At 39.8% G+C, this 142,660-nt stretch overlaps 6 protein-coding genes and 2 long non-coding RNA genes across 13 annotated transcripts in view; 5 read left to right on the top strand and 3 right to left on the bottom strand.

The window, feature by feature from the left end:
• Nucleotides 1-484: 484 nt before the first annotated feature.
• LOC116992010 lies at nucleotides 485-4,426 on the bottom strand. Its single transcript, XR_004416966.1, has 3 exons — nucleotides 4,364-4,426; nucleotides 852-934; nucleotides 485-733 (listed from the first exon to the last, which is right to left on the bottom strand). It is a non-coding gene; the product is annotated as an uncharacterized LOC116992010 (long non-coding RNA).
• A 168-nt stretch (nucleotides 4,427-4,594) lies between these two features.
• On the top strand, nucleotides 4,595-10,958 carry TEX30 (testis expressed 30). 2 transcript variants are annotated; one of them, XM_033051086.1, is made up of 5 exons: nucleotides 4,595-4,623; nucleotides 5,692-5,922; nucleotides 6,910-6,961; nucleotides 8,015-8,223; nucleotides 10,605-10,958. In XM_033051086.1, exons 1-5 carry the CDS (start codon nucleotides 4,606-4,608, stop codon nucleotides 10,776-10,778), a joined length of 684 nt encoding a protein of 227 aa, XP_032906977.1. In that variant the 5' UTR covers nucleotides 4,595-4,605; the 3' UTR covers nucleotides 10,779-10,958. The 2 variants fall into 2 exon arrangements, with proteins under 2 accessions (XP_032906977.1, XP_032906978.1); XM_033051087.2 differs by lacking the exon at nucleotides 4,595-4,623 and adding an exon at nucleotides 4,630-4,803 and having other exon boundaries at nucleotides 10,605-10,893.
• Nucleotides 10,959-11,780: 822 nt separating this feature from the next.
• Nucleotides 11,781-20,701, bottom strand: POGLUT2 (protein O-glucosyltransferase 2). The gene is made up of 10 exons (XM_033053285.1): nucleotides 20,526-20,701; nucleotides 18,920-19,125; nucleotides 18,284-18,489; nucleotides 17,560-17,637; nucleotides 15,328-15,500; nucleotides 14,143-14,380; nucleotides 13,359-13,568; nucleotides 12,914-13,003; nucleotides 12,267-12,371; nucleotides 11,781-12,047 (listed from the first exon to the last, which is right to left on the bottom strand). Exons 1-10 carry the CDS (start codon nucleotides 20,699-20,701, stop codon nucleotides 12,030-12,032), a joined length of 1,500 nt encoding a protein of 499 aa, XP_032909176.1. The 3' UTR covers nucleotides 11,781-12,029.
• Nucleotides 20,702-23,730: 3,029 nt separating this feature from the next.
• BIVM (basic, immunoglobulin-like variable motif containing) lies at nucleotides 23,731-38,879 on the top strand. 5 transcript variants are annotated; one of them, XM_033053317.2, is made up of 11 exons: nucleotides 23,731-23,794; nucleotides 24,947-25,547; nucleotides 26,460-26,586; nucleotides 27,504-27,599; nucleotides 27,684-27,788; nucleotides 30,257-30,351; nucleotides 31,544-31,676; nucleotides 33,889-33,960; nucleotides 34,808-34,891; nucleotides 36,318-36,414; nucleotides 37,385-38,879. In XM_033053317.2, exons 2-11 carry the CDS (start codon nucleotides 25,058-25,060, stop codon nucleotides 37,673-37,675), a joined length of 1,590 nt encoding a protein of 529 aa, XP_032909208.1. In that variant the 5' UTR covers nucleotides 23,731-23,794; nucleotides 24,947-25,057; the 3' UTR covers nucleotides 37,676-38,879. The 5 variants fall into 5 exon arrangements, with proteins under 5 accessions (XP_032909208.1, XP_042635008.1, XP_042635009.1 ...); XM_042779074.1 differs by lacking the exons at nucleotides 23,731-23,794; nucleotides 37,385-38,879 and adding exons at nucleotides 24,101-24,231; nucleotides 35,091-35,208 and having other exon boundaries at nucleotides 36,318-36,399; XM_033053318.2 differs by lacking the exon at nucleotides 23,731-23,794 and adding an exon at nucleotides 24,131-24,231.
• Nucleotides 38,880-40,253: 1,374 nt separating this feature from the next.
• On the top strand, nucleotides 40,254-56,596 carry LOC116993062 (DNA excision repair protein ERCC-5-like). The gene is made up of 16 exons (XM_033053316.1): nucleotides 40,254-40,364; nucleotides 40,509-40,627; nucleotides 41,252-41,427; nucleotides 41,938-42,053; nucleotides 42,149-42,241; nucleotides 43,003-43,063; nucleotides 45,533-45,676; nucleotides 46,495-46,702; nucleotides 46,973-48,118; nucleotides 48,485-48,717; nucleotides 49,095-49,214; nucleotides 50,630-50,843; nucleotides 52,539-52,683; nucleotides 53,485-53,685; nucleotides 54,554-54,638; nucleotides 55,947-56,596. Exons 2-16 carry the CDS (start codon nucleotides 40,540-40,542, stop codon nucleotides 56,496-56,498), a joined length of 3,582 nt encoding a protein of 1,193 aa, XP_032909207.1. The 5' UTR covers nucleotides 40,254-40,364; nucleotides 40,509-40,539; the 3' UTR covers nucleotides 56,499-56,596.
• A 3,452-nt stretch (nucleotides 56,597-60,048) lies between these two features.
• On the top strand, nucleotides 60,049-74,502 carry LOC116993065 (protein-lysine methyltransferase METTL21E-like). The gene is made up of 4 exons (XM_033053322.1): nucleotides 60,049-60,244; nucleotides 70,209-70,366; nucleotides 72,806-72,923; nucleotides 73,814-74,502. The coding sequence occupies exons 1-4, from the start codon at nucleotides 60,175-60,177 to the stop codon at nucleotides 74,224-74,226; spliced, it is 759 nt and encodes a 252-aa protein (XP_032909213.1). The 5' UTR covers nucleotides 60,049-60,174; the 3' UTR covers nucleotides 74,227-74,502.
• Nucleotides 74,503-90,830: 16,328 nt separating this feature from the next.
• Nucleotides 90,831-92,311, top strand: LOC116992761. The gene is made up of 3 exons (XR_004417103.1): nucleotides 90,831-90,947; nucleotides 91,730-91,888; nucleotides 92,216-92,311. It is a non-coding gene; the product is annotated as an uncharacterized LOC116992761 (long non-coding RNA).
• Nucleotides 92,312-135,423: 43,112 nt separating this feature from the next.
• Nucleotides 135,424-142,660, bottom strand: part of SLC10A2 (solute carrier family 10 member 2) — an 8,276-nt gene continuing 1,039 nt past the window's right edge. Inside the window, exons 2-6 of the mRNA XM_033052697.1 lie at nucleotides 140,133-140,251; nucleotides 138,785-138,873; nucleotides 136,508-136,683; nucleotides 135,803-135,960; nucleotides 135,424-135,548 (exon numbers count right to left, since the gene is read on the bottom strand). Coding sequence (XP_032908588.1) covers nucleotides 135,424-135,548; nucleotides 135,803-135,960; nucleotides 136,508-136,683; nucleotides 138,785-138,873; nucleotides 140,133-140,251 — 667 coding nt within the window. The remainder of the gene's footprint in view (nucleotides 135,549-135,802; nucleotides 135,961-136,507; nucleotides 136,684-138,784; nucleotides 138,874-140,132; nucleotides 140,252-142,660) is intronic.

Here is a 142,660-nt window from a genome sequence, read left to right on the forward strand (position 1 = left end):
CCCTCAGCCAGGGGAGAGAATAACCAGAGCAACCTCCTGCCAGCAGTGCCCCGTGCAGTCCCAGCACATGCAAGAACTGTAACAGCTGCCACTGGAAAACAAAGTGGTTGCATTTATCAAGACCAATGAGGGAATTCAAAATCCCTAACAAAGACTCTGAGAACTGTATAGCATCCAAATTTGCTGTGCAGAAGCACGTGCTATGATGACACCTTCTTTAATTAAAGTAAGGAACTTCCATTTAGCACCACAACTACAAAGCCAGCAATATTCCCAGAGGCTCATGCACAGGGAGAGAACTTTTTATGCGCTGCACATTTGTCACCTGATGTTGTCTGTGTTCCCAGAGTTTGTGACCTATATAATACTACAAAAGACACCAGTTCTCTGTACATGCCACAGTTTCATAAAAATAGGCATCTAGCACATAGATATTATATATTTATTACATATTATACATTGCATATCAATTACTTACTATGTAAGTGTGTTACTGATACATGACAGTCTGAAGTCCTGCATAGACTAAAAACAGGTGGGCTTACTCCTTCATCCTGTGCCAGTGACCAAGTTCTCCAGATCATCACGGAGACATGAGGATTCACAGATGCCATGTTAAAGTCTTGTATTTTTTTCCATGTTAGAATGGTTCTTCTTATTACCTGCCCATCAGTTCATCTTCCATGGAGGACCTCAAAACTTCTTCAGAACCTCAAGAAGTATGATGCAATAGCTAAAAATTAAGCAATGTCATGGATATCAGCACTTTTGAACACAGGAAACTGTACTGCTTAATCAGGTAATAGTTTGCTGATCACTTTCAGAAAATTATTTAAGATTACTTTTGATACCTGCAAACACAGCATGTCCATGTGCTCATGTGTATCCACATCCTCGGGGAAAAAAAAAAAAAGTTCTTGCTCAAAAGTCAAGTCTGTAATAGAGTGAGAGTTGAACTTTTAGAACAAATGCACGTGTCTCCAGCCTAAAACAAACAAAAACCCAAATATTTTATGGTCTTCTGAAGTTTAAGAAAATAAAATAATGCTTCAGAGCCTAATGCCCTTAAGATGTTATTAATTTTACACTGAAATACAGAGCATCCCCAACATATGTTTTTATACTTTTATAATTGTTTTTATACATTCCTCTGAACAAATCTATTCCAACAAAAGATTAATGCAAAAGGTCATCTTTGTTGTTCCCATTGTGTGTTAATCTAAGTCTCTGGTATGAAATGCTGTATTTATAATCCAAAGAAAAGAACAGGGATTGTCTGATGTGCTACTGAAAGTTAACAGGTCCCAAGTTTAGATCAGGGATCATGTCATTCTTTTAAAAACAGCCACCGTTTCTTCAAACCCAGCTGCCTTTGGCATATCAAATCTGTCAGAGGTGCTTACAGCAGTGCATAGGTTATTATAACACTCAACATATATTCCCATTGAGAAATGGCAAATCACATACCTTCAATGATTTTCATATTTGGTGACAGACTTAGATTATTATGTACTATATCGTTTCCAGAATAAACTTCTATTTTCAGGAGTGATGTAAGGTTAAAATTATGAAACAATGCCATGCTCCTAAGAAACCATGTTTTCTTAGATGTTAAATGAAAAACATTGATTTAAAAGTTCATGAAATATTAATAATTTGGATTTTGAGGGAGCTTTAACTTAGAATATTAATTAATTCCTAAGTGTATATATATAAAAAAAAGCATAAGGCTTTTTAATTGGATTTCAGAACAATTACTACTCAGCACACTTGAAAACCAACAGCAAATGTCCCCTGTAATGTAACCCAAGACATCCCCCTAAACCCAGAAAGACCTAATTTGGAATACTTTGATAAGAAAATTGCTTTATGATGCCAAACTAAAAAAAAAATTCATTTGCATGTTAATTAATCCATTTTATTAGATATGCAGAACTCAATAAAACCCAGAATTTATCCATCATAAAGAATTTGCCCGTGAGTTGGAATGTAATATATGTATTTATAATTCAATTGCCTAACCTTTGACACACTAGCAATACTTGGGGTCACTATCTTCCAGAAAAAAAGTTATGGTAGGAAAGGTGTGGCAAAAATGTGCTGGTCCAACCCTATTGCATGGACTAGAGAAAGACAGAGTCTCTCGTTCCTCACACATTCATTTCATCACAGAATCACAGAACGGTTTGGGTTGGAAGGGACCTTTTGGGTCACCTAGTTCCAGCCCTTCTGCCGTGAGGAGAGACACCTTCCACTAGGGCAGGTTGCTCAGGGCCCCATCCAGCCTGGCATTCGCATTGTTTACAACTCTGCCAGGTATTAGCTACCCTACCTCAAAGACAGTGCCTATCCACTGAAGAGTTTCAAGTGCTGAAAAGAAAATGAACAGAGAAAATAGGAAGCAAACTGCTAGTAGCTTGCTGTATGCAGAAAGCACAAGAAAGTGGTTTTCCAGTGGGAAGGGGTTACACATGGGTAGATTTAATGGGATACATGTTCCTCAAGGACTGCTCTGGAGACAGTATGTGACTAAAGCAGGACAAATACAGCAGGTGGACTGAAGAGGGAGGAAAAATTAAAAAGAAAGAGAATGCAAAAAGCAGATCAAGAAAGGAGCAAAACAGTATCAAAAATATAAATTATACCAAGAGCACATAAACATCTATTAAGTATAGGACAAAAAAGCAGTAATTAAAAAAAAAAGCAGAAATTCATATGAAGAAAGTTTTTCTTAACCTTTCTTGCATGTCTGTTTTCTAGGTTGAGGTTGTAACTACTTTGGGACAACAAATCTTCTCAGTCCACTTTTGCAAAGTAACTCATTTACAAAGGCTTAACTGGTATGAACTACTAATTAGAATAGTGTGATCTCCAATCAAGATAAATTAATCTGACATTTCCCTAGTCTGCTGGACTCCCCACATGTGAACTATGGCTCCAGGAGCAGCTGTCTGGACACCGTCTGTGGTTCAGCTTCCAGTGGAAGGTGCACAAGTCATGCAGGCTGTGCCAGTGACTTTCACTCAGCTTTACACTTCTGCATCTCACTTTAGCTTGACATCTTTTAGGCAAGGTAGAAATCCAGACAAATAAATCTCTCTGTAAATCTCCTGGCTTCTCCACTTCTGTCTTTCACACTTATTACAATAATGCCTGGACTGGGAATTGGCCTGTGAGGCGGCAGGATGGTCACTGAGACAGCAGCTCAGAACCTGAGCTACCCTGCCACGTTCACTTCTCAGAGGGCTGCAATATTTCAATCCCAGTGTTCGACAATGTCCAGCTGGCAGGCTGACAGTGAGACACTCCAAGCACAAGCCAGAGTGTACTTATTTTCGAGCAGATGAACATATGAAAAACAGCGTTCTGCTTGGTGATGACATCTTCAATCAGCTAAGTAATAGGGTACCTTAACTGATATAAATGATACTGGAAGAAAATGAGCTGTGGCTAAATACCTTACAATAGAGGATATTAGAAGTTTTTTTGGCCTGTGAAATACTCAATATACAAATACTGCAAGCACTGTTGTATATTGTTGGTGCTGTCTTCCACCAGTTTAAGGCTGCATTTTGAACACAGTAAGTTATTTACTGTCCAACAGAGCCCAGAGGACAGATGTGTGTCGGTACCTAGAAAACCAGCCATTGAGTGTCTCTCCCATTTGTTAATGTCACATAGATCGAGTGAGCTGACAGCTGCCAAAAAACTTTGCCTGATGTCAGTCTGGACATCTAACCTTTCCCCTCTGTACTTGGCACTGCTGAGTCCACACCCTGCATCCCACATCCCATTCTTGGCTCCTCACTTTGGCACAGATATTGAGGTGCTCGAGCAAGCCCAGAAAAAGGCAGTGGAGATGGGAAGGGTCTGGAGCACAAGGTTTATGAGGAGCAGCTGAGGGAGATGGAGAGAAGGAGGCCCGGGGTGACCTTGTCACTCTCCACAACCACCTGAAAGGAGGCTGCAGCCAGCTGGGAGCTGGTCTCTTCTCCCAAGCGACCAGCAACAGGACAAGAGAAAATGGCCTCAGGCAGTGCCAGGGGAGGTTCAGGTGCGACATCAGGAGCAATTTCTTTGTGGAAAGGGTTTCTAAACATTGCAATGGGCTGCTCGCGGAGCTGGCGGAGTTGCCATCCCTGAAAGGTGCTCCAGAAATGACTGGATGTGGCACTCAGTGCCGTGGTCTTGTTGACATGGTGTTCAGTTACAGGTTAGACTCAATGGTCTCAGTGGTCGTTTCCAACCTAAATGATTCTGTGATTCCATAAGTCATTATAAGCATCTCATCTGTACTCCCTTTAGTCACAAAGAACCTTTCCAAGCAATCCCTAAGCAATTGGCTTTATTTGTGCTGAATTACCACCTAGAAGTCCGTGGAGTTTTGTACACACAGCTGAATAAAAGCAATTTATGGGCGTTTTATCTATTTAACAAAGCCAAATCCGCGTCCCACCACAACTCCCGCTCCCTCCGCGCAGGCCGCGACCACCCCCCACCCTGGGGGCGGGGCTAACGCGACTCTGACCAATCAGCGCCGCGGCAGCAGGGCCGCGGGGCGGGATTGGCGCGGCGGGCTGTCACTCACGTGACGTCACGGGCGGGATGAGCGGGCGGGTGGAGGTATGGCCGCCGCCGGCGCTTGGGCCGCCTGCCTGCCGTCCGTGGGATGTGCGGGCTCCTGCCACAGTTAGGGATGGATATGCGGGCTCCTGCCTTCCCTGGGGATGTGCGGACTCCTTCCGCCCGTGGCAGCTGCCCCTGCCCTCTGAGGAGTCGTTGGAGCTGGGCCCGGGGGGCGGGGTGGGTACGCTGCCGCCCCTGCCTTCCCAGGAGAGGTGTATCCATGGCTGGCGGGCTGCAGATGTGTGTGCAGGCCTCTGGCTGTCCCGCTGTCCGCCGTGCCCTTGCCTGGCCCTGCAGCCCTGTCCAGGGCAAGCCCGCTGAGGGCGCAGCGCCCTGGGCCGTGCAGCTCCTTGCGGAGCGCTGCCGAGGGGCGCCTTGTAGCAGCAGTGCATAGAGCTGAGCTCCATCGGGGTCTCCTTTGTGCTCTCTGAATCCGCCAGCGGTGCGCTTGTATTGCTCAGTCCCCTTCATTCCGCAGAACATCAGCAGCTCTTGTGTCCGGTCAGCTCCTCCAGCTGCCTGTGCTGATGGAAGGAGGCCCTGCGTCCCCCTGGAGCTTTGGCTGACCCTGTGCTGTCTCCTGTCCCTGGGGAAGGTTCAGTCCTTGCCTCTGTGCAGGCTGCTGGTTACCACTAAGTGATTTAAAAATGTTTGCTAGGCTGTGTCTCAATGTCATATTCTTATCGTTTAGGCAGCTAGTTAGGTCTGGAAAAGCTAGACGTAGATAGATAGAGAGGGTCAGAATCATATCAGTTTATGCTTTGAAGCTTCATTTTCTAGTGCAGAACATAAGGTGTGGAGTCATAAAGTGACTGCCCATTATTGTATGGAGAATCTTTGAACCAGAGGTGCAGTTACTCATTTAGTACTCTTAAACAGAAAAAATAAAAACAGGCTTGCAATTTTGGTTTACTTCTTAATTGTCTGATTTTTCTTTGTAATAATGTGTAGATGTGTAGAATGGGAACACTTCCTATTTTCTTTTTTCCTTTTTTTCTTTCTTTTTTCTTTCTTTTTCTTTTTTTTTTTTTTTTTTAATAATATTGGGTTTTGTTTCATTTCTAGGTTAAAGTGAAGATACCTTTTGGAAACAAATACCTTGATGCTATCTTTTCTGTCCCAGAGAAGAAACCAACATATGGAGTGATTCTTACTCATGGAGCTGGAGGAGACATGAATTTCCCTCACTTAGTGTCCTTGGCAGCCTATCTTGCATCCCATGGAGTTCTCTGCCTGCGGTTTACTTGTAAAGGCCTTAATGTTGCTTATAGGACTAAGGCTTTCAAAGCAGTTTTGGTAAGGAGTAATCAAATTCTTAGACCAAAGCTTAGATCCATGGGTGTTGTCTTCCATCTTTCTTAAATTACAACCAGAGATTAGTCAAGCAACAGTGGGAAAATTAGAACCAATATTTTGGTAAATGGAGTGTGAACAGAAACAGGAGAAGCAGTTCTTAGATGGGCAACAGCTGGAACAACTGCCACAAGTGTGTGGGTTTCAGTTCAGGGAGAAAGAAAGCTTGACAAAAAGCAAGGGTGTTTCATGGGAAAACTTACAGCTTGCATAAAGTGGAAGAATTTAGGATGGAAATGAGCTCAGAATTTAGGATTGGTGATCTACTTGCATTGAACAAAGTCCAGTTCTAAAGGAATTTTATATGATGTCATTGTGATTATGTGTACATTTATTTGAAGTCAGACTTTGCTGTCTTTAATGGGCATTTCCAGTCTTTATGGAAGAAGCAGAATGTTTTTAGTGCATTTATGTTAATAAGCTGCTATGTAAAGGTAATTTTAAGGCATCTGTTAAGATAGCATCTGATTAGTTATCTCCTAAAACCTGAAAAAATGTTGCTGAATTTTATCTTTTCTGTTGAACTTAATTGCTTGTGTCACAAACGTTTAATTGGATATACATAACCTCAATGAAGGGCATTTCTGCCAACCTGCTTTGCCTTTTGATGCGCCAGTAGTGTACATGGGGTCTGTTACTATCACTGAGTTGATATATAATAATCACTTATGTTTTGGTAACTTGATAGCACATCTGATATTTTGGACTTGCTGAGAGCTAATGTGAAATTATGTTGTTGCTACAAAATGTTATGAAACCATTTGTGTGATAAAACCCAAGAGAGCACCTTGTATGTATGTGTTCTTTGTTTAATCTGCAGTGCTGGAAGAACTTCCCTTTTTCTGTGTAAAAGCTAGAAACAGAAGAGATCCCCAGCTTCCCATGTCTTAATTCTGACTTGTAATGTTTCTCTTTTTCTTATTTCTTTAGGAATACTTAAAACTTTCTGATGATTATAAACTTTCTGGTGTTTTCCTTGCAGGTATTGTTTTTATTATCAATCATTTTCTCTCTTATATTGTCTCTAATAATAGCAATCTCTAAGTGTTCCAAGTCTGTGCCACTTTGGTGAGAGGTGAATGATCCCTCCTTATTGATACCATTGATCTTACTGCACAAGAGGAAAGAGAGAACAATAGACTGTATTTTCCAAATTGGGACAAAGCTTCCTTGTCACTTCAAACTTACAGGGCATGAATTTTCTGATTATCCATGTGTACTTTTTAACTGCAGGTCTTGAAGAATTCTGGTTACTGATAAATGGAAAACAGTTTTCCCAACACAGGTTTTGGTAATTAAAACCTAGTGGCAGATAAAAAAAGTCGGCTATGTTACGTGAAAAGGGGGATACATAGGGGATGGTTAGGAATATCATGATAGAGGAAATGCTAAGTTTTCTCTTAAGTGAAACCAAATCTGTGCTGCTGTAAGACTCAGCCACTTGTAACATTCAGTTACAGTGCATTGTCAGCTCATATGCCTCCTCTTTGACAAGACACTGATATTCCTGTTACTGACTGACCTCATGTTGCAAGTTCACACTTTTTTTCCCCCTCCCTTCTACGGTGAAGTTCAAGGTGTGCATAAACACTTACTGGATTTGTTTTGTGAGCCAGGTGAAATCAAGCACAGAATTTTGTTTTGAATTTGAGCAAATTGAGTTTGCATGAAAATGATACAGGTTAATATCATGGCTATCTCAAATTTCCAGGCTCTGGAGCAAAGGATCTCTCTTCCCTTGTCCCCAGGATGGGCTGTTGTGCCTTCCAGTAATACAAGGGATCCTTATCCATTTATATTTTCTTTTCCCCTTTTTTTTTTTTTTTAAACAGGGATGAAAATGTTACAACTGGACAAATATCTTAGCAGAAAATGTTGAAATTAGGATTAATGTTTTCCATGAAGTAGAACATCCCTAGCATGTCATGTCACTGAAATACAGTCAGTTGGATTGGTATTGGGAGTTTACTAAGCCAAAATGTAGATGAGGTGACAGCAGATAATACTTTTTTCTTTATTTCTTCATGGGAGAAAGGCCGCTCCATGGGCTCACGAGCTGCTACCTCTGTGATACGTCAGCTGAGCCAGGGTGATGATGATGATGGTTTCATTCAAGGTCTTGTGTGTTTATCTTACCCATTGCATCGACCAAAGCTGCAGTCCAAGCTCCGGGATGAGGATTTATTACTGATCAGGTGTCCAGTGCTGTTTGTCTCAGGATCAGCAGATGAGATGTGTGAAAAAGTGAGTACCCTTATAAATCCTGCTATGAAAGGGCAGTCTGGAGGAGCAGCAATGAGCCTCAGTGATGCCTGTATTTCAGCTGATTAACAACCTTCCCTAAATAGGTATCTTCTGAAGGAAGCCTAGAGTAGAAAATTTCATCAGACTCAAGGAAACCTGACAGTGCTTCGTTTTGCTGCTTAAAACTTAATGGATCATTCTTGATCTTCCACTTTAGCAAGCTCATCTTTGGGTCACTGAAATAGCCCTTATTGTTGTAATCCTGTACCCAAGATGTATTAAGAATGGTATGTCCCTTAATTCCTGTGACTTCTGTAAATCTATGGACTGATCCTAACCCCTTTGTTACCCTATTGGCAGGAAGCCAAGTTTCTCCTTCCCTTTCCTGACCCTAGAAAAGACCCCAGACTTTGGGAAACTTCCTCTTTGCCTCCTGGAAGCCATGAAGAAACAAACCAAGGAAACCCCTGGGAGAAAGAGCCTCTTTGTCTCTTTTATCCTGTTCATGTTATCCATCCCAGGCTTGCCTTGCTACAGAATTGCGGGGAGCAGGGAAGCCTCGAATGTGGTAGCACCTGATTTAAATGGTTTCAATATGATTGAGCAAATTAAAAGTGGCCTGTGAAAGGAGTGAATTGCTATTTTGTTTTAACCATTTCAAGTTACAAAACCTGTGCTGAGCCACCAATTTCACATTGGTTGCATTTTTATGGCAAATTCTTCTAGCAAAGAGTTCTACCCCCAAGTCAGGTTTCTGTGGTAGAAAGTGATATTTTTGTAGAGATGAAGAGCAGGTGTACAGAGGCAGGGAAACAGTGCTTTTCTGCCATGTTTTATTGCAAACAGGTATCTTGTTCTTTAACAGGTCAGCTTGCATTTGAGGCTATGTGTACAGTAGTTTCACGAATACAAGCCACACGGATTATAAGCCGCACTTCCGGTGCCTCGACAATGTTGCTGTCTTTGTCAATAGATAAGCCGTACCCCGAATATTAGCCGCACTTTCGTTCGTAGCGAGAATCCGTGCGCAGCTTTCACAAATTGGTCAATTAGTAACAGGATCGCGGCATAGCGGGCTTTACTGGCTCGGGGCGGGGCCAGGAAGGCTCGGCCCGCTCATGGTTGCCGACGGGGCCGGGTGGCCCAGCTCAGCGCCACGGCTCGGCGGGGCTGGCAGGGTGGTGCTGCCGCCGCCGCCGGGCTCGCTGGCCCCCCTCTCCCGTCAGCACCACCCCGCTGCCGCGTTCGCTAGCCCTGCCGGCGGGCTCGCCGGCCGCGCCGCGTTCGCTAGCCCTGCCGCCGGGCTCGCCGGCCGCCCCCTCCCGTCTGCACCGCCGCCGCGTTTCCTCGCCCTGGCCGGCACTGCAGGCCCCCGCACCGCTGGGCTCCCCCACCCTGCTGGCCCCGATTCTGCTGGGCTTCCCCCGCTGCCAGGCAGCCCCACCCGCCGACCTTCCTGCTTCTGCCATGCTCCCCTGCACTGCTAGCCCCAGTTCTCCCGGGCTCCCCCGCCCTGCTGGCCCGGGCTCTGCCGCCCCCATGCCCCGCCCTGCTGGCTCAGGCTCTGCCGCCCGCCCCCCACACTGCTGGCCCCGCCTCTGCCAGGCTTTCCCACCTCTGCCGGGGCCGGCCGGGCTCCAGCTTGGCTTGGGGCTGCCGCGGGCTCTCACTTCCGTGTTGGCAGCTTTTAGAATTTTGTTAATGTATTAGCCGCCCCAGAATATTGGCCGCACTTCCGGGTTTCCACCAAAATTTTGGTCAAATTGGTGCGGCTCGTATTCGTGAAATTACTGTAATTGGCATTTTCCATGCTTGGACAGTTTCTAAAGAGTCATAGTGCTTTTGTGAGGAGTTGTTGCCAAAATAAGTCAGGCTGGTGACGAGCAGATCCTTGGAGTGCCCTCTTAATGGGGGAATCTTTGACTTTGTGAGTTGGTTTTTAGATCTGTTTGCTGAGAAATTTCAAGTGTCAAAGCCAGTACCTAAGGAATTACATTGTTACTCAGCCTCTGTAGACAAATCTGGCTTCAATTCTACAATTCTATTGCCAGCACTATCCTCTGACAGTAAATACAGATTCCTTCGTCAGTATGGGGAGGGTGCTTGTACAGGGTTGTGAGCTGTGCAGGTTTTGAAGTTCTAATTTTCTGCTGTTCTCTCTCTGTTTGAGTGAGGGCAAAGCTTTGAGCAGATCCCAGTATTCATTTCCTGAATATAGAATACATCCCATTTTCCATCAAGGTGTTTTTCATGTGCAGACATCCATTTGGTTTTTAGGAGCTGCCTATTTTGCATTACACAGGCAAAGCAAGAGACATCTAGGTGTTTCAGAGTTTGTAGCACCCAATTCGCTAATATTTGCATTCTTATTTTCTCCACAGCAATTGCTAGAAGGTGTGGTGAGCAAAATGAAAGCCCCTAAAAAAATCCATTGGATTGATAAAGCAAACCATGGGATGGCAGTCAAAGGACGAACAACAAATGATGTCATGGAAGAAATAAATGCACAAGTTTTTTCTTGGCTTAGAGAGAATGTTCAACTGCAGGACAAATAATTTGCAGTGTTCAAGCAGCCTCTCCGTTTAGTTTTTCCTAAATGTGGCAAATAAGGGGTTTGTTATTTTTCAGAGGCATATTTTTTTAAACTGATCTTTTCAGAGGTCTAAGTGCAAATGCAAATAAAATTTTATATTAAAAAATATGCAAAACAAGAACTTATTGAAGGACAGAAAATATGTAATAGCAGCATTATTTCTCTATGTGTTTATGCAAATAACCATATACAACACTTGTGAATGCAGAGGATTAAGTAATGCTTTTGACTAATATTTGAAGCAATATTCGGGAAAAAATCTACTTGGACAGCGTATCTTTAGGGGTCTTCAATTTTTGAGTGTATTACTGATGCTGTACTGACTTGCAATTAAAACCTGCTGATTTGTAGTGTTCTGCCAGCACATCCCCTGAGGTGTGTGAGCCTGATATACTACTTTGCCTTGGTGCTGTGTGCTGGCCTTCACAGGTGCTTCCAAGCCAGTGAGGCAGGGAGAGGACTCTCTGGTTATTTACAGTGTCTGCCACCTTAGGGAATTGGATTCTGCCTGTGTGGGGAGGAGGATGATAATGCAGGCACAGCTGGGCATGTTCGGTTTTGAGAAGTCTCCTTCTCCAATGTCCTTTCTGTAAAGGACTGGTCAGAGACACCCTCTGATAAATAAAAACTGATGGACAAATCGTGTTTAGTGACAGAGGAACTCCTAGAGCAGGAACCATTTTTGCATCCATTGTCACAGGAGGAACTCAGGTCCCTGTCTGAGCTCTGACAGTGGAGCATGGATGAAGCACTTTGTGTGTACTGGCAGCTGCAGCCTTTCTCTTTATGGGCTGAAAAAAGATGCTTTTACATGGATAGACAGACAGACAGTAGGGGGGAAGATGTACCATTCTCATCTGCCCATTTTTGTAGAATGGTTTCATGTTTGTGAAAAGGCTCACTATAAACAAGCATGAGTAAAAAGTATCTGCACTTCCAAGGTAACTCAGGACAGGAACACATGACTGATACAAACACGTTTTTTATTTAAAAAAGAAATTATAAAAGTGTGTTTGAATAAGGCTCTGCCACCGCTGCATGATAAAAAGGAAATCGAGGGTGCTTTATTTTCTTCTGTATGTCAATCACGCAATGGTAAACCTCAAGGTACCCACTGATGTTATCCATGGGTGTATTAATCCAGATTTTTCTTCTTTCTTTAAGAAGACAGTCTAAATGTAGGTAAATACTGAATTTTTTTTTTAAATTTCTGTCAGAGTTCATCTTTGGCCTGCAGTCAAAAAAGAAGAAACTTGTTTTAGTTAACTGGACACCAAATTTTTCACTGTCTAGTCTGCAAATACATCAAGAAGTGTTTCTAAGTTCGATAGGTGTTAATGGCCTGGCCTGATAACTGATACTGTGGAGCACTGAGCAGCCTTGCTCCAGCAGGGCTGAACAGGAACTGAAGACACTCAGCGCTTTACATTTAACTCTGCATGTACTGTACCTTTTTTCGGTGGCAAGTGCATGGGAAAAGGTCATCATCAGGCTGCTGCACCTTCTCCATCCCATCTCTGATTTTTGGTTCACTCACTTGTAAGCTGGCATATTCCTAGTTTTAAAAAAAGGAAGGTATCATTAATTCACAAATTTTTTAGACTGTACATCTGGGTGCTAATACTGTGCCAACTCAGCTGAGCCATTCTGTAAAAACTCTGGGGCTACACAATCTCATCTGTTCCTGCAGACTCTTGTCACAGACAGGGTGAAGGAACACTCAGCTGCAGATAGGAGCCCCTTCGGGTGCCTCCCTGGAGTTCAGTATCTCGGTGCTAATGCACAGATATTTTCAGCTGTGGTTCACAGGGTGTGCATCTGATGTGGAATTCTTTGATCATTGTGGGCAACATATTCTGGCAGATTAGATCAAGATTTATGGCATCCCACTGCCTCTCAAAGAGCCAGGGTAGTGTTAAGGGGTTTCATAGGATATAACTGAATACAATGTTTGTAAATCAAATGAAGATTTTAATTGCTGCTGCTTGCTTCATGGCTTCAAGTATCAGACTGGCCAATTTCCAGCAGCTCTGTTGCCCTAAATTCTTGCTATGTGATTTCTATTTCTGTGCCAGTAGCCATTAAAAATATACTGACCTGGAAAAGTTTGAAATAGTAACAAAAAATGTGGTCTCCCATGAGATTGTTTCTTGCAAATTCCTGTCCAGATTTTGCAATATTTTTTGCCTGTCAAAGAAAATGAAAGTTTGGTTTATTTTTTTTATTGCCCAGAACTAGTATTTCTTTCATGGTGGTAGTGTTGGTTGTGGAGTTACAAATGATGTTGACAGTTTAGGATAACTAAAATAAAACATTCTTTTTAAAAGGCATTGCTAGGAAAATACTCTTTTTTTTTTACTGAAGTCCAATTTCATTTCAAATAAAGGACAGTATTATGCATTTTTAAGTGTTTTTCTTTTTTGTAGACTTCATGAAAATAAATTTCAAGTCCTCCTAGTATATTTTTTACTTTGTTTTAGAGAAATTAAATTTTTGTTCTCTTCTAGAAACATTATTGCAAACTTCTAAATGCGTATTTTACCTCTTCATCATGATCTTTTGCCCACTGTAGTTTTTCTAGCAGATCACTCAGGTCACTTTTAAATGGGATGTAATGTTTCCATGGCTGCAGCTCATTATAGAAGTGCTCATAGTAGATGGAGTCTTGCTTTAGTACCACACTGTTTCCTGCTAGTAGATAAGGCAATCTGTATGCTGCCACTGTGCCATCAATATTAATTTGATATTTATACTGGAAAGAAAAGGACCAGAAGTTACTAAAAACCACATGATCCCAGTGGCTTGGTTAGGTTATATTCTGAGGGCACTGGTGTTACTGACTTGCCGATATTGAGACAGGTAGCACTGGCTAGGCAAGCATCAATGTCTAAGAAGCTTTTATTATCTAGTTTGGAATTCATCACAGTGCAGGGTACACAGAGCTTCATCAATAAATTTCTCCAGGAATTCTTAGCTGCTCATCCTTGGATGTGAGGGTAGATGTGCCACTTCATCCACTGATTTTCCCACTATGTTAGTTATGTTAGTAGTCCTGATCACTGAATCAGGAAAAAGAAATAAAAAGGAACTTGAAGTTACACAGATTACATGAGGCTAGAGAACCTTTACATGTAAATCAGACATGACTATCCTGAGGGTAAGAGCTACATAGCAGTTAATCCCACTGGAGGGATGTCTAGTCATGCTTGTTACTGGTGGTGTCCTGAAAAACTAAAAATCCCTTTATTTTCAATAATACATAATAAGTTATTTGATAATGGGAAACAGTGAGAACTGAGTTCTATGAAAAATGATTAGTGGCTTACCTTAAAAAAATCAAAAAATGAAATGTGCTTAACAATAGGGCCATAGAGGCTTTCATCATGTTTAAAGAAAAAAAAGTTTGTGAAAGCAGCATCTATGATCTCTGGATATTTTCTGCTGAGTTTTACAAGCTCAAGCCTCTCTTTGCGGCTGTCACGTCCTCTCCAGAAGGCTGTGGTATTCTTGTCTTCCCACGATGGGCCAGTGTTTGCTTGGACTGACATCATATCCAGGCTGACTCTGCAGGAGAAAGAAGTGATTTAATAGTGAAGCCTATTGGAAACTTTTTAAAAGTGCAGTTACTTAAAAGAGTTCACAGTACCCGCAGGCAGAGAGCAAAGATGAAGGCAAGTCATGGGCACACCATGATGTGTTACTGTATCAGTCATTTGCAGCAATAAAAACAGATAATGAACGTTAAGTTCACAGGCATGTGGCATGACATCATTCAACAACATGGCATTTGGAAACAATACCTGTCAGCTGTCATGGAAAAAATTAGCTAGAAGTGGATATGGTTGCCAGAGGAAGTGATGCAAGGTAGTGTAACTTGCTCAATAAAATATATTGCACGTCCTTAAAAATGTTAAGAAATTAAACACATAAACTGGGAGGACAAGGGATAGCAAATTTAGAAAAAGTCTTGACAAAAAAAAAGGAACTTGAGCTAAATGCAGTGAAATTATAAGTTCAAGATGGATTACAAAGATTTCTTAGAAGTAAGCTGTCTTTGTAGTATTTCAAGACAGAACAGAGCAGTTGCCAAGGCTAGTTATAGTCAGTAATCAAAGTGGGAGATGGTAACTGCTAGTTCAACAATTCCCAATAGCTACATTGGGATTTGAAAGGTACACAAAAAATGGATTCTAACAAAATCAAGAAAGAAAGACACCTTGCCAGTTCTCAACAAGTTCATGGGGGGAGAAACAAAGCAAACAAATCAAATGCCCAGCCTTGAAACACTCTTAAGTGCTTTTTTCAGTGATTTGACCGTGTTTAGATAAATTTTGATTTTTGAAATGAAACAGTGAAGTATAATGTTAATATATTGATTAAGGAGTCACTGCCTACCTAGGGTGGTAGTGTTTTGATGAGTACATGAAAACAGTTAATATACTGCTAACACACAGATCTCTATGGAAGATCATTTATTGGGAATTTTGTGAAAAGTTTAAGCCATTTCTTACCGTCCCATAGTCTCCAAAACTGAGTCTGTTAAATCATATGTTGGCATGACGATGTCTTTTGACTCACTGGACCCACACCACGAGAAGATTGGGTGCAAGTTCTGTGGGGGCTTCCTTTTCTCCAGAGGCCAATCTCCCAAATTAACAAAAAATTCTACATCTGGCATTTTCACCTAAAAAGAAGCAAAGTAGGTACAAATGCGGTTTAACATAAACAGTATTCTGCTGTCAATCTTGCATTTTGAAAACAACCTCACTAAGAGGAAAAATAGCCAAGTGTCTGATATACTTAATGTACCTGTAATAAATCATTGACATTTAGAAACCTGTTAGAAGTACTGAGACCACAGAATAAAGCCTACAAAATAGTATTTTTTAAAAAAGATTTGTACAAAGTCACATAAGTCATAGGAGCACCCTTTTCAGAGGATGGTTTCCTGTTATACTTTACATGATTGGCCACACAATCTTTTAATCAGGCTAGCACTGTGACCTAGTCAGCAATTGTATAGTTCCAAGGTAAGTGGGATCACATTGGTACTATATGGAAAATTGATGCTGGCTGGTAATCAGTTTTCTGTTACATCAGTAATCTGATTCACTCTGTGTATGCAGGATGCCTAAATCCAACAGAAGAGAAGAAAGAGAAATGAACCATGATGGGAAGACCATATTTAGTCAATGCTTCAGTTAGTTATTAAGCATAATGTCATCACTTATTTAAAGTATTTGGTAGTGTGGAACCATACCTGAAATCACTGTCACAGCCAAAACACAAGGAAAATACTGTTGATGGCCAGGAAGCAGGACAGAGGGCGTAATTTTGCTGCTTTATGAAACTGTGATGCATCCCTGTATTAAGCACTGTGTGTGGTTTGGGTATTTTCAAGTGAATTAAGGAAAGATATAAAGAAAGGCAGCTTTGTAGTTTTCCAAAGAAAGGACCGGCTGCCTTGTTAGGAAACACTGAAAATGGTGGGACAGTTCAGTCTGGAGAGCAGAAGGCAAAACCTGACATATGGCTGTGTTTTACTGAACCCTGAAGGCACATAATAAGGTCAGTGCAGAACTAATGGTGTATCTCAGTTCACTCTCTTCATTTAATTTTTAAAAAATGTGCATCTCCAATACATCCCCCTCAGTTGCCTCTTTCAAAGAAAAAAAAAGTAATAACTTGCCAAATACCAAGCACTCTTCTAAATGGTGGAAGATACTATTTTCCTTTCCAAGGGTGTTTGCTACAGTCTAATGCTCAGCACTAAACTTCATTACTACGGTGCCATCTAATGGTCATAATGGGCATAAACCCTACAAATTGAATTTTCTACACATCCTCAGTGGCAGAATCACTTAGCAGCTTAAATCTTCTTCTCCAAGCAACTATCTACTGTCACTCAGTGGTACCTTCCTAATAAAAATTCTTATTTGATGGTATTTAATGGGACTGAGACAGACTGTGTTTTCTACATCTATAAACAGTTTCCGGTTTTGGAGTTAGCAATCCTTTTTCAACTTTTAGTCTAAAGTCCTTAGATGCAATTTAACTCCATTATTTCTTGTCCAACACTACTCGCACCAAGAACAGTTTACTTCCATCTTCCAGAGAATAATCTTTTAGCTAACTGTAGTCTACATTCATGTCTTCCCTTGGACATCATGTCCTCCTGTAGACAGTGTTAGATTAAACAATCTCCAGTTAAATTAATGTTCATCTGTACATTTAGTCATTTGTCCCATTTTCCTGAGCAATGTTAGTTCAGCAATGTTAGAAACAGAGCAATCCTTAAAGCATGACACCCAAAGGCAGACAGAGTAGCATAACTCATCCATTACTAATCCTGATAGTGGAAAGGTTACTTGGTATTTCTTTACCATGTTAAAGAAATCTTCAGCTTTTTGCAGCAATGTATCTGCAGAGACAGAATTTTCTATTAGATGCTACAGAATAATTTATTTATTCTACTGGAAAAAAAGCCCGAATCAACACACCCTGTCCTGGCTTATCAAATTCACCATAAAAGCCTGCTTATTCAATTAACTTTTGTGATACTCAATCAGATGGCATTCTAGAACATGACAGCTTCAAACAAGGAAAATCCATGACTTTTCCATAATTAATCAATGAGCAAAAGTTTTTTAACAGAAACAGCAACAAATATGATGACATGTATTTAAGCCCAGGCTCCCTTAAGTTAGGACATGCAGAATAAGTGTCTGTACAGATGTACTCACTTTTCTTGTCAAAGAAAGCAGTATGGCATCCATGAAAATTCTGAAGCCAACATGTTCCCCATATGTTTTTATATAAACCTGAAAATAAACAAAGTTTTTACAGGTTTAACTTTTCCAGAAATCTCATCACAGAAAAGTGATGAAAAGAAATTTGCTTGCTTTTGCAGATGTTTGAGGTCTGTTTCATGGAAGCAGAAACTGTTGTCTATTTCTGTGGTGTTCCATTCTTCTAATTTCCATATAAAACTCCACTGAAATAAATACAGTATATACAATTCTTTGCTATAAAGAATTGTAGCTGTGATCCTCAGTGCAATTAAAAGTGGTAATTCTTTATCTTGGAATTATGCACAATGTAATTTATTGATGCACTTCAAATTATGATGATCATGACACCTCACAGCAGTATTGCTCAGAGAACAGGAAACTGAATTAGCATTTAGGAGATTTGGGTGTGTGCCCAGTACTCACACTGATTGCCTGGGAAGTCATTTGCTTTCACTATGTTTCAGTTGTAATATGGACAAAAAGGCACTTTCAAAGTAGGGCAGACATTGCTGAGCTCATACACAAACTGCAAAGTATTCAAGGACAGAGAAGCAAGCAAAGTCTTCTTAAAGAACACACTACAAAAAGCTTTTACAACTGGAAACAGACAACTGCCCAGTTAGCATGGTTTGCCATCAGACTCCCATATGGACTTCAGATCAACCAGATTCCATACCTCATTGTCTTTGATGGTGTAGTGACATAAACTCTGTCTTTGTCCAAACCTCTGCGGAATTTCTTTTGCAATCTTATCTGGGTCAACAATGGGAAAATTTGCTAGGTCTCTCTGAATCTGTGGAATGGTTTGAGGGCAGTTCATCTCTTCCAGCCATGCACTGCTTTCCTCCTGAGGGCAGTCACAGTTTTCATGGTAAATAGGTCCTATTGGAACACAATTATTATTATTTTATTTTGCATAAGTCACAATACTGAGCTGTTGAGATGACAGAACAAGGTCAGGCACTGAACATTCATTGCTTAGGGCCAAAACTTCAGCAACTCTAAATGGTGTTTTCATGTTTCTGACATGTCTGAATTTTTTTTAACTCTAATGGAGTCATGTCAATCTACATCAGCTTCTGTGTGGGACCTCTACATGTATTTATTAGGCAACAGCTTCGCAGCATTTGCTTCCTTTTATTATTTTTAATACTATGTGTAGGATGCATATAGTGAATCCATAATTCCAATGATATTTTATAGTCCAGAGAAGTACTGAGGTCCCAAAGAATCCTATGGTTGTAGTAGCAGACATTCTGGAACACACTTTGTGAGCCATGGCAGGAAACCTGTATGTAGTGGTGCCTCTTACCTTTTAAAATATATGGAGACTTTGCAACATGCTTATCTCCAGTTTTGACTTCTATCCTCAGGCTTTTGTAGCTTGCATACATCCTGTATCTCACAAGGAAGGATCCATCTTTCCTGTCCAATACTTGCACACCAACACGAGTGAACTGTTCTTCAGGAGCCGTGATCTTCACCTGGAATGCATTTTCACCTGGTGATGAAGTGAACCTACCCAGAGAATAAGTGGAAGCTTAATAAACAAAGGAAACATACAACAGATTTCTTAGTCTGGTCCATTCCTTTGCAAGTCAACAGATTTCCAGTGACTTCTCTGAGCTATGTTAGGCCTCTACAAGCACATCCAAATGTTCACTTTAGCAGGTTAGTAAGTCCATTATTTTACATTCAGGAGCAAAATGTTTTCAGATTACCTTATTTTACAGGTAATCATTACGGTAGCTTATATGGAGAAAAAAACAGGGAAAAAATTATAGAGGGAACACATAATACAATGTGTAAATGAGATATTTCGTATAATTCACCATACAACAAACAAGAAAAACCTCCATAAAACCAAATAAAATAATCTCACTAATCATGAAGTTATCACATATCATTGATGTATTAACAAAGCTGGTGCAGTCAAAATGCTGTCAACTTCCATCCACCTTTCCTCCAGGCAGGGACCAGACTCTTGGGGTGCAACTCCTCGGTTCAGCTACTCCCACCACCTTTCCTAAAACCCATCCAGACATACTCTAGGGCTGCCAGTTCAATTAAATGCAAGAAATATTTACTACCCAAATTAAGCTGAACTGGCAGCTTCCATACTCACACAAGCCATGGTGCACCTAATCTGGATGACCCTGATGGAGCATTTTCAGCTCCTATCTAGGTTGTATGACCAGTTTTCCTAAATAAATGGAAAGCAGTGAGTATCCTCTGAAAAATCACAGAATCACGGAGTTGCTAAGGTTAGAAAGGACTACCAGAGATCACCCAGTCCAACTTCCCTACCAAAGCAGGGTCACCTGGAGCAGGTGACACAGGAACGTGTCCAGGGGGGGTTGCAAAGTCTCCACAGGGGAAATCTCCACTGCTGCTCCTTGGGCAGCCTGTCCCAGGGCTCTGCCACCCTCAGGGGAAAGTTTTTCCTCATGGTGAGGTGAAACCTCCTGTATTTTAGTTTACAGCCATTGCTCCTCGTCCTATTTCATTCCTAGGAAGTTTACCTACTACCTTATGGAGTAATTCCTACATGATTCTACTGATCTTGAGCGTCGGCACGTAGGAGAAATATTAATGTTCCTAACAATGGAAACAACCAGGATGCCTGAGCCTAACAAATTAAATGTATTAGTCACTGCTAAAGTTTTGACAAAGGAGAATAAATCATGAATTTTTTCACTGACTAACACGTATGCATTACTGCGAACGTTTTCATCCTCTTATCTCATCCCCTCGCGCCGTAATCTGACACTCCTTGGAAAGATTAATTAGCTCCCGCCAAGTGATATGCAGAAATAGTCACGTAGAGAGCTTGGAGGCTGCTCTTTCTACGAGCAAATCGCGAGCCTCCCGGTCTGACCGTGCCCGGAATCTCCGCGAAAAGCCGGCGCCGCCCTCACCTCAGCCCTCGGGCGTCCACGGCCTGCACATAGAAGTACCGCGCGGGGAGCGCGGCCGCGGCGCGCAGCCCGGGCCCCCACACGGCGCTGCGCTCGGCGCTCGGCCGCCCGCCCCCGCCCGCGGCCGCCGCCGCCGCGGCTCCCAGGGCGAGGCACAGCGGCCACAGCGCACGCATCGGCAGCGCTGCCCCGACGGACCGACACCGCCGGCACCCGCCCCCTGCCCTCGGCCCGCCGCCGGGCAGTCCCGCCCCCGGCGCGGCTCCATGGGGCGGGGCCGCTGCTTCGCGGGGCGGCGCTGCCGGGAGGCGCCGGACGGTGGGGAGGCGCCGGGGATGCCCCCGGGAATTACTGGGACCCAGCGCCTGGAAAGCGCCGGGGACAGCTGGCTCTTGCCCGAGGCCCTGGCGTACGCATCCGGACATCTCTGAGTGGCTGGTTTAACCCGTGCTGTGAGCTGAAGTTCTCCCCCCGCTCCCCGCCCACCAGCCTGCCTTCACTCCGTTCCCAAACGTTAGGGTGGGAAATGGAGTTAGCAATCAGGAAAATGTGTTTGCAAAATCATCTCCATAGCAACTGAAGGTGAAGAGCTTCTTTGCGGTGAGGGTGGCAAAGCCCTGGAACAGGGTGCCCATGGAGTCCTCCTCTCTGGAGACACTCCAAACCCAGTGTTCCCATGCCACCTGCTCCAGGTGACCCTGCCTTGGCAGGGGGGGTGGATTAGATCATTTCCGAGGTCCTTCCTTTCCTCACAGTTTTGTGGCTCTGTGATGCGTGGCTGCCCGTAGTGCAGGTCTGGGATTGTATGGAGCAGAGGTGAGGGGAAACCTCCCCTGCTGCCACCAGGGCAATCGCGCAGTACGGGCCTTTGGTGATTCCATGGCCCTTTGTCTGCCAAATAATCCAGCCTCCAATTGCATAGAGCTAGTCCCAAACACTACTGCTGTTCTTAACTACATACAGAATAATTTAGTTTGGAAAAGACCTCTATGATACTTCCAACTTGGCTCCTTATTGCTTCTCTCTTGTTAAGCAAACAATACAGAAAATTGAAACTCATCAGCAACAACCCATGAATTTCAAAGAGATGTTGTATTTTACATTTTGAAATACTGCAAATATGTTTAGAGAAAAGCACACAAAAATCACTCGCTTGGAGAAAATTGCAAGCTGAGAAATGACAACTTGGGTCTTTGAAGAGTCTTTTCTAACCAACAACCTCATTACAAAATGCCTTAAATATTACCAAGCTCCAGCTCTTAGATACAGTTTTTGCCCTGTTATGTTCTCATTTTCAGGACATTCAGCAGTTACAAGACTTGCAATTTCCAGTTCAAAAATTCACACATTTTGTGTATACTATTGTATATCCATGAGGCTTTAGCCCCTCTCCTTTCCTCCTGATATGTTTTGCAGGCAGAAATCACACTCCTTCACAGCTTATATTTTGCTGTGTGAGAGAAGCCAGTCTCCTCTAGTGGAAGAGAACTTTAAAGATGTTTTTATTTAAAAAGAAATCTGATAGCTGTAGAATTCACAGATCATCCTTCCTCCTCTCTGCAGGATGGCAGTGACATGTTAAAAAAACCCACAGCAGCGATGAAGTAAAGGTGGCACACTTCCACCCTCCTGATGTTCTCTCCTCCAGCTTTTTTTCCCCCACAAAAGTGCAGCTCAGGGAATCAGTGCAGATCTGGCACTATTTGCCAGCACCCAAACAAGTTATAAGATAAATCATGCAATCTAATTTTAGTCTTGGCTGGCAAAGCCAACATCGCTGCTATCCTAATGCCTATAATTTGGCTCAGATAAAAATGCTTTGGAGGCAGAATTATTTAATTATATCAAAGGCTGTTGGCCGACTAAGGCTCAACAGGCTTCCAGCTGGCAAAGGCCTAAGGGATGCTCCCCATTCCAAGGGACAGGTTACCTCAGGATGAGGCCACATCAACTACTGAATGTGATCTGGGTCTTCTCCTGTCCAGGGGATGGCAAACATGGCTCTACCCACAATTGCTCGAGCACTTTGGCAACTCAGCTCTGCCTAACCACTGAGAACTATCAAATAATGCTAACAATTGAGGAGATACTAGATTCTGGTTTTTTCCATTAACTACAGCACCTCTCACAGAAAGTATTGCTGGGAGCAGAGGCACTGTGGACTGAGGGCGCAGTGTCACAATTGCCAGGAGTGAATCCTCTGTCAGCAGGACATCATGTAACTTTTTGATTTTTTATTTAAAATTTTATAGTGACTTTGTTATAAAATCAATCTGAATATTTTAAAATTAATTATTTTTACATATTTGTGGCAGTACCAGAACAACTCCAGTTGTATCTTCAGTGTCACTGTGTTCATGTTGACTGCAGTGAAAGATGAGATGACAAATATTGTCAGCAGTTCCAGACAGTGTTACCTGAAATAAACTTTTGTTCCTTCATACAATTTTACAGAAGCATTGTTGTTACGTGTGTTCTTACTATTGTCAGGGCAAATAAAAGGTCATCTGGTCCAAGCTTCCAGCCCAAGCAGGGTCAGCCCAAAACACATTGCACGGGATTGCATCCAGTGGGTTCTTCATTATCCCCAGTGAGAGAGACTCCACAACCTCTCTGGGCAGTCTTGTTCCAATGAACAGTAAAGAAGTTCATCCTCATATTCAGGTCAAATTTCCTAGGCATCACTCTCTGCCCGTTGCCTCTCGTCCTATGGCTGGGCACTAGAGCCTGGCTCCATCCTTTTGGCAGCCTCCCTTCAGCACTTACAGTCAATGATGAGATCCCCTCTCAGCCGTCTCTTCTGGAGGGTGAGCAGGGACATCTCCCCCAGCCTGTTTCTCGCCATTCCCCGCCGAGCCCCCGGGCAGGAGGCGCTTCCCGCCCCCGCCATCCCCGGCCCGCTCCTCCCCTCCCTCCCCCGCCGCCCAAGGGGCACCAGCGGGCGAGACCATGAAGGCGAAAATGGGGGGGAGGGCGGCCGAAGAGGCGCCACGCACGGCACCGAGGCGCAGTCGCGGCCCAGCCGGGAGGCGCTCGCCACTGGTTCCTCCGAGGCACCGTGAAGGCCCGCGGCGGGACCGCGGCCGCCGGGCACCCCGCCTCCTCCCGGCCCCGTGCGGCGGCGGGAGTTGGTGCGGGCCGGCGGCGGAGGAGGCGGGGGGCGGCGGGGGCGCGCAGGTGAGCGCGCGGCTGTGTCTGCTTCCGGCGCGCCCGCGTCCCCGCTCCGCCGCGGCCGGGGAGGCGACGGCGGCGAGCCCCGCTCCGCGCAGGTAACACGGCCCGGGGGCAGCCCCGCCGCCGCCGCCGCCCCTCGCAGGCGCCCAGGAGGGGAGCGAGCCCACGGTCCCGGGGGGCCCCTTCCCCCAGCCCGCGGCTGTTCGCTCTGGAGCCGGCTGGCGGCAGCGCGGGGGGAGGGGCGGGTGCTCGGCTGTGTCCCTGCGCTCCGCCGAGCCGAGCCGAGCCCGGCCGGCCCCGGGAGGCCAGAGGCGCTCCCGGGGCGCTGCAGGTGCGGGGCAGCGGCCCGGAGCCGCTGTCGCAGGAGGAGGCTGCGGAGCGGAATTCCTGCCTCCCTCGCGCCAGGTCCCATCTGCGGCGCGTGTTGCAGACGTGCGAGCTGCTGAGATGACAGATAACACACACGCTGTCAGCTTGCCCTTTGAAAATGATCGTTTAAAGCAAGCCAGCCCGCCGTCTAAATTTGTTTTTGGTAATTCTTAGCTGCCATAAACAAAACCTGCTTTTCTTTCTTACGATTTGAAGAATAAGAGGCACGGGAAATTAAAAGGGGACCCTTAACAGCTGTAGGAGGAAAGCATTGGAATAGATTGAGGATGGTGTCATCAATTTACAATCGATAGAGGTTATAGTTGCTGTAATTGTATGCTTGAACTTCACTTGCAGCAAAAGTTTGCAAGATTCAGCAGAATTAAGTGACCGTAGATTGCTGTATGATGGTTTATTTATATAAATTATTCTGTATGCCACATTAACAGTGTACCGTGACTGTAAGGGATAGAATACAGCAAACACAACCAAGTACATGTAGAAAAATCTTAAATTTTTTGTGTACTCGTTTATACGTGTACAGTAATTTCACGACCATAAGGCGCACAGGACTATAAGGCGCACTTCCGGGTTCGAGGGAAAATTTTAGTCAAAAGGGTGCGCCTTATAGTCGTGAAATTACTGTAATTGTTTATCATGTCCTCATTATGATATCACTGTGATGTATGCTGTTGGCACCTCATAAGTGATAAAAAATGCTGATTGTAGAGTTCTAGAGATGCTTTGGGAAAGACACCATGTTTGTCGTGGTATCTTGAAGGGTATTTAAACTTTTAATGGCTATGAGTTCAAAGAGAAGTTTTGTGTATATTTTATGTTGCATGAAGTACCTGTACTAACTTACCTTTTTTTTCCAGGTACCTCGTTGATACCTTGTAGAGGCAATGGAGGCAATGATGAAAACCCTGTTGTAATTAAAACATAAAGAAAAAGTATTCTTTGCTGTGCAATACTGGTAGTATCATTCAATGCCTACTATTTCAGAAGATGAAAAGGAAAATGGTTCTGGAAATAATAGAAACACTGAAAACAGACCTGGGAAAGAATCCCCGGAAGCTTCTCTTCACGATCCTGTGAAGCCATACTGCATGTCAGATGCCTCCACTGCATCCTTGGTGTCAAGGGAAGATGGGCATTATCCATGGGGATGTCCTGTGACTCATACAAGAGAGAAGTTTTATACCATCTGCTCAGACTATGCTTTTTTAAACAGAGTAACATCTATTTGTAAAAGTCCAAGTGCTTCTGTTAGTGCCTGCCTATCAAGCAGTGCTGCCTTAAACGTTGGAAATAACACACCTAACTTACTCAGTGTTCAAACTGGTGCTTCAGAGATTATCTACAATGAAGATGCTAACTTGGAAAGCCTGCCTGGCAATCTTGGAAAGCTTCCACTGGCATGGGAGATAGACAAATCGGAGTTCAATGGCGTGAACTCAAATATGAAGAGCAAAGCAGGTGAGGTAGTGAAATTTTGATGTGAAAGGAAAAGGCTTCATGTTTCCAGCTTGTTTGTGAAGGGGGCTGGCCAGCACATGAGTCCTGTGAGGAAATGCTGTAGAAGAGCCTGTTCTTCATTTCAAGGAACCTGCTCATCAAGACAGAATAGAGTGAGAGAGAGAAGGAGTGAAAGTCAAGTGTAACTGCCAGGGGAAGTGGATCCAAAGCAAGGCTGACTTCTGCTTAACTGTGTAGTATTTGGGGTGATTTCTGGTATCCTCACCGCTCCAGCATTCTCCCTGTGTTGTTGGAGTGTTTTGGTTTTTTCTTTTGTTTTAGTAGGACCTAGTATATTACACATCTGGATGTATGGCTTCAAAATGGGACAAAAATATTTCTGCTTTAGCATATGGCCCAATTCTCCATTTTCTACTGTCACAGTGGCTTATGAAAAGGAAAAGACCTTGGGTGTATATTATTATTAATGGATTTGCATATATATTTTCATTAGAAGCTGTAGCTGGTTGCAGGGCTGGCAGTGAAAAACAAGCATTTCATTATATACTCTGTGTACTTAATGTTAAGAGATTGGAGAGATTGGTTGGTCTGAGAGTCTATTTCTGGGATGGGTGATTTAATGCATTAGAATAATCAGATTGACTTATCTCTCTAAACAGTTGGGCAGGTCATCATTAATTCTGTTCATGATCTAAACACCATGTTGTTTACAGAGCTAATGGCAGCTTTATAAACCTGTTAGCAATTTAGATTATGTATTTTTCTCCTTTCAGTTAATGTTTAGTCTCAGTTTACACTTACTATCACAACCACTGTCTCTATTTGAGCTGTATGCTATTACTAAAAGTATTTAAGAAGAAAGCTGTGAATGGCAAACTAGACATTCATTTGATTCTGAAATTTGATTTGCAGGCAACATGAAGAAACAAGGGACAAAGAAAAAATCAGTGGAAAAAAAAAGCAAACAATACAGAGAGTGCCCTCAGCGTTCAGCTCTTGAAGATGTGAAGGAGAGAAAAGTGTTGGACCTTCGGAGATGGTAGTATTTATGAATTCATTTATGAAGTTATGAATTTATGAACTACACTAACCATGTAGTTTCTTAGTAAACACTGTTGCTAGCTACCTGATTTCAAACTTCTCAGTAATTCCTTTGTAATTTTTTTTGGTAGGAATGTTAAGCATACACACACTCTCATGCATTCTAGAAGAAAAATTAGAGCTTCCCTCCCATCTATTGAAATTCTTAGAACATTTTTCTTTCTAAATGTTTCTTTTGCTTTCAGTTAAGGGAAAAACTCATGTGGGGATTTGTTGCAAAACAAAATACAAGTTCAGTACCATGGTCAGGCAAAAAGTAACCTTAAATGTACCACTGATATGTTTTACTTCTGATTTTTACTTTTTATTGGGAAATACTTGATCAGAATCTGTCATTTCTACACAACCATTATTGTATTAATATAGCTCACTAAATTTATTAGTTAAATGTATCTGTCTGGTTCTAATATTGTGTCTGTGACACCAGAAAGTTAGAGTTAACTAGGGAATCTGTGGCCCAGAATGACATTCATTAGTAAATTGATAAAGATGCAGTTTGCCACAAGTGCCCATGTTAGAAGAAACTGGATAAGACTATGTTATATTAGTACAGAATCATATTTTCCTACAGGATCATTTGTACAGAGCTCCCATGAAGCTGTTAGAAATTTGACTGATTTATATGAAATTGGGTAGTGGCATTTGGCAAAGAAATTGTTTAACATGTTTGCTTAATTTTTGTTTTTAAAGTTGTTTTGGGTGTTTTCTTGGCTTTTTTATTGTAACACAGATGACAAAAAATCATTCAATATAATGTGGCTTTGTAGTGACATGGCACATGAAAAAGTAGTTCAGGTTTGTCACACACATGAGTCAAGATTGTGTTACTGATATGTTTGAGGTTTTTTCTTTAAGGTATTGTGTGAGCCGACCTCAATACAAGACTTCCTGTGGAATTTCATCCCTAGTGTCTTGCTGGAATTTCTTATATAGTACACTGGGAGCTGGAAGGTAAAGTCACATAGACTGCTTTGCTTTGCCTCCAGAGTGTCAAAAATATGTTTCTAATTACAATACTTTTTTTTTTTTTTTAAGTTTACCCCCCATCACTCAAGAAGAAGCCTTGCATATACTGGGCTTTCAGCCCCCATTTGAGGAGATTAGGTTTGGTCCCTTCACTGGAAATACAACTCTAATGAGGTATGTTTTGTTTTTTTGATGCAGCTAAGAGATAGAACCTTTAAAATACAGTAGTAGTTCATTTATTTAAAAGCAAAGTGGCTGACATGTTAATCCTCAAGTTCTAGAATAGTGAAGCATACTTGAGTACTCTGACAATGAAACTTCTCAAAGAGTTGTTGGCACTGGCCATCCTGAATAGTATGATGTTACAGAGGACAGGTCAATGTGAAATTCTATTTGATATTTGGTTCAGTTTGTGTAATGATTGTATAATACTCTAATGAGTCTAGTCTCCTGATTAGGAAACTCTCTTTACACTTATTTTCCTATTTTTAAAAAAGCATGTTAAATGCTTGCTAATATCACTGAAATGGCCTGAAAAGACAATTGATACACTATTAGCCTAATGTAAAGTGTAGTTTAAGAACTGAAAACAAGATAGCACTGAATCTTTGCTGCAATGGAACTGTTCAGGAACAACAGCATGGAGCTGGAGTCACAGAACGCTTTGAAATTTTTCATCACTTCTGCTCTGCCATTTCCAGATGCTTATAGGTTGGACCTAAGTTCTTTGTGCCTTTTTTTTTTTTTTTTGATGTTAAAGTAATAAGACATTCTAGGATTAAACATAACCAAGAGGCATATTATAGTAGAGCGCTGAACATTTTGACAGGGCTTTGGTGTGTTACCCTTTGGTGAGGTTAGAAACTTTCTCACTATTCTTGCTTGCTTCATGAGTTGCATTTGATTTAATTAATTTTTTTTAATGGCAGTATGTAGTGTTTGGCTGATCAAGATGGTGCTGGATTTGAAAAATGCCAGTAGTCTATTCTCCATCCAGCATACTAGCTAGATCATTGGAAATTGTCACGAAAATTTCCTTACCTGCTTTAGGAAATTCAGATCCAGGATTTGTATTTCTTCGGGAGTATGTCAGGGTATAGCAACTTTTATAGACCAAGCCGATACAATGTTCTGTCTCTTCCTGTCAACAGGTTAAATTTGTAATTGTTCTTTGATTTCCCCTGTAAGCATCCTCTATGGAACAGAGAAGTCAGAGAAGTTACCCATCTTTTTGTTTTCTTTATTTTTTTCCTGCCTGGTCCAATAATTTTGAAGTACTTGGAGGATTTGGAAACAGAAGGGCTGTGATCCAACCCCGTATGTGATCTCACATAACTTTATGGTTGAGGTATTATCTTCAAACATGTAATTTGAATCTTCTAATGTGGAAAGATTGCTGGCTTCTCCTCACTTAGTGGTGCAGTGAGGCGTTGCAGTATGAGGCTCCCATAATGCTTGGGCTTTGTGAAGTTTAGGTGAGAGAAACCCAACAGGATAAGCAGAAAGTCTCACTTGAAGGGTCCCTTCTGGTGTCTTAGATTTCATTTATGTACCCTACAAATCACGGTTGAAGTTTGGCATCTCAGAATTTGTCTGTCTTTCTAAAGGCTGAGTGAATTGAGCATTAAAGGTAACTGGGCTAAAATACTGTAGGACCAACATTTCACATCCAGATCTTTGGTTATTACAGATTGTTCTAGCAAACACCTGTCCTCCAAACTAAGAAAGGCAGGAGTCTTTTTTTTGAAATGGAGAATGTAAACTTCTTTATTGCAATTTTGAAATTAAGGGGCTCTCAGGCAAAGATAAGGGAATTAGGAATAACAGTTCTTTACTAGGGAAATTAAAATAGAAATACAGTAATACAAAGAAACAAACCCCAAACCCTGACAAAGTCAGAGTACAACCTGACACCCTGTCAGGCAGGGTGTTGATAGCAGTCCCATTAAATGGTGGCTGCATCCTCCTGCAGTGACAGATGTGATTCAGTTGAAGCAGTGCTCCTGTAGAAGGTGCAGTTTCCCTCCGGAGGTCCAGTGGTGATGTGGAGAAATCTGGTTTTCCTCTGGAGTCCAGTGGAGAAAGGGGCTACCTTAGTGTCTCAAAACTTCTGTTTTTATCTTGGTAAGAAATGTTGGGCTCTTCCCCCTGGCTGGAGCAACTTCCAATGGGATGCAGTAATTTTATCAGTCCCACAGTGGGACTCAGTGGGCCATTAGCAGAAAATGACTCGCTGGAGGAAGGATGGGTTGTGAAAAGATGAAGAACAATGCCTGGTTTCAATGGATGGCCCATTAGCAGAATATCTGCCGTTGAGATAAGGATCACTGCCCCCACCCTCAACAGATGGTGATAGAATAGATACCTTTTATCACACTCTGTATTGTAACCCAGGACACGGATCTATGTCATGTCTGAAAAAGTAAAATGAAGGAAAAGGCTCTGTGTATTTACCTCTCTGGCTAGGATATGTTAAGTTTTGTATTGGTGGTCATCCACAATCTAAATAATGGCAAGGTAGGTACTTAGTAGCACACCAAGACTTGTTTTCCTAAACTGTCAAAGCACAGGAAAAGTGTGAGGTAATGAAATTATATTTAATAACTCTTGAGTTACTACAATCTTTAAGCTTATTGTTTCAGATGGTTTAGGCAAATAAATGATCACTTCCATATCAAGGGATGCTCATACGTTCTGTATAAACCTCACGGGAAGAACAAGACAGCTGGAGAAACTGGTATGTAGCTAATCCTAAAGTATTCATCTTAGTGTATAAATTGAAAAATCCTGCAGTGTGTAGCATTTGACAGGACAAAGTCTGTAAGTAGTACTTCCAGTCTGAGAAAAGGTATCAAATAGCTCCAAGTTGGCTGATTTTCCTGTTTTTACTTTTTCTCTTATTTAGCTATAAATTTCATTTATACCTTTATTATAATAAAATGCATTCCGTGCTTTATATTCTGCTGTCTCAGAATTGGAATTTTAAGGTATCCAGGCAAACACTGCATTTCCAGTTCTGCATTGGTGTGTGGGAAGATTTGTTTGCTGTCATCCACTGGGAAAACAAAAAGTACTGGCCTTTACTACATGTTTTATGCCTTTAAAAAGCCCAGTTTTAAAGTCTTAATGAACTTAGTTTTAATGAACTTACCTGTTCTGCCTGACTGTAGCTAACATCTCTCTCTAAAGTTAGGCGATTACTCTCAATTAGTTTATGAAGCTGCATTTTTTGCAGCTTGTCTACTTGTTAGGTATGCTATTTAAAAAATTATATTTTCATGCACAGTTAACTAGCCTTTGATATAATCTGAGCAATTGCCTTCTAACTGAAAGGTTCTTTAAAAGCACAAAATCATGTGGAAAAGTTTTAGAGATTATTAAAATATATTTTTTTATTGGTGTCCTACTTGAAACTTGTCATGTTTCAGTGCCTCTTCTAGTCTTTTCCTGAAACTGAGCACTGTGGTCACATTATAAACCCCTCCATGTCCATATGTGCTTCTGAGACTAGGAAGCTGCAAGAATCTCACAATACCAAAATGTTTTAGTGTCTTCAGTGGTTTTAGTGTCATCAGTGTGTGCCACATCTGACTTAGGGTAGATGACACTGCATTCTGTTGCAGTGTATATTTCCTGGGTTGAGATACTTATGGTTCTTTTTTAAATTTTATTTTGATCTAAGCACAAAGCATACTTTCTATTGCCTTTCTCTGGCACAGACTGTGCAGCAGATAGTATTTAATTTCCTGCCTTGTATAAAAAAGTAATAAGTTTGATACCAAAAGTATTTTGTGGATGCCTGCCAGGTCATGTCCTCCCACTTAAAAAGTAGTATAACTACTTTGTTGTCAAAAAAGGTCTTTTTTTCTGCTTAGTGTGTTACTCAGGATCCAAAGCACCCGGAACTGTAACCTGATCTTCCTTTTTAGCTTCAGGGGCCCTTGCAAAGCTAACACGAGGACTCAAAGATGAATCAATGGCCTACATCTACCATTGCCAAAACCATTATTTTTGCCCAATTGGATTTGAAGCAACTCCAGTAAAAGCTAGTAAAGCCTATAGGTAAGATACTGTGTTTATGCTTATTTTAGTCGAAGAAACATACAGAAAAATTTACTTCAGTTTGACACCATTTTTCTCCATAAACAATATTTTAGTTTGTGTCATATAGGCATCTGTCTGAGCTAGAAAAACACTATGGTGTGATTTGAAAGGACTGACTTAAAATGAAACATAACTAAACAGACTACATTGAGAGAACTTGAAAGAAAACTAAGTGGTATTAAGAAAATGTTTTTTAAAGACCTTCTAGCCATGTAGAGAGAAAGTAGTTATTTTATCGAAGGATGAGTGAAAGTAACTATCTGAAAACTAAAAACATATGGGCTGAAAAAAGGCCAGGTGGGTTTTTTAAAGCTAAACAATAAAAAGCCAGCTAATTGTGGGGAGAGTCTGTTCCTAGAGAGCTTGCAATTTGTGTATGTTGCAATTTTTTCTTACAAACTAGAAGGAACAAGTCTGCAGTGTTAATAATCCTTCATGAGGTAGATGCAATGAAATGGACATTTAGAAACCAGTGTTTGTGTAGGACAAGAGCAGGAGTTGTGTAGGTATCCCAGGATGGTGGATATGTACCTTTTTTGCACTAATGTTGACTAATAATGGTGATGGTAAACTCCAACTACTGGCATGTAAGGCATAGAAAAGTAAAGATATGTGAATGATTTGCTACCAGGAATTGAGAGGGAATGGGGGGAGAAAAGTTAGAAGAGATCTTTGGACTATGACATTAGGTTTGGCTTTTTTTAACCATGCTTGAAATGCTGGAGTACTTCTATAAGCTTGTTTTAGAATAAAAATACAGTACCCTGTATAGTAATTTCAGGTTTGTCAGAGTGACACTACTAGGATAATATAATGCAATAGTTAATATAATTTTCAATTAAATACAGATTTTTAAAAAAGATAATAGCGTTAATATTCATATGGAATTTGGGGAGAGTCTTGCATTAAACCCACAAATTTTAACTTTGAAAATATTAAAATAAAAAATATTCTTGAGATATGTATTAGCTTTTGTAAGGCATTTACCTTGTTGCTCAATGTAGAGTGCTGTACTTAGCAGAGTACTCTGTGCACTCTTGAGGAGAGCAGTTTGTTTTACCTCATTCAGTGAATCATATTAAGCTGTTTTTCCTCTCTCAAAGTAGTTGCAAACTTGGTAAGTATTAAAGGATTCTGTTGGACTTTTTCCATGTTCAGTCATTGGTCAGTATTTATAGCATTATCATAGAGCATAAGTAGTCAATCCCTGAGAAAATTGCTAATACCAGTACTGGGGAACGTTACACAGTGAAAAGTGTAGGACACTAGTCAAGGTGAACTTCTGGCTATCTGCTTGCTAAGCAGTCTGACTTTATTGAAGAGGTAGGGTCACATCAAGGAATAGAGAATGATAGCTCTACTTTTGGAGTTCAAAATGGTCATTGATATGAGGTGATAAAGCATAATCATCTGAATCTAATTGGTTCCCAGTGTGAAGCTTATGACAGGGTTATTGAAAGCTTTTAATATAAGAACAAAATAACACAGTTTTTTTTATTGAGACTGAGTTCACTGACTTGCCCCAAGTAGAAATCCAACACATCAGTCTACCTGAGTTTACCAAAATGTTAATTACTGACTTAGTTAATCAGTTAGGAAGAATTGCACTAGAAGACCAAAGGAAAAAAAAAAAACGTTTACTGGATCAAAAATGCAATCTGAGAAATAATATGGTCCAGTGTGTGGAAACGTAATGTGCCTTTTGAGTAATTTAAATTTATATTGTTTATTAAGGACTGAGAACAACACTTTCCTTCTTTACCCATGGCTGAAATGGATTCTTAGTCACTAATGATGCTATTTTTAAGTCAATATTAGCTTTCTTTATTAACAACATTCTCTTCTAAGAATGTAACATGAAATAATAAGTTCAAGAAGCTTTTATAGCCTTACTTTAGGCTGAAGGTCAGACCAGACAATCATCCTGTTTCCTTTGTATTTTCTGATCCTACTGAGGGGAAAAAAAGAAGTTTTGTTTTCAGAAGCATTGCCTATAGGTTCTGGAGCAGTTCTGTTCACCTGGTTTTGCACTCTTCTTACAAAGGAGAGTTTTTATTTAAAAATCAATCTAAGAAACATTTCAGGTCCCAAAAGAATTAGGTGAATAGGTTGCTAGGCTGAGCTTAGAGACAGTTCCTAGGTCACCCACAGACTTCCTGTATGATCTTAGGTTGCTGGATTTGGACTCGGGAGACCTGGGTTCAGTTCCCAGTTCAACCACAGACTTCCAGTGTGACTTTAGGTAAGTCAATTAATCTATCCTGTGTCTTGGTTTCCCATCTTTGCACTGATGGAATACATTGTTATTTTACAGGGAATATTTTGTAAGTAAACAAAATGTTCCAAGCAGTAAGGCCATATGCTGTCTAATACCCTAGGCAGAAAAATGTCAGGTTTTGTCACAGTTGAAACTGATGTTGTTTTTCATGAGATAATTATATACAGGAAGTCGCAGAGCAGTCCTGTGTATCTCATCAGTTCTGCACTAATACCTGTCAAAAATTTTCCTTGGCAAGAGTACTGCAAGTTTTGAGCTTGTTGGAAGTTAATTGTGAAGTAGTATTAATTCAGAAGTCTAGATTTTATTATCTGGTATTGGATGTTTAGAAGGAAGCATTTCAAATTGCCAGTTTTGTTCTTACAGGTTACCCTACAGCTCTTAGTAACAACTGTCAGCTCAGGTTTAAAAATAGTGGAAAGGACTCTGATGACTGTAAGACATCACAGATAGGGAGGAAGCTGTTTGTATCATATTGATGTGGCTTTCCATAACTCTTACTTCTGTTGTTTCCTATGTATTTATATTTACATTGTGTACCAGACTGTCTTTCATCCCAATAAAACTGCTAGTAGTGAAAATATGTCTTCTCAAATAACGTGTAGTAGCATCCCCAGGGTTTCCCCTGTGAAACAAAAGGTTCCCTGTCTGCAATTGTGAGCACTATAGCACAGAAGCTGGTTTTTACTTTGGCTGAGGAAACAATTTTAAATGCTAGAAAATCCTAAAAAGAATAAGAGACTGTTAATATCTCTTTTTCTTTTTAGTGTGCACAATAAATCTTACTAGGATTGTGTCTTCTATTGAACAGAGGTCGTGTTTTGCAGCAAGAAGTAGAATATTGGATCTTAATTGGAGAACCTAGCAGAAAGCATCCAACAATACACTGTAAAAGGTATGTTACTTGATAAGAATGTAAAATAATGTTTTCTGTCAAAACAGATTGTATTTCTCTACTCAGAGTCACCGAGTGACTTTTTTAGTTCTTTTGAGTAAATATATATGTGTGTGTATATATATTTATCTAATAGAAACAGATGGTGCTTAAGTGAGAAACTTCCTGTTTTGACCTCAGCTGTCTGCTGTCATGCCAGTTGTGACTTACAGACTGCATGGTCTTTGGAGGAGTTTAGACTGGAGCTGAGGACATCCACAGGCTGTGTCTGGGCTGTGCACAGGATATTCTGCTGCTGCTGAGATCTCCTACCTCAGGTGCAGGTGGAGCCTGTATGCTGTTGTATTATTTGCTTACCTGTGCATTCAATTCATTTATGATGAGGTTTTACCCAAACAAAGTTGGTGTCTAAACTAGGTATAGAGTCTAGGAGAAGTAGGGGGTGCTATGCAGAAATATCATGGATTGATTATATTTAATAGGGTTTTTTTCGTCAGTGATGTAACCTTCTCAATAACTGCAAGTACCTGGGTATTTTGGATTACAAGATTAATTGCAACAAAATTAAAATCCAATTATGCACCTGATTACTGAGTAATGGCATATTGTAGATCCCAAGAGTTGAACTTTGTCATGTGGTATATTAGCTACAAATGGCACAGGAAAATTTTGATTGTGGAGACATTCTTCCTCCTGCTGCACTCCCTGTGAGAGCTGGCAGAAAGTTCTGTGCTTAAGGGAAGGGGGCAAAGGTTGGAGCAGAAATGCATTTTCTGAACTTGGAGGGTGGTGTTAAACAGACAGTTAGACATTGATAGAAATGGAAAGGTGATGTGCAGGTTTAAAAACGTCTGGAATATGAAATGATCCATTTCAATTGGCTGGAAGGAGTTATGAGTCTTTGAAAAGCTGAGTGAATGGGGAGTGATTGAATTGATAGTTTAGAATTAAATAAAATGGAGGAGTGAATTATGAGGAGAGCTGTCTCTGGTGAAAGCACATTTAATGTGTGAAAGAAACCAAGGAACTGAACAAAATAATACAAAAGAGTAGGAGAGGTTTAAAGAAAAAAAGGGCTAATGTTTCATCTTGCCTAGACCATTGCTTCCTTCTTTCCCAAACTGATGAATTGGCAAGCGTAGGGAATATAGCTATGACTCATGATGCTCTTACTCATTTTGGAAGGTGTTTCCCAAGAGCAGGAATAATCACCATGAATGCTTTGATTATTAAGAACGACACTTTTACATCTAGCTTGATGTCGCTAATACTGAGGTTTTTGTAACTTTACACATTCATTTGTCTTTAAATCACTGATAAGACTATTTAAAGCTACAGGTCTATATTTGAGTGTATGTGTATGTGAGTCTTTGTGCTGCTGAGGTTTCTTAAATATCAGCTCAGTAGTAATGATTTTATTCCATAGGTGGACAGATATTGTCACTGACCTAAACACTCAAAATCCAGAATATCTAGATATTCGACACCTAGAGAGAGGATTGCAACATCGAAAAACAAAGAAGGTAAGGTAAACTCACTAAGATGGGAGGAAACTCTTGGTAGGTTTTTGCACACTTACTCATACTTAGCAGTGTAAGATAACTTCACTAAAGGAATTTGTTCTTTTATGAAGTGTTACTGAAGACAAAAGTATAATATGGGTTCTTGCATACCAAAGTCATTTAGATTTACTTGCTGGAGAAGATATAAAACATCAGCAGTTTGGTATATGTTAGGATGAACCAGGATATCTGTGTATTCAGAATGTATTTGGTCAGAATATTTAACTTTGTTGGTTTAAAATGTAGCTGCAGCAAGTATAGAAATGTTCTGCAGACAAACTACAGACCCTTTAGAGTATGACCCTCCAATGACATTTGGAAGTGGGAAGGAAAGTATAATTGAGTAGGATCAGGCATAAAAGAGTGTGTGTGTCTCCCTTGTGTGGAGTTACTGTCATTGCTTGAAGCTTTCTTTCCTATAGATAGGGCTGTATCTCATGGGTGGAGAATGGATTTGTGATTTGCAGACTGAAACTTTGTGAAAAATAATAGAGTGAAGAGAGGATTTCAGATGTGAAGACCCTATGGAAGACTGTGTCAGCAAGATCAGAATGGACCAAAATAGATAATTGCTGAGAAGGTAGCTAGAAAGTAAAAGAAGACTAGCAGAAGATAAGTGGTACTGGCCCATGAAAGATAAAATGGATAGCTTAAAAAGATAAAAAAAAGATGAATAAGAAAACAGTAATTGAATCTGGGAAACAATCAGAACTGATTGATGCGAGTTGTATATTTCTGTATATGATTTTGTGGTGTTTTGTTGTTTGTTGCTTTTTTTCCCCCTGATTTGTATGTTGTAGGACTTCTTGTTTGTTTTCTTTTTGGATGTACTGTGTTACTTGCCAATATGTTGATATGAAATATGTAGGTATGTTATATGAAATATGCCTGCAGTGTGCATTTAACAAAGAACCTTTTTTACTTTGGTTAGGTTGGAGGAAATCTTCATTGCATCATTGCCTTTCAGAGACTTAACTGGCAAAGATTTGGTCCTTGGAATTTTCCATTTGGAAATGTTAGACAGAATAAACAATCCCAAACACAAGGACAAGGAATTTCCAAATCTGAGAGTGAAGACAATATATCTAAGAAACAACACGGACGCCTGGGTCGATCTTTCAGTGCTAGCTTTCATCAAGAATCCACGTGGAAGAAATCTAATCTTCGGGAGAGGAGGAACAGTGGGTATCAGAGTTATAATGATTATGATGGAAATGATTAAAATTAACTTTAGACAATAGAGTTGATATATTAAAGTTAGTTTTAATCAAAACATATTAGGGATTTATTAGTCCTAGAACACATAAGAATAGAAATTATGGTATAAGATACAGCTTCATAACTATTAAATAAATATGTTGATATGGTTGCAGTAGACGAGATCTGATGTATAAAGTGACTGATAAGCACAGATTGTTTTTTGCAATCAAAGGTGAATATAGTAGCAAAATCAATCATTTCTTTTGAAATAATTGTACTATATCCTGATTTGTGAAAACAAAAGAGCAGGTTGAAATCAGTCAGTGTAATAAACAGACTTCATTGAAAATATTTATTGTTCAAAAGCATGAAAAATTATGGTATGACTTTATAAAAAAGGGTTATTCTGCAAATCGTGTAAGGATAAAAGTAAACATTGCCTTTGTTTTTAGCACTTCATTTTAGTAAGCCTGCCCAAATCCAGAGCAAATGAAAAAAAGATCACATAGGTTAGAAAACCTTGTTGGATTTACAGAGAGAATGTACATTCTCCATTTAATTCTCATTTGACTTCTGTCAGTCAGATAATCATATCTTGTCAAGTGGATCTCAGTTTCTTTTCCCTTATCTGGTCACCTGGTTTTGACTGTGATGTATCACCTGTTCAAGGATGGAACTTCTCTGTTACTTTTGCTCTGTGGGTGAAGTGGCTGAACTCTCACCCTGGAGCCTCCTGAGAGCATGGACTCACTTAACACAAGCTTATGAAATTCAGTATTAAAAGCTGCATTTACAATTAGCCAAATGAGCTAGCTGAACACTGTGTTCTGTTGGCAGTTCTTTTCCTTGTTCAGTCTTACAATCTGTCCTTTTTCTGCTGCTTTTTTCATTTTGTGAATTTTGTGAAGGGGATGCCAGCGCTGAAAACTGCTGGCAGCCCCGATGATATACCTCTCAACCAGCACACAATTCAAGCTTTTTCAGGTGTCCCAGGTGAATTCTTTTTTTTACTTTTTTTTTTCTTTCCCTGATAAAACAGTTGTTTGTCCAAACACATCTCAACAGTTGTATTGTTCTGTGTGCAAATGTTCATACCTGCTCAAGGATTAATTTTTTGACATAAAAAGACTTGTCATGGAATGCAGGGGTTTTGTAGGTTGCTGCTTTTGTTAACCAAAAATGGGAAACTTTTAGACTTTTGTTCATTCAATAAAATTTGTTTTCTATCTTGTTGTTTGCTTTTTATTTGTCTTGGAAATTATGGTCCTGCATTTAATGAAGGTCTTCAGGAAAGTAGGTACGTGACAGATCAGAGTTGCAACTACTGCTTAGCAAAGTAGGTAGAATCTCTTGTGATAAAAAGTGGTGCTCAGTGCAGTCACTGTGACTTCTGCTATTTAATTTCTCAAAGCCTGCAGCCTCATGACTGAACAAAACCCATAGGTTTTGAAACGTTATTTTCCAGATGAGCTATTTTCAGACCATGGTTTTGCAAGCTAAGTTTGGGCTGCAGGCTCAGCTTTGTTTAGATTACTTGAGGTTTGTTCTTTAGGGGATTTAGGACTTACAGAGCCAGAGTTACATGTGTGTCTCATAACTTTTGCTTAATAGTGATAGTTGCACTGAGAAACAGGGGCTGTCCTGTGATGGTAGCTGGCTGTTCTGCTTAAGTAGGTTGGGATGAAATTCTGGTTTTACAGTTACTTCGCTCTTGGGTTGGAGACCCTCACACTTCACGCACAGATTATGTATTACGTGGATTGTTCCAGCAGTGTGTGTCCTTGGGGTTGTGCTGCAGGGAGCTTTCCCTAGGGATTCCTGAGTGCTGGGGTGCCTGCACTGGGGGGCACAGGGGCTGTGGTCGGGGCAGAATAGCGAGCGCAGAGGCTGCAGAGGCAATCATGTTCAGGGGGTGGGAAAAATAGGACTACTTTTAGTCTGCATTATGGGATTTTTGTTCTGGGACAGGAGACTTTTTTTCATTCTCCAACCAGGGAAAGGCAATAGAGCTGCTGAAGGCTCTGGAGTGCAAGTCCTGTGAGGAGCAGCTGGGGGAACTGGGGTTTTTTTTAGCCTGGAAAAGGGGAGGCTCACTAGTGACCTTATCACTCTTTACAACCACCTGAAAGAAGGGTGCAACCAGGTGCGGGTCGGCCTCTTCTCCCAGATAATAAGTGACAGGATGAGAGGAAATGGCCTCAAGCTTCACCAGACGAGGTTTAGGCTGGACCTAAGGGAATTTCTTCACAGAAAGGGTCTGCCCAGGGCGGTGGCGCAGTTACTCTCCCGGAGTGTTTGGACTGGACCTGGCACTTCGATCATGGCCTAGTTTACAAAGGGACGCTCGGTCACAGACTGGACTCGATGATCCCGGAGATCTTTTCCAACAGAACCGATTCTGTATTCTCTGCTGTTTTGCACTAAGCCCTCCTCAAAGCAGCCGAGGAGCCCAGCCCAGGAGCAGCAGCTGGAGCAAGGGCGGTGGGAGCCGCCCGGGCCCCGGTGTGCGGGGCGGGCTGTGGGCGGCTGCTCCCGCCCGGGCCCCGCCCCGCGCCTGCGACTCCCGGCGGCCCGCGGGGCTGCGCCGGGCGGGGCCTGCGCTCCGCTCCGTGCGGGGCCTGCGTTCCGTGCGCTGCCGGAGGCCGCGGGTGCTGGGGCCTGCATCCCACGTCCCTCCCGCGTCCTGAGCCGGGGTCCGCTCCCCACTGCAGGTCCGGGATCGCGATCCCTCCCCGCCCCCGCCCCTGCCCCTGGCTATCCCGGCCCGAGCGACTTCCTCGTTATTTCTGTTTGTATTAATGAAGCGCTCGCGGGCCGTATAAACTTTGAGTTATTCCTTCGTTTGTGCCCCATAGATTTTTCTCTCAAAGCAACTAAGGAAGGACAATGGGAGTTCAAGGACTTTGGAAGCTGCTTGAATGCACCGGGAGACCCATAAACCCAGAAACGCTGGAAGGGAAAATTCTTGCTGTTGGTATCCTTTAAAGTTGAGGAACCGAAGTTGCAAGGGAGATTGTTTTAACTATTTCCCTTATTTATAAGTGATATTATAATTATTATTATTATCATTATTATTATTATTACTATATTTAATTTGCCTACATTTTGGTAAGTGAAAGTTTTTTATAATATGTGAGAAATACTCTCTTTTCATCTTCTAAAAAGTAGACCTTTTCTTAATAGGTTCCTTATACAGGTGTTTGACTATAGAATTTTGTACTTTATAAATAAGTGTGCTGCTCTCAGTAGGACTACAAGGTGAGGAAGTTTTATACTTATGTGTCAGCTTTCCTGTCCTGTATACTTGGTTAAATGCTGGAAAGATGTGGAAGGAAGCTTCCTGTCATTTACCTGTAAAAATAACTGGGGAGGTATTTGCTGTCCTTTTGCTTCCACTCTGCTTTTTGTGCAGGACAATTGGGGCAATGATTTAGTCTTCTTCCAAGTTCATAACTATTTGAATTTTCTTGGTTTTGATAAGACAAGCTTTGAACCGTGGGCAAAAGCCACTCAGTCAAATCTGTGCACTTCATAGGAACTCCCAATGTGGTATATGTGCAAAAGAGCACATTTTTTTCCTCTCAACGATTCCTTTAAGATATCAGTATTTGGTTGAACCAAGCAATAAAGGGAGCCAGAGATCGTGGTAATATTCCTGTACGGAATGCTCATCTGCTCACTCTGTTTCATCGTCTCTGCAAGTTACTGTTTTTCCGCATTCGCCCCGTCTTTGTTTTTGATGGAGAGGCACCTCTTCTGAAGAGACAAACCTTGGTAAGTACCTTTGTGAGTTATTGCAAGATAAAAGAGGCTGTATGTCTGCTGATGGTAAGCAGCTATTTTCAGTTTCCTTCCTGTTGTTCTGCTTATGTTTCTGAGCTGTGGGGGTGGAAGATTAAAGTCCACTGCTCTGCAGGTGTCTTTTGCAGTCCCAGCCTGAGTTAGCTCTTGGAGCATGCAGCAGCTTTTCTTTAATCTAGGCAGGTTTGATATGCATGGGAGCTAGGTTGCAGAGAAGTGGATGATGGCACAAGGCTGACTTGTGCTTCAGAATGGACCTGAATGCAGCTCTGCAGGCATTTGTACCCAGAAGCTGAAAGCTGTTCCTGAGTCCCACAGAGGGACGGACATGGATTTAGAGGCTCTGAAAGCTCCATTTCCCTTGGTGTAGGGTGAGTTAGGAGTAACTCATAGGCTCAGCACACAGACATTTAACAGGGGTTCACTGGATGTGCATGTTCAGCATCCAGCAAAATCTTGTTGCTGTTAATCTTATTTTCATAGGCTAAGCGAAGACAAAGAAAGGAAATTGCCGTCAATGATTCCAGGAAAACTGCAGAGAAACTCTTGAAAACACTTTTGAAGAGACATGTTGTCAAAACTGCTCTTGCAGGCAAAAGGCAAGAAAAAAAATATTTTTCCCTTGTTTATAAGTGACAATAAGTATTTTTGAAGCTGTTAATTGCTGTTTTGTTTTTAATTTTTTTCCCCTAAGTAATGAAGCTTTGCCCAGTATTACACAAGTTCGAAGAGAAGGAATTGATGATATGTATGTATTGCCTGCTTTAGAGGATGAAGAGAAGAATAGGTACGTAGAATTAAGAAAATATCTTAAATGACTTTTAATAAACTTGGGTAAAAGCATAAACCACATTTTTTGATGCTGATGAAAGGCCTTTGACCTATGAGACACTGTAATATATATATATATAAAGTATATTTCTTTAATCTACATTTTATTATAGTTTCTTTTGGATATATAAGCCTCCCAGTTTTTGATGGGAAAGTAACAGAAGAAACTTTGAGCCCACAGATTAAATTTCTACACTGGATTCGTATATAAGGATGGAAGTTCTACCTCAGTACATGTCCATACAACTAAATGAGACTGATTGTTCAAGCTTGGGTGTGGTAGCTTGATTCTGTTTTGTGCTGACATGTTCAGCACAGGCAGGCTTTGTCTGTACTTGTCACACCTGTGGCATCTTCTTATATAACACTAAGTGAGAATGTGAAGCTGCCCTGTAGGTTACTCTTCGCACATCTGTACTTTTATATACTTCAAATGCTGACCAAGTAAGAATTGTGTTATGATCTAAACAGCAGCAGTTGTCTCCTTCTAGTTTTAACTGACGTAAGTTTGCCGCCTTACTTTTTGTTCAGATCTTTATGACTTGTGTATGTATTTATATGTTTGTTTATATATATGTGTATGTGTGCGTATTTTTAATACTGCAGATTTTTGTGCTTGACCACTGAAGGCATGACTAATGTCTTTTTGCTTAAAACAGAAACTCTCTTCTCCTGGGTAAATATCTACACCTTTTGTTTTCTCTTTGTGATTTTTAGCTCAGAGGAGGAGGAAGAAAAAGAATGGCAAATGAGAATGAGCCAAAAAAAGATGTTGCAAGTAAGTGCAACCTAGTTGCCTTGTTAGTGTGAACAATCCTCTCGTTCACATCCTGTGCTTCAAAATCTAATTTTTTGAAGGTACAGGTATTATTATAGCACTACTTGTAAGCAGACAAGGTGATTTTCATTTCTCTAAGAATTCCTCTTAGTGAGGAAATATACAGTAATTTCACGACCATAAGGCGCACCGGACTATAAGGCGCACGCCACGGGAGTCGGCACATTTCGCAACTTTGTAGATCATATAAGGCGCATCGGACTATGAGGCGCACTGTTGTTTTGCAGCGAAGATCCGCGCCGCGCGCAGCAAAGTAACGAATTAGTAACGGAATCCTGTGATCGTGGAGTTTACTGGCAGGTGCTCAATTTGGAAACATTTTTCACAGATTGGCGTAGGCTTTCAAAGGCAACCCCAGGCACCATCCCTGTGCAGTGTGCCCTGGCACTCCCGCCCGCCCCCAGTGCCGGCTGGCACGGCTCGGCACAGCTTCAGGGCCGCCTCCCCCTTGCGACTCTCTTCTGCCGCGGTGCTGTTCCCCCTCGCAGCTCTGCGGAGCCGCTGTACCATTCCCTCGCTCGGCTCGGCACTCCTACCGTGCTGTCTGTCCCTTGCTCAACTCGGCGCTGCCACTGTGCCACCTGTCCCTCACTCGGCTTGGCACCGCCGCCATGCCGCCTGTCCCTCGCTTAGCTCAGCACTCCTCTCGTACCGCCTGTTCCTCGCTCGGCTCGGCGCTCCTGCCGTGCTGTTCCCCCTCGTGGCTCTGCTGCCGCTGCCCCACTACCCGCCCCTCGCTCGTTGCAGCACTGCCGCCACCCCGCCCCTCGCTCGCCGCGGCGCTGCCGCCTCAGGTGCGGTTCCCTCCCTCTCCCGGCCCAGGTGCTCTAGGAACAGGGGCTCTGTCCAAAGGATGTGGCACAGGATGGCCAGCATGGACTCGGCCATGCGGCCGGTGTACACCTTGAGCGGGCGCTGCTGCCACAGCTGCTTGATGCAGACGAAGGCAACCTGGGGACACAGGGACAGTGAGGGGACAGTGTGAGGACAGCGTGGGAGAAACTCTGGGTGCCCCGAATCTTCGCTGTGTGCCAAAGTTTTTGTGTCCCCAAATCATCTCTGCTCTGGGTGCCAGGCTGAGCTCAGCTCCTGAGCCCTGCTCTGGGTGCCGGGCTGATCTGAGCTTGGCCCGCCCCTCGCTCACTGCGGCGCTGCCAACTCCCCGCCCCTCACTCACCGCGGCACTGCCAACTCCCCGCCCCTCACTCACCGCGGCACTGCCAACTCCCCGCCCCTCGCTCACCTTGGCACTGCTGCCGCCCCTCCGCCCGCCCCTTGCTCACCGCGGCGCTGCCACCGCCCTACCGCCTGCCCCTCACTTGGTGCGGCACCGCCGCTGTGCCGCCTGTCCCCCGCAGCTCAGCGCTGCCGCTGTACCGTTCCTCCTCGTGGCTCTGCAGTGCTGCCTGTCCCTCGTGGCTCTGCGCCACCATGGTGCCGACTCCCCCTTGCGGCACAGGGCTCCCATGGCTCGGCGGGGCACGGGGCTCCTGTGGCACCGGGGCTGCAGCGGCTTGGAGGGGGCCCACAGCTCCTGCGGCTCAGGGCGTTCGTGGCTCGCACTTCTGGGTTGGCAAATTTCTGAACTTTGTCCATTATATAAGGCGCACTGGACTGTAAGGCGCACTTCTGGTTTCGGGGGAAAAATTTAGTCAAAAGGGTGCGCCTTATAGTTGCAAAATTACTGTAAATGTGATTTCTCCGCTAGAATACAGAAGAACAGCAAATTCTTGTAGTATTCTTTCTTTTTTTTACTACTTCCTCTGAACATATGGAGAAGACATTGGTTTTTGTACCAATGTAAGTGAAATGCATGTATTTGTGCAATGTGTATGCATGTAAAAGACAGTGTATTTTAAAAAATGCCTGTGATTCTCCAGATGTCAGCTGAAGTTGGAGCACTTCAGTCCTTGAATTTTCCCAGATAAATTCTGTATTTGCTTCTAATGTGCTGATCTGATAGGAAGAGGAGAAATATATGACCTAAGAAGAAGAAATAATAAATAATAAAATTATCACTTCTTTTATCAATAGAAAAAAAAAAGTAAAAACTCTTGGAAAGACTGTTTGTCTTTGAAATAGTTCTCTTTCAGAAGGACAACCTCTTTGGAAGGATAAAATCAGAGCAGCTGAGGCTATATGACCTGCTTTGGTGATTTATACTAAGTATCTTTTTGTCAAAAGAATAAAACAAAGTTTCTCTATATAATGTACATCAATGGAGTACTTAACGTTTTTTATTACATAGTAGTTACTTTTTTTTTCTTGTTTTCTCTACCATACGGGAAGTAGCAACAAAGTTCTTGTAGGTTGTTTTATTTTGTTTTGTTTGGAATGATGTTCTAAATATTTTATTATTTTTATTGTGCTGTATTATAAAATATATATTGCTATTTTCCATTTTTATAGGAACAGTTATGTGAAAATCCTTATTCTGTAGATATTGAATCAGAAGATTTCCACAAGCTGCCTCCAGAAATAAAACATGAGATCTTGACTGATATTAAAGAACTTACGAAGCGAAGAAGAACCTTATTTGAAGCAATGCCAGAGGTAATGTTTAAAATAGCTTTCAAGGCATTGGAATGGAGCTATTGCTATTAATGCAAATGAAGAGAGAATGCTACATCTGGAAAACTTTACACCCTGGACTATTTAATAGATGTTACCTTGAGGAGAAAAAAAATCCAATGAGATAACGGCTCTTAACAACCTTATCTCTTGATTTCCACTAAAATTAGCAGAACTAATTTTAAAATGTTACAAATTATACTGTGTTTAGTGCTTCATCAGCATTATGCCCAAGATTTCATAACATGCTATTGGTGTGGATGAACCAGGCAGAATGAACACAGCTTGGATTCCAAACCCTGAGGTTGTTGGAGGAGCTGGCAGCTGGGAAAAGGCTTTTATAACTTAGGCAGATGTGTTGAAGCTGTTCAGACACGAATGGTGAATCCTATAGTGCCACTTCTACAGTGAGGCTTTGAAAGTACAATATACGTCAGATCAAATGATTGCTTTTGTCCAAATGTAAGCTAAGAACCATAATTTTAAAATGATTCCCATGTGGATACTCTTTTAATTGCTTTTTTTCTTAAGGTGGGGGTGAGCTCTGATAGCCAAAATTGAGATGTCATGTTGTCCAGCACTCAGAACTACTGATACCTTTCAGAATTGATGTATGTTGCCAGGATAGTATTGCTGTTACTTGGAAGTGCAGCAGCCCATGAAACACAAATGTTAGCTGCTTAAAGGAACTCTTAAAAGAATTTCCACACTCTTCCAGAATGTGGGAAATGAATTTGCTTAAAAGGGGTGTTTTATTTCAATTGATTTGTTTGTTTTGTTTTGTTTTTTGTTTTTTTGAGGACTCCAATGACTTTTCCCAGTACCAGCTTAGGGGTTTGCTTAAAAAAAGCAACCTCAATCGTTGCATAGAAAATGTAGAAAAAGAAATGAATCAACAGCATTCGGGTGAAATCCAAACACAATATGAAAATGAAGGTGGTTTTGTGAAAGAAGTGGAATCAAGGAGGGTGGTCTCTGAAGAGACTTCTCACTATATTCTGATAAAGGGTATGTCAGGTCTTAATTTTGTAAAATCTGTCGCTTGGAGTGTGCGCTCTGGCACACTTAAAACTGGCAGTTTTTAGAAAAACCTGAATATTGTTTATTGGTGCATGTAACCAGTACTTTTTATGAAATGTGCATTACTGTTTTATGTCATTGCCTGTGATCTGTAAACCTGTAGAAAAGTAATTTAATAATCTTAATATAATGCTGTTCATTATGTAAAATAGAATGTTATTATAAAGCAGAATTTTTCCACACAAAACTTTCTTTCAGGTATTCAAGCAAGAGAAGCTATGAGTAGAGACTTGGAAACTACTGCAGGGCCCTCATCAAAAGTGCATGAATTGACTAAATTAAATAAAATCAATGAACCTCCTGCTAATGCAAAGGGGTCTGCATCTGACAAGACGCAGACAGAAGAAGATGACAAGGTGGTGGCAGCTCCCCCCTCTCCTCGGACTTTGCTTGCTATCCAGGCAGCCATGGTGGAAAGCAGCTCAGAAGAAGAACTGGATGCAGGACAACTGAACGTGGACCAATTTGTGTCAGAGGAAGGCAGTGTGTCTCCAAGAACACTGCAGGCAATTCAGCAAGCTCTGAGTGAAGATGATAAAGGGGAGGAAGTTGTTACTTCTACAAATGATGGAATGCTATCAGAAAGACCAGAGGGGAAGGATTTTCTGCCTAGTAGCTCAGATGAGGAGCAGATTACTGAAGTTAAGGGGGAAAAATGCATTCCTACAGCTACAATTCATTCATCAATTCCAGTAACTGTGCAAGATACTAAATTTAAACAGAAGTGTCAGAAGTTGGAAAAAAGTCATGTTACACCCAAAGACACTGGTGTATTCAGAGATGAAAATTATTCTGCTATTGAAAATACTAGAAAAGACAAAGAAGATATAGAAAAAGATGAAAATTATTCAGAAAATCATATTGCACCCAAGGACATCAGTATATCCATAGCTGAAACTTATATTAACAATATTATAAAAGGCACAGAAGATGTAGACAAGGAAGAAAATGGTTCCAAAAATCATATTTCATCAAATAATACCAGTGTATCCCGAGGCGAAAATTATTCTTATATCAACAATACTAGAAAAGACAGAGAAGACTTAGACAAAGAAAACAATGGTTCCAAAATCGACTCAGAGTCTCTGGGAGATAAAGATATGAATTTGTGTTTGCAGAAGCCAAGCTGTGCCCCTGTGCAAACTAGTATAGATGCTTTGATTCATGCTGAAACAACAGACCTTTCTAAAAATGAGGAAAATTTGAAAATTTCTGAAAATATACAGGAAGTAATTTCCCAATCAGAGGAGAATGTGTCTGAGGACATTAGATTTTTTCCAGAAACAAGAGATCCTGAGGAGGAAAGAGAAGGGATATCACAATCCGAGGACAGTGATTCTGATGGTATGTGCTTTTTGATTGTAAAAGGATAAGAAAATAGGACAATATTGTATTTGTAATCAGTTGAAAGTAACCTTTTCTCTTAGTAAAAAATGTTTAAAAATGTATCCACTCCCACATATATTGGAGGCTGGAAGAAAATCTGAGCTGTGTTTTTCCCCTTGTGATGCATTTTCTCATTGAAACCTGAATAAAGAATATGGAGAGTCAGGAAACCATGTTGTGTACAGTGAATTTAACTGATGTGTTAACCAGTCAGCCTCTTGGTTTCTGTAATTTCACAATCTTTATACTTACCTGCTGCATATAGAAAAGAAAAGTTACTGTCCCAGTTAAAAATGTTTGCAAGTCTCTCTTTTCCTTTGATAGGAAGCTTTATTGAAGTGGATGCTGAGGTCAGTAATGAGGCTGAGTTTCGTCCTAAATATGATGAAAAAATGAGTGATGAACCAACGCTTCCAGAAGTGGAGACAGACCGACCTGATGATCTCCCAGTGGACTTGCTGAAGGAGTCTGATGAGGTCCAGTTGGGAAACACTCAGAATGCTGAAAGAGAAGCTGATGGTAAAGGTGCAGTGGATGAGTGGCAAGACATCAGTTTGGTAAATCATTATTTCTTATTTTGAGCATGTAATGGAGTGCTTTGCCTCCAGATAGTTAAGGAAAACTATTGAGCAGCTTCTTATTATTTCATTACTTTCTCACATAGGTATGTAATTGTATGGGAACTGATATTTCTTTAAAGGTGGTTAATCATAATCTCCCTAAAATCAAAGGAAAACTTCAAGGTTTTAACAAATTCATGACTAGACTATATCTGATCTTACAATTTGCTGCATTAGAGAAGCTGTAACAACTTCCTAGTGTGAATTAAAGGAACATATGCTACTAGGGTAATAGTAGTTGGAGACTTTGTGCTTTACTTTACTAAGTGTATCTGAATTGTTGAAATAATAAAAATCTTGATTTATATTTTCAGGAAGAACTAGAAGAATTGGAAAAGAACCTTTCTGCTGAGCAGAACACGCTTCAGTCTCAAAAACAGCAGCAGGAGCGTGTTGCCGCTTCTGTAACAGGACAGATGTTCTTGGAAAGCCAGGTAGTATTTGTTGAGTCATTTTGATTTGTTTCCTTCCTCCATCCCAATCATTTACTCAGAAGCTGTTAGTAATTTTCGTTAGTTTATAGGTCACCCTTTTTCGCTCTTAGGAGCTTATTTTCTTCAGTTTGCTTGATTTAAAATATTGAAAGTGTTGAGGTCATCTCATTCCAACTATTATAAGTAAGTGTAATAACATTATAAAATAACAGTTCTGTTACAGATAAATCAGTGTATCTTTTGAGCACCAGCTTTTAAAGGTTGGGCCAGTTTGATCTTGGCCTGCTTTTGTGAAAGGTGCAAAATGAACAAAAAATATTAGGAAGCTACGTTCAGCAGCAAAGAATTGATTCAGTCTGTGTATTAGGTAAGCTGTTATCTCCTCTAGTGATTAAAAGGTTAAAAAATTATAAGAAGTCTGTGTAGTTTATGCCCTGAGTAAGCCATTTGAAGGAATCTCACCAGTAATGCCTGAATAAGCCTGTTACTTCTGTGTCAGTGTTTCAAGGTTTAATACAATGTGTTTGGGTTAACAAACCCATAATATAGGAGACTAGTGATAGTGTCTATGATGTAATAAACTTAAGCTAACAGATTCTGAGAAATATGTAAATGCTTGTATTTTTTTTTCCTTAATGAGACAGTTTAGGTAGTTTTAAAATTATGCTTAAACTTGGTTAAATATTTGCACATACTTTTTTGTTCAGGTGATTTTTTTTAAGTAGATTGCCTTTATAGTATTATGTGCCATATAATCAATATGGCATGCCCTTATGGTTGTAAGTCTTTTGATCTTGTGCTTTTATTCTTAATTACAGTAAAAATGTAAAGTCTTGAGACTGATTCTGTAAAACCTCAAAAGCCATCTGAGTGAAGAACATAATCCAGACCTGTGTAACTAGGACAAACCTGTGCATGTGGAATATTTAACTGAGGTTGTGTATTGTATCCCATAAAAGCAAAAATGCATCAAAATAGAGGCATATCAAAACACTATCCAAAGAATGATTAGTCTTCCCACTATTTCCTGCTTGAGATGAATGTTTCTTATATGTTTTCATGCTACTTACTTAGATGAAGTGATGACCAAATATTTTTTTTAATATGGTTTTTTAAATTTTACTTTTTATATTTAATCTGCCTGCATCTTTCTTTCCTGGAGCCCACATGATTGTAATGCATGGAGTTTTCTCCTTGCTGTGCAAAACAATACTGAAATAGTGCTTGACTGATATGGCACTGTCTGCCTGAGAGGAGTTGAGTGGGGATTCCCTCTTGGCTTAAGTGAGCTTGGCACTTTTTACTGGAAGTTTAAGGTTTGTTGTCAAATAATAGCAGTTCTGAGTCAAGCAGAAGTGTATTAGAAGTTAACTCTTTAATTATGAATTATTAACTGTTTTCCTTCCATCCTACAGGAGCTCCTCCGTCTGTTTGGCATTCCATACATCGAAGCTCCGATGGAGGCAGAGGCACAGTGTGCTATATTGGACCTTACTGATCAGACCTCTGGGACAATCACCGATGACAGTGATGTTTGGTTGTTTGGTGCACGACATGTTTATAAAAATTTCTTCAGTCAGAACAAATTTGTAGAATATTATCAGTATGTTGACTTTCAGAACCAGCTAGGTAAGCCTCAAGTATTGATTTCTTAAACATAGTCTTCAATAAGACAACTCTGTCTCTTTATATTTTCTACAGAATTTTGTGTCTCTTATTCAGTGTGCTCTTTGGAGAGTCTCTAAAGCCATTCAGTTAGGTTGCTGTTTTACTGCCAGATGACCCCCACTGAATTTGGAGAACACCTGCATTTAATATATTGAGTTAGTGTAATGATCATCAAGGCTGCAGATACAAACTATTACACCAGTTTCTGGGTAAATGGCTTTTCTGATGTGGTGGGAAAATGATATTCTGATGTCATCAGATTTTTAGTTTTCTGGAAATAGAAGTTGGTTTTGGACATACTGAGATGTAATATATTAAAAGAGGATCTGGAATATGTGTAACACATTTATCATATAGTTGTCACTGAAAAATGTTTTTCTTCTCTCTGATGGCTCTTGAGCTAGTCTGATCAAATTGTTGCCAATTTTGTTGAACTGCTAAGCTTCAGTGTCACAGAGAGTATTAGGCAAAAAATGAACCAATTGAAACTTGTTACTATGTCTTGAGCAGAACTCTTTTAAAATCAGTTTTGACATTTTCAATTTGAGAGGCTATAGACTTTGAAACAGTAGCACGTAAAATTTTATAACATTTTTATGTGGTAAAAATGTATATTGGTAAATTGAATAAAATATTTTCCCCCTACTTTAGAATGCTACTGTAACTTAATTGGAAAGGATTGCTGTAAAAGCGTGTCTGTGATTTTTAACTGTTTTTGATGTGATAAGCAAAATATTTATTTATTTATTTAGTTATTTAGTTATTTATTGGGAAATAATAGTCATCATCAGTCTTCATGTCACATTCCTCTGCAGTCTCGTGCTTCTTTCCCATGCATTGCAGAAATTCTTCTATCTGGACAGCTGATGGATATTGTGACTAGCATGATGATGGTCTTGCTTTGTGTATTTAGACTCATATCCCTCCTTTTCTGTATGGAATTTTTTAAAAATCTGAACTCTTGAAACTGGTCCCTAAAAATCAGTCTGGTTGCCTCAGATTTTATAGCCTGTCAAATAGAAGTGGTCACCTGAATTCTTCCTTCCTTCTGGCTGTTTCACAGGCTCTTCTGGTCTACTTAGTAACTGTACCAGCACAGAGCAAAAGGCTCCCAGTTGAGGAACACTTCTAAGAAGCAGAGACTATTATGGACTAGAATTCAAGCACAATGTTTTTATTTGATTTTGGCATTACTCAATTCAGGTCAGCATTAGATGAGAACAGGACAGTAACTGGGTGTAATAAATGTACAAACAATATATTTTAACAACCCTGAATTTTGAAATTACAGAATCACAGAATTATTTGGGTTGGACAAGATCTCTGGGCTCATAGAATCCAATATTTGTCTGATGACCCCTTGTCAACTAGACCATGGCACTAAGTGCCACATCCAGAAAAAATTCCTCCTGATGTCCATTTGTAACATTTTCACTTTGGCAAGATAAATTTGCCAAATTAACACAATTATTGGTGCTTGAACTAGCAGGAGTATATTGATACTGCTCCAGAATATAACTTAGCAAATTCTGATATTGAATTGAATATAATTTTATGGAGTTAATACCTTTGTGTTCCTTTCAGTTTTTGCCTTTCTGATAATATTTTTTCTTTTGTGAGCTAATAAATGCTGAATCCATACACTTTCTTTTTCAGGGCTGGATAGAAGCAAGCTAATTAATTTGGCATACTTACTTGGAAGTGATTATACTGAGGGCATCCCAAATGTTGGCTTTGTTACAGCGATGGAGATTTTAAATGAATTTCCTGGGCATGGCTTGGAACCTCTCTTAAAATTCGCGTATGATTCATTGTGATTTGTTTTTTGTATATCCATATTGTGATTATTAGTAAATAGGCTTTTCTGATGCTTAAGCGTGCAGCAAAACATATGAGCATCACTGTCCATCATTAATTGTAGGCTGTAAAACATGACTCCGTAATATCACTATTTGCAATGACAGGTAGATAAGGTGACAAGTTGATATAGCATCACAGTGAGATGAATAAAGGCAGCAGAACAGCTGTAGAATTGCCTCAGAGTTTATTGGAGAGCTGGATCCATGGTGGAACAAAGGTTCATTCTCCCTGGGTTGGTGAGAGGTTGCTGTATCTTGCTCATAAAGAAAGGGGACTTGATTGAGGAATGGATGACCTGGAAGGAGACAGGCAGGTGGGACGTGGGCAAGAAAAAGATTTGAGAGGGCCAAGGCAGCTGTTTTGGCAATGGCAAGGAATTTCCTTTTCTTTTCCTTGCATAGCAAAAAACCTCCAAAAATTATTATTGTGTGTCTAACATCCTCTGCAAGTGAGGCTGAAGTTGGGGCCTTCTGTTTAGCAGCTTATGGGGAATCCAGGTGATATTTGCTACCTTGGCTTACAATAGCTGCATTTAATGTGTATATTTTGTCTTTCTGGTTTTAAGATTTTTTGTTTCTTTGACCATCTTTCATTTGGACATTTTCTGATCATCTCATATAGTAACTGAAGTAGGGAGACTAAGACTATTGAAATTAGCATGGTGGCTCTTGATATTTCAAGATATTTCTTCATATTTTATTTTATTTTATGGAGCAAATTAATAATTTTCTCTGTTTTTTAGTGAGTGGTGGAATGAGGCTCAGAAGAGTAAGAAAGTGAGGCCTAATCCACATGACACCAAAGTCAAGAAGAAACTGCGGGAGCTACAGCTTTATTCAGGTTTCCCAAATCCAGCAGTGGCAGAAGCATACCTGAAACCTGTGGTGGATGAATCAAGGGGTTCATTCATCTGGGGAAAGCCTGATGTAGAGCAGATCAGAGAATATCCTTTTTGGTTTTTTTAGGTAAAAGTACTCAAGAGTTCGTCAGGAGTCAGTAATGGAGTGTCAAGTTCTTAACATCTCTTTGTTGTGAGGGCCCCCAAGCCCTATCTGCATGTACTCCCCTAAAATGATACCACCTCTGGAATAGAAGGGCATGCTGCCGTGTGTTCGTGGCAGTCAGGGCTGCTCTGCCCTCTTGAGAGAGTGGGCTGTCTCACTTTGCATGCGAAGAGAATCTTGTAGCTAAACTGACTAGTTTGTTGTGATATGATATTTCTGTAACTGTCCTGCGCCTGTTTCTCCTCTTGAAGTGGGATTGTTTACACATTCCTTCTGCGTATTTGCCATTTTCCACAAATAAGTGTTGAAGTCTAGACAGAAATGGTGTTTCAATTTGCACTTTATCCCTAGTTATTCCCTGCATTTGTTCCAATAATGCCTGCTTTTTGCTTCAGTTGCAGTGTGAGCTGCAGTGAACTGTTGAAAAGTAGATGGCAATAAATGCAGAGCTAATAGTGTTTTAAACAGTAAATAAAACTTTCGCAAGGTGCAAGTGTAAAAAGGAAGTTTATTTATAGGCATTTTGTGTTATGGCAATACCATTTAGCCCAAATGAGTTCTGTCTTCACTGAGACATGCTTTGGGAAACGTTGATATTGGAGAAAAAGTTCTGCAACTAATGGAGATGGAGCAGTGTTATTGTGATATGTTGTTTTAACCAAGAGTCTTTTGTCTGATTTTGTATTAGAAAAAGCTTTGAAGTGGAGCAACTTTTGTCCAGACATTATTTACTTCAGAAATTTTCATTTTATGTGTTGACACAATACCGGTAGTAACCATTTTTTAATGTTCCTTAACTTTCTGCACATTCTGCAAGGATCACTTTGGCTGGACTAGGACAAAGATAGATGGAATCCTTTTGCCTGTGATGAAACAACTGAACTTGCAGCAGGTGAAAGTCTACCTGTAGTTTAGGGGTAACTGGAAAGTTGTGAGAGAATAATTTTAAAAGAACTGTAAAGTTCTTTGAAGTAAAATATATTTCTCAGAATCTGGGCTATGCTTTTTAATATTTTCTATCTATTTTTTAAATCAGTAAGCTTGCTTCTCTAGACTCCATTTCTGTGTGATTTGAGTGTGCTGTGAGGGACTTTGCATAATTTCAGATGTTGGTTTCAATTTTGCTTGCCTATCAAGCGCCTGTCTCAAGTCCAGGTTGCTGTTTTTTTGGGACAGTCAAGCTTACAGGTACCTTAAGCAACTTCATACTTCTAGAAGACAGTGTTCTATAAAGGCTTTATAAAGTACATATAAAAGTGCCCGTGAGATTTTGGTGGATTGGTACTGTCCATTTGATACTGTACACATCCTTTGAGGATGAGTGCAGACTGAACTGTTGAGCAAGTGCCCATTAATAATATTACTCTAATTTGCAAGTAAATGTTCTGTCAACTTTGTTAACGCTTGAAAGTGAATACTGATGGCTGCTATGGTAGCTGTCAAAGTGGGTTGTAAAATTGATCCCCAGTGTCAGATTCTTTTTTCCTTTTGCCATAGACAAGATAGATACATTGTCTAAGCCAGTGTTCTAGGTTTTCTGTATGCCTGAGTGGAGTGAAAACCCCTTAGTTACATACATATACTTTCAGATTGACTGGAATATCCTTTGGAAATGTCTGTCTCTCTTAAATAGTGTTAGGGAAAAGCAGAGGACTGGCTTAGCCCATACAAAAACCCAGCTGTGGATGAATAGCACAAATCCACACTGTGTGCTGTTAGTTCTACTTTTCAGTCTTTATACTGTAGCAGCATGTGGTGCAATGAACTTGAGTCAAAAGTCCTCATGTTCTTGCACTTGGAGGCACAAATGCGAAGTGCACTTACAGCATTTACTTAGTAAACATTCTGCTTTAACAGCTGGAAGCTAAGAATGTGTTTGTGAGGACATAAGCACACTACAGAAATTCTCTATATTAGGGTTGACAATAGCAACATATGTCTAATCACCAGCAGCACAATATTTATGAAATCTCACTGGAGTTTGCTAATTATTAATTTCTGTAAAGGTTCTTGTTGCCTAATTGATTATAAAGTGTGGATATTACCGTAATGATGCGTCTTACTGTTCACATCTACATGCATATGTATTAATTTCATTACTCCTTTGTCCTGCTTTAGTTTCAGATGTTTTATAATATAACTAACAATTGAATTCCCATTACAAAAACATTCAACTGAGCTTCTGTTTTATTTTTGATAGACTCAGCTTCGAATTGATTCATTCTTCAGACTAGAACAGCATGAAAAACAAGCTATTAAAAGTCAGAGACTGCGCAGAGCTGTGACTTGTCTGAAGAGAAAGGAAAAGGAAGCGGATGACGAAGTTCAGGAGACCACTGCTGTCATGGAGGTGGAACTTAAACAGCCTGGGAAAAGGAAAGGGAAAGGTACCACAGGTGCTGCAAATCAAGCTGCAGCAACAAAAGTACAAAGTGGAAAAAGAAGAAAACATTCCGATTCCAGAAAAGAATTTTTATATGGAGGTGGTTTTATTGGAAATTTGCATCTTTCAGAAACTTCTAGTGACTCATCAGTGGAGGAATCCAAAGGCAGAGATTTAGGCAAGAGCAAAAGGAAGAAAAACGTGTCTGCAACAGAGACAGCAGACCATAAAGAGAAAAAAGGGCACAGTAGCTCAAGTGATGAGGATGAAGACCTGGGAAATGTAGTCATGGTGACTGCCAAACCTGTGTTTGAAGGCAGAAAAAAGAAATCACGAAGCAGGAGAGGAATGAGAAAGAAAATGTCTTAAAAATATTTAAAAAGATTGTGATTTTTCTGACTTGAGCTGTGTAAATATTCTAATGAATTCTTTATAAAATGTAATAAATTATCTCTATTTGTAATGCATTTTGTCACTCATTTTCTGTCCAGAACTTAAATAGAAGTGATTCTAAACAATGAAAACACTAATTTTTGCACATTTGCTCAGAAAGACCTAGATTGCACTTGATAGAAATTTTCAGGCTTCAGATTTTAAAATTGAACCAAAACATTTGTCGTCATTCTATTTGATTTGATAGAGCTGTTAAAATCACCTGCAATCTGTTGCTTCTTAACTTCAAATTTGAATGAAATTCTGAAAATTACTTGTGTTATTTCTAGGTGTTGAAAAAGTAAAATAGGTTCAATTTTTTTGCTTTTCTTCTTCCCTTCCCTAAGCCTGTCTTAAAAGTTTTGTGCCCAAGGTAATATTGTTTATTGAAGAGAGATGATGCAAACCCTCAAAAATCTCAAGGGAAAACTTAAAGTACAGCGAGTCCCTCTATAATCTAATGTGCAGTTATTATTCATGGTCTGAATGTTTCTAGGTTTGGAGTTACATGGCTGTGTCCAAAGACAGTATTTGTTTACAAAGGTGATGTTCAGAGGTATCTACTGATTGCAGCACTCACAGTGGATTAATTTGTGTGGGGCAATGTGAAGCTCAGAGTTCTCACATGCCTCTCTTCTCTGAATGTAGAATTTATTTCCAGCTCCTGGGAACAGCACAGCATTCTACCCTTCTTACTTGTGATCTTACATTTCATTTTAATCCTCCTTGCCTTTTTTTTTGTCTTCTCATTTGATATTTCTGCTACCTTTCTCATTGTTTCATCCAGTGTTGGAAATCGAAGTCTGTACATTGAAGTTTTTTATGCCTCCCCTATATGGATGAGGGGCTGAGGTGAACTGGGTGAGATTTGGCCCTTGCAATTGCAGGGAGTCTAGTACTTCATGTACAGTTTATGCTGGGCAAAAATCATCCCTTTTGATACTACTTTTCTAAAAAATGATAACATTTTAAGCAAATTCTCAATCTGTCCAGCCAGTTTACAGCACTATTTTGTAAATAACTCATTAGCATTACTGAATTTTACTTTAAAAGTGTGTATCAGGCCCTGGTGAGCTTTTTGTAAATGTAGAAGAGCTCTCTTTAGTTTCTTTTGCTAGGTATGGTAAAGAGACTATCACTTCTTTCCAGGGCTTGTTTAGTATTTAGGTACAATAATTTATTATTTTTTGGTAACACCTAGAAAACCCAGTTGAGTTTGAAGTATACTTTTTCTAGAGAATGTGTAAAGTGAGAGATGGCTCCTGTCCTGAATTGATTACAGTCTAAAAAAAAGAGAAGTCTTAGATACCTGTGTTTGCTCCCACGACAGTGTGCTCTGTTGAGTGAATGGACATCTTGGATGTGGATGAGTGGTATGCTTGTATTTATGCAGGGTGACAGCTGTGTCCTGGGGTAAGAATTTTGGGGTTGTGTGCCTTGCTACATTCTGCATTCCAACGGGAGAGTGCATTCCTGCTCCGCAGCTGCAAAAGCACCCCTGCCCCTTGGTAAATTTTTCTTTTGGAAGACCCTTGTGGCTCTGGAGAATGACCTTGTGCTCTTGGGTTACTTTTCAGTAGCAGTGAGGAGTTGCTAACAGCCTGCCGCTATTTATTTTGTAAACATTACTCCCAAGTTGGTCACTTTGTGGCTGGAGCTCTCTGGAGTGGGTGCCTCCTGCTGTTACAAAATTGCTCCCTTACGTAAGGGCTGCCTGGTGCCCTCCCGGTGCTCGGGCTGCAGCTGTCGGGATTTGTGATTGCTCCCGGTGTGGGGATGTTGGCAATGTGTGACACAGGCTTCGGAACACGCCTTTGCCTGCGGCTGTCTGGGGGAGAAGCCACCGGCGAGATCAGGGCTTTGCTGCTGGAGCACCCTCTGGGGAAAGCTGGGGGAGGTTCAGGTAACATTGGCAGAAATGCGGTGGATGCCAGCGGTGTTTCACTTGTCTCTGCCTTTTACGCTAAATTAGTTTTTATCATTCCCTTTAACCAGTGTAACTCAGCTGTTCTGCACTGCTCAGTTGCTTGCAGCACTCCTGAATACTCATGTTTGACTATTTCAGGTTGCTGTGTAGTTCAGTGCACCTCAGGATATTTTTAGAATGACATAAAAAATGTAGGGGACCATAAAATACAAAGGCTTTGTCCTGTAGGGTGATTTTACCTTTTATTTTGTCTTCTAATGGGAAGAAAAGCTATCGGTTCTAGTACTTCTGATGTAAACAACAAGCTGATGAATGTGTGTAACATTTTCTGCTTAATATCCCTGTAATTTCTTATCCTAGTCTGAAGATGCATACAAAGACTTTGAAGTCTCTCCCACTGAGTCTCTTTTCTGTTGCCTATCTAGTGATGTTGCTATTGCTAAGTTTATGTATAGATGTAAATATAATGGCAGTATTTTTGTCCTGTGTGCTGTGGTGACGTAGAAAGCCTCTAAGTTATTTTCACCTTCAGACAAGATAATGACTGCTGGTATTGTAGCAGTAAAGTTAAACATTAAATCTGTGTGCCTTTTGTAGTGTGAAGTCAAGAGAGTAAGGTGCATCCTCTCAAACAGGAGAGGACTGTTCCATACTGTCCTCTTTATCCTGAAGTTTTGAGAGAAAAAGAATGCCTAAGAATTTGCACTGTGAGAATGTTTTGGTATTCAGAATATGTTTTTATTTTGATTGTCCTTTCTTTTTCCCTTTCTTTTTATTGTGTGATCCCACTATGGAGAGATACTCTTTAGTATAATAGTGCCTTATTTAATAGTATCCCTATTGGATGTTTAGGTATCTGTGGATTATTAACTGCATGCTGCCTGTAACCATCCTGGCAAAAATCAGTCAAATTTTCCACATAAGAGTGAACATTTAAAAATTGTATCAAAGTATCAAAAATAATCAAAACACTCTGGGTTTGTTGTTTGTTTGGTTGGTTTGTTTTTTTTTTCTTTCTGTGAACTCAGTATTCTTTCTAATTGTAGAATACCAAGAATTGGAGTCTATTGGTTGTTTGTCTGCTTTTCTGCAGACAGCTGAAAACTATGTTGTCCTCTGTTCCACTTTTCCTACTACTTTTTTCTCCAGCATGTTCTTTGTTCATATAGGCACATATGCTTTCTGTTCAGCATTTTATTTGTAGATCCTACTCTCTTATTCTCATGTGCAGCTTTTACTATTAGATTGTTTTCTTCCCTTCCAAGCCAATTAATTCAAACAAGATTAGATCATATTGGTGCAATTTTTCTTCTCTTTCAGGTATTTGTTCCTATATTTCCTTTCAATCCTTTATAAGCTTTCTGAACCTGATTTTAATTGATTCTAACTTAAAAATTTCATAAAACAGTTTAAACATTAATCAAAGCTTTGTTTTGGTTTGTTGTTGTTTTTTAAAATCTGTTCTTTTTCCTCTGAGAATATAACAGTTGAACTAGTTTGCTGTCTTGTACTTTTATGCCTTGAGTATGGATACTTATGTGTCTTCATGTCTTATTATCGATAAAAGTAAATAGTAGCATAATACATGTATTTTTTTTTTACATGAAGCTTATGTGTGAAAGAAGAAATAGAGTAATTTTACTGAGACAGACTCATGTTTCTCTGTCCTAGGGTTTGTGGCATAGTATGGATTTGACATCATCACATCATAATCATCTACAAAATCAATGGGTTAGAGAATTTGAAAGACAAGAAGGTAAAATGTTTCTTATTTCACTATATTTACTTGTTATACTTAAGAATATTAATAAGCATGAGGAACAAAGTGTCTTGCTGACAATGGTCTTCTAATTTTTTTTCTGAAGAACTGTTTTTATGGCATTTGTATAGAAAATGCAACAGATACAACAGATTGTTGTAGTATGCTAGCAATGCACGTGGTATTGCAAGTGTGTTATACCTGCATACTCTTGTCCTGGCAGTTTCCTGCTGGCAGCTGTCCTCCAGTTACTTGCCTGTGTCTGGTTCCAAGGAATGAAGCTGTGACTGTGATCAAGCTTTTCAGAATGTTTGTTTACAAGCTGTCAGTTAGGAGAACTGGTTATTACAAGCTTGATTTCTGTCTAGACAGCTTCAGACCCTACCTTTAAATACCTTCAGGGGCTGTTGGCAGTGTTTCCTCCTGAGTACTTTCATGGCTACACATCTTTGAGGATTCTAAAGCTTCCCAAATAGTCTTCCTTTTTAATGGTCACTAAGAGTAGGCAAAGTGCTAGGAGAAATGCATATGTTTTGTGGTGGGGTCTAATTATATTCTACAGCTGATTACAAAAGGGAGAGATTTGAAAAAAATATTTTATTTTCATAATATTTTTGTTTAAAATCTCAGCTGAGTTATGGTCAGTGTAGGGCCAGGTAGTTCTCTTCCATATTTATAAACATTAGTCTAATAGAATGAGGAGACAGACTTCACAAACTTTGCCATCTTAAATTCTGTGCCAGGTTCTGGAGGTGGAAGGGTGCTGAACCCAATGCATGGAGATTTGCCTGCTCGATTACTCTGAGCCTGTGCCCTCCTTATTCTCATCCTTTTTCTCTATTGCTTTCCCCATTCCTATTTCATTATTTCACCTGCTCACTCTCAATATCTGTTTCTCAGGGTTCTTGTTCCAGTTTAGTTTCTTTCCAACTTTCAGACACAGGATCATAGACTCACAAAATGGTTTGGGTTGGAAAGGATCTTAAAGACCATCTGCTTCTAAACCCCTTGCTGTGGCCAGGGACATCTTTCACTAGACCAGGTTGCTCAAAGCCCCATCCAACCTGGCCTTCAATACTCCCGCAGGAATGGAGCATCCACAGTTTCTCTGGGCAACCTCTTCCAGTGTTGCACCACCTTCACAATCTGAGCTCTTTATATTTGCTGCCTTCCCCTTCGCTTATTAATTTACTTGTCATACGTTCTCCAGTTTAAAACTCCTTATTTTTGTTCATGATTCCCATTACTACTGGTTCTTAGTTTACAGGTCAATCTTCAACCAGTCTGATCATTCCTTTTGTGGCTTTAAACAATTAGTTCTCCACACCAGCACTGTTAATGTCTCACTTTCCTCACGTAATTTCTCGTATTAGCTTTAACTCTCCTTGGCTAAATGTTTCTGAGACCAGATGCTACCACTCATGTCTTAATTTCTTGTGATACTAAATTACTTTACGCTAGTTGCATTATGTAAATTCATCCCAGAATAATTTTATCTCTGAGACAAAAGGAGAAGATCAAGTTTGCAAGGTATACTTGTCCTTGACAGTCCATCGTCTCACTTCACTTGGCCATGGCTCAGTTTTTAATCCAGAAATATCTGAGAAAATGCTGACCTAGTAACCTTCTCGTAACTCCTGACATTTTAGAAGGGACAAACTCCTTCTACTTGCTCTGCCTGACAGATGTCCTAATTGATGGCAATTCCTGCAATCATTTCAAGCATCTTGGTGGAGTCCAGAGTGGTGCCTTAAATGGGACCTACTTGGAATGGAGCCAAGGGAAAAGCATCCTAACCCTGTAACTTAGAATTTAAGATAATTCATTTGGGAAGAGGAAGTGATGCAGCATTTCATTCATATTTCCCAGGTTGCTTCTAAAGACACTTCTTGTCTCTCTCATTTTCTTCCACACTGATACTTTTCACTGACTTCAAAAACTTTTTTGTAAAATGTGAAAAGCATCCTGGGACCTGAGTATAGACCCCAAGTCTGCCTCCTCACAACTGAGTGCCCAATTTGTAGTTGGACTTTTCCTTGCTTGTTATCCTTCTATCATGATTCTTGTAGTCCTGATTTCCTGATGGCCCACCTTATTAATTTTACACTTCTCTGTTCTCTTTCTTTCCCCTCAATAAGTAGACACACTATCTTTGCTTAAGACATTGCTAAACTCAAATCAAAATATCTTGCATATGGATCAAACAGAAGTTGGAGGCAACACTCAAATAATCAAAGCATACATTACCTTTGTAGGGAGGTCTGTAACTTTTTCTTCCCTCTCAGCCATGTGCCCATCTTTCCTATTTTCACTTCTTCAGCCTTTGCAGTAGCTGCATTTTGACAATAAATAATATATCTCAACTGCCACATGAGAAAAGTGGTATGGCTGCATGGGTTGATGTTGTTAGGTTACTTTCAAGTCTTTTATGCAAAGGAATATTTTAGAAATCCAGGATTTGGTAGGTGAATACTGACAGGATTTTTTTTAAGGTCTCTTCCTATCTGTCAGGAAGTTAGCTGGCTTTTATAATGTATATTAGGCCTTCTAATTTAAGAACAGAGTCTGCTTTGTAATCAAATGGAAAGTTATTTATTCTTAGAAATTAAATAGCTTCTGAGCCTAGACTTGGAGATTTTTTAAATGACAGACAAACATGATGAAGTAACAAGGGAAGTACAGTAATTTCACGATTATAAGCCGCACCATTTTCACTAAAATTTTCGTCCGAACCCGAAGTGCGGCTTATAATCAGGTGCGGCTTATATATGGACAAAGAACGAAAAGTTGCTGTTTTAGTTTGGAGGACAAGTGTCTGCTGAGAAAGGCAGGAGCTTCTCTTTGAAATGGAGAATGTAAACCCCCTCCCTCCAAAATATTATAAATTTTAAATCAAGGGGCTTTCAGGCAAAGATATGGGAATTAGGAATAACAGTTCTTTTCTAAAGAAATTAAAATAGAAATACAGTACTACAAAGAAACAAACTCCAAGTCTTGACAAAGTCAGAGTACAACCTGACACCCCGTCAGGCAGGGTGTTGGCAGCAGTCCCATTAAATGGTGGCTGCATCCTCATGCAGTGACAGATGTGGTTCAGTTGAAGCAGTGCTCCTGTACAAGGTGCAGTTTCCCTCTGGAAGTCCAGTGGTGATGTGGAGAAATCCGGTTTTCCTCTGGAGTCTAGTGGAGAAAGGGGCTCCCTTAGTGTCCCAAAACTTCTGTTTTTGTCTTGGTAAGAAATGTTGGGCTCTTCCCCCTGGCTGGAACAACTTCCAATGGGATGAAGTAATTTTATCAGTCCCACAGTGGGACTCAATGGGCCATTAGCAGAAAATGACTCGCTGGAGAAAGGATGGGTTGTGAAAAGATAAAGAACAATGCCCACCTGGTTTCAATGGATGGCTCATTAGCAGAATGTGCCCCATGGAGATAAGGATCACTGCCCCCACCCTCAACAGATGGTGATAGAATAGATACCTTTTATCACACTCTGTATTGTAACGTGCGGCTTATAATTAGGTGCGGCTTATGTATGGACAAAGAACGAAAAGTTGCTGGCACCTGGAAGTGCGGCTTATAATTTGTGTGGCTTATAATCATGAAATTACTGTACTTGGCAAGCTTGAATTCATTATGTGTTCATGAGATAAAATGACTACAGTATTTTTAGCCATTTAATGGTTTTTAGATGGCCTTTGACTAGGATAGGACTGGGATATTAGTGGTGTAAATTTGAAATTGAAAACACACCTCTCAAGCCTGGGTAAATGCCTAGACTGGATACTATGAGCAAACCCTTCTCCTGTTCTTGTGTCCTCATGGTCTGGGCTAAGTGCATCTTGTCTCTTGGCTGAGAAGAGGCTGCCTGTGGGTGGCAGTTTTGTATTTCTGCATTTCAAAGTATAAAGTTTCAAGCATTTTGTTTCCCTGACATGGTGTCTCAGATTAATCAAAATAATACCCTCCTTCATTGCTATCACTTCAGCAGACTGAGCTTATAATGAATGTAGTGGAATGTCTACACTTATATGATGATATCCCTTTTTGGAGGTAGGGATGAAGTAAGGAAAAACTAACTGTGCAGTTAAGACGTACTGGAATGGTACTTTGCTTTATATTCTTAGAAAGGTGTAGATTACATCTGACTCCTGTGAAGTCAAGAGCGTGATTAGCTTACCCTCCTGACACCTTCCTGTAAGGGCCTTTAGGCTGAAATGGAATAAAACAGAAATAAGTGGAATGAAATAAAGATACTAAAGTGATACTGCCAGAAATTTAGGGTCTACTTTGTGATTCAAGATTGTGTATGTCTCCACAGAGCCATCTGTAGTGCTTGCAGGACTAGAGCTCTGATCCTGACATGTCAATAGCTCAGTAAAAATTCTGAGACTCCAGAGTCCCTTATTATTGTGGCCTTTATGTAGTTTTAGGATAAACTTGCTGCGAGCCATTGGAAATAGTCATATGGATTTACTGGGATACCTTTGAATGATTTCTATCAGTGGAGTAATGTAACTCTTCTCCGCCCATCTCTTTACAGTCACAGAACTGGTTGCAGGCTTGTTCCCTTACTGATCTTTTTGCAGGTATCCTCTTGACTTTGGGATATATAGATAGCTATATTATTCATTTTTAATAATAAATATGTATTATAAATATATATATATATACACACTCCTGTGTGTCCAGAATGGGGGTTGATCTGAAGAATCCTGTATATTATGAATTCTTGGAGTCTCTTGGAAACTCTCTAGCATTACTTAATCAGTATTATCAGCACAGGTAGTCCTCCTTTGAGGAGGCAATTGCTGAGAAGTCACAGAGGTACCATACTCATAGCTGTTGATTCATGATATTAAAATAAGGACAAGTCTAAATGGTGAACTTTAAAGTCTACAGGTGAGAGTATACTGCTTCTGAAGGTGGGAGAGTATGTTGCTGTAGGGCTGAACTTTGTCAGGTCAAGTTCATGCTGAAGTCTTGGATTTCATTCCTTTTGCCAGTTGGAGAAAATCCATTGAAGCAGGAGAGAAGCAGAAGATGTCTGGATCTTATTTCCTTATGACATTGGGCTGTGACACCATTTGACCTCCCGAGATTAAGCAGAGTCAGACCAACACTCAAAAGAGACTAGTATGTTTTTTTCTCCCCTGTAGGCTGTTCTCATGAACCAATAGGTGAAAATATTTTTTTTCTGAATGAATGCTTCTTCTAACCCACTAAAAAAGTACTTGAAGCATGTTTAGTTACTCTAAGTGTTTTTTGTGAATGAGTCTGAAAATGGAGATATTGAGTACTAGTATATCCTTCATAGCTTTCATGGTGGAAGGGTCCTTTCATTTTTTTAGCTATCTTTTAGTTCAGATATCTAGATAGTGATATTTTTTTAAATATAACTTTGATTTAGCCCCCTTGTCTTTGCTACTTTTTCTGCATTCTAAATGCTGTTTTACAGTGCCTGTCTCTGCTCCCTTTTCATTCAGTGGGAAATACAGTATTGTAGGCAGTATCACTAGGGATGCAGTGAGGGATTTAACATATGTTTTTAATTAACGGAAGACACCCAACTGAATTTTCAGTTTACCTTTTCTGATGCAACTGTATATTTCCAGGCATAATTTTTTGTGACAAGGGGTGTAAATAGCTAATCATGTAGCTCGTTTCTAAACGGGTAATATTTTTACTCATTCTAAGCAAAATTATGCACACAAAGATTGCCTTCTTTTTATAGAAGAAGATACTGCACTTTGCACTTTGTTCCATTCTGACCTGGTCTGTTTCCTGTGCTTTTCCTTCTATCTTCCCTTCCCTACTTGAAGGGCTTCTCCAGCTTTCTCTTAGCAGAACTCGCATAATTTTCTTTCTTTAAGTTTTTATTCTAACATATGACATTTAACGTGTGAATGTGTCAGCAAAATCCTCTGGTTCCCTACACAGGATTAAGGTAAAGATTATAATTAATATGAAATATAGTTAATGTGAAATCAAGGGAGCTCATGGAACATGCTCCAAAGATGTTAGATTTCTATAATAAACATGCTTTATCTAAAATATTCCAAAGAACACTCTAACTAATTAACCTATTAGGCAAAAAGTCTTAAGAAACGTAAAGATATTCTTGAAGAATTTGGGGCATCTATAGGTAGGTGGTAACTTTTTGTACACGAGTTCAAGACAAAGAAGTTAATTCTGTTTCACTAAGAAAAATTATCTCAATTTCTATATGTTACCTTAACAAGATCAAACTACCTCATCTTACTGTAAATAAGGCTCTGGCACTAGAAACTCCAGTGGTTTCTGTGTTTGCTCTGCAAATAGATGAATAGGCTGAAGAAAATAGTTCTGTGTGTATACCACTTCCACACTTCTCCACATCACAGAGGAAGGGTGAAGGCAAAACTATCTGGTCAAACACCACCTGTGTTTTTGTCTTCTTCTGGCTCTGTGAAGCAGGGAGGAGCCAATCCTGGCAGACTTTTAAGTTCTAGTGGTTCAGTATCTGTCCTCCAGTAGTATTGCTGGAAATACGCACTTCCCTTCTTACAAAAATTGATAACCAGCTCAGCCAAGCCTCCTCTTCTCCTGTCCTACCCTATTCTTTGATCAGACATCTATTTTTGTCTTAAAATGTTGTTAGAGTCCATTCATTGACTCATAAGTTTTTTTCTGAACAAGAGAATATTCACTAACACAGAAGTAAACACTTCCAGGAGAATAACCCCCTTTCAGTTTTTACACCTGTTATCAAGGAACTAGTTTGATCAAAGCACCAGCAGAATTTTCTTAATGTTTTCAGGTATTAAAATAGTTCATCTCACTTGGATTTTACTTACTCTTACAACAATTTTTGTGTCACTTGAAAGATTTCCCAGTAGTTCTTTATTTTTCTATTCTCACTGCTTTGAGGGCAGTCATAGAAAAATTAACTTATTTCCTTTTGTGCACTCCCACAAGAACTTGTTCTGAAAGATAAAAAGCAGCAAACAGAGCAGTGTTTTTTGTTGTTCAAAGGGAAAACTGTATGGAGTAAGTGAATCTGACTAAAACTCTGCGCTCCTTATTTTGTCAGCACTCTGTCAGGATCATTAACGTCCTGGTTCTGATAAAGTTTCTCCTTTGGGCCTTGTCTAACATATGCAGACTCTGATGAGACTGATATTATTTTTGATTCTTCACAATAACAGTGTTTTCTTTAAGGGAAATAAAAAAAAAACCAGTAAAAAAATGTGTAAGTTTCTCCAGATAAACCACCTGGAAGATTACCAAAAGGATAAGATGGGCAAAAATTCAAGCAGTATTATTGATCAGAAGATTTGGAATTGTTCTTTCAGGGGTACAGACAGTGCTCAGGAACAGAGTAGCGGCTTACAAACTCTGTTAGTGTAGGTGCTATGCAAACCTGAAGCAGAAAGTTTACTGACCCTGTAGGGAATAGGTGGGAAACGTTTATTGAGTGCTAGAGGGGCAGCAGTAATACTGCTAAAGTTTTATAGATCTTCTCGCAGGAGCTTTATAAGTTAAGACCTAATAAGTTACCAGCTTCTCAACAAAATTGGATCCAAAACAGATGTCAGGGGAGGAGGAATCAAGAAAAATGGTTGTAATTGAAAGGTAATAGAAAGAATAGCTTTTACTTCCACAGATAGTAATGATCACAGAACAAGATCAGACTGCTCTAAGCAATTGGAGAAGATTAAAAGCAACCTATATCTGGTATGCTTGGAAACAGGATGATCTATTAAATACACTTATGATATGTGTAATAAGACAGCTTTTTATTGTTTCTTTCATAAGACAAAGATTAATTTTGCCCTGAAGCAGCATTACCCTGGCACTTAGCTCATGTTTGTCAAGAGCTCCCTGATTACAGGCACAGTGATGCATGTGTTTTCTCCCAGCTTAACTTAGAGACTTGAACAGTCTGACACATACTGCTTATTTTCCAACATCTTAAAATACCATAGTTTCAATGTTGAGCATTTTATTTTAGTTACATTTATAAAATTTATGAAAACTTTATTTTTCCAGTAGTATATGCATACTATTCTTTTTAAATTTGCTGTATTCCATAATTAGGGTTCTCCCCCCCGCAATAAATTCTACAAGTACTATGGTTGGTAAGTCAGTTTTTATTGGGTTTTTGTGTCTTAGTGCCAATGTATCAAGATGAAATATTTTTTGGTTTTTTTTTCTTATTTACTATTCTCTAGTTCCCTGTGATGCTGAAATTTGACTAACAAGCTTAAAGTGCTGGCTAATGAGCCTGAGCAGATTTCGGATGTCTTTTTGTTATGATCTTTTTCTTTGTTCACCCCTGCTTTTGTTCTTTGGGCCTCATATCACAGGGAAGGAAAACTTTGTCTGTAAGTTATCACAATAAAAAATACTGAGGCATATAGCAAAATAAATGACAATACTTGGGGTTGTTGTGTCTTGTGACTGCAGTGATTCAGAGGGGCAGAAAATGTGAAGAAATGAAGAATCTTAAGTAGAGAAAAGTGTTTTATGTTGACAAAAGCATAAATGGTTTCATTTTCAACAGCCAGCAGATCCCAAAATTAGTATCTGTGATTTGATGGGAGCTGAAGGCTTGATACAGAAACACTGCTTTGGACAAGGGGGTAATCAAGTTATTGTAATTGAAAGGTAATAGAAAATCTCTAGCATACTTTCTAGAAGGTGTAGCTTGTAAACATGTTTTTCTTTCACTGGTTTGCCAGCAGATCATAGTTTGCAATGAAACAAAATTCCTGTAAAAAGTTGGAATGATCTAGACTTTGCTCAGAAAATGCTCTAGACAGCTTCACTTAACCTATTTTTTTTCTGACATTGTGGTGCAGTTTTGTGTGATGATGGCAAAACTGAAACTAGCTTGAAATTCCACTAAAAAGGAATGAATCCTCTTCTGTTAAAAGAGTTATCCAGGATTTTGTTAGTTATCATAAATATTCTTTGCTTAGCAACAGAGATGGCATTCAGGATATCAAGCCAACTGGAAAGAATCCCTCTGACAGGGCTCTGTTGGGGTGGGTGGATAAACTTTCCTGACAACACGAGTGCTTTCACTCCTGTCTGTCATAATTTGTGTTGCTAGGATCTGTTTCACAAGTTTTGTGACAGACTTATAAATGATATTCTGGCTCCTTTTGTTTACTGTCAGAAAGAACCATAATATGGGGAAAATAAACAGTAAAATGATATGGAGAATAATGAAAAATCCAGGTGCATAAGACTGTGGTTGTCTATATTAGGGCAGCTGTTCTTGAAGGGAAAAAGTTTAAAAATTCCCTTTGGGTTACTGAAATGGGAAGCAGTGTATGCTAACATTCCCCTTCTTCACTTTTTATAAACATGGCTGCTTCAGTGAAACACAAAAGAAATTATTTAGCCACACACTGACAATTTCAATTAGAATTCAGGAGAATTGCTGTGTACCGTGCTAACAATTAATGGTGAAATGTATTTTATTCACAGATGTACAGTAATTTCACGATTATAAGGCACATCCTTTTGACTAAAATTTTCCCCCGAACCAGGAAGTGCGCCTTATAGTCCGGTGCGCCTTATATCATGTACAAAGTTGCGACATTTGCCACCCCGGAAGTGTGAGCCGTGAGCCGTGGCGGGAGCCGGCAGTGCCGCGGCAGCCGGGTGGAGGTGGGCCCGGGGGCCAGTGGCTGCCGGGTTGAGGCAGGGCCTCGTCCAGCAACCGCACAGGGGGAGCTGGGGGCGGAACCTCGCTGCAAAAAAAAAAGCACACCTTATAGTCCGGTGCGCTGTATCTGATCTACAAAGTTGCGAAATGTGCTGACTCCCGGGGGTGCACTTTACAGTCCAATGTGCCTTATGGTCGTGAAATTACTGTAATTTATATTCTTGCTTCCAAATCAGCTTTTCAGTATGAATTGAATATGAAATCGGTCCACTCAACCTCTTTGACCTTTAATACTTTTGCTTCCAGGGGAAAAAGAAGATGAAGAGATAGTTGCAGAAATCATGGGGAGGCGTTTTTTTCCTGATGTTATAGCTTATAAGGCCTGGGAAGGCTTTCACTTTGCTGGCCATGAGATAAGAATTACAGAAGCCACTGACTGTTACGGGGCAGTCGTCTGGCCTTCGGTACAATATTTTTGTAGTACTGTTATTTTTAATTTTTGGAGCTAACATTTAAAAATTTGTTTTGTATCGTAAATATACTTTTTTATATGTTATAAACCCATGGAAATAATTCTGTGCTTCTCTGTCTGTGTTCTGTAAATCCCAAACCTGAATTTAACCTGGTTTTGTGTGGATTCATGTTTCTCAAAGCTTACTTGGTATTTCTTTTGCGTGCCCCATTCACACAAGGTGTAAGAATTTATGTCCCCTCCTTGCTTTCCAGTAGCTTTTAATCCTATTAGCCAATTAAAAGCATATTTTGAAAGAAGTATGCCAGTTTTATGATGACTGCATTTCTGTACATTTTATAAATTTATAAATACAGATGACTGTGTAGCAGGTAGATCCAGTCACAGAAACAACTGTGATACAAGCTCACAGTGTTACCACTCATGGAAGCTATTCAGCCTACTTGTGTAAGGAACAAATTTACCTTGTTAATACACAGATGTGGGAAAATGGAGCTTTCAGTTTCTTAAACAGCTGGAAATGTAGTTGGAGAGAACTATTGTCCTTGGCTCTTGATATAAGAACCATCAACACATTCACTGTACAAGGAGTCTTCAAGTTTTGAATCTGTACGATGCAGCAAACCTACTGTTTTGAAATAATTAAGACTGAAAGAAGTCTCCAGGGAGCTGCCACAATGCAAGATGAAATTTGTGTCCCTATAAGAGAGACCTAGGATGCTCCATTTCTTTCCCAGTTGTCTCAACCTGCTAGGATCATACTGTGTTTTAGAAGTATGGCCATAGTTCAGCTGAGTACAGTTGTCCTGCTCTTCTGTTTTGAAGTCTAAATGATATTCCTGGTTTTAGGGAACCTGGACCAGTCGTCTGTACTATATGCTTTAGTGACCTCAGGGCATGTCTACTTGGAAAGTTTGGCTGACTACCAAGTTTTCACACAAAATCATATACTTCACTGAAAAACTTTTTTTAAAATTTTATCTGGAAGGGCATAGCAAGTTTTGTTGTGGAAGGAAGACAACCCTTTGTCCTCTGTCTCTTAATGTTCTCCCTTCCACTTCCATCTAACTATACTTGAAATCTTCTGAAAAACATCAGTCAAATATGTCAGAAGTGCAGAAACTTTAAGGAAAGATCGTGCATTTTTCAAGGAAAGGAATGCAGATTTCAGAGTTTCCCTGATTTAACCCTCAGAGACTTTGATTATACCAGCCAGTTTCTACAACAGAATATGGCAAAACCCTGAGGGGAGGAATTAATGTAACTAGGAGAAAATCCTAATATAAGGTCAAATAATGTCAAAATAACAGCAAATTTCAGACTTAGTCTTTAGGAACCTTTTAATTTTTCCTGGTTCTTGCAGACTGAGTTCTATATCAAAGTGCAGTTGATTAAGTCATGCATGTAAGTTTACATTACCTTCTCTTCTGTGCTCTGAATTAAGAGGTAGAAAACAAAACTTTTGTTTGAATTTCTAGCATGCTAACATTGGATCAGCAGTCCTTCTGTTCCTTTCCTTATCATTCTTAATTAGTTAAAAGCAAAACTAATTTTACTGTGTCAGAGCAAGTCACTAATAATTGCCTTTCCAAATGGTCATCTGTATTGTGAGAGGATGTGGCAATCATCCTATTTGTCAATGGACACTATATAAGTATCAAAGTCTGAGAAAAATAGAGAAGAAAATATGGGAACTATCTTTATGAGAGAAATAAAATTAGCAGTTTCTATTTTACCAGTGAACTAAAACACACTGGTCAGTGTGAGAGGGCAGAAAAGCTGGAGAAGATTCTTAATCACTTTAACTGATTCTTCATCAGTTTATATATACATGTGTAAGGAATCTGTTGTAGATGCTCTTTGTGGCTATATTTACTATGAAAATTTGCTAAGCTTAACAAGGTAAGCAAATAGACACTGCAAACAAACTAAACCAGAACAAATGGGGGCAAATCAATTTATCCCTTTTGAACTCCAAAAATAATTAATTATTGTCAGAAATAATTGTCTGTTGGAAGAACTTAACAAGGATTGTCATGGATTTTCTCTCACAAGCAGTCTTTATATCAAGATGTTTTTGTGAAGGACACATTTTATCTCAACCAGAAGTAAGTCCAGTTATAAGCAGGAATTGGTGACAGGAATTTTACAACTCATGTCATGGATTGTGACAGATTATCTAATTGCAGTTATTCCTTCTGCCTGTAATAATTCACAGACCTATACGGAGGCATGTTGTAGCATTTATTTTGTGACCTATAGAGCCCAAAGATCATAGTGAGCTGTGGTCCTCTAGGGATAGTGCTGAATGAATATTGCTCATTTGAACAGACAACAATTTTTTGCATGCTTTTAAATGACAATTCATATTTAGTAAAGGGATTTATTTCATTAATTTGTTCAGTATGTTCATGGATTTCTTCCCTTACAGGCTCTTGTTCTGTGTTATTTTTTGGAAACTAATTCTAAGCAATGCAATTTGGTTGACAAAAATGTGATTGAAATTGGAGCTGGAACTGGCTTGGTCTCCATAGTAGCCAGTTTGCTGGGTGAGTATATGATACGTCTCTTATGCTCTTGGAAGCACCACTCAGATGAACAGTGAGGACAAAGGATGTGGCTTGGTTCTTTTAAGAGACTTGTTTGAAAGCTTCCAAGAGCAAGAAACAGTAAATTCTAAAAGGCTTGTTTGGAAACATGCTTTGGTGGGTTTTTTATTTTTTATTTTTCTGGGAGTGTATTCATACAGTGAAGAAGGTCCCAGTAGATATGTTTTCATGAACTGTGTTAAACTGGGGATCAAAATAAGAAATTAGTGGCTTCACAGGATGTCAGTGGCAAATAGATTGAGCCAGATGTAGGTATGACCAGTGCATCCCCTTCCTTTGAACAAACAGCTCTTGGATGCCAGGTCACCTTCTATCTATTTGTATTTCAGTATTTTCCTTCAGCAACTTGATCTTTCTGCTACAGACATTGTTGTGTTTTCTCTCATGGTACCCTATTCATCTTCAAGAGTATCCAGGTCAGTGGGTTCTGCATTTTGACAGAACTTTAGCTTTTGGTAGTCTGAGAAAGCTGCTTCTTGTGTGAGAAGGGCAAAACCTGAGGTAATGCTTAAATCTCATGCTTCTTGAATTCAATAATTGGTATACATCAACCCCTAGTCAGCAACTATACTTTCAACCAATGTGATATCAAGGTACAGGAAGTATCAGATTTCTCCCCACCATCTGCATTTAGACGGCAATCTGTAGCAATCTTGCTATGAGGAAGCAAGTATTTATTTCAAACACAATGTTTGAGAGTTACTGGGAGCATCTACATTTTTTATTGCCCTCAGTGAGAGTTACCTGATAAAACTAGTTCTTTGTGAATGGGCTTTTACTCAAATCTTGATGTATATTCAAATATTATATTTGTTTTCTCTGTGTCACAGGTGCCTTTGTGACTGCCACAGATTTGCCAGAGCTGCTGGGAAACCTTCAGCACAATGTTCTCCAAAATACAAAGCAGAAATGCAAGCACCAACCTTGTGTTAAGGAGTTGTCTTGGGGAATTGATCTGGAAAAGAACTTTCCTAGGTCTTCCTGTCACTTTGACTACATTATGGCTGCTGATGTAGTTTACCACCATCCATTCCTGGATGAACTCCTCCTAACTTTTGATCACTTGTGCAAAGATGATACTGTTATTCTGTGGGCCATGAAATTTAGGTTGGAGAATGAGAACAAATTTGTGGACAGATTTCAGACACTGTTTGACTTAGAGATGATTTCTAATTTTCCTAGTTTGGACATAGCCTTGTATAAAGCAATGAGGAAAGCCAGACCTTCCAAACTGAAGGTCTGAAAGAGTGATACAGGGAGGTGACAGTTTCAGCTGTTCTGCAGCTTTTTCTCTCTTAATAATTTCCATTTTAGTAGCTGCTGACACTTCCATGAATGACATTTCTAGAGATAGGTAAAACAAATCATCAAATTCCTAGTGCATTCCTATAAATTCCTAAATTCAACTTGCCAATAGTGTTATATACAGAAGATATATCTGTGACATTTTCTTGACTTTTATGTCCTAAGTTGACAACTCTAATAACTTTTACCAGTCTTGCCATTATTGTTATGGGTTATATAATGAATATTTTCAAAAGTTTCCAATTACAGCTTTGAACAGTCTCTTGTAAATCTGAACAATTATTTAAAACTTTAGACTATATATCTTTGTATTTAAATGTTTTGGTGTTAAATCTGATATTTCCCCATTCTCATTATCATGTTAATCCTTCCTTTGAATACTCTTAATAGGGCATTAAATTAGCTGAAAAAACTTCACCACCTGGAAAATGTACTTTTGTAATAAAGGGATAGAGTGTATTAGTTACTCTGAATGTAATGATTATGCTTTCATTTTTTATTTAAATTTAAGGATTCCTCAGTGCACAGTCATGCACATGAGGCAAGAGGGAGTTAAATATTTTGTTGCTTGAACAAAGGTCTTGTATTAGAAGCATACAACATATCACCAGCTGCCCTTTACAAAGACTTTTTGTTCTTGGTCTGGAGGCCAACTCCTCCAAAAATAGACAGTTATCTGAACCTGAGGGAACAACAATGGAAAAAGAACAGTGGCCATCAAGAGAGGAACTTTGCACTGCTGGCTGCTGGTGGCTGGAGGCAGAAAATGAGACCAACCTGTCATGGTGTGGCTGAGACATGGATAGGCTTAGACATTTGTTTGTTTTTTAAGTTTGGGCAAAGAAAATACTTTCCTCCTAGCCACTCAGTACTGCATGCTCCTTTTTTCAGTGGCCTATCCAGAATTTTCTTTTGGAGAGAGTAATAAAATTACTCTTTTCTACAGACTGTATTTTCTGATTCTGTTTGTAGTTGATTTTGAGGCTTTCAAGTCTCTTTCAGGCTAGAGAAGAAAGCTTTATCACCTCTACTGTAGCAGGCAACTACCCTAGTAACGTGGAGGTTCTGGGCACTGTCAGTATTTATCTTTTTAGCTCCTATTTGTATTTTCTCAATAAGTTTTTTTTTTTAGTTTTTATTGTTGGCTTCCTGAACATACTATTGTTTTTATCTTTCATTTTGGCAGATGCATGTTCCTTATTTACTCTGGCACAAGTCTGGGGCAGAACTGTGGTAAATGTGGTTTGGAATGTTCTTTTTGTCCCAGCTAAACATTGGTGCCCAGTGTTAGAGGTGAAGTGTTGCAGAGAGGAGAGGCTGATCTGTCAAACTTTTCCAGTGGGAACTGGGCATCCTAGGGCATCCTTGGTGAAACACAAAGCGTGACCCTAGGATGAAACTAAAACAATCAGTAGCATGCTTTAGCCCAGAAGCAAAATGAAAAGAAAGAAAGTCAAGTCTATTTTTTTACCTCTCCTGCTGAGAAATCACATGTGGGATTTTGCCTTGGAGGTTATTAGAGAAAAACTGAATCCTCATTGGTAAATTTCCTGTGATAAAGTTCATAGATAGGGATAGAATCCTTTATTGGATCAATCAGTATAACTGGAAAATTCAACTCTATACCAGCTGACAGGGAGTGTTACCCCTCCTTACAGATGTTACTGTGCATATGTCCTTAGATAATTATGGCTGTAGAAAAACAGACTGCAGAATAGAAATATTTGGACTTTTTTTTTTAAAAATACTTTGTAATAGAAACAGTTTAGTGTAAGTGAATAAAGAAACAAATAGGGATCTTTGCCATTGCTTGATTTCCTCTTCCTGCTTCCTGTCTCTTGACTTGCTTGCAATCATGAAATCTACTGCAATTGTAACCATAATCCTTGTATCCAAAAGGGCATCTCAGTCTACAAATATTTCATGGATAAATGGATTGGCACTATAATTAATGAAATGACCTTGTGAACTCCAAAATGATGAAGGCTAAAGAAGAAGACTACAGCAAAGTGGTTAAGTGTGATCATTTTTAAATAGCTGTCCTGCTTGCTGACTAACCCTCCTGTTTGAGCCACAGACTGACCCCTGCTGAGCTTCTGCTGAATTCAACAGGAGGTGTGTTTGTCAAATGGAGTGAGGATTCAGCACTTCAGGCCCAACAGCTTGTTAATGTGTACTGGAATGTAACATCAGCTCTCTTTCTCACAAGTCTGCCTAGCACTGCTGTGTGAAGCTTCCTGGGAAATCCCTAGTGCCTGGCTGCTCTATTGTACAACCCCCTTTTGTCCTCTAGTGTGATGGGCAGGTTATTAGCCATGACCAGTGGAGGGTGAGCTTGTGTTTGGCATTTGCCTATGGAGTTTATTTCTGCTCTTTGAGAAGAAGTCTCACATAAATGTCAAGTATTACTGACCCCTAAAGTCAGTCATAATTTTAATAACCACTTATTCTTTGTTCTAATAGCTCAGATAAAGGATCAGAACTGTCATTCAGTGCATTATATTGCTAATACAGATGGCATTTGTTGCTGTAGTTTCTGAAAGGCAGGGGGCAAGAAGGTCAGTTAAATTTGCTCCACTTTTAAAGAATGCCAGAGAATCTGCCTATGCTGGTAGGCTCTCACAGCCTCCTATAGGGTGTTATGATAATCAAACTGATCTAAGAGATAAATTTGCATGTATAGCATGGGTTCAATCATTCTTTGGGTTTTATGGTTTTTTTTCAGCCTAAGAGCAGTAGTATATTGAAGTAACTTGATGGTATTTACTAAATTTTCCACAGACATTATGTTTTTCAATGCTAATATTTTCAGGAAGGGTTCTTTTTGTCTAAAGTGTATGTAGAATTATTAGAGTGATTTACTTTGCTGCTTATTTTACATTTTCATCAAGGTATTTTAAGAAATCCTTGCCTTTTCCCTCTCAAAATTAAAGAAACAAACATTTTCAACATTGTAGACTTTCCATATGGGCATGTTGTAGTTTTGTCTCTCTTTTGCTGAATTTCAGTTTTGCAGCTCTGAGTGATTTGGTTTTGTTTGCATTATTACACTCACCCACTCGGGCTTTTTCTTAGTATAACAAATGTAAGAAAAAGCTGTAGCTGCTGAAAATGTAGGGAAAATTTAAATGACAGTACAGATCTACTGTGCAAACCTCATTTTCATTTAGAAGCAGTAATGGAGCCCCAGCCTAAGAAATGCAACTGCTGAAAACTGGCAAATAACTTCCCCTGGCCCAAATAGCAGTTGAATGATGAACAACTTATATTGACCATTATATAAGCAATAGTGAGCAAAAAAGACCAAAGAATGCCACATGTGTCCTCCTGAAAGGATCTTTATTGCCAGTCACACTGAGTATATCAGCACAGGTGACTCAGTCATCTGAAGAAATAGTACATTTACCAAACAACCCAGGACCTTGAAACCTAAATGGATTTCGAAGTCACCAATTTGGAAGTCCCCCAATTCCGCTAACACCCTTTGAACTCTGGAGACCTGAATGGTGCAGGACTTGCCATTCAGCCACTGCTACTGTGCTGGTAACCTTGAGGTGCTCTTAAGATAAATTCAGTGACAAAGAAAGAAAGAAAGAAAGCAAGCAAGAAAGAAAAAGAAAGAAAGAAGCTGTCAAGATGTCATTGCTCCATGGGTGTAATTAAGAAAATGACATGTTCATTCTTATAATAGGTCTTTGACTTCAGGGAAATGTTGTTGCACAGGTGTAAAGCAAAGAGGAAACTGAGCTAAATGTCAAGGGATTTAAACCTTACTTGCAGGGGAAAGTCCAGTACCAAAATTGTTTCACAGTAAAAAGAACATCTCCTGTGCTCCACCTCGTCTGAATTTGTTTACATAAATAAATTAATTTTATTATTGCATAAAAACAAATACTTCTGTGCCACTCTAGATAAATTATAAACACCCTAAAACTATAAGCACTCAGCAATAGGCCAGAATAAAATAACAATTTTTCCTTTTGCATAGTTAAGCCATCCAAATATACAATGCGCAGACTGTATTGGATAGTCTGGAATTTCAGAATCATTCAGGTTGGACAGCACCTCTGAAGGGTGTCTAGTCCTGCCTTCTGCTCGCATCTGGGCCATAGTCAAAGTCTGAACAGGTTGCTCAGTTTCTCCAGTTGTACATGAAAATCTTGAAGAAAGAAGATTCCACAATACACCTGAGCACTCTTTTAATTTCTTACCCCCCACCTCACATATCCAACTGGAATTTCTCTTGCTGCAATGGGGTGTCTGTCTATTGTCATTTTGCAATGCACCCGTGGCTTCATCTTCTCTATAACCCTCTTGTTATGTAGCAGAAGACAAGATCCACCATGCAGGCTGAAGAAACCCAATACTCTCAGACTTTTGCTTCCTCCTGCCCCTTAACCCTTTTAGTCCTCCTCTGCAGACTCTTGAGTTTGTGAAGATTCCTATCAGTAGTGGCTCCAAAAGCTGACAGAATCCTGCAGACAGGGAACCATTATGCCACATAGAAGGGTAATGATCACTTTGAATGATCTGCCGGCCACACTCTTGCCAATGCAGTTAACTTGCATCAACTGCAAGGCTACAGCACTGTCTTTGTTCCTGTTTCATCAGGACATCCAGTTCCTCTTCTATGCAGTCTCTAGGATGTCAGCTCATGAGTTGGCATGAATTAAAGTCTGTGCCTTTGTCTCCTGTTACTCTGTCAGACCTTATGTGTATTTAGTTTACCTATTCCTTCCTATGCCTTGGTAGCATTTAATTTCAGTTTATATAGTCCACTGTTCATGTCACTGATGGAAATTAATGACATCAGTCCCCGCCATGACCTCACCTGCATCACTCCTATAGACTGCTTGCTTGGGCATTTTTTTTGTTCACTAACTTTGAGTCTAAAGGCTCATTCAGTTTTTAACCACTCATCCATCTGCATCTCTACAACTGAGCTACAAAGCCTCTATAGCAAAAAATGTGATAAAGTGATGAAGGAAATAGCACTGTGCTCTGCTTATCCACAGGAACAGTCATAGAGAGCAGTTAGTTCAGCAAATTTGTATTGGTTGTTTGCAAACATATGCACTTGGAAGTGTCTTCCAAGAGGGTTTCTTGCAGATGGGATGATGCAGACTGGACTGGTTTTCTTCAACCTCCTTCTAATTCTTCTAGAACATGGACTAATATTTGCTTTTGTCCTCAGAGACTGGGGGCTGCCTCAGATTGTCACCTTTCAGAGTTGATAGCACTCTTGCAGTGACATCAGCCAGCTTCCTTGACATCCTCAAGACACACCTCAAGTCCTGTGGATTTCTGTGTGCCCAGAGGGCATAAGTGGATCCCAGCTGGGTTGTCCCTACACCTACTGCTTTCACCAAATTCTGTCACTAAACAGGAAGATACAGAAATCTTGAGAGCTGGCCTTTCCAGTAAAGACCAAGGAATGGATTAGCTCAGCCTTTGTCATGTCCTTTTTAAGACCCTACCCCACCTGGCAGTAAAGTCTCATTTTCAGTTGTCTTCCTTCTGCGGTTCGTGTGTAAAACCCTTCACATCCAGATCTTCTTATCCAGCCTTAGCTTTCCTAACTCCTGCACTGCCTGTTTGAGCAATGGCTCTTATTCCTCCTTGGTAGCCCATCAATGTTTCCACTTTTTGGGTATTCTCTTTTTCCATTTTAGCTCAGTCAGAATACATATATATATATATATATATACACACACACACACAAATATTTATATATATATATATATTTTTTTTTTTAGTTTTCTTGGCTTTTTAAGAGTAAACCAAACATCACTGAGGAAGTTTCTCCTCAGTATTAGTTAATCTCTTGATACTTGTGCTCTCCCAGGTAGTCTGCAATGAGATCTCATCTACTCATTTCTTGAAGCCTTCTCTCTGGAAATCTGTTTCTTTAGAATATATTTTAATGTCATAGAATCTAAGTCTTTATTCTGCTGCTTTCCTTCTTCTTCTCTTTTCTCAGACCCTATAACCTCCATTTCAGGGTTACTGCAATCAATGAAGCCACAGGCTCTACTAATTTATGAGACCATTATTTATGAGTAGAATATCCAGCAGAGCACTTTCCCTATCTGGCCAGTCCAGTATCTACTTCAAAAAATTTGATTTTTGACCTCAAAACACTCCAGAAACCTCTTGAGTTGTTTGGAGTGTTGCAAGTTACCTTTCCAAGATACATCAGGGAGGATTAAAGTCCTTGTGAGAACCAGGGACCATGATTCTGATGGTTCTTCAGAATATTTAAAGATGTCTTGCCCATCACCTTTTCTCTACAGGATGGTCTATAGCAGATGTCTGTGTTGGTCTGCTCCCTGATCTTACCCATAAGCTTTTGGCTCACCCATTGTCTAGTCAATAGCAGGGTATGATTTATTTGAATCTCTTCTCATAGAGTGCAAATCCATTCTGTTTTTGTCCTCTTTTCCTGTCCTTCTTACAGACCTGTGGATCACAGCACAGCAGGTGTGCTATTTACCTAAAATACAAGACCCTAAAATACACCAGTGTGACTATGACTACCTTTGAAGAAGAAAGGTAAATGGAAATCAAGAGAGAAGTAAATCAGGATTGCTTAAGAGATGCTGCAGTCTTAGGGGCTATCCAGGCATAAAATCCAAATTGAAATCCCAAATACTATGTCCTAGAAGGTCCATAATTAGATGAATTTTCTAGTAAAATTAACTGATTTTTAGAGATTGTTAACCTCTAGTATGAGATGATTACTTTATTGGATTACCCAGATTATATATTATCAGATGATTATCGTAATGAATTAGCTATAGGCCATCTGTCCTTCATGTTATTGACCCTACTCATATTCTTTCAAGCTTGAAAGCAGTTCATGTAAACAGAAAACATTGTTGCTCATGGGATGCCTGTGATTATTATACCCCTGTGTGCAACAATGACTGTTGCACTCTGAGGGGCTCAGCCTTGGCAGCAGAGTAGAAGGGTCATTAAATTTTGGCTATGTTCCTGCCAACAGTCAAGCAGTACTGTATTAACTGGTAAAATTGTATGAACTCTCAGAGTAACTGTACAGATTTCTTGATGGTAGAAACCATCTTTGTTCACACCTAAGGTCTGGGGTCCTCTGTTAGTTCTCTGTCCCCCAGAATGGGTAGAACCCAGTGCTCCAAGACAGGTGCCTAAAAGAATTTGGCTCAGATGAAACACTGGACCCAGACTCTTTGAAATCTGTTTTTCCTAGGAGCACAAAAAACAAATAACTTCAAAGTGCGTTTGTTGAAACTGATGTGTGCTGTTAAACTCACTGTTTTATACTGCAAACAAACTTTGTCAGTAGAGTCCCAGCAAATTATAATCAGGAAAATGCAGTGGGAGAAAAATTTATTAAACAAGCTGTGCAGAAAGTTACAGAGATAAGAAATCACATGGAAATTATTGCTGAGCTATGTAAAATAGCTCAGCTTTATTCAATTCTTGTTTGCAGTCTAGTGCCCATTTTTCAGTAACCTTCTAGCAGATAGGCCATATAGTAGCCTTAAGCAACCGAATAATAGACTTAGGAAAAAGTTTTATAAGACAAATTGTCTGGCACAGCCTGTGAAGAGGAATCTGCCTTTTATTTAGTACATAAGGATACCCACTTATATCTTGGCACTACCAGCGGTTGTCACAGATGCAGAAAAAAAAGGATGTCAGAGTATAGAAAGGGGAGGAAAGAATAGATGATCTGGGATTCTTTTTCACTTGTGTGACCTCATCCATTTTTTTTCTGTCTCATAGAAGTTTGATATAAAATGTATATCCAGTTTAGAGAGTTATTGGGAAACTCCTTGCTGTGTCTTCCCACCTGAAAGGGCTTTGCATTTGTCATGCAGGGCTAAGCTTAGCCTTGGGTCTCTGGTGTCTGATCCCATAAGTCCTACCTTCCCAGATGCAGAGCAATCCAGAAGCAGAACCAAAGCAGAGATTGTTCCCTTCTAGGTCCATGATAAGAAAAAACCTTGAACCACTAGACAAATACATAAAATCCTGCATCACTACTTCCCAGACTGGATCAAGAGACACCTGCTCTTTCTTCTAGTGGGAGAAGGAGATACATAATTTAAGCAAACTAGATCATTACCACGGTGTTTAAATTCTGTATAATATAAATGGAGAGATGGAGACACTGATGACAAGTGAATTTGAAGACTTGGCAAACCTCTTGAGGCATTGCCTCTCTGTGAATTGTCTAAGGAGTATCAAAAGTAATACTGAAAGGACTGGATATATCCTTGCAGCCTCAGGCAAGCGCCTAATATGTCACAGAGATAATGTCGAAGACAAGCATGCAAATTTAAAACCCTATTTATTTATTTATTTTTGCATGTTACATTTCTCTTAGTCATTAGAAGAATTTATTCAACCGGTTCATTAGATAATTAGTATTTTGTTCCAAGAGGATCTTTTCTCCAAATAAGACAGCAGTTCAGAGATAAACCTATGATATTAGAGAGTTCAGTTCTCTTGTGGTTCATAACCAGATGACCGCAGGAGACGCGGATTCCTTGTTTGTATGAAATACATCATCATCCCTTGAAATTGAGCTGTGAAGCCTCTCCTCTCCTCTCCTCTCCTCTCCTCTCCTCTCCTCTCCTCTCCTCTCCTCTCCTCTCCTCTCCTCTCCTCTCCTCTCCTCTCCTCTCCTCTCCTCTCCTCTCCTCTCCTCTCCTCTCCTCTCCTCTCCTCTCCTCTCCTCTCCTCTCCTCTCCTCTCCTCTCCTCTCCTCTCCTCTCCTCTCCTCTCCTCTCCTCTCCTCTCCTCTCCTCTCCTCTCCTCTCCTCTCCTCTCCTCTCCTCTCCTCTCCTCTCCTCTCCTCTCCTCTCCTCTCCTCTCCTCTCCTCTCCTCTCCTCTCCTCTCCTCTCCTCTCCTCTCCTCTCCTCTCCCTCTGCCAATTGTGTCTCTGCTGAAACCCAAACCCTATTTTTTCAGTCACTTTTTACAGGGATTCTGCTTTTGAGGTAGTACCTCCCTTGGTATGCAAGAAGTCTCACTTGACCTTGTCTCAACATTTGGAGTTCATGCCACCCTTCTGCTGTTTCTTGCAATCCAGGTTGACAGTGGCAGGTGTCTCCTCCTTCAGCCAGAAAGTTCTTTCCAACAAGCTAACAGCCTGTTCTCTTCTGTGAAATGCAATCCCCACACAAATGTGCTGATGCTCTGAGAAGTTAGAACAGAAATCACAGCACCCTTTTTGCGTGTTTAGGGCCACTTTGTGCCAATAGAGATGCACAGCACGGGCTGAGCCTTCCCTCCCAGTGATCAGGGATCTGCTCACACAGCAGACCTAGACACTGAGCAATGGGTATGTCTCTTGCCAATGCATTTTTCCCAAAACTGAGCTGAATGATGAACAGAAAGATTGGGATAATATTTTAATAGGATTTACATCTGTAAAGGTGAGTTTTAAATAACTGCAGAACACGACTTTTCAGGAAGACCTTGGTTGTATCTGCCTACAGCTGAAAGTACTAGAAGACTTGCCATCTTGAGACAAAGATGGGACAAGGTACTATGATAATTCAGAGTGGATTCTGTCACTGTTTAAGTGACTTTCCTGTCTCCCTTTTCGGCATTATGGGCTGCTACTTGGAGTTTTATGATATTGCTTGGACATGTCCATTTGATGACATCTCTGTTTCATTGTTCTTCAGTCTTTTTTTTCAACCAAGAACCCCTCATCTCTCAGGGGGATGCGTTGCTGTGAGCCACCTGCAGAGTGACTGAACCTGCAGGGAAGCTCTTGACACAAAAGAAAGGAATACCTATGCCTTTTAAATATGTAGCTTCTATAGTTATTTTAACACTTGTCCTATCAAGGCCTAGAAGGTTTTCCTGAAAATCTGGTGTTGAGATGGAGGGAAGTGAAAAAATGCCAGTAATTTTTTGTGTGGAGGGGAGTGGGAGCCTGTGTGTGCCGAAGAGAAAAATGGTTGTGCTACCACTAATGGTGAATGTGTAAATTCCAGAGCACCACTTGGAAAAGGACCAGTAAGACCTGCTTTTCCAATATTTGAGCTTGTCTCATCTTTTTTCATTTATGCCTACCAACAATCAGGCTACTGACCGTATCAGTATATATCCTCAGAAGCCATGGTAGTTCTTTAGTAGCCTAGAAACCATAATGAAGGTTGTCACTTATAAAAATGAGTGGTGGACAAGATGATATCTCCCACCTCAAGCCATGTCTGAGGAGATTGACTGTGCTGTTTGGACAATCTGTCTGCACTCTGTGGCAGGGACTACTGACAGAATAGGATTTATCAGATTGTGGGCTGTATAAGAGGCTACACCATTACGTCTCTTCTCCCATGAATGTTCATCAGCCCAGCATGGGACTGAACTGTTGCACGCACCTGAAGCTGCAATAGATAAAGTAGTTGAACTATACTACCAGAAAGTAGTTAATGCTTAGTGTATATGTTTCTGCACTATTCTCTCACACTTTAGCTGTTCATTCTTTTAACTTAGAATTTGCTTTTCCATACTTTACAATATTTGATAGGTTTTTTACTGCTTGGGTTCATGTTTGATGAGAAGGCAGAAAGTTTATCCCACTAAACTCTAAATTGAGAGTTGCTGCTAGAAGGATTTATAGATAGATAAACAAACTCTGTTTAATTAAAAGCATGCCAGCTAAAGAAATGTCTAGATAATGAATACTTTAAACATCTCTCCTGTTACTTAATTCAAGATAACAGTGATAGTTAGTCTTCAGCTTTGATCCAGAAGTACAGGGATCCAGTTTCCATCTCCGCTTCCAGACCCACCTGTCACACATAGATAATAATCAGGGATAGTTTTACCTTTCCTAAAATAAGTCTAGAAGCATGAAAGGCTTCTTTTGGCCACTGGAGGTCACTGTAGCTCTACAGGAAAAAAAACTTACCAAAAAACAACCCAGCAAAAAACCAAGCCAAAACCACCCCCACCAAAAACCAAAACAAAAATCCAAACCCTTAAAAAACAGTAATTAACAACTGACCAGGGAAAGATTTAAGGATTGAGTGTTCTGGGACTTTCTTTGCTGTGTTTACAGTGTGAAAACTGTGGGATATAAAACAAAAACAAAACCCATTGAAAAATGTGACATATTTTTGCACTTTTTTTTTCCCCCCCAGATTGTGCATGTTTAGGATGTATTTTGAGCAAATAGTGTAGGAGTCCTCTTCCCACGTGCTCCTCTACATGCTGTGAAGATTTCAAGTACTGAGTGTGAGAGAGAAGGCACTAGGCTAATAATCATTCTCTCATCTTTACATAGGGAAGAGTTTCTTCTACCACGAATTTTTTCCCAGCCTCACGTGACTGTTATCTGAACTATCTGCATCCCTTTGCTGGCCACCTCTTTAGGAGATCTAAACCCTGAGGATACAGGAAACACATTAACTGGGGTTTTGTGATTTCTCACCTTTGTCCTTCTTTGCCCCTTCAGACAGTAAAAGTGCAACATCTGCCTCCCAGCAGGTGGATGGCATGCTCAGCCACAGCAAGCCCTGGTGCACCAGGACCTAAAACCAGCTCCCATTACTCCTGGTTACTGATGCATATGCAAGTACTGTAACTCTAAGGAGAACTGAGCTGCCTTCACTGAAACTTGTAACCTGCTGCTTGTGCCGCAGTGACACCAAAAAAGGCTGCAAAATCTGTGTGAAAAAGTGGTTAGACTTTATGGCTTTTATCCTGCCCTGAGCTCTGTGCTGCTGCAGCATGGTTGCCATCAGCTGTCGAGCCTTCCAGTTTAAAGCCAGCTCGGGAAGAATGAAATCTGGCAGTAATACACAAAATGGTTTCCTGCAGCAGAGTACTTTAACATATGCTCAGTCAGTCCCTGACTTCAAATGGTGCATAAGAATATGGTTGAAGAATACAAAAACTTTTTAAAATACTCAGAATTTTAAAAGTTCTTCTACCAGAATGGTTTCCTGTCACTTGTACTCTAACAGGTGCAGCTTGGAGATCTGTCACTAAGTTATAGATCTTGGCCCAAAAAAGCCTTTAGCTAAAGACAGTCAATCAACAGTTAATATGAAAAATACAAGTGAGGGAAAATACAGAGAAACAAGGATCTGTTCCATTAGGTTGACATCTACTAAGATCACTGAAGCCTAAGTTCCTCCTATGCAAGCCTCAGCTCCCTTTTACATTTTATCTCTGAGGGGATTCCCCCTCTCTGCCTCCTTTCAATTGTGCAGAAGAAATAATGTGAGTGGATGAGGATTGGCACGTCCCAACCCACCTTTAGGTGACAGTCATGCCCTGTGGTGAGTAAGATGAGCTGTGCTACCAGGAACATGAGAGATGTGGCTCGGAGCAATCTGCCTGTTTCCCCGGGAAGACGTTCATTGTAAGCGAGGTGAGCTGGCAACTGAATGGCAGAAAAGGTCACAAATGTGCCTTTCAAAGAGAAGCTATGTTCACTCACATCTCTTCCTTTGAGGTGGTAACAAGCCAATTTAATAGAAAATTCATGCATGCTCAGGTGTTGGTTGTTTGTTACGTGTATTGACATCTGATACTTAGTGCAAATAACCTTCAAGCACATGTCTGGACACTGATGATGCAAAGTGTGGCTAATAGGCTTGCAAGAAAAGTGTGTGGTGGATTAAGATTAAAAGATGACCAAATAATGGAGTGGAATTCCCTGTATTCATCTGTCTGCATATACATTAACACTGCAGTCTGCATGTCATGTGTGCAGTCGGCTTGTTCAGAGGACAGCAGCCCTGCCAGGTGTGTGGGGCAGGGATGGAGCATGCAGGACTGCAGCTGCTGGCTTTGTGTCTGTACCTCAATAAAAAGGCAACACATTTGGAAAGGGCTTAAGACTGATGTTTCCATTTCAGAACAGCCTTACTATCTGGCGACAGAGACTCCAAAAAGCCTCCTTATTTCCTGTTAGAAATGCTCAAAATGTTTCTAAATGGGGCTTTCACTAGCAGCCATTAACCCTCTTTTAGGAGTATTGCTGCTAGGTAAGGCTGGTGCTATCAGCTGGAGTTGTTTGGTGTCTTCGTGGACTTGCACAGCACCTCTCACTCCTCTAAGGAGCTGCTAGGAGGTTAATATCAACAAACGTGCCAAAATGCACTCAATGCATCACTAGGATTGAGTCCTGAGCTAGAGTTTGAAGGGTGAATGAGAAATCCTATTCCAGGGCAGTTCATTGCATATGTGCCAAGCGCAAAAGTGTATAAGGTAAAAATGCCAGTGAGGACATGTGGAAAAGGTGGGAAAATACAGGAATAGGTTCACAGCTGGTCTTGTGGTTAGGCATTGGTACCACGAAAGGTACAGCCCCTCTGACACAAAGGTGTTACTTAAATCCTTTCCTGTCACAAACTTGTCTCACAGGATTATGGACAGAAGGGAGAGGCTGGTACAAAGGACACCATGTCAGGGTCAAGGTATGTGCTCTACTGCTTCCAGCTGGTAGAAATTTGAGACATTTAGAATGCTGACTTTGGATTTTCATCTGATTTACTAGCCTTCTGGGCTTATTTCTTTGAAAGTCAAGTGTGGGAAAAGGCCTTATTTGAGGTCTACATTTTCCCCTGTAATGTGTGAGTCTGTGCTTGAGTCACATCTGAGAGAAGCAGAGAGCAGTAGCACCAGTTTTGCTCAGCAAGGCCTGATGAAGGCTGCCAGGAAAAATGGGCTGAATGCAGAGTGTGGGCTGAGTCTCGATGCTGTTCTTGTAGAGAAGGGATGGGAAAGTCTCCAGGAGCAACAGTTATCCCTGGAGGAGGGAGAAATATGTGTGGATGGGTCTGGAGGCATGCACAGAAGGGAGAGTCCCAAGTGCAGGTGGCCATGGTGCTCCTGCTCACTATTGAGAAACCTCCTTCATTCTTTTTCAAAGTGAAAACAGAAATCATATATTTAACACCTCACCAAACAACTCTGTTGCTTTCAAAATGTTTTGTGTTTACATTGTTTTTCTACCATTCAATTTAAATATCAGACCTGAAGAAGTGTTCAGAGAAAGAAAGGTAGTTTCTAAGGGATTTGCAAGAAGAATTTCACCACAGCAGAACTCAAAGGGAATTTTTTTAAAGTTGACATTTGATCCTAACCTGCAATCTAATTTGGAAAATCAGCTCTTTAGCTCCTGATTGAAAACTGTGGCTGACAACTCTACAAAAACCAGTCATGCTTTAAACAGGAGACCTGCCATCTGAAAGACATTATCCATCAGTCTCTCCTTAATACCACATCAACATCTTTGAGAGAAGCAGGACCAAACACAGGGCGATGTACTTGAAGCTCAACTTTGCTAATTGTCTGTAACTGCCTGAGTGATTTTGGGCAAGCCTCTGCACTCCTGCCACTGTTTTCTTGTCAGTCAAATGTGGTTTTCCTGCTGAGTTATATAAAGTTTGCCTTTTCTCAGGCACTCCAATGTTCCAGTCTCTTTACCAGTTCCTCCCTGTTTTTCCAGGACTGTTGCTTGACCTGTTACCATATGTTTGACAGGGATATCAGACAGCCATGGGATAAGCCGCCTTCCCCTCCTAGATCTTCCTAAGGAGCCTAAAATGCAGGTCAGTCTCCATTAAGGCTGTGTGGCACCCACCATCTCGTGCTGAACTATGTCTGCTGCAGCAGCGTGTCTGAGAACAATAATCAAAACCTGCTGGGTCTGTGAGGTTTCAGCCTGCTCATGCTCTTCCTGCTCTTTTTATCAATATCAATATCAATATCAATATCAATATCAATATATATCAATATAAATCCTAACAAAATGGCAACTATCATCTACACAACTTCTAGATGGTGGGGATGAGCAAGTTATAAAGCAAGTCTTTGTGTACGTTTCTGAGTCTGGGTCAGTGCTAAGCTTGTGCTATTGTGCGTCATGAAACATAAGAGAGGAGGGTGGTAGTGATAACTGGATGTGTCAATCCATGCCAACAGTTTTACCAATTCCTTTCTTGGCTCCTTCATGGCAGGTTGCCTTTGGAAGAACAATTTGGTCTCTCGCTTTCTCTTCCCCCTTAGTAAGCTCAGTCCTGGTAGCCTGTTTTTTTGTTTCTCTTGTAGTACTCTGAACTTTCTGAGAATATGTTGTCCCTTCTGGGATGATTTTGAAGTGCGGGCAGGTTGTGCAGGTGTTACTGTCATGCAAGCTGTGGTCAGAGCCCAGCTTAGCTTCAGTGCTCAGGCACATCAGTCATACAGGTTGCATGAAATCCTCTGCTCTTCAGAACAGGTGAGCCTTTTCTTCTGACTGCTGCAAGGCTCAAAACATTGCCAGCAAGTCAGGAATTCTGTAATGGCATTTGCAGGACATCTCAAATGAAAATGCACCTGTTCCCATGCTTCATGCTCACACAGGGGTGGAAGTGATGCTCTCATGTCTTTCACAGCAGCTCTACACAAGACAAGGGCAGAAGAAACTCTCTGCTCTCTAAGCCTTGCTCCCCCTCTGCCAGGACAGACATGCCAGGACAGACTACCAGCTTTCATGTTGTCCCCCTTTTCCATGTCTGCTGGGGCTGTCCTGAGGGTTTTTTCCCGGCCAGCAAATGCTCCATTGCATTTATACCTTGCTCTGCTGGAACTTGTTTCTGCTGGGAGCTTGGAGATGTGGCCATCCTATGAGGCAATTTGCACATTCCTATTTTTAACATTATAAAGTGAAAAAACCACCCTCAAATGAACAGTTTGTCAGGTCTGAGCTATCCACCAGTGAGGATGAATCATCCTCCCAACTCACTTTGACAAGATTTGACCATGTAACAGTGGGTGTGAGCAAGACTCAGAAGGAGGGTACAGATTGACACATACACACAATCATTCACATGCTTATGCTGTGTGTACCATTACTTTGTCCCTTCTTTACTTGCTTTGCATGGGCAGTGGAGGCATTTTCTCTGATTGCTCTTAATATTGTGTTCCTGAGTCACTGAGTGTGCACAATTTACAGGTCTTGTTTCTGGCACTTGGGAATTTGGCTGCTACATGCACAGTTTCGGACTCGCTTCTGGAAGGTCCCGTCTTAAAATGAAAAGATCACAAAGGAACTTTTATTTTTTATTCCTTCTCAGAAACAATCAGAGATCGTTCCATGTTTGTTAAAAGGTTGTTGAGAGGTGTATCCTGAACTGCTTTTTTCAATTCCCCCTGGGAAATACTGCAGTAATGCATGATCATACATATCCAGCCAGTCTTTCACTACACATTGTACATGGTGAATAATAATGTCTGACTGTGGGCCACAGTTTAGAGAACATAAAATTGGGCAATTTGCAGTAAAATTTGGATTTAGACACATTACTGCTAGTCTCCATCATTCCCAGTATAACAGACGGTGGAAAAAGGCATTAAAATAATAAATTGTCCACTGAAAAAGCTGTAAATCTAGACTGTGCTATGAATTTAGCACCGCAGAACCTCCTTAATGAGCCATGGGCTGCCACCTACTGACATGCTGTTCAGTAGGAGACTGAAAGCAAGACAGCACTAATGCTAGAAATAGTACAGGATTCACTGACAAGCTGCAGAGGATGAAGAAAGAGGTGAGGAGGCAAATCATTAGTCTGCTCGTGTTTGGAGTAGGAAATAAAAGCTGCAGCCCAGGGAGGTGGTGTTGTCATACTCTAACTGCTTAAACATCACATAACTTTGTGGTAAGTTTTTTTCCTTGGGATTTATTTGCCACTGCCCTTCACCCTGCAAAATGAGCAGGATGTTTGGTCAGTGCAGTCACAGCAGAGGGGTGGGTACTGCAAAGAAAGGAGGCAGAAAGGCATTCATCTGACCCAGTACAACTTGAAGGAGTTCAAGCCTGAGTCAATCAGCTCAAAAGAAGAAAAGAAAGGCAACAGCTTCTGGGTTTCAGACAAGTCTCAAGATTGTTAGGATTTGATTTAGCACTACTGAAATCTTCAAATTATCAATACTGTAACTATCTGAGCCATTGAGATGCAAATAGAATTGCTGAAGAAATTGCAAACTAGACTGGAAATCAGAGATTTGTATATTACTAAGAGTATTATTATTAACATTATCAGTATAATTACCTTACTAGAAGAATAGCTGCATAATACAAAATTGAATTTTGTCATTAAGAAGCATTTAGATTTTAATACTTATATATTAAGAGAAATACAAAATTCTGTTGTTGAATGGGCATTGTAATTCCTACCTCTGGGAGAATTCAGCTTCTGCAAGAAAGAACCAAAGCTTTAAACAGCACAGAAAAGTGATTTAAAATGAAAGCAAAGGCAAATAGTTTTTTATTTCCACTTTGTGTCTGCCATTATGAAAGGTACCAATGAAAGTATATTTCCCAAAACATTTACACAGTGTGTGCAGGGAAGGATTAGATGATTATCTCTGGACTCTGGAGTGGGACTTATTTTGCATAATTTCAGACACTTACATTGTCTTTTTGTACATTTTCTACTAGATAGAAGACTTCCCAGGCACCTTTGAAATTCCAAAATGTGGTCCACCTCTTCCGCTTTAAATGTCTACCTGAAGATGAGATGGGTTGTGTTCCTTGCTGCTGGTGGTGAAGGGAACTGACAGAGCAAGTTCAGACAAGCCCACCCCATCTCTCATCCAGGTACTCGAGAGCAGACACAGCTGGAAATGGCAGAAGGACATTTCTGAAATCCCCTACCATTACCTCCTGCCCTTGGTTTAGAAAAGCTATGCAGAAGTGGAGACAAGGAGAGGCCAGTGTCTCTATGTCTCTGCATGATCTCTGAGAAGCAGCTGTGAGAACATCTGCCAGCACAAGGTGCCCATTGCTGCTCAGAGCTCTGCAGAGAGCTCCTTGGGGAGGTGGGGATTGATCTCACGCTCTGCTCTCCTCATGGGGTGCCCTTTGCTTGCAGCCAGGCAGCGCTGTCATCTCTGACACTGTGCAGGCTATTTCTCCTTCTTTCAGGTCTTGCCTCTTCTGTTGTCAGAAGAATCAAAAAGCCAAATTGGGTGATGGTTCTTGTGAGAAGGACACACAATCACCAAGATCCCAACTGAAACAAGCAACTCCTCAGGTGAGAACATTTCAATGATAGGCTGCCTTAGGATGAGAGAAGAACAGGAACTGAGTAGGGGGACACCGCTTGTCTGCATGGGAAATGCTTGCAAATGTAAATGAAAAACTAATGAAAATTTTGGTTTAACTTTTTTCTCTATAACTGACCTTACATCTCACAGCTGATCGATAATTTGCTTTGACATCTGAGTTGCAAAAAAGAAGAGAGAAAAAGGGAAAATCATGGCAATATGCCACCTAATTACAGCTACAACACAAAATCACTACTTCAGCTGTATCTGACAAACATCAGGGAAGCTTTAAATCTAGCTATGCATGAAATTTCTAACAGACTTACCACGTGTGAAAATTGTCTGCAAAGCATTGAAAAGGATAAATTCTACACTTATTGTGTTCTAATTAAATAGACAATGAGGCACCATATCTGGATTTTTTTGAGCCTTAGATACTTGCATATCTCATTATAATAATTAACAATACCACTGCAAGTGAAAATCAGTTTTGTGGGAACTGATGCCCAAGTTGTCATGAAAGAGAATAGTGAGGAGAATTGCTTTCTACTTGAAGAAAATCAAGCTGTGAGATTTCAAAAATAATTATCATGACTGTGAAAAATCTGCTTGGCAGCTCATTTCATTTGCGTCTCAGGGTTGCCATTCTTTCTTTTCAATGATTTCTTGCTAGGTCTAAATACAGACCTACAGTCTGAAGTTAATTCCCCACTTCAACTTCTAAACTTACTTTTGAAGAGAACTGGGAAAGAATTACGTTTGGTGACTTCTACGATACTTGGCATTTAGCTGCACTTCATTTTCACTCCTGGATGTAGACTTCAAAGTGCCACAGAGCTATTAATCCATCCTCCAGTGTTTGCCATTTACTCTTGCTCTAAGTTCTTATTTTGCTGTGGTTGGCATCAGAAAATGCAGGCTCACCTTAGCAGGGACACCAGGAGTGTGTCCGAGGACTTCACACTCAGAGGTCTTGCTTTTGTGACTGTGCAAATGCTTACTTTAACTCTCCTTAGTAGGCTGAATGTATGCATCAGGGTATATCATATTTAATTAAAAGAGGAAAATGAGGAACACTTACAAACAGTTTCAAATGTTAAGCCTTGCTGTAAAGAATCCCTTGATGATTTACTGTGTAGAAAGATTGCTCTGTTGAGCACATAGGGCTGGCTTGGTTTGCTTTTAGTGCACTGCTACGGGCAGTGTCAAGGATATCACAGTAAGGGGAACTGGAATGAGCAGGGCTTATTATGGGCTGCTGTTAGCACTCTGTACTTGAAATAAAACTGAACTATGCTCTAGTAAATTGTGTCTGTGGACTGACCCCTGGAAAATTAAAAAAGAACCTAAAACTACAGAGGGTTAAAATCTAAAAATGAATGGGCTAGAAGATGTTGCTGATACTTTTCTAGTCTACCTGAAAATATGGTAATTTCACGACCACAAGGCGCACCAGACTATAAGGGGCACCCCCCGGGAGCTGGCACATTTCGCAAATTTGTAGATCAGATAAGGCGCACCGGACTATAAGGCGCACTTCCGGGTTCGGGGGAAAATTTTAGTCAAAAGGGTGCACCTTATAGTCGTGAAATTACTCTACATTATTCTGTGAAAGACATGACATTAAGCAATGTTTTTCCTCCTTTGCTGCCTATTTTGCCTTCAAAAGGTACCTTTAAAAAGGTAATTTTTGAGGCCAAAACTCTTCTGAAACATGCTGTAAACCTGTGCACAGCTAGCATCATGGCAAAACATGGCCAAAGGAAGATCAGGCAGATGGAAAAGGATTCTTGGATGCAGTAGGAGTTCTGCCTTAATTTGAATAGGCATATGAAAATTTTACACATATATCTGCAGGTATTGTATCATGAAATATTTGAGAGTAAATTAAGTGAAAATCACTTTGATTTTTATGAGGCTTGTTACATCTGTTGAGCAGATTACATCAATTAGATTATGTTTATATTTGCATTATACTGTATACTTTGAGGGCCTTTTAAAGAGATGTGACATTACTCTTGCTATCTCTGCTTTGGGGGAATTTCTCTCCATGAAAACTAATGTGGGACAATGCTCTGTTTTCCCATGTCTAACCGGAAGAACTGGGAAGATACAATTCCAAACCCTTTGGCCTGGTGGCAAAAAATCCTGCATATTAGGCAAGTGGTCAAAAAGGTCAGCAGTGACACAAAAAGAGGGCACAGCTTCTTTTGCCCCCTTTTTTGCACTTGCACTGCTGCTGATGGGTTCTGGACAGGTGACATGGGAACTCTATGGTTTTCTGTCCTCAGCTGAGTGGTCCAAATTCCTCCTGCATGCTCTAGGACTGTCTTGCATCAAGTATGTGGAAAGTGACAGATTCTAGTTTGAAGCAGATCAGGTTAAATGCCACAGAGAATAAAATTTTCTTTAGCAAACATTTTTTATTCCAGTGAGCGCATCCTCATCACTTGTTAGTGGACATTTGAAGGAGGAGGCAATTCCTGGTGCTCAAACCACCTGAAAACTGTTTTCCTTGCTTACAGATCTGACAGTTCTCCTCTCTGGCAGCTGTATTTATTGATTAACTGAGACTAGTCCAATATTTAGCAAAGCAACCTGGGAGGCAATTTTTAATAAAAAAATCTATTAAAAAGAAACTTTACTGTATTACAAAGCTGCATGTCGCCACTTGAATGTTACTGCTGGCAAACCAACAACAAAACCCTCATGGCAATTTGCTCATCCTGTTCTTACCATCAGGAAGGGAATTTTGCCCTCAAAACGTTATGTAGTAATTTTTCTCTTCATCACAGACTGGTCTAAAGTAGAAGAAAGGCACTCCCATTTTTTTTCCTGGACACTGGAGAAAGCTCTGTGTGCTTAATTGCATGATGTTGACTGATTCCTCAATGACTGACTCTCCATTTGTGGGAGGCAGCGTTGTCTTTGTCTCTCCATTTCTCCTGCTGTAGCTGTGGTTTTCACCTTTTATTTAGATTTTTATCACCACATGCTAATCAGCAGTTTTGGTCATGGAGTTCTCTGACTTCAGCAAGTTGGGGAAAACTCTGAAATTATGAATAAGCCACTGAAAAGTGTATGTACAAGAAACAATGTTGAACATGTCTATTATCCGCAAAAATGAAATGACATTTCTATGACTGATTACAGTAATTAGTGATAATTTAACAAAAAGTTTTGCAACCCCATAAAAATTGGAACCAGAAATACATTTTTTATACATGATTTTCAAAACAAATGCACATCTTAGGGAAGAGCAAGAAGGTTTTTCATCCACTGCTGAAAGAAAGTTGAAAGACCCTCTTTGAACTTTTTAGCACAAGGCTTTTATTTTCCTTACAAGACTGTGGACCTCATGTGAGCACTAAATAGCTGCTCATTAGTTTTGTTTCCCCTGGTTTTCTGCAGTGGGGTGGATACTTCCAGCCCCACTTCTGCTGCCTCAGCTGCTGCTCTGAGCACAGAGTGCTGCTGAGTCCTGGGCCAGCACTCAGCACAGTTGGCTGCACTGGCATTTTACTCATTGGATGGCTCCCCAGGGACCTTCTTAGATCCTGCAGCTCTGCTCCTTGGCTTCTGGCATCTGGAGTTCTAAGCATTTGCATTTCACACGCACTGCCTTCAAATCCTCACAGAAATGGGACAAACAGATACACAGTTTGGTCCTGAGTTTGTGTCTGAAATGCTTTTTGCTATAAATCCTTGGGCTGGTGAAAGGAGAGTTTATCAGGAAAGAGATTAAGCTTAAACCCAGCGTTTCCATGTTGATAACAGCATTATTATTGTCATCAAGCACATGCACTGCCTATCTCACTAGTAAATAGCTCTGGTGTATCATTCAGCTTCAAGGTCTGCTCAAAGGATTTTTTGCTGGGCTCTTGTTAGCTTTGGATTGACCTTGTTTTGTCTCCCCTAAGTTTTTGTTTATCTAAGGAACAAGTTTTAGAGAAATTTTATAATAATTTACAAAGGCAAAGCTAAATCTATTCAGGTTGTCTCATCATGGGGCACAAATGTTATGCCTAAATATTAATGTACAGTTGTTAAGTATATAAATCTCAGCAGATTAAGATTTAATACTTGATTTGTCTTACTTAGATGTGACTACTGCAAGGGGAAGAGCTTCAGTGTTCTTGTTGGCTGAAACTTCATTGCAAGCAGACACACATTCTTTTATACTTTCTCTTATCTTCTGCAGTTCGCCTGATCCAGTTGCCCATGGTGCTTCTTGGAGGCCAGCCAAGGTCCTGGGGCATGGAGCTGGGCTTGTGTCCAATGTGTTTGGATGATTTGTGGGTGCCCATGCAAAGAATATCTGCAAAACCTTTATTTTTTTCACAGTATACCGTCTGACATCTTCAAGGGTTTTCATCATGTCCTCTCTTTGGGCTTCCAACAGTGACGCTCCTGCGACTTCTCAACAGTGTCTCTGTCCTTCATTCTCATCAAAGGTGACATTCTTTCTTAGTTCAACCAGCAACATCTCTGTTGTTTAAGATCAATTCTGCCTGTAGCTGTTTCTCTTATCCCAAGCTGAGTGTTGAAAAGGCCAGACCTTTGTCCTTTGGTCCGTTCTGCAGATTGTGCCTGGTCAACATACACACTAACAATCTTCCTTCTGCTCTTTGATGTGATGGAGAAACAATCTTCCAGCACCTTGTGATCAAAACACATTCACCTTCATCACATTCACTGGCACACAGTGGTCCTAACAAGTTGAACATGCTGGAGCATTTGTGAATAATGGAGTAGTTTTTAATATAACATCTGAGTGGTATTTTGGTGTTCCTGAACATGGAGGACCAACACACTAGTATATCTACTTTAAACAAGTGAATGAAAATCTTTGCAGTCTGTCTTCCTATTCCTGTGTCAGTCTTCATTATTTCACTACTAACATTCTATCCACCTCTCAATCAATCTCAGAATTACACAAAGTGGGGGTTATTTCAGGACCTGACTTGAGGTATCTGCAATAGGTGCCCAAATAAAAATCAGCATAGAGTCCAGATGCTGCTTCTCTGTGCAAACAGCGTAGCTTTCCAACTCAGGAACCTGCCTGAGGATCCTTGAGCTGGATAGTACTGTAGCAGGATAGGCCTGTGCCTTTGTATGCTCTGAAATTCCCTAGTAGTTAAATATGTTCAACTATATATCATTATCTACTGACTGTAAATCTGGTGAACAGTTTTCAATCATGCAAAGAGTGAAATATCTTGCACATTTGTTTAAATAAAATCTGCAATTAGCTTGGAAGATTGCTTCATTTTACTTGGCAAAATATCACTGACAGTCTTTGGTGGCCAGTATTACAAATATCACTGCAGGCATATAGAATCATAAATTTCAGTTGAATTGAAACTATATGTACGGAATGATTTTTCTTCCATACATGGGACTTCAGATGGTTTGAAAAATGGACTGAAATTTCTCTGGGTTGCACAACAACATCGATCCTCATAAGATGGAAAACCTCTCGTATCTCCCTTTAAAAGTCTAGTGTGTTACCACAAAATGAATTGCTTCATATGAATGTCTTACTTCTATGATTAATGGTGAAACTGAAGTGGTTTTTTTTGTGTTTTTTTTTTTTTTTTTGTTTTTTTTTTTTTTTTTTAGATGCAGGAAAATATGTAGCTTTATCCAAAAGGGAACACCAAAAGGACAAACAGGATGTTCATCAGGCAAGAATATCTGACAGAGTAGAATTTAGTGGTGGTCAAAAATTAGAGTTCTGTTTTTTTCTTTGGTTGTTTCTCTCTAAGTGCTATTTCAATTACCATGATAACGTCAAAAGGTGTAGAATAACAAATGTTGCAGGAAAATGGGATTTGCATTTATATGTGTCTGATGGCTTCATGACTTTGTGTGAGTTGGGAGTGGGTTCAGGCAGTTTGACACAAAAGCTTTTATAACAGCAGTGTCACAGCAGCCCCCTCACCACACAGGAGTGCCTCACTCAAGAACAAACAGCTCCACACTCATGGTTTGCTCTGAGCAACTCCCTCGCTCCTTGACTCTCTCTTAGCCAAGCCACACTCCTTCAGCTTTTGATACTTTCACTTGAGCCTGCAGCAGTGTCCCAGTGGCCCAGGCTCACCGCTGATGACTTCAGGCCCTACCTGAAGCATGCAGGAGCAGCTATGGTGCAATTCAAAGCTGCCATTTGGGATTCTCTGGGGTACCTGAGACACTTGCCTGTGCCAGGCACATACACCATGGGACTTAGGAGAGACTGTGCTCTTCCAAAGGGGCAAGTGCTGCCTGGGTGGATACTCTGTGCCACACAAAATACCGTTGGCTACCAGTGTTCATGCAACTAAATCACATTCTCAGAGTCCTTCTGTAGTCAAGGAGGAACAATAATAATTTCTAGAGGATTGTTCAAGATACTAGGTAAGTTGAATCATGCTGTTATTTCTTTTTCTGCTGACTGCAGAAGACTCTTCAGATGATAATGCTCCCAATGTTAAGCATCCCAGTTTGATTAGATCTGGGTTTGTACATCTCTGTTCCAGATGACACGGTAACTGCAGAAAAGCATATGCTGATTAGTTTCTGATTAGATCCAGGCAAAGTGTTTTTCTCTGAATAACATATTTACAAAGAAGGCCCTACTGTTTCAAGGTGGCTGATAATAATTCATGATATTTGCCTCAGTTTTGCCATAAGACTGGGTTATATAAAAATGACAGCATGCTGTAAGGGAGAAGTCAGAGGAGTTTACTTTTATCTTTTTTTGAAATGGTTGTTCCCACGTTTGTCTTCAGGGTGAAGTTCTTATACTGACAAGAGAAAAAGGGGACAGATACCACATGGCTGCCTCTTCTTCCTCAGACCACTGGTTTTCCTGCTGATAGTAATTCAATGTTTTATCCTCTTTATTTTTTAAAATTCTAATTGGAAGCCTGTTAGTCCTTAAAAATGGTAGGTTGGCTGGTAGACTGAGGCATGCCACTTACCTCTGCTTCTCTCTGCAGCAGGATAATTTTATTCACTCTCTGCCTCAGAGCAGCTGCCAGCTTGCTGGAGGTAGGGCTGGCCTCCCTGTCCTGGGGCTACAGCTCTGCCTTGCTCGGGCTCTTGCACACAAAACTTCACCTCCTGCTTAAGATCCTTCTGTTCTTTCCCAGGGATGTGGGGTGAACACACATGTCCTCTGACAACATTGCTTCTGCTGACACTTATCTTGACTTTGTAAATATAAACCAAGAATGAACTGGATTAGGAAGGGGACTGGGGTTTAAGCTTCCCTCTTACTGAGTCATTCTCACTCTGCTTGGAGTATTTCAGGATATTACACAAAACAGAGAGGCACCAAGGGGAGGGATTGCAACACCATCAAGGAACATCCCACAGCTTGGTTGTTATGAAACTCCTCTGGAGCAGGGACATCCGTTAGAAGGGTCCCACACACATCATGTGGATGCTGGAACTGTCAGGCTGCTGCCCACTCCTTCAGCAGGCTTGTGAGACTAGCCTTTTGTTATCATTCCCTTTCCTGCTTTTTTCCCCCCTCTGGAGAGCAAATGTCAGGATGACAACACATTTTTCAGGGTCATGGTTTTGTTGCTTTGTTTTGACAAGGATTGGTGCATAGCACAGCTCCATCCCTGTGAATGTGTCTGTGTGACATAATGAGCAGCAGTCATTGTAGAGCATTCCAACTCATCACAGAAAAGGCAAGAGAAACCTGGGATAACTCAGCCTAAGCAGGACTTCTGAGGCTTTATTAAACACCTCATTTTCTCCATCAGTTAAAAGAAGAAATAAACAAGTCAAGGGGGGAAGAACTGCTCCCCTCAGTGCAGATCCTATTGAGATGCAAGACAAAGGTCTAAGGAGGGAGGGCCAAAAGCTCTCCCTCCATCTTCACTGTATACATTGGCAAAGAATAAAAAAACCCAAACAGTTGCAGTGACATTAGAATATAGTAATAAAGAATTAGTAAGAGGTCTTGGAAATTCAGTTCATTTCAGCTCTTGAGTAAATTGCCTCTTTAAGGTTATCTGTGTATCAACCAGGATTGCTGTAGAAGAGATGTTTAATTTATTTACTTCCTGTAATAAATTAGATAACTTGCAGAAATTATCAGTCATAAATTGGCCATGGAGTGAATCATGATCTCTATGAATTAGTTTATCTGTGACCTGTTTTAAGATACCTGATAGGATTTTGATGCAGAATTAATTAATTATTTAATTAAACTAGCTCAGTCATCTTGTAACTCACAGCTGTAAGAGTTCATCTCATTGGCCATGCATTGCTCCATTGATATATTCCTCATCTGAAAGACTGCTCTCTCTCAAAAAAAAAAAATTTCTATTTGATACCCATCGACCTGATTGCTTATTTCTGTAGTGCTGAACTCATTTCCTCTGAGGTAATTGAGTCAATCGGTTTCTCATTATTTAGCAGATCCAGCTTTGGCATTTTAATTTTAGATTTTCAATAATTTCTAGTCTGTCAGTTTCTAATTTTGATGTACACATCTCTTTATCACTATACTTTAAAAACTTTCTTATTAATAATTTTGATGCTGTTGATATTTAATCACTAAGAAATACCTATTACTTGTGGATTGCTCTTTTTGAATTATTTTTACAGTGTTTTTTATTATTAATACCTATATATAATGAGAAATGGAAAACAAATGTAAAGACTTTTATATACAAAATTATGGACAATAAAACTCAATTTGTTGGAAAGCTGAAAAAGCTATTTGGGGGTTTTTATAGATAAAGAATAGTCAGATATTTAAATGTCTGTATTGAAATGACATTTACAAAATTATTTGTTACTGTTAATACATGTATTCAGCAACTAGGAGAGGGACAGATACTTAAAAGTAAGGGGAGTGAAATAAAATACACAATATTTGATGCATAATTTCATATATGACTTGATAAGCATATGTAAGAAGTTGATGTGTGAGAGAGTGTGAAGAGAAAAACACTACCACACAGTGTCCTCATTTTTCAAAACACTCTATTTTTCTTAAGAAAGTTGTTCTGCCTCACTTTTTCCTCTCCATTTCATTGTGGAAACTTTCAGCATCAGTTCAAAAAGTTCTTTTCTTGCAGCAGGTCTAAAATGCCATCTTTGACATTTTAACCCCCTTTTCTTCAAGGTTGTGACTGGGATAAAACAGCACTGAAAAATGACTTTCAAGGCAACCTTGAGCTAGTGCCAGCTTGCTAACTTGGGCTCTGAAGATCTCCTTTAGCTGGAATTATAAGGTGTTGGTGTAGTCTGTTTGGAAGCTGTTTCATGGTGACCCCCAATATTAACATATTTTTATTTATACACTTTGGTCAGACTGTCTCCTGTGTTTTTGGTGTTATTAGCCAATGTGTGGTCTGATTATATCCTGATTGCACAGTGATTGATGGGCATGTGCAAACTAATGCTCCATTACCATGGTGTCCTGGAAAAGGAAAACTCTCATTGTGTTCCAGCAAGCAGCATATTTGTGACTGCAGTGTTCTGGAGGCTGAGCTTTTTCCCGGCCTGACATGATCCCAGGATGAAGGGTGTTACTGCAGGCACTGGCTGCTGGGATTCTGTTTACATGGCTGGCCTTTGTTGCTGAATCACAAGCATTTATTGACTTTATCTGACAAACTGATGCTCATGCTTTACCTTTCTGAATGCTAAGATGCTGCTTGTGAATTTAATGCAGGGCGTGAGTCTATTGCTGGTGCCAGAAATGCGGTGAAAAACACATCTGCAGCATGAAAAACTAGAAAATCAAGGAGGTAGTGACAACAGGCCAGGCATAAGTCAAGGCAGCTTCTGGGAAAGGTCAGTCCTGTGCACACAAGAGGGGAAGAAACCTTGGGCTAATGAACTTGCATAAATTAACTTTTGGCACTCCCTTCCCTCTTGGGACTCTAGACACAGTAACACTAGCAAAATGCAAACAGATGCTCCAGTTCATATTCTCTTCATTAGATTAGAAAATGCCTCCAAACAAAAAGCCAAGCAAAAACATGATAAAAAAGGTGAAAAGCAAAAAAAAAGATACTTGGAATGTGTAAAATGAAAGAGAATGACTGCTGTGGAACCTTTTTCTCTATTTCACTTCTTCATGTGTTGGAAATATCATCCCAGCAAGACATACTTTTTTGTCAAAGGCTTTGCTTTGATGTCACCCCCACGAAGACAAGCTCTATGGGCAATAGATAGTGGAGCTTCTGCCCAAAGAACACAGAACTTCCAGTCAAAAGCTTCTCCAGACTTATCAACATTATATGGTCATCAGACCCTTCCTAGAGTCTTCTCAGAGCAATTTCTGCCCTTGCAAAATGCCTCTTATTTTCCATCTCTCTGATCCAGAAAAGTCAGTTCTTGCCTGCCCTGGTTTTCTGCAGTTGTCACCTGCAGCAAGTAGTACCTAGGCAGTAGTACCACTAGTAGTAGCAGTAAGCAGGACCAGTACTAGCAAATACCTAGGATGGAGGTAAGTCATGGACTTCTTGTCTACAAAACAACTCTTACAGCTTGGAAGCCCTGAAGTGTTGGCACTAATTCCAGAAACCAGCCAGTCCCTTGCTCTATGCATTCTTGGTTTTGTTGGTGAGCATAAAATGCATCAATTAGCAGGCATTTCCAGAGTGTTTTTTTCCTACATGTTAAGGAACAAGGCAAATTAGAAGTAAAATACAGCTTTGTGAATTGTGCATTAATAGATTAATTCTCACCTAGTCCCAGTGGAACTCACTGGGAGATAGCACTCAGTTTACTAATGTGTTTGTAATATCAGACAGCTCTTGAAATGTGACTCTGTATTTAAAAGTGACCTAAAAGCCATTTAACGAAAATTTCACGTGACAAAAATTCTGATGAAGTGTTTATAAATATTTACACATTAACATGAAAATCAGCACTAGTTTTGGCACTGTGGTAACACCAAAGAGGGCAGGATACTTTTATGGCTGTTCTGAACTTCAGTTTGTGTGAACATGTGGGACACATCACTGAGCTGCAGGTCTTCCACTATCCTTGGAGGGGAGTATATGTAAAGCTGATATTTGTGACCCTGTAAACTACTCTTTAGTGACAGACTATGTCACTGGCAAATTGTCACCAATGACTCAAGATGAAATATCTTCCTAAATTCCTCTTCTCTCTGTGCCTTGTATAGTATCAAGAATACTGCCCAGGAGAAGATAAGAACAACAAATCACAGTATGCAGAGTAACCTAAATTCAGCATCAGTAAGGGGTCAGGTGTGTGTGTGTGTGTAATGCAGAGACATCTTTGGATGGGTTCCTCAGATCAACTTCCTTTATAGGCTACAGGGAGAAACATGCATCTCCAGTCTAGACAAGGTAAAACCAGCACCTCCCATGTTAAATATGAAGTTAAGTGTTGAATGAACAAACCATACCTGAAAATACACTAGGCACCAGGGATATAGATTTTAGGCATTGGAAACATCAGGTAAGGATGAATACCCTCTGTGTCTGAATCCACATTTTTCAGAGAAGGTATATTATGGCAACATTTATTGCTCTAGGTGCTTTTGATCAGTCCCAAAAGTTATTAGCTTCTGGCGCCTTTATTTTCTGCTGAGGTAAGCATACATGTAGCTTTGCTGTTCTGAGTCTACTTTAAATAGATGAATGTTGCAACATCCCAGTGTTGTTCCTTACTTCATTCAAATTTGTCATTTTCCTTGAGGAGGGAACTGAGCACACAGAGTAGATTTTCATTTCATGACACTTCTAGATGTGTGTATCAGCAAAAACTTGTTTTATAGAGCATACTTTATGCAGAGTTGAGGGTCATGAAATATGTGATGGTTTAGCATTTCAATGGAAACCATATACCACGTTTGCTGTCATTACGCTGCTGAAGGAGAAAAAGAGAAATTAGTTTACCTACCTACTGTTTATCAGGTACCCAAATGCTGTACTGATTACTGCATGGCTGAGCTGGATATATGTTTCTGCATCTTTAGAGGGGAAAAAAGGGATTGAAGATAACTGAGATTTCTTAGTTTCTCAAGTCAAGTGGCAGCTGGGTTTGTGGCAAGCTACAAGAATATAATTATAGGAGGCAATATACGACTCTATCAGGAGGTTTTGACCCTTCTGCTACAAAAACACGCATTTTTTGTAACAATACACAGATCTCTTTGCAATGAAAAGAGAGAGGTCTCAAAATAATTCAGACGCATTTCTCAAGCAATGATAAAAAGATCATATGGGTCAGTCAATTTTTGTTGCATACAGGATATCAGGACATTTTAAGCCAGTAGGAAATAATTTTGTTTCATGCTGTTTATCACCAATCCCATGAAATCTTCCAGTCTCAGTGTCTCGTATTTTCCAGCACCAATTATATGAGGACTCTAAAGTTGAAGTATCCAGTATTTCCCGGAAGGAAGAAAGTTGATGACAAAATGAAGAGATCCATCATATGTCTGTGCCGCTCACTCTGGTTCCTGCATTATCCTGTACTTAAACAGTGGCCTTGAACTCCTGACAGCATTATGAAGCAATGTTCATCAGCTCTTTGCTCCAGGCAGCACTTGTTTTGCCAACTTGAATCACCTCAAAGTTAAGTGCCTGAATTCTTTTTCCAGGTAATGAAGAGAAATCACCTCTTTCACAGTGTAATTCATCTCTGCTGGTTTAAGCATCTTGGCTGGCTCTTGAACTCCAACCCCATGTTTCTATGGCATCTCTGGCTAAGTAAAAGTCATCAGTGTATTCACCTGTATATTGGTGGCTTCTCTTTAGCCTTTCATAAAGAATAAAGAGAAAGAGAGAAATTATTTTGGTTCAGTGAGAGAAAAAGATCACACTTTCCAATGGTAGGCAAAAAGAAGTATGAGAATCAGTATGTGAGAGAAAGATAGAATATGGTTTAAGTGAAGGAAAAGTGACTATTCCCAAACATATTAGGCAGCAAAGTCACTCTGGATCTGCTTTCATTTAATTTAATGGTAACAATTCTGCCTACTTTAAGGTCCAGGATAAAGCCAGACAGCACTGCAAATAAACACATACCCATTAGGAAATTAATGATCACTGTGATAGGAATGTTTAGAAGGCCAAAAAATTAGGCCAGCTTTAAACATTAAAATTTAAATTCACTAAATTAGTTGCTTAACAACATACTTCTTCTCCATATTGCCAAATTGTACAGGATATTAATCATCACTGTTTTGTACACAAACCTGTTAGTCCTTAACACTTATCCTGAATTAGCTGTGAGTATGTAATATCATGTAGCTGATACTATGTACTTAGCATCAGCTGTGCCTAAAAGAATCCACACAACAAATGCCAGTTTTTATCCCAGGGGCTCATGCATGAAGTTCCACATCTCATGGGTATGAAGGCCAACAAATCAAATAGGACTGTTCTTTTTAAGTAGCTCATTTAAAGCACTTTTTGATGACATTAGGGCACTGTGATGTTGTGTTTGTAACCACGAGATGCTCAATGAAGCTAAATTAAGATTCTCATTCTTTTTAACTTCTCAGCACTGTGAACACTACAGACTGATACAGTCCATAGGACCTTTACTTGTACCAAAGGCGATGCGTGCAACGTATCTGAGAATGTAAACCTTGGACAGTTCTGACCTCTAAATTCTTCAAATTCCAATGAACAGTAGCTATGGTACTATTTATTTAATGATGCATTTATCAGTGATTATCTTGAACTTTATCCCGCTTTGATTTTATAGAGTTAACAGTTGATCAAGTCAGGATAGCACAGTGCAGGCAGTATTGCTGAAACCTTTGTAATGATTAGCTTGACAACATATCCTTAAAGTGAACGAAAGAAATTTACTCCAAATTTTTTTCTTTCTTCATGCATCCATAAGAGGACGAAGTAAAAAGTAAAGAATTATTTTGTGAAGCAAAACTTCAAATTAATTCTATACTTTCACTCTGTATTCTCTGACTGGGCTCTGAAAACCTTTCTTGAAGCTCAGGGCTAGTTCACATGTTCTAACTTTGGGTACTAAAACTTTAGGTGCTCAGTCTAGCTTAAGAAGTAGTCTCACTCTTAGTCTAAATATAGACTTCCTTTAGAGAGAAAGGATTGGGAGTGATTGAAAGCAGAAATATAATTTTGAGGATGCATACAGAAATACACCTGTCTTGTGGTATCTTGCCATGGCTTGTTTCCTCAGCAGGAGAGACACCAGTATGTTCAAAAGCCAAACCTGTGACTGTCAGCAGTGCAGGTATTGCTCTCACTGACCGGGGCTCTGGAGTGAAGCTGAACAAGTTTCAATGTGGCCATACTTTTATCTCCTCCTTATGCATAAAAGGAGCTTCAAAAAACCAGGCTTATTTGAAATACTGAATGCCCAAAAGCAGGTCTCCACCACGTTCATTGCTGGTCAATGATTTTTCAGAACAACAAGACAAATGTTTGTACCGTGTCTGTTTTGCTAGTATCTGATGTTTCATGTGTCCCTGTACAAGTTTTAAAGGGAGTGACAGTATAATGACACTGCAGCCTTTGCAATCATCTTTCCTTCTGTTTTTGTAGAAAACTAGATGGATACATCAAAAGATCCATCTCTGTCTTGTGGAATATTTGAGGATCATGTAAACTCCTACAATTACTGTGAGATAGAAGTATAGCAGATTAAGGCTTTAGTTTTATCAGTTCCAGAGGCTTTTCTCTCATACCAGTAGGAGATCAAGACTAAATCTGGCATGTTTTCTCTACATTATATACTGCTATTCAATTTTCCTTTTCTAATATACAAATGTATATGCTAGTAGTACACTAAAATTTAGTCTTTAGCTTTTTTATATTTTATTTGAAAATGAATATGTTTTCACAAAATTATTATCAAGTTAAAAGTTTTAGTTCTAGAACTTTCTTCTAAGTACTTGGATTCATTAGTTTCATAACTGTCAGGTTCACTACTATATAAGGAGGCATTATATATTCAGCTTCAGAAAAACACAGGAAGAGGAAGGTTTATGGGAAAGACAACCTTTTGCACTGAGTCATATGCAAACATCTTCCGATCTCTCCTGATATGACATCAGCAAATTTCAATGCATGGAAGAAGACACACAAGTGGAAGAGTGCCAGAACATGATAGAGAGAAAGGAAAGTTTCTTCTAGACTGGGAATTATAAGAATCTGAAATGTTTATATGCAGTAGGTCAGTGTGCTGATTCACACACATAGTTTGTTCTCTGCACTAGGGTGTGGGAATGTGGCAATTGATGATTTTGCTTCTTTCAAAATGCTGCTACAACACAAAAAACCCAGTTATTTGTTTTCCTGACAATTAAATCCATAAAAATGCTACTCACAGTTCAGAGGTCCACTCAGAAACATCTGGTGGGTTCTTGTGTGAGACCAGGCTCTGGAGTCATCCCCTGCCCTTTGTGCTGTGAGGCTGTGGTCAGTCCCTCTCACTGAAGTCCCTTGGGGCTTTCCTCTCCGCTGTTTCACAGAGGTTCAGCTCAAAAGCCTGGTGTGATCCCTCTGAATGGGATGGAGAAGGGCACAGAGCCCCTAGGAGCCACAGGACCTCCATTTGGTAGGTGGGGGCAGCTGTCCAGCTGCCTACCCTCACTGTACCAGCTTTGATCCATCCTTGCAGGAAGGTCATGATGGCCTTCCTTCCATATAAAAACTTTCACTCTGACAGGAGCAAGTGGCAGACTTCTCCCTTTCAATAGTTGTGGGTGTTTTTTTTTTTGTTTTGGTTTTTTTTGGTTGTTTTTTTTTTGTTTTGTTTTAGACCCAACGGCAGAAATTTCATGTCTGTTATCTACATTGCATAAATTGATGCTTCTATTTGTTGCTTGAGAATTCAAGTTATATTTACATGTGTAAATGTTTGTTTATATATGAGCAGTATATTTTTAAAAATTACTAGTGATTTTCAGGTTGACAATGTACCATCCTAATATCAGTATTTGAGTGACAAAACTTTTTAGTGGCAGAAAACTAGTGGATTTAGACTTGAATAATGTATGGGAATTATTTGGATGTTTGTTTTTACTTCCATAGTTTTTTTATGGGTTTGTTTTTACACTATCCATAGATAAAAAGAGACATGAAGGAAGAGCTAGAGTACGAAAAGGTCAACAATTAACATTGGACCCATTGTTGAAAAACATCTCTAACCTTCTAGAAATCATAAATGATTGCTTCATTAAATAAGAAATGCAGACTAGACGTGATGGTTCTTGCGGTGGACACAGAATTTTAAATATAGTTCTTAACAGCAAATTTCTAGAGCTATGAAAAAGTTATTTGAAGGATGCAAGACACAAGTAATATGAATTTCTAGAAATGATTTTGAAAGTCTTCAGTTCAAAATAAAAAATGAGCTCATTGTGTCAAAACATAAAGGCAATACTCCAGATGAATGACCAGCAGAAAATCCCCCAGATTTTCAAGCATAACAACTTTTTCTTGACTACCTGGGTAAAATCAGAAGATTCTGTGGAAAGTGTTACAATTGTGGTCAGAAAACAGAAGCATTACTGCTATTTTCATCTGGAAGACATTTTACTCTTGCAATACATAAATAATTCCAATAAATTTTTTTAAAAATAAATGAAATAACAAAAATATAGAAACAAATTAAATAACATTGGAATTCTCTTTGTTCATAGTTCAAAAGTGGTGTACTTGAATCACTCTATACCTTCAAACTGTTATTGATCGAAACATTTTTCAATGCATTAAAAACTATGTATTTGAACACTTTACATTACATTGTATTACATTGGTATGAAATCTCTGGTGAATTTGTAATAGGTAACCAATTTGGGAGATAATTTTATAGTATTATTTGGACTTGTTTCAAGGTTACACTGTGAAAAGCTGAACTGGTTTTTAAACAACTCAGTACAATGAAGTTGACTTTAAAAATGTTCCATAAGTTTCAAAAGAACTATATATAGCATTGTGAGAGTACTGCAGCACAATTCAGGATGATTTATTAGGATCACCAGCTCTAAGGCTTATGGGCAGAAAGATAAAAACTTCAGTACTGACACCTTGAAAGCCTTGTGACACAGAGACAATTAGCCCTGTAGAAGTTATAAAAAGAAGCATGGGTCAGGAAAATGCTTTGACAAGAATGCTGCCCAGTCATTTCCTTTTGAAGAAGGGAGAAAATGTGAGATTTGAAAATTAATGTGCTGGCACCTTCTAAGAAAAAAACCACTGTTCCCTCTACCTTAAGTTTACAAGCTCTAGCCTTACTGACCATAGTGGAAGGAAAGGGCACACTCTTGCAGAAGGAAGTGTAAACAGTTGAACACTACCAGCAGTGTCATTGTCTCTCTTTTTCTTGAAGTCAGAGAGAATGTTTTGGCAAAGGTGACAAATTGTCCCCGTGGTTGCTGGGAGTACAAGATCCTGGACATTCCAGCACAGCTCTGTGTGGGAAATGCACAGTCAGCTGCATGGGGAGTGTCAAAGGGAAAAAAAAAGTGCTGTTGTAAGAAAGTCATAGTATTTGAGTGAGAGTAATTGATGACAAATTTTCTAACTACTGATGAAACAGAAACAGAAATTTCTTGCTGAAAACAAGAACAGTTGGAATTCTTTACCTGGATATCATATATTTAAAAAACCCAAAAATTTTTCATTTTTACATCTTCTTCATCTTGATTACTGAATCGATTGACTTCCATTAAAAACCCCACAGAAACAAACCCCCAAAATACAATAGTTGTGATAGAAAAAAGATTATGATGTCTTCTACGTGTGATTTATCTTGGAATAATATTAATGAAAAAAAGAAATTGTGCCTTGTGAAATTACTATAAGGCAAGTTAGCAGAAGGAAAATAGGAAGAATTTCTTTACAGAGAGGAACTTGTAGCATCACCATTCATACTCTGAAGACTATTAACAATATGATAGAAATTATAGTATGTACCTATGTAAGATGATTTTGCTATCTCAGGGTAAAAGCTTATGTTTTTAAGTATAAGTGGTCAGATTTTCAGGTACCTTTAATATGTGCATGGTGCACCAAATTTCATGGTATGTGTTGAATTTCTGCTCAATGAAACAAAAGGAAGAACTGGATGCTCAGTTTCAGTTAAAAACCGGGTCCCTTCTTCAGGCAGGCTTATGTATTGATTAGACCCTTGATTTCAGGTATTCAGTTTTCAAAAACTGGGGTTTACTGCAGATTTATAAAGCAAATTCTTCATCTAGTGAAGAACTTATTTCTGTGCTCCTCAGTGGAAAGCCATGCCAGCTGCCTCTCTAAGCAGATAAGATTGTGATAAGCTGCAGTAGTTTAGTAAAGTCTTTCTCAGTCATTTTATAGCATACAATAAAGTATGTTTATATTTTACTTTTTTGTTCTTGGGAATTTCGATACACAGTTCATAGGATAGTTTTATTGGATTGTCACTTGTCATGGATCATCAATAAATTTGGCAGAAGAAAATGGAATAATTTCTGTAAATTGAACATATACAAGATTTCTAGGTACACTGATGTGGTAAGGATGTCTTTAAGAAGAGAATGTATCCCTTTTTTAGTATAACAAATGCATTTTAGGGAGATTAATAACAAAAGATGTCTGTCTTGAATGTGATCAGTTACAGGTGATTTTGACAAATCTAAGAGCTCTTGGTGTCTCTGATGATAGGTCTTTGGACTCAGACACACTCCATCACATCATATGACTTTTCATGTATTGTTTAGGCTAAACTGCAAATCTTCAAGTCTTCAAAGAAAGAAAAAGGGCAAATTAAATTTATATAATGTAAAAGTGGCTTTTTATTTTAATAACCTGTGTTTTGAGGTAGATAGAGGTTCAGCTTCTTAATATTCCTTAATATGCTCCCAGCTGCACAATTGTGCAGACATTTAGGAGTGATTATTGATATGTAAGCTCTTCACCTCCCATCCCCTAGACTTTGCACCAATAACACTGCAGAGGTAGCAATTGCATACATTTGTAGCTGAGCTAGGAATTTGACTGAGTGTAGTGGGGAATGAGAACAGTATTTCTGACAGGTGAGGAATCGAGAGACAAAATTCTCTTGCAAGTATCTCTATGAGACAACCAGAATCCTCTGGGAGTTCTGGTACTTGCCATACCATTGAGTTAACCAGGTAGAAAACACCTTGAGTGTCAATATATGTCTTAGACACTGGCAGTTCAGGGGTACTGGGGGACTGAGGTCTCACTGAATGTGAAGGGAGAGAAAAGCCTGACTACTTGTCACCATAAGAAATACAGGAGTAGGTGCTGTTTAAGTCCCCATTTCTGATTTATCTAACACAATTAAACATATTAAAGCTTAGTGGATTTGGAGGTCTTTAAACATCATTGTAGGAAAAAAAATGATGCTTTGTAGCAAATGATATTAAAACATTGATATAAAATAAAATAAATTAGTAACATGAAATTGAACATGAAACATTAGTAAATAAATATAATAAATAAATTAGTAACATGAAATTAGTATGACTATGTCTCCTATTACAGCTTATTATTGCCTTTGCTCTGACAGCACTATCAGCTGTGACTTGCAGAGTTTCTGTGGCTCAGGCTCACAGTAGAGGGTAAACCAAAGGCATCGACCCTCTATATTTCAAATACTCCCAGTTTATTTGCATAAGACCTTCAGTTATTCAGGTAATCACAAGTGGGGGAACCCTTTCCATTGGAAATCTCACTCCAATACTGCAGCAGAAGGCTGTCTACCAAAAACTTGTCTCCTTGCAGACAAATAAGACTCTGTGAAATTTCCTAAATCTCACACAGGTGTTACAGCAGAAGCCAAAAGCTTCTAAACTGTGATAAAACTTAATTGTGGACTTTTTCTTCAAAGTTAAGAGAAAAGAATTAAGGTTCAGGAAGGTTACCAGTATCTTATGTGCTGAAATCTCTTGGCTTATATAGGCAGTGGGAACACAAGGAACCCTCCCAAATACTTCAGATTCTGAAAAAAGATTTTGGCATTGAGTCATGCTTCAGGCTGTGTGTCCATGCTTTTCCACTGAAAAATTCAATAAATGAGCCTCACCTGAGGTACTTGCAGTAGATGAATTAATGTAACTTGCTCTCTAACAGCTTATGTGTTTAGGGACAGCAATTAGGGGCACTGAGATAACAATCATCCCTCTCTCCCTCTAATCGCTAAGTCCACTGGACTTGCTCTAGTATGTCCTTCTCTTTTGTGCAGTGGTGGCCCCTCAGACAGAACACAGTATTCCAAATGCAGTTTTAAAAGTACCAAAAAAGTCCCTCCTTAGATCTGTTGTCTGCACTTTTATAGCCAGGAAACTCATGGTCTGTGGCAGCTGTTAATGCTTGTTTTACTCATCCATCAGGCCCCTGAAGCCCATTTCTGCAAAGCTGCTTCCTAAATGGGTGCCTTGTAGCCTGTACAATCTCATGGAGCTGTTACCATCTGAGATGCAGGACTTTGCATTTGCTTGTCACAGAATTCCTTCAGTTGGAATGGATGCATAAGAATCATGAAGCCCAACTCCCTTCCCCTCACAGGACTGCTTAAAGTTAACCCACATGACAGAGAGCATTGCCCAGACTCTCCTCGATCTCTGACAGGCTTGGTGCCATGACCACTTCCCTGGGGAGCTTGTTCCAGTGGCCAGTCACCCTCTCAGAGAAGAATCTTTTCCTCAAGTCCAGTCTGGACTTCCCCTGCTTCATCTCATTTCCTCATATCCTATCACTGCTCAGCAGGGAGATCAGCACCTGCCCTCCATGGCCCCCCTGAAGAAGCTGTTGGCTGTGAAGGCTGCCCCTCAGCCTTCTCTTCTCCAAGCTGAACACACCAAGTGACCTCAGCCGCTCCTTGTGAGTCTTGTCCTTGAAACCTTTCACCAACTTGTTTGCACACCTCTCATAATTTGATGTTCTGCTTGTGTTGAGGTGCCCCAAACTGAGCACAGGACTCAAGGTGGGGCTGCACTGTGCAGTGCAGAGTGGAACAAGACGCACCTCCGGGTACCTCTGACTGTTTTGGCTGCCAGGGAACTGCTAACTCATATTCAACTTGCTGTCAACCCAAACCTCTAAATCTCTTTCCACAGGACTGCTCCCCAGCCTGTCATTCCCCAGTTTGTACATGTAACCAAGATCACACCTATCCCAGGTGTAGAATCTGTCACTCGCACTTGTAAAATTTCACATGTTTGCTGACTGGCCAGCTCTTTATCCAGAGTGCTCTCTGTAAGGCCTCTCTACCCTTGAGAGCCCACACCCACTCCCAATTTAGTATCATCAGCAAACTTACCTAATTTACGTTCTGAATCCAGATAATTTATAAAAATATTTAAAATTTTGCTGACAGCCCGTTTCTCCAGCTTGTCTAGGGTCTTTCTGAATAGCAAGATATTTGGTGTCATCTGCAAGCTTGCAGAGAGTACACCGCTGCTCACAGTGTTAATGGAGACACTAAACAGTGTTGGCCCCAGCATTCATCCCTGATGGATGTCAACATTAACTGTCTACCAGCTAAAATTTGCACCACTAACACAACTCCTCGAGGCCAGCAGTCCAGCCAACTTCCCATCCACATTATTGTTCACTCTTCCAGCCCATATCTTACCAATTTGGTGATACAGACACTGTGTCAAAGGCCTTGATAAAGTCAAAGTATGTGGCATAATCCTGCCCTTTCCCTTATAACAGTGCCAGTTATCTCATCAAAGAAAAAAAAATCAGGTTGGTCAGGTATGGTTTGGCCTTGGTAAATTAATGTTGACTGTTTGCAGTCACCTTATCTTTTATATAATTGGAGAAGGCTCCTGAGCATGTTTGGTTCATTCTCTTCCAAGGGCCTGAGGTAAGGCTGTCTAGCCTGTAGCTCCTGGGCTCTTATCAGTGAAACCAAAGTAAAAAAAAAGGGATGGAGGACCTCATGTTTCTCCTTGTCACCTCTCTGTCCCGGTTTCAACTGGGATAATTTTATTCCTACTATATGGTACAGTGGTTTTTTTTGTATTCAGTCTAAGAATAATGTTGACAATACACTGATGTTTTGGTATTTCCTCAGCAGTGCTTACACCAAATCAAGGGCTTTTCAGTTTCCCATTCTCTGGTAGTGAGGAGATGAGCAAGAAGCTGGGAGGGAGCATGTCTGGAACAGCTGATCCAAACTGGCCAAGGGGATACTCCATACAACAGAATGTCATTATTGGTATATAAACTGAGAGGAAATAGTCAGGAACTGCTGATGGATGGGGTGGGCATTGGTCAGTGGGTGCTGTGCAACTGTGTTGTGCATGTCTTGTTCTTCTGTTTCTCTTGGGTTTTATTCCCCCCCTCTCTTTTGCTGTCTCATTTTTCAATCTTCTTCATCACCATCTTCTTCATCTTTTTCTAGCCTTATTATTATATTTTACTTTATTTAAATTTCTTAACTGTTCTTATCTCAACTTATGGTCATTGCCTTTTTTCCTCTGATTCTCCTCCCTATCCCACTGGGGATTGAGTGAGGTCAGTGACTACATGGCGTGCAGTTTCTGCGGTTAGAACATGGCAATCTCAGTCTTTTTAGACATCCCTTTGCTGCCTCAGTCCTCATAAAGACTTTCTTGCTGAATTTTTTTTCTTTCTTTTTTCCCCCTAAGAATTTGCTATCTAGATTTTCCGCATAATGACCAGAGCCTGAATTTCTTGTGTCCCATGTGCTATTCACAGAGGAGAAACACCATGAAAAAACATCATCTAGATGATTTGCTCTAGGATACACTGAATACCACCTGAGAGTGTCTGGGATTCTCTCAGCACAGCCTCCATGGGCGGTGAACAATTATCACAGCAGGATCTCTGCCTGCCTTAATTCTGCCTTCAACGTAAGAGGCACAAACTGGGAGGAATGGCCACCATGACAATGAACTAACTAGTAAAAAACAGGAGTAGGGGTTCATACCAGCTGTGGAAGAATCCTGTAAAGGTGTTTATTTTTATGTTAAAAGCTACAGTGAAAATATTACTTTACTTTATAAAATCCTGTAATATAAACAAGCAGAAAATCCTGGAACTAAAAGTTGTATCTGATGCAGGTATTGTTTATGTAAAATTGTCCTTCAAATAGCAACCTTTTGGTCAGGTTTTATTGGGTAATAAATTCCAAGTATTATATTTACAGAGCTATGCAGACAGCCAACATTATGTCTTGCAGTTTCTGTAGCTCCATCTGTATCGGTTTCGTGGAGTGGAACACCCTCCATGCCATGGGGCACCCAGTGACTCATGGCTCTCAAGGCTCACCCTACCCAGGGTGTGCTTCTCACACCCACCGTGGCTGGGCTTAGCCTTGGGTATCTGATGGGACCGTGTGGTCTTAGGGCATCCTCGTCATCTTCTTTGTATGATGGTGCGTTTCTTTGTGTCTGAAATAACACAAATGGTTGTGTTGAAGCCTGCTAGGGGAGTGATTGTATGTAGTGGAATACCTGTGTTTCATAGGAATGTGGGAAGACACGGGAAAATATCTCCACAAACTGCCTGGCAGTGAGTAACTAGGTAGGAAACTGGTGTGAAAATACAATTCCTTAATGTTAAATATTTTTTTTTCTTTTCAAACCAAACTTTGCTTTAACGAGCAATAATTACGAGAGATCCTTCTCTTCTTCACCTGGCTTCAACTCTTGTTTCCTTTAAAATGTGGTTTTATGGAATCCTTTTATAGCTCCTGCTAGTGACCATGGTTTTCAAATGTCATCAGACGCTTAATGTTTAACATGCTTTCTGAAGTCCTTAACCTCAGAGTTTACCAGATTAGAAATTAGTTTCCTGCAAGGGGGATTAAAAAAAAAAGAACGTTTCCTGGCTGATGTTAACAGTATATTCTATATTTACAGATGTTTACATTAAGCTGTGATCTGTCAATACTTAGGAAATTGCAAAGGTGTTTTCCTATTACTGCTAGAGCATGATTCTTTGAAAAATGTTCTTTCTTTTAGAAATTGAAAAAATATTCCATTAAAGTGCCTTATCCTCTACTCATTGTGAAGCCACAAAGGTCTTCAGGGTTGCTGAAGACAGCAAACCTTTCTCTATACATAAAACTGGAAAAAGTGGCTGTACAAAAACATACTGATACTAATGACATGTTCTCTTGGTCATGGAGGTCTAGAATTGGCTGTATGAAAGAAGTTTTTCTATCTGTAAGCTGTGCAAGGATTGTTTTTCAAGTATATACAAGTATATCTGATACTGTAACTGTGTAAAATGCCCCTAAAGATCTGCCCGTAACAACCCTTCAGTTTTGGGGTTGTTTTTAAACTCCCTTTGTGAGTCTTCTGCCTAAGATACTTTAAAATATACATATATTTCTAACATAAAAAGCAAGAAAACCAACGCTGACTTGATACCTTTCTTTAGGCAGGTGAAATGGTGTAGAGCAAACACTCAGTCCAGATCCATGGGAATCTCTCATGGGTACCTTTGCCAAGTAATGGGAACAGATAATTTAGGTTCTGTTTTATTTTCAGTTTCTTTACAGAAAGCTGAAACCATCCAAGTGCATTGTTGACAGAAAAGGACTTCTGGAAGATACTTGCCTTTGATCTCCTGCCATACTGTGCTATGGAAGTTATCAAGTGCTCTCAGAACTGCTAGAGCAAATTTTGCCCTCTGAATGCTCTTATCCATCAGAGCTGTGTCCCATATCTCTAACAGCTGTCACAGTTTTCTCACAAAGTTATCTCCATCTGAAGGAGAGCAGGTGTTATTTCTAGCACTCCTTCGTGGCCTGGCATCAGCAGTCTCTCACTGTCACCGCAGGACCATGGCAATGCTCCAAGCTGCACATTTCCCACAAACACCGGATGGCGAGGATCTAGGGATTAACAACAGGGCCCACACCTAATTTTCTGATATAAAACTGTAGCACTCAGGAGGTTTATCTCCCCTCCATATATTCTTTTTCCTCCAGCCACATTAGAATAATATTAAAGTTCAAATTGTCACCTTCCCAAGGACAGGGTATCTTGTCTTTGCTTGTTTTCAGCATACACTCCGGCCTCACAAAACCCATAATCTTAGCTAAGTGAAAAAAAAAAGCTTCCTTTTCAACACCTCTTTCAAGTATGGGAAACAGATGGCTCTCTCCATGCTTCATGACTGTTACCTTTTGATGTGAAGTATATCCAGTGTTTGAATTTGACACATGCAAGGGCACCGCTCTCTGCTTCAACACATCTTCCATATCTTGAATATATTTAGGGATGCTACAAGGCACTAGTTCAGAGCAGTTCCTTAGGCTATGGTCGCATTATGATGTAGTTGCTATAAATGAATAGATTGTCCAGTGATTATTATGGAGAATACTGTGCCTCACTCCAATTACACATCTGTATTTCCTGGGTATCCATACATGACAAGTGAATGTCAAAAAGGAAGAACCATCTCTATTTCACCTGTCTGACTCAATTGAATAGATCAGAGCACCATCCGTGTTCATGATCCCTTTCTGCTAGACAAAGCAAAATCATGTAGGAGCACCTAATTTTTCTCAGGATACCTCCAGACAGCTTCAGATAACTTATCTTGCCTATCTGGTTTTACCTTTTTTTTTTTTGCTGAATCACATTGAGGATAATTTAGCCTCAAAGGTAAAAGCTTGGAGGATTGGGAAAAAAATCAGTGTTTGATTCAGGAAACCTAAGAAACTCCACAATTTTATTTATTTATTTATTTTTGTTTATGAATTTGTTGTTTCTTTACTACCTCTTTGTTCTCCAAACTGTGTTACTAATTTTGGGCATTCTTACTGAATGAGGGACATTCACTAGAATTCTTCAGAATGTTAATAGTACTTTCTATACCTAATTTTTTTCGACAATGAAGTTGGGGTTTTTTTAAATTACAAAGTAAGATTTTAAAAAGTGAAAGATGAGTAGTAAAATTTCATCAGTTTTAAGTTAATATAATGTAATAAAAATTCTCTACTAGTTTCAAGGAGACCTTTGCTACTGGTTTTCCACACTGGAGTCAATTAGTGCCCTAATGATATCTTAAATTGTAACATTCAGTACCCTAAGTCATAAAAAGACTGAGTATGGATCACTCATAAACACAATACATAAATTACAGTTCCCCAGCTGTGGCATATTGTTACACAAAACCTTAGTAAAAAAGGTAGAATATTTATAAGTTAATGTTATGGTTTTGTGCTGCAGAAAAGAAAAGCATGAAGCACTATTTGGAATGTTTGCAATTTCTCCACTGATTTCATGGAACTGAAAGAAATACTACAGGAAACAATTATTTCACTTATTGTGCAAAGGTTGAATGGCAGCAGTAGTACCATCCCCTCTTTCAGCTACGTTTTGAAGTTAACATCCAATTATGTAACTTTTAAGAGGTTGGTATCTGTGCCTGGGAGTGTTACTTCCTCATTTCAGTAATTTTGGGTATGTTAATTTCTCCACTGATTTGAAGCTTACTGTCTTATGCTAACCTGCCCCTTCCTTCATGGCTGCAGAAAGTGTTGCTGTGAATCTCTCTCTACTGCCTTTCTCTCCCTCTGTGTCACATGTGGAGTTCAGGCAGTGACCTTGGCACGGTCATGTCCCTGAACCCTGTCGTTTGTTTTTTGGGTGTAGTCCTAAATAACTTGCCAGGTTGTCCCAAAACCACTTGACTAAGCAGTAAACTGAACCCAGCTCCTAAACTGTCCTTCAAACCATTTTCCTAATGTCTATTTGTTCGTGCATAAAATATTGTGGACGACGTTGCCGCATCAGCTGCTTTGTAAAGAATTACAGCTTTGAAATAGTGATGACTGCTTAAGCATCAAATGGGGATAATACGTGCTATTTGAAATGCGTGTTTCTGTTTGAAATACTGTGCATTGGGTAACTGCGGTGGCCCACCTAAACAAATAATTGCTATCTGAAGCTTCCTGTAACTGGACATTCTACTGATAGCAAGGATTATAATTGATGATACGGGCAGTGCAATAAAACACAATGAAAGGCAATGAAATCCTGTACCTTGTCTGAACAGATTTATTTGCTTACATTCTTTTGATGTCTTCAGCAAAACTAGAAGCCCAAACTGCCCAGTCTACTGTTTGTAGGTTGTGATATCACCCAAACATGACATGCCTTTTGTACTGTCAGAAAAATACTGTCCCAACACGTCACTGATATTCTGGAGAAAAGCCATTTTGAGATGATGCTTTTCTAGCTTATTTTTGCAGAATGCAGTGGTCAAATAAAAGTGACTAAAAGTGGAGCATGTAACAAGGCATCTCATTTCAAATCAGTTTCTTTTACAGCCTATAGTAAGTAGAGTCATCAACCTGTAACCTGCCTTCTGACTTCAACACTTTTGTTGAGAGAAGGTGGGAAAGTGAAATTTAACTTTCAAATCTGACGCATAACAATGGAATAGCATGGAAACAAACACTTTCCAGACCAAAGGTGCCCAAACGAATTCTGGTTTATCCCAGAAAACATATCTTCTCAGCTCATAATTCCATGTCTCCTCTCTTGTATGTCCTTCATTTAAAACAGTGCAAAGTAAAACAAATAAACAAAAAAATTATTTGTATTATCTGAAAAGGATGGCTGGCTGGAGAGAAAAGTAATTTTTTAGAAATCAGAGAGTTGAGGTGCATTTATTTATGCTCACACGATTAACAATGTACAGTTTAAAATTTGAGGGTAAATGAGGCTGGCATTCTAGAAAAATCAATACAGATCACTTTACTTCCAATAATTTTCTTATTGGTACCCTAGAGAAGAGCACCTCGGTTACTAAAAAAGCAAATAATAATGGAGGTTCATTGCACATCACAATAAAAATTAATAGATGAAGTGAGAAAGAGAGAGCTTCTGGCCTCAGTCATATCAATGCTGTGGAAGGATTTACTGAAAAGGACTTCAATTCCACCACCCTCTTTAGCCCTTAATCACTTGAATTTGGTTCCTGTGATGGAGAACACCTGTACAATGCTCACCTTAGCCCTACAGTGTGACCTCATTCAATCTTTAGCAACTCTCATCGATCTTTAATAGAGATATCAGGAAAAGGTATATCACTGGAAAATCCAATTCCCTTTATTTGGTGAATCATTTGAAATTCCAAATACGTACTTCCCTCCCCCTCCCCGCTTTCCCCCCAAATTACCAGATAATAGATGTAACAAGCCAAATTAGACAGTATCTCTTTTTACAAGCCTTCATTACAGTTCCCTTTCTCCCTGGACTCTCTGTGTCCTTTGTAACTTGCTTTAAGAAAACCAGTTTCCTTAAGACTAAAGATCTGAGTATATGTTACATGCCAGAAGTAGGAAAATTTTACCTACCCCATGAGAATTTCCATTGATATCTAATAGATGCATGTATTTTGAGTGTATGTCTATATATCTGACTATTATGTACACACATATGGCAATATCTAATTAACAAGAACAAAAAAAAAACTGCTTTACAAAAGATGTTAAGCCATATAAAAGTGTGATATTTGTATCAAGAGCCAAGTTAGGAAGGACTGTTGCCATTTAAATTGCCAAGTTAAATACAGCACAATTGAAGCAAACCTGTCCCCTCCAGGCATTCATAAGCCTTCACTTGGGAGCTCTTGGAAGTTAACTTAGCACCAATTGTATCTTATTTGACTTGGCCATTTAGAGGGCTAACCCTTTAGCAACTTGGCTCGTACTGACTGTATCACACCTTCACATGACTGACCTTCCCCTCTCAACTTTCCCTCTTTTAGTGCATGCTGTGTGTTTTTACTCTGATCTGATTTATGCTATTTTGACCAATTAGCATGAAAGACAAAAACAAAATCTCTGACAGACAGGTCTGCAGACATAAAACATAATTGGATGGAAATGTACCTGTTCACATTCTTTTTGCCTTAGCTCAACATGAGAGCATAAAGTGTCAGCTGCCTGGTTTTGCCTGTTGTCTGTGCCACCCTACACGGAAATTTCCCCAAAGCCTGGGAGTTGAATCTTTTGTACGCTTGTGCAGAGCTCATGCATTGCTCAAAAAAGAAGCAGGTACCTGCTCTGGGAGGCAATCAGGGTTGGGTGCAATTACAGAAGAATATGGAGAGGGCACCTGGTGTGTAACTGAAAGCTTCTGCAGTAATATGTCAGGGCATGCATGCAGTAGAGCTAGGTGGCAGTGTTAAAAGTGAACAAAGGTTCAGATCTTGATTTTTCTGGTAAATAAAAGCAGGAAAGACACTAAATTAGAATATTGAATTCCTGTGGAAAAGTATCAGCTGTGAAGTATCAGTATCAGTGAAGAAAGAATTCAGCAAAGGAAGGAATTTATTTTTGACATTAAAAGCTGTTGCCATATAGGGCATGGGAAACTGAACTTCAGATTGCAGATCATGCATAATTAAAGACACTCCCAGGAGACTTCTGTCGAGTCAGCAAAACCAGAATAAATGCCAATGGACTCCGATGGAAATATTGCATTGTAATCTTTTCAGAATTATTATCTAAGATAATTAAACACTTAGAAGGCATAATAATGCCTGCAGAATAAGCACTTAGATCAGATAGAAGGAACACAAAATGACTTCTCTGACATGTGTACGTCACTGCATGCACGGCATTGTACCATCTTCCTATCTGGCATGACATTCCAGTCTGTGCAATTAAACCTCTCCATTCAAGGTGATGCATGGACAGAGATGCAGGGGGACAAAAAAAAGAGGGGACAAACGGCCCCCAAGGACTGGGGTGGATAAAGATGGATTTATTGGTGGTAGAAGAAGGGAATGAGTATATCATCTATCTCCTTGGTGGTAGTAACTGTGCAATACACAGATTGAACAGCACTCTTCACACTCTTCTGAAAATTGGCCCCACATCAATGAATTTAGTATTATATAGCCAGGGTATGGTTCAATTTACCACTAAGCTTAAGGAAGTGGTGTCTTCCACAAGAGGAATGAGGAGGCCTTTCCCAGTACCTGGGATGTATCTGCTCTTCTGGAATCAGTGGTGGACTTGGCACTGCTGGGTTCACGGTTGGACTTGGTCTTGGAGGTCTTTTCCAACTTAAATGATTCAGTGATTCTGTGGCTCTTGGCCGTGTGGGATGATCATCCCATGAGCTGTGTGAACAAGCAGGGTGACATCTTGCAGTGCAGGCAAAGCCAGTGATGGAAGGAACTTTTGTCCACATCCACCAAAGCAGATTGGCCAAGGACATGTTCACAAGGCTAATTGAATATCTGTTTCCTCTTGGGTTGTCTGGGTTGGTGTTTCATTGAGTTGGGTAAATAAAGATGCTTTAGTAGAAGCAGATGCATCTTGGCAGTGCACTATCAGCATACCCTATAGCTATGTCATTCAGAGCTAAAAATTAAACCAATTAGTGCCTGGATTTGTACTCTTCCTTGCTATCTCATATCTCTGATTCCAGTTTTCAAGAACAAGATATGCAGAAAAGCAATAACTTTTTTCACACATTTTTCTGTAGATAATATTTATGGTCTTCTATTCTTTTTATTTGAACACGCTGTGTGGGCACATCCTGTTGTGCAGTGAAACTATCTGATATCAGGAACTGATTATGCAAATGAAACTGGAACTCAGTTTTTCTGCTCCCATCATATGTAATGTTAAATGCTGATATTTCCTGATTTCTGTGTAAATATTTCACGTGATTTCAAAAGTTTTGCTTCAGAACATAGTATGAAAAATAAGAGACAAGACAAAATAATGCTAACTAGTTTGAAGAAAGGAAAAACAAATGCAGCAATATAGTAATTTGTTTCCCAATTGAAATAGCAAGTGACTGGTCTGAGATGACCTATGAGTTTAACTCCACAGTTACCTATATTTAAAGACTATTGAGGTTGTTTAGTTTGGTGGTATAGGATAGAATTTACATGAACATTTCTGCAGCAAAAACCTACTCTTGTTCTGAAAAGAAAGTAAGTTTTAGTATAGTGCTTCAAGAGACGGAACACTCACTATTACTTGGGCCAAAATTTCAAGGAATTGATTAAACTGCAATAAAGGATTTCAATTACCTGTGTTGAGATCTAAAATTAGTCTAAAATCTGAATTCACAAATCCCAATCATCTATGCAAAACCTTTCTCCCCACAAAAGTCAGATAAACCTTCATGAGTTTAATATCAGAGTTAGGGAGGAAAAGAGAACCAATTTGTGCAGTTTACTACTTAATGAGCTCACAGTAAACTGGTGCTAAAATATTTTATATTTGCTTAGGCTGATTTATGAACTTTTTCCTAAGAATAAATAGATTATATTTGCTACAGTACACCATTTTCTATGGAAGCTCAGTTTGTGTCATAAATTCAGTGAAATAGTGCACTGTATGAAACTGTTTAACGTGGATCTCACTTTTTCTGATGTAAACTAACCAGACAAATTAAAGTGGGTTAAGGAGATAGGGCCTCTACTGCAGCCAGTAAAACTAAATTCTGCTTGAAAGTTGCAGAGAAAAACTGATTGAACTGTTTGTTTAAAATAATAAAATTAGGCAGATCTTTGTATATTTACCTGGGTACAGGTCAAAGGGGAAAATATATTATTTTATTTTGATTCTTTGCTGTTTAGCAGTTGTCCATTGCTTACTTTCTAATCCAAAGTGCATCTTTTAGATGAGCTTTTGTCTCATATCTCTTAAAATTTATCTGATAAGAAAAGATTTTTTTATCTCTGAGGTTGTAAAGATGAGACTTACTGGTAAAAGTGTGTGGCACGCCCAATTTGATTCAGCATGTAGTTAAAGACAGAAGGAATATTAAACTTAAAGCTGTTACTTTGACATCTGTTTTGATCTCTAAGTTCTGAAGGTACATTGTTGTAGAGAAATAGAGGAATATTGAAAAATGTAAATTCTTTGGCAGTTCAATATGAAAGGTTTCACATACTGTTGTTGTCTAAGACATACTGTTGTTCTTGCTAATTCTGAGCTCTTGTCTCTGTTTTACGTCAAAAGTTTTCTTGGTTGGATTGCAGTGTTGCAATCAACATTCCTGGATTTCCTTGTGTTATATCCATTCTTTTTCTATTTTCTCAGACTTTACTTCCGTCAATAGTTAATGTAGTTGCTCAGCTTCTCACACTTCTACTGATATCTGCCATCCTCATTTCCTTTCTCTCCTTACAGTGTCCTCTATGCTTATACCTCCTCATATTCACATGTGCATTTCTGGAATAGATAAACTATTTTTTTATCCATCTCCCTGCTAATGATCTGGCCAATCTGCATGCAGTAGGACGGAGGTGTTCTTTGCACCTCTCTGGCTGTATCTAGGCTTCTGGCTTGTTGTTAAGTGCCATGCAATACTTGGCATTATCTATCAATTGCTGACAAAGAGCTGGTGTGTACAACAGTGCCTTTCTGCATGCAAGGTTTACCTCCTGAGGAGGCCAAAGCTATTTGTGATGGGTCTGCACATCTCAGGTGGAGGCCCAGATACCTCCACACAACCAGGAGGAAGATTGTCACTATATATGTGTATACTCCACTAAAGCAGAGGATAGGGTCTGATTCAAGCCCACGGTGCTGGGGCCTGGCCTTTGCCCATACGGGTGAGTACTTCAAAAACAATTGGCAGTGAGCATGAACTGCAGCCCTGTGTGCAGACTTTCTTCCCAGCCACCTTGTCATTCAGCAACATTCCCTTGTGCATGGGATAATCTTCACCCACAGACTAGAGTGTGCAAGGAGTTGAGGTGCCATGGCTGACTCTTGTTGCTGTTGTCACATGTAGCTCTGGGATGCAACTGTGTTGGTTATTCTACAATCCACCAGCTGAGCTGTGCTCGTGGTTTCTTTCCCTCTGGCTGAAGAGGTTCTCTGGAGGGCAGCCCCAGAGGCAGGGGGTGGTGTCTGTTCTGTCTCAAGATTCTTTGAGTCCTGTGTTACTGCATCATTGCTCTCTTCTAAGATGATAAAACATAGGCCTCAAAAAATGCCTCCATATCAAATTTTGTGAATAAGTAAAAATCCACATATGCTACTTTCTCAGTCCAATTATTCTGGTGGAGTATCTGGGAGCAGTACTGTAGCATACAGTGCTCTGTACATTCCCCTTGGTGCCTACACACTATTCTCTGTGCTCTTGAATAATTTTCAGGAATGTAAGCAGTTGTACTACCTCTAGAGAAAGCTTCCATGCTGCTAGGAGCACAGGACTTCTGCTTTGAAAATGCAGTCCCTCAGAAAAGGGACACAGTGGAAGCCAGTTGAGAGCAGAACTTCAAGGACGAGTTGGCTCAAAGGCTCTGCGCTCTATGCTGAGTACAAGTGTAATAAAAATCATTAAGTAGTTGAGCTTCCTTTAGGGAATTGAGAAATGTGATTTAAATCTCCTTAGATGGAAGAGGAAATCAAACTCTGACCCTCTGCCCCCCTGCTCTTCCAAAGCAAAGGTGATTTGGCAGATGTACACTGAGAGAAGGAGGACAAGGAAGTAGGAAATGGGTCATCAACAACAACAACTGCATATAAAAAAGCCAGCAGAAACACCCTGTTGCTTTCGGACTCAAGTAGGTTTACTAAGAAGATGCCTGTTAGACTGAGACCCTGAGGAGAAACAGATGGCAGAATTCCTCATTTCTAGGTCCTTGCTGGGCTGTGGGGGTAAACTTGTTTCTGATCTGAATGATGTTATAAGCACTTTCAAACTCTGCATGCTTGTGTTACATAACTGTCTGAGGAACTCCTAGATAAAACTGTAATATGTCTCTGGAATTAGGGTTCCTTTTCTGAAGAGTTTAACATTAAGTGCAACAAACAGTTCTGCACTTTTGCAAAGAGGTTTATGTATCTGACTCAGTAGTCTTGCAGCACTAATCTTCCTACACCACTTTCAAGAGTGTCCTTTCTTATAATTGCCCTGTTTTTTTCTGGGAAGGAGTTAATTTTCTTCCTAGGAGCTGATACAGTGCTCTGTTTTGGATTTAATATAACATTGTTTGCACACTGATTCAGTTGTTGCTAAGTAGTGCTTACTCTAGGTCAAGGACTTTTCAGTTTACCCTGCTCTGCCAGTGAGGAGATGCACAAGGAGCTGGGAGGGGCTGGTGCAGCTGGCCCAAACTAGCCAAATGAATATTTCATACAATGGAATGTCACACTCAGTATATAAACTGGAGAGAGCTGGCTGGGAGGGGATCACTGCTCAGGGATGGGCTGGGCATCAGCCAGTGGATGGTGAGCAATTATATGGTGCATCACTTGTTTTACTTGAGTTTTATTCACCTCTCTCTCCCCCCACCCCCATTTTCATTGAAATAACAATAAAATTAAAACAAAATAATAATAATGATTATTAACATTGTTATTAATATGCTTTATATTAATTATTAAACTATTTTCAGCTCAAGAGTTTTACCTTTCCCAGATTCTCCCCCCCATCCCACTAAGAGGGGAAAAATGAGCAAGGAGCTGCATGTAACTTAGCTGCTGGCTGGGGTGAACTTCCAGCACATGCAGGAGTAAATATCACCGTAGGCATGTAAGTCACAGATTTTTTGAGAAACCTGCCCAAAGAAAGCCCATCATCTCTGAACCTGGCCCTGGAGTTCTCTGTAGTTAAACATAAATAGCTCATGCAATGCAATTAGCCTTCATAACACAGTAAAAAGTAGAAATTCTCCTTTGAGAACTTAATTCTAGGGATCATTTTCATTCCCTCTCATAGCCATTAATTTATTTAACAATAAAAATATGTAATGTTCAAAGTGCAGTGTAAATGGCACCATGACTAAACTGTAAAAATAACCCCAACACTACATCAAAGGTATAGTATTCTTTTGGAATGAACATGTTCATTTCTTTGTATAAATGGAGGCTCTCTTCTTCATATGCAGAAATTGCTCTACTGAAATACCTACTTAGTTAAAGCCTAATTTATCATTAACAACATGAGTCAGAGCTGCCAGAAGTCTACAAGGAAACAATAGGGGAAAATACATGGTCTTTATCCTGAATTCTCTGGCCTCTCTAAAGCCCGACAATTTTGAGTGTTTAAAGACAAAAAAAAATGGGTTTAGGCATGTATTGTTACATCTACCTCAGTAAATAAGCCAAGAGGAGGGCATGGGTGTGAGGGCTGTTCCATGATTGTTTGCACCCTTTCTGGCAGAGTTTCAGCTCTCCTGACCTGGCACTATTGAGTGGCGCCAGGCTAGGGCTCACGAAGGGGAATGTTTCCAGAAGGGAGCCAGAAATGTGTATTTCCTGCTTGTGGAGGAAGAGAACTGAGCTTTTAGCACGTGAATGAGAAGGTGTTGCTTGGCTTTGGGGTCAGAGATGGCTCCCCAGTTTATTTCATTTATTTATTTATTTATTTATTTATTTATTTATTTGCTAGAAAATGCATCACCTATACTTTTCTATCTACTGTCAGGTTAGCTTGGATTTGTGTCTCAGCCCAACCTATTCTCTTGTTCATACAAGCCTACGTAGTGGCCTGTGGTCTAGCTCTGGTCTGTAGTTAGATAAGTGGAGAAAAGTAAGCACTGAGTGTGACTGCTACACCCTGCTCCACTGCCTACGTGGATGGTACGAGTACAGCTGGTGTAGCCTGGCTGGCTGGAGAGCAAGGGGTGAAATAGCGCTCTCTGCTCACCACTGCCTGAACACATATTCCTCTCCCAGCCATCCCTGATGCTTCACCTCTCAGCTCATGCAACTGACCCCTCTAACATTTTGCAGCCCCACTGTGTTCCTGGGTGGCTACAAAGACCTCGAGGAGGATATGTTCTCTTCAACTGCAAACTAGTCTGACCATACTCCAGTGGAGATCTAAATATCCTTTGTGATTTTGATATTGTAAACAGTCTAACTGTTTTTTATTTTGTGACCATGGCAGGTTTTCATTTGTGTATGTCATGGTTTCTGTGGAAGATTTCTGAAAAATACAACAAAACAGGTGAAGTGATACAAAATAGACAGAAAGCAATCTACGTGATGACTTGTGGCTCTATAGACAGCTAGGTCTTCACAAAACAATTTATCCGAATTTTCTCCCATCCCCCCATCACTACACTGTTCATTTTGGTATAGACTGCTCTAGCCTACTCAGATGTTACTTCTTTGCCTTTCAACAGGCAAAATATTTGAAAGCAGCTTGTGTTTTCCCTTGGATTTAATGTTTACTGGAGATGACTGCACAAACAAACAGAAGAATCTCAGATCTTCAGGTAACTTGGCAATGACACAAATAGGTGCTTTAGAAAAGGGTGTAAGAGGTATGGGCACATATCTCTGCAGCTTCCAGCAAATGATTATTAAAGACTATCCTACGAGTTTTACCTCGAACATCATATTAAATTGCTAGCAATGAATTTGTGGTCCATAAATCAGTCTTTCTTTCACCTTTTACTTAAGCCCATTTTTTAGATATTATGCATTAATTTTACCTTTTTTTTTTAGAAATCTTTGGATATCTTAAACCTAAAATATGCGTTCTTCTAGGGAAGCTGTATGTTTTCTCTGTTTCCTCAGTAGGTGCACTTTTATGGAAAATTGTTCCATACTAGCTGTGGTTTATTTTATGAGTTCAGGGTATATTTTTAAAGAAAAAGCCTTTCATGGAAAGAATTTGTGTTTTACCTACAGCAGATTTACTAGTGACATTATAAACACATCACCAGCATAACCTGTAACCCTGACATTTTCATTAATCCCCTGCAGTTAATTCCACTTGTGGGGAATTAATTGTACCATCAAATTATTTAATCAGGGCCTTACCATCTCAATATGACCTCCTTGCTTCTAGCTTGAATTCAGATGGGGGAAAGCATATTTAAAAACTGTGATGAAATCTCCCAAATGAGTAATACTTGAACTAATTGCAGTAGAAGGAGACAGAAGGTCTGCAGTCATATGTAAAAGAATGTATCAAATTACCTTAATGATATCTGATCAGCAGACCTAATCAGTATATCTGAAACAATTATGTGACATCTATAAGATATGAAGCAATGTTAAATTTGTGTGAGTAGAAACACCGGGTGTGTAATTCCTGAGATTTGTCATAGCCAGGAACAATAGCAGCGAATGAGAAACTACGCGTGAACCTTGTGTGCTCTAAAGAAAATTACAGTAATTTCACAACCATAAGGCACACCGGACTATAAGGCGCACCCCGCCGGGAGTTGGCAACTTTCGCAACTTTGTAGATCATATAAGGTGCACTGGACTATAAGGCACACTATTTTCTTGCAGCGAGGAGCCGAATTACTGGCAGGTGGTCAATTTGCAAACATTTTTAAAAAGATCGGTGTAGCCTTTAAATGCAGTCCCAGGCGCCCTCCCCGTGCAGCCGGCCCTGGCACTCCCGCCCACCCCCAGCGCCGGCTGGCACAGCTCACGGCTCACGGATCCCACCGTGCAGCCGCGCTGTGTCCCAGCTTCCCCTTGACCGGCGGTGGCGCCGCTTTTTCACTGCTTTTCAGGGCTTTCCAGCGGCGATTTTTCGCCACTTTTCCACAACTTTTTTCCGCCACTTCTCAGTGCTTTCCTGCGGTGCTTTTTCGCCGCTTCTCGACGCTTTCCCGCGGCACTTCTTGGCACTTCCCTGTGGCTGCGCCGCTTCCCCCTGCTTCTCCCCGGCCGGCGGGTGCGCCGGTTCCCGGTTTCCCCTGCCCGGCAACCGTGGCTCCCATGGTTCCCGGCTCCCCCCGCATGGCTGCGGCTCCCGGCTCAGCTCGCAGATCGCACTTCCGGGTTCGCAAATTTCCGAACTTTGCACATCAGATAAGGCACACCGGACTATAAGGCGCACTTCCGGGTTTTGGGGAAAATTTTAGTCAAAAGGGTGCACCTTCTAGTCGTGAAATTACTGTAACTGGGCTCTGCTTGCCTGGAACAGAAACCTTTTCATAACAATATCTAGGATATGTAGTAACCAGGAATTGAACCACTTAAAGAATCTAATCCACTGCCTGTTGCGGTCAACAAGAGGTTTCTTCAGTGTTGAGCTTTCTCTTCCGTTTCTTTGGAGTTCTAAAGTATATGCTGTATTTCCAGAAGATTTCTCAACTGGTGGTTAAAAGGCAAAAGTTCATTCCCCATGGCTGAATCCCCAAATAATTAAAGTCCAAAAGATGATGCCCTTTATTTCAATTTAATATTTCTAAAGCTTCATGTTTTTATAAATCAAACTTCATCTAAGCTAGTAGGCTGATTTATGATCTTTCAAGAGAAAGTGGTAATTGATCAAATCATTTTTCATTAAGTCTATTGTGAGCAAGTAGATACACCAATACTTTTTTGCATGCTCTTTGTTTACACAGACATAGTTTACAATGTCCTCACTGAATTTTATTTCTAGACTTTTCCAAGTCCCATGCAATTCTAGAAGGAGATGCAAGGTTGGGAGAATTTTTTCAAGGAGATATAATTTTGCTCAGTTCTTAGAGGCAGCTTAAAGTAACACTTTTGCTGTTTGTTTTTCTAAATTCTGAAATATTTTTACAATATATCCCAATATATCCCATGTATAATTTACAATTATACCATGTGAAGTGCTGACCTTTCATCTCACTGTGGAAGAATTCATATATATTGCAGGAAGCCCTGCAAAAAAGGATGAATTGCACAGAAGGAGGATTAGGCTGATTAAACAAGCGTGTGGTGCAATTTTAGCTGCTGTAGGGCCATGGAAGGTGCAGGCTGGACACAAGATTTACAGAATAATTGTGACGTCCTGGACTGGCAGCAGAAATCCAGGCAGGACAACCTAGGGCATCTCACATTGCACTAGGCCCTGTGTTCAGACAACTGAATTTCATGCTTGATTCTCTACAATGTCTTTATCTCCTTCCAGAATTCTCCCTGTTCTAAATCAGATGTCTGAAGAGTGTGATGGCTTGTTTTCCAGAGAAAACTATCTTTTTCTGCTAACTACTGACTGCTTCTTTCCAGGGAAGGATGAAGGTTGATACTGGAAAATTTCTTGTAGATGGCTAAATTTAATGGAAATTAAAGGGAGAGGGTGATATAATTCCACAGCACATATCTATTCATGAAAACAAATTAGCACTCCTTCAGAACCTTAAATTATCCATATTCTGCACTTCCAGTTTGAAGATTGGCAGATATCCTGGCAAGTAAAAATTATTTTTGCATTTGATATTTTAAGTTAATTTAGTGTTCAGTTTAACAGATGTTCTGGAGCAGAATGAATATTTCTTATGAGATAGAAGCAGAAATTTAGTTCTACTGCCCTTCAGTTCTGGCTTGAAAAATCCAGTCAGGCCTGGTTTGTTACCATCTGGTTCTGGAACTATATTTGCTTTGATTCTGGATGTAAGCAAGTAATATAATTAATCTGTGGAGAGCAGATTCTGGTCAGATACCAAGATGTGAAGGTTTGAACCTCGGGAACTCGAGAATACTGAGTATTATTTTAGATTTGCATCAAGTGTACAGTATGTTATTTGGTTGGACAACAAAAGAACACACAAAAAACCCCCAATAAAACAAACAACTCCCCTCAAAAAAGTTCATTTTTTCATATCTGCCAATCTTCAAACTGGAAGTGCAGAATATGGATAATTTAAGGTTCTGAAGGAGTGCTAATTTGTGGCTGAAAACAATTATACAGACTGGCAGATATTATAAAAGCAGATTTTGAACATCATAACCTGATTAGTTTGAGACAAGAACCTAATTTAATGCAAATGGTAAATCAACTTGCTTGTTAATTCTATCCAAATTACACTGTCTTCTGCCTAATATAGCACCCTATATGACTGAACCAGTTCTTCTACCTGTCTTTAAGTCAGATGAGAAATCAGTTATATTAGAAGTTATATTGTAGAAGGTTAGAATCTCTAGACAGTCTTTTATAATGTCCAGTTTTTTATTTCCTCAACTACAAAGCCTATCTTCCTGGTTAAAGGAGATAAACTGGATACTCAGAGAGCTTATAGAGAAAAAGAAAGAAAGATAAAAAGAAGTAATAATTTTGACTTTCTCTTTTGTTTTTTTTTCTCTGAGACTAAAAATTTAGATATCTGATTAAAGTCAGGCCATCTAAATCTACTTTATAGAGACAGACAATTCTGAGACAGTGGGTATGATTAACTCTGTGGCATTGTGTTTCCTTCTTTCGCTAACTGAGGAATGCATCTTTATATCCAGATTTATGGCTACAGATTGGCTTGATAAGTGTGATTTTTGCATCTTTGTAGGCTTTATATTAGACTTTGGGATGAGTGAGGTATTAATTCAACTGTCATTTCAGCTTTTTAGGGTGTCTGTCCTTAGACATGCTTTATCTCATTTTGACTGCAACAGCTTGAGAACCAGCACTGCTGCCAAGTCATGGACTACCCAGGCACTCTGGACATGGATGACTATCTAAGAGCAAACTAGCACTTCTTAGAAGTGGTAAATTCCTGAATGCCAGTATGTGTAAGAGTTAATTAGAATGGGCCTTTATTAGCTGAACAACGCTGCATGATGCTTTTGAATTGCACAAGCTGCAATGTCCCAGCCAGGTTTTTTCTGTGCATAGATTGTTTAAATAGCAGTGGAGACTTAGTGATACTGCCTTTTATTGATAGGATTTTCATACTGTGGAATGTGAGAAGGTGACATCAAGCATGTTAAACAGGCTGATCTTAGCAGTCCAGGGTTTTCCTTTCGCCAATACAAAGACAATGGTAACTGCAAGGTTGGAGGCCACCAGATCCCTGCAACTGAATAGCCCATGTCCCACCATTTATTGGTCTATGTATAGCCAAACATCTTTTTGGACATCCCTGGGGAGAGCACACATCTTCCCCACTGGTTCCTTACACTACTGTGAGACAGCCCACCCCAGTTCCACAAGTGATCTAATACTTGTGTTACCCAGACTTCACTTCTACAGCTGGAGATTTAGAAGTGAACATTCAAGATCAGGTAGGATGGGGCCCTGAGCAGCCTGATTTAGCTGAAGGTGTCCCTGCTCATTTCAGGAAGGTTGGATTACATGAGATTTCCAGGTCCCTTCCAACCCAAACTGCTCTATGGTTCCATGATTATTAAACATATCATTTGACACATAACATGAGATGTTTTTGTTACATCTCAAAGCTATAAACTCTGTCTGCATGTTCAGTTTTGGTCCCAATTCTTTTCACCTTAAATTATTCCAGTGGGCAAAATTATAAATAGTTTCTGACTTTATTTAGTTCAATGTTTATACAGTTGTGTTAAATACATGGGCACACACTCACACACAGAGACACGCACACACAGAGTATAAGCAAGACAAACTATTACTCTTCAACATATTTTAAGAATCTTCTTGAAATACACACAGAAACATAGAAGCTCAGTAAGCATGGGAGAAGAGTAGCAGCTTCATGTGTAAGAAAGACATGATCCTAAATAACTTCCACGGTTCATTTTTTGACAGACGCAGGAGCAAGACAATGACTATTTTAGTACAGATGTTACAAATAAAAGCTTATCCTTTTCTTGATGAATGTGTTATTTCACATTTTATGATTTCTCCATAGCAGTCTTTGCCACATTGTTTTGTTTAATCTTTGTTCTATAAAAAACAGAACACCTCGTTGTGTACAACTGCCTCTCAGTGTTGAACTCCTTCTTGGAAGTTATGACCATTCTGATTTCCCTGCCAAAAGTAAAGCAGCTTCAAGCCTCACAGAACTCAGGAACATTCTGCGATCCTTTGGGGTCTACATATGGTAGACAACAATAATTAATTCTTTGTTTAGTACCGGGCATGTTTCTGCAGCAGTGAAAGCTGCACATTGCGAACTCAAATTCCACAATTTCAGTTGTGTTTGTAAAAAACTGCCACATTAACTCACCATATCTTGGAAGGTCCACTTGAATATGACAGAAAGGTGTATTGTTTCCCTGTGATGATAATCAGTTAACTCTTGAATTTTTTCGTCAGCTAACCTCTCACTCACTTACCTGAGGTTCTCTGGATATTTTTCTTTACATAACAGCTACAGGACTAATGTTACTGAGTGTTTCCTTAAAAAAATTACAGCTGCAAGGATTTTGTGACACTGTTTCTCCAGAGTTGTACTCATTTTCTCCACACAATTAGGAGACATTTCCATATGTACTCTTGAATTTTCAGAAACTACGTATAATGTATGCTGTACATCCAATTATTTCTTTTCCTGATTAATATAAATAAAATCTTAAAATTTTCAACTACCAATGTCTACATGTCATAGACATCTGATAGGTTCAAATTTCTTTGCCTCATAAAAGAACAAAAATATTTAACTCTCTCCAAGCACTTCTGTCCCATGTTAAGATTGGTGGAAGCAGTCCTGGATGAATCAGGGACATCTCTTTTTCCATTTTCAAATGCCTTCCTTTCAGTGCAGAAGCTGATAATTTCTTACTCTTCCAGAACCTCTGCTTGCTCCTTTGTATGCAGCTGTCACTGCTGTCATTAAAATTGTTCAAGTCTTAAGCCCTCACCTTTGTGTCTCTGTTCCTGTTTCTAACACCTTAAAGACCCAGGCCAAAGATGTAAGACTGTTACATTCTATTACTTTGAGAAAAAAAAAAGTGGAGTCGTAAGGTGCCATGCACCTGCTAAAATTGCAGCTTTAGAATAAATTAATGCTTCAAGTAATTAATACAGTGCTTTATTCTGCCCAGACTGACCTAAATGAAACTTTTATTTCATTAACGGCTTGGTCCAATTTCATGCTTGACTCATATTCAGCCTTACCAGATCTTCCATATCAACTCCTGTTCCTGCTCAGACACTTTCAGAAGATTTCTCTTTGTTTTGTGTGGAGCTGAGACTAGCAGATGTATTTGCAGGACCATGGGCTGGAGTTGGTATTGAAGATATCTGCTTCTTTTTAGCAATAGCCCACCTTTATTCTGCTTTTTTAAAAATTAATTCATAATAAAACATTACATATTTTTAGGGAATTAGCCTCAAAACTGGATTCTACAGTAGTGGCAAAAAACGTGTTAAAAATCAAAGTAGATCTTTCTTAAATTAATAATTTTAGAGTCTCACAGTACAATATCAGTATAACTTCTTTTGTTAAATATTACCATGAAGAAACCGCACATAAAAAAACCCGGTTTTAAATAAACCATATATTCTTTATCTTCACAGCTGGTGGGAGCAAATGTAGTTGTCTATTTCATCTCATCTGATACAAATCCTCCATTTATTATAGCACTCGATTTTGAATCCTCTTTTGGTGCTGTTTTCTCAACATCTGTCTTTGTTTTGACACAGCGTCTTTTGTATACACGGTAGCCTGAGGACCAATATATGGTTATTATTAAATAAAGGAATTATAAAAATTGCATATAAAAATTTATGCAACATTTTCTTTCCTTATATTGCTAAAACATTTCAACACCTCCAAACAGTTTCTTTAAAGCTATGCTTTGATTTTGAGATCCATTTGATTATTTTTTTCCCTTCTTGTCTTCTCCATATACATGAAAAATTAAACTGGTGATAATAATGATAATTATAGTGCTATAATAGAAAATGACTATACTTTACCTCCTAAAATTAGTAGTGCAAATGTCAGCTGGAAAATACTGTAGATGAGTGGAAAAGTAAACATCAACTCCAGTTGTTCAGGAGTGAACGAGAGCTGTACTATAGTTGAACATAGCTGAGTGTTTTGCATTCCTGTTTCCAGAGACACTGTACGACATCTAAAGGGAATAATACAAAGACAGTTGTGAAATAATGTTCAGTTATTATACTTTTTACTAGCCTGGGTAAGCAAAAAATGCAATGGATAACTAAGAGAATAGTTTCCTTCAGCTGACAGAGTCAACAGAACATTCCACCTGTGGGTGGTACGAGCAATTGTTGGTAGTTCAGCAACTCCAACAGACTGTGAACCACCTTCAAGGCACATATGTGGCTATTGCTATCTCCATCTCTTGCAATGATGTTGTAAGTTGTAGACTGCTGCATCTACATGAGAAGTTTTACTGCAGTTCCAAACTGATTACAAGTCAGGTCTGTTTCACTTGTTTGAAGTGTAAGACATTGACACACGGAAGGAAAACATCTATAGCCAGAATGTGCAAATAAACGTGCACAAGAAAACTTTTGTCTGCACATAGTATCACTAAACACAAGCTTAGTGAATGAGTGACTCTGTAACATAAATAATGTTTAGGGAGCATTCTCAGCATTAATTAATCATTAAATAAAATCTTTTTACACAGTTGAATAAAGGCTAGGGATTACCTGCGCCAAGACAGACCAGTTAAACGAGCCAGAAAGAATCCTAAAGTATAGCCGGCCGCTGGAAATATGGTGCCAATGATCCATAATTTTGGTGTGATAACCCAGGAACCTTGATAGAGTATTCCCCCAACCACAGCAACGACCACGATGAGCACCGCTCCCACAATGGAACCAATCTGTGAAATGAAAGAAGATGGACTGAATCAGAATCATAGAATACTGCACAAATGAGCTTTCAAGGAAATTAAATGGCAAAAAACATGGTATCAAACATGCTTGGGATTGTCTCAGAGTCACTGAAATATCTTGTTAAACGCAACACCTAATGTTTACAGCAATACAATTCACAGCAGGCAGAGAGATTAGATAGCTGCCATTTTACCAAACAGGAGATCTACGATGTACTTCAGTGTGTGACTACAGCTCTAGATCAAGACACAGCTGTAATAAGTATCTATAGCAGATATCTATAAAACTAGTCTTTTGAAACCTTGACTATAATTGTACTTAGGGCTGGAAATTAAAAATAATTTCACAGGTGTGATATGAGTGAGGAATGGTTCAAACATTAGAAAAATTTCCCCAGAGTTGTTGAGAAACTGACAGCCTACTAGGTAGAATACTGAATCACCCCCTCGGTGAATCACACTATGAAGCTTAGTACAGTGTGTGCTAATTAGATTGCTAGTGAGCTAGTGCTAGGAAATTATTTGCCAAGTGCAGGGGTAAATCTTTAATGGGGCTAAAAATTCATACTTGAAAACTGGTTATGAACTTGTACAGCCCTTCTACATAGACCTAAGCACTGCAGTTGATCTTATTTCCTGTGACTGAATATACTGAAATCTTTACTGCTGCTTGCCTAAAAAAGTTGTAACTCACTCTCTTTTCAATATGTTAGTGGAATGTCTGTCATTATAGCCTATGTTGCCAGGGATCTCAGAGACACATTTCTTAGTTTAAACTTAGGAGAATCTATTCCTCATCTAAAACATGTATTGCTATTGAAGTGGCTTCATCAGTCTTTGGCTGAAGCATTTTTAAGAGCACTGAGTGAACAAGTGTTTTTGTTTGGCTGAGCTATTAACCACATGCACCTAGGAAGAAGAAACATGGTCTGGCCATGACAAGCTCTTCTTTCACCTGACACACTGTCTTTGTTCTCTTGACTGAATTTCTCACTATAAAAGTCTTAATCTGACAGCTATGGCTCAATCTTCACTTGATGCTTCATTGTCCTACACAAAGCAAACTCTCAATGGACCAATCTGTAGGTTGCTCATGCACTCAGTAAGAAGAAATGAAATGCAGTTTTGCTGAGAGATCAAGTAGAGTTTCTTTTCATGTGAGTGCAAGTCCATGCTTTTCCCTCAACTGATTAAATAGAAATAGTAAGCTGGGAGTGCATTCAAAAATGCAGCATGATAAGCTAGCAGTTTAATGAACATGAATTGACTTAAAAAGACCTTGTACTCTATGCTGTCTGAGCCAATAGCAAAGAAATGATAACAAAATATAGGTAGAAAAACAAGTGACGAGACTAGTTTTCTTTAAGAAAATTTTGATAATACATTTGTTAATAAAAAATGGTTAGCAAAGGCCAAGAATTCTCAGCACATCTGAAAATCTCTTTAGATCTAAAACTAAATGCTCAGAATGATTAATTTGCTGTCACCCTAGATGTGGCTGAATTATTATTAATATTTTGATGAGAACAATTTTTTGCCAAAATCACCATATTTTTGATACATCTGAAAACATCTTGCAAAGGCAGCTGTATTTTTTCAATATTTTTTTCATTTTTTTAAGAGTTGGAATATTTTCTGTATATTATTTTAAAATAAAAATTGACTTCAAACTCAAAAATTGGCCCACAAAAAAATCAGGAAACTCTCTTAAAAGGAGAAAGACATTTTGATTCAGGGTGATTTTCTTGTTTATTGTTTTACAGAGAAAAACTGCTTTCTGTTGACCTGAGTGATTTTCCTTCCAATTTCAGTTTACATTATATACTGAACTCAATTACTAACATAGTTGTAACCAAAGACAAAAGTAGGTTTTTAGATAATGATGGTTTCTAATAATGCATGCAACTCATGCATGTTTGTGCAGGGGGAAAGCAATACATTTCCACAGCACCTCATTTGTTTTCTGCTGAAAACTTTCCAGGTCTTATGAAGTCAGATACTAATACTATGAATAGCAATGTACTCCAGCAGTCCTGCTGATTCCATAATTTGTCCATAATTACTTATGCTTCAGCCTCATATATCCTACCTTAAGTATGATTTTTGCTTTGCTAGGCCATTTGTGGTTGACAAATATTCCAAACGAAATGGGAACTACAAGAGAAACCAGAGAAATTCCTGTAGAAAAAGAAGAGAGAAGTTAAGATCTTGTATGGGGCAGGAACTCGCAACAGAACAGACACCATTCTGAGTGACTGTGGGCCTGGAGCAGCCCTTCAGAGGACGTTCCTGGTGTGCACACCCTGGAGCAGCCCTTCAGGGGACATTGCTGGTGTGCACACCCTGGAGCAGCCCTTCAGGGGATGTTCCTGGTGTGCACACCCTGGAGTAGCCCTTCAGGGGACATTCCTGGTGTGCACACCCCAGAGCACACACACTCTACCCGCACCTGCCCGTTTGTTTTTCTGTAGCCTCTGTTATGTTTGGCAGCCTGTTGAAGTAATTGCCATTCTGCTGAGCTACGTGCTCATTCACCTGCATCAGACAGGCAGGCAGAAATCTGAGTGTGCTAATCATCACTATCCTGTGATGTGAGTAGCTATATTAAATGTTCATTTTGTCCGCAGGTGTTTTGCTACTGTACTGTATCAGCAACCGGTATAGAGCTTCTTTTGTTTTGGCCTTCCCCCTCCAGTATTTAATTTGAAAGCACAAGCAATGTATGTGATTTTTGTTTTTCCCCAAGGACAATAGGAAGTGAAGTTGAAGAATGTGAAAGTGATTCTGCTAGCTTTTAAGATTAACACAACATGGAGCTGCACTTGATAAGCACTAGGGCCACAGCTCTGCAAAGCACTGGAGCATGTATTTCTAAATACTTTAACTATTTTCTCTTTGTAGCTGGATGAGATTTTTGACAGGAAGTCAAATGAAGCTACTCCTGGCAGTGTAGATTGTAGCTTTTCAAAGAGACTCAGCAGTTTTAATCACTTGTCTAATTATCCACCTGTGCTTAAGTATTTTGCCAGATTATGGCCTCAGCATTTAGCACTTTGCAAGATCATGTCTTAAAGCTGTTACAAACACTTTCATCCAGGAGAAGCAGCTATTCCTCTGTGAATTTTTCTATATTCTTATCCCACTACCATGTAGGTCTCAAAACCAGTTGGAAAGAAAAACACACACAATCTTGTCATAATTATCTGTATAATATTTATAATGGCTTCAAGTCTTTCTTTGGCAGAGCTGTGGATGACGCGAAGTGATTTTTAATACTTAATGCCCATGGAAGTTGTTAAAAAGTAGAAAGAATATTTAGGGAATATTTAAAAAAATCTGAGGTAATTTCTTCCTGACTACAGGACAATGGTATAGAGATATAGTTGTCACTGAAGGGAGGATAGACAGAAGGGAAAGTGCTGTTTCACTGGACTCACCAATGCTGTCGTAGGGGAGTACAATTGCATCTGCATCAGTCCACATCTTGGTGTAAATAAGGAGACAAAGTGGCATCATTCCCATTGCAAGCAGCGTGGAGCAAGTTGTCATGCTGATGCTGCAAAGAAATTGGTTACATTGACAGTTCATCTCATGCTAGCCCATAGTCTTTCTTATTTTCTTATTACCATTTAACACCTTGTGAAAGGTTATGTAAGAAATGCTACTGTCTACAGACAATTTATCCTGTTTATCAGGTTATAGAAAAGCAAAATGAAAGGAATGGCTTCTGCTGAAAAGAAAAGAATATGAAATATCATGGTGTTCTGCAGCCACAGAAGCATAACTTTGGTACAAAGGAGCAGTCAGACAGGCGGCCAGCAGGAAGGTCTGTTGGCAAGTCTGTCTCCATGCTGCCTGTCTTGCTGCTTTCATAGAGGATGGAAAGCAGGGAACAGGGGCAGAGATGGACATCAAATGAAGCTTTCCATTACACCAGAAGTTCTAGAGTGTTAAAATTTCACTCTGAACTCAGCAGTATAGATATCTATTTCTGTGTCTAGGATAAATGAAAAAATAAAATTCCCTTTTCTGGCTTGTTTTGTTCTAGGCCAAAAAGTAGGTGCTAAGAATTGCTCAGTGAGGCTTAGCATAAGTATTGTTGCATTTGGTAAAACTGTTTCTATTTTCTGTTGTACAAAAAGATGCATTCTGCTACAGGAATGAAGAAACAGGAAAAGGCAAGACATCTAAAATAAGGAGGAAACTCTCAGAATTGGAATACAATGGATAAAATTATGCATACAAATCTAATTTTTCTGGTATAAAAATACTGAGAGAGGGTTCTAGTTGATCCTCATTTCTGATTTCTCTTTTTTTGTTGCTTGTCCTCAGAAAAGGGACTAATGATCCTGGGCCACAAACTGAGTAGATCCAGAGAAGTCTAGAAAAATCAATGTAGAAACCACAGGAATATCTGCATTAATTTTGCTTCCTGTCACTCTCTGCTTTAGAGTCATTGAATAGGATTTTGCAGGAGACTCTGGCAAAAGAGTTTCTACAGAAGTCTCTTACAGAGAAAAAGAGTCACGGGCTACAATTAAAGTTTGATGAATTCCCAAATGGATAAAACCTCTCATGTTTCCTATTTCTGTATTTCCTGCATCTTTACATTGTCATGAATGTAACTCCTTCTCCAAAGTCTGGCCATCCTCTAACCCCAGTCCCTATTGTCCACAGAAGCAGCTGTTTTTTGAAATATCAGAGATGTCTCTAGGGGGAAGCATTAGCGATGTCAGCTGGGTTTGATTTACTAAGAAAGATATGAAATATTATACTTCACCTGACTGAGATTATAATGCTAATTATAAAACTAATTCCTTCTCTAACTTGTGGTCTATTTGCACAGAGAGGTTTTGAAGCACAACTATAGACAATGACCATGGGTTGTAATGTATAATCATAAAATATTACAGTTAAAACAAAAACATTATTTGATAGGATGTCAAGTTTCTAAAATACTGAGGTCGTTCCAGAAACCATCTACAAAACTTCTAATGTTATTCTTCTATTGAGAAGAGAAGATGCTTGCCTTGACAATCTGCTGTACCTCCTGTATCCTGTGGTCCCTGCATCTTTGTCACAAAGGTACTGGCCAAAAGCCATGGACTTAAGGCAGAGGTCTTTACCTGAAGAGTATATAACCTTTTATAGGCATTTTCAATGAACTTCACCCTTTGTCAGTATAATGGGATAGAAGTCCTACTCATGTTTATAGCATTATAAAATTGGATTTTTAACATTGATTTCAGTGGTGCAACGTTAAATGTAAAGAACTGACCAAGCATAGTTTAGATCAGTTTATTTTTCCAGGGAAAGATTAGAACAAAATTTCAGCCTTGTACTCAATATCTTCCCACCTGTGGTTTCTTAGACCTGTATTAATTGAAATTAAGAGTCTTACAGTTCTTGATATCATAGATCTTTCCTCTACAATGAGGAAGTCAATGATTAGTGCTGACCACATTCATAATTTGAAAACTATTTTTACATTAAAAAAAGTTCACTATTTTCAAAGCATGGAAAAAGTGTTGTATTAAAACTACAAGTATGGACATTATTAGACTATTTACCCTAGCTCCACATCTTCCTTACTTCTACTATTTTTTCCATTTCTGGTTAAGACTGGCATATGATAAATTGAATGAATGCTCCAATTTATTTTACTCTGTTGCAAAGACAGAAATGGTCCTGTGTATTTAGACCAAAGTAATCAGGACATAAAAATAAAAGGATGGCTTATTTTTAAAGGCTCTTGGAGTTAATGAACCCCCTATGGAATTTGCATCAAAAGTAGGGTTCGCTTCTCCTGTGTGTTTGATGTCCTAGGCCATGTCAGGTGCCTTACACATTTGTTTCTGCGTTCATAGCACTTGGTCATTGAGACTATCACACTGCATAAAGGAGGGTTTTAATTGCCCCCAATATGCAGGGATGCCTTAAGCAGTGCTTTCTAGCCTGTAAAATA

Source organism: Catharus ustulatus, chromosome 2 (genome assembly GCF_009819885.2).
Source record: "Catharus ustulatus isolate bCatUst1 chromosome 2, bCatUst1.pri.v2, whole genome shotgun sequence".
NCBI classification, from domain to species: Eukaryota; Metazoa; Chordata; class Aves; order Passeriformes; family Turdidae; genus Catharus; species Catharus ustulatus.

Coding starts and splice junctions, on each gene's coding strand:
- TEX30 (XM_033051086.1), top strand. Junction 5,923..6,909: donor AGGCTTTCAAAGCAGTTTTG/GTAAGGAGTAAT, acceptor TTATTTCTTTAG/GAATACTTAAAACTTTCTGA. Junction 6,962..8,014: donor TTCTGGTGTTTTCCTTGCAG/GTATTGTTTTTA, acceptor CATGGGAGAAAG/GCCGCTCCATGGGCTCACGA.
- POGLUT2 (XM_033053285.1), bottom strand. CDS start 20,701: ATGCGTGCGCTGTGGCCGCTGTGCCTCGCCCTGGGAGCCGCGGCGGCG. Junction 19,126..20,525: donor GTGGACGCCCGAGGGCTGAG/GTGAGGGCGGCG, acceptor TTCTCTGGGTAG/GTTCACTTCATCACCAGGTG. Junction 13,004..13,358: donor CAAAAGATCATGATGAAGAG/GTAAAATACGCA, acceptor TTTCTTTGACAG/GCAAAAAATATTGCAAAATC.
- BIVM (XM_033053317.2), top strand. CDS start 25,058: ATGCCTACTATTTCAGAAGATGAAAAGGAAAATGGTTCTGGAAATAAT. Junction 25,548..26,459: donor AAATATGAAGAGCAAAGCAG/GTGAGGTAGTGA, acceptor TTTGATTTGCAG/GCAACATGAAGAAACAAGGG. Junction 27,600..27,683: donor AGTACACTGGGAGCTGGAAG/GTAAAGTCACAT, acceptor TTTTTTTTTAAG/TTTACCCCCCATCACTCAAG.
- LOC116993062 (XM_033053316.1), top strand. CDS start 40,540: ATGGGAGTTCAAGGACTTTGGAAGCTGCTTGAATGCACCGGGAGACCC. Junction 42,242..43,002: donor GAGGATGAAGAGAAGAATAG/GTACGTAGAATT, acceptor TGTGATTTTTAG/CTCAGAGGAGGAGGAAGAAA. Junction 54,639..55,946: donor AACAACTGAACTTGCAGCAG/GTGAAAGTCTAC, acceptor TATTTTTGATAG/ACTCAGCTTCGAATTGATTC.
- LOC116993065 (XM_033053322.1), top strand. CDS start 60,175: ATGGATTTGACATCATCACATCATAATCATCTACAAAATCAATGGGTT. Junction 70,367..72,805: donor GGGCAGTCGTCTGGCCTTCG/GTACAATATTTT, acceptor CTTCCCTTACAG/GCTCTTGTTCTGTGTTATTT. Junction 72,924..73,813: donor CATAGTAGCCAGTTTGCTGG/GTGAGTATATGA, acceptor TCTGTGTCACAG/GTGCCTTTGTGACTGCCACA.